Source organism: Drosophila miranda, chromosome XR (assembly GCF_003369915.1).
Source record: "Drosophila miranda strain MSH22 chromosome XR, D.miranda_PacBio2.1, whole genome shotgun sequence".
Lineage (NCBI taxonomy): Eukaryota > Metazoa > Arthropoda > Insecta > Diptera > Drosophilidae > Drosophila > Drosophila miranda.
The window spans coordinates 308451-446655 of record NC_046674.1 but is presented as its reverse complement, the minus strand read 5'-3'; the positions used below and the strand labels follow the sequence as shown (position 1 = coordinate 446655).

Below are 138205 nucleotides of genomic sequence, written 5' to 3'. Positions count from 1 at the left end.
GGACATGCCTTGAGGAGGGTTTACGGTTGCGCTTACCGACAGCAGACGTGTCGGGTTGGGTCGGATGGGTCCGAAGCTGTAGGTGATAATGTGAGCGAGAACTCCCCATAGAACACACCTCTTTTTCTCCAAAAATTTCTGATATAAAAATTAATATTGCCCAATAAATCTGTCAAAAATTATGGTCAACTTGCTTAGCAACACAAAAGGAAACTGAGAAACAAAACACACAAATAATTAATAAAAAAAAACAAATATGTATTTAAAATTATGTTTGCTTAAAAGACAACGAATAGTGAAAACCCTACTATAAGAAATGGAAGTTTGGGATCATGAAATAGTAATTATACCAGCGTTGAATGATTAAAAAAATGTTTAAATACATAGAAAGTTAAAGTCCGAAGTACATATATTCAATTTTCCCAAAGTTAGTTGCTGGAATGAGTATCTAATATGTTTGGGGATGCATTTATTCTAGTGTTCCTTTAATCAAGAGTCGCGGCGACCAGTCAGGTTTTTTCCCAGACATTTACCTGTCAAATGTTGCACTCGCTCACGAAAATGATGGAGCGAAGAGTTTTAATTTTATGACGCAGCAAAGGAGGAAGGGAACCCTGAGACAAACTCGTGGAGAACGAAAGGGATGACGATGATGGCGCCAAGAAATTAAGGTAACACGCCAAAATAAATAAAAGGATGGAAGATGCCCAACGACAACGGCTGTCCCGAATGATCCTTGATCCTTAAATACCAAAGGACCACTCTGTTGGGCGTACAATGAGAGATGAGAGAGTGGCTAGTGGGCAGCCACTGAGACCGAGTGCTGGCACTCTCACGAACAACTAAAATCTATTAATTATGCAGCTCGTTGGCTTATCTACAACAGCATCGGTCTTGTTAGCCACTATTAATTGACTGTGAAAGGTCCGATTCATTCAATAAAAGTCCCCATATAATGTAAACGGCTCAACACTTTCCCACAACACAGGGAAACAGAGAAACACACAGAGAAAATCAGGTCCATTGACATTCGATGCATATCCCCGTATCCAGCATATCCATGCGTATCTATTAAACCAAATACAAGATCGTATCTGCCAGTTACATAAAAACGGCCGGTCATCCTGAAGCGAGTGAATTGCCGCAACAGTAACAGCAACCGCAACGCATTCAACAGATTGAATCGGATCGGATCGCATTGGGATCGCTTTGGGATCGGATCCAAAGTTAATTATGCTCCCAAAAAAAAAAGCCAAACATTTTTACGAGCGAAATTTGTAATCATTACCACATTCATATGCAAATGGGGGCAACCGTCCGTCCAATACGTACCTTGGGTATCTTGTATATGTTTATCTGAGAGAGCTCTGGCATGGGTATGGGTACAGGTATGGGTATGGGTATGGGTATGCGGCTTTGGGCCAGCTGCTCGAACGGCAGCTACGCGTCTGTCGCTTCTGTGCTGTCTTGGCCTTTGTTTAGGATTGTGGGGCCCTGATTTCTGGTGTTAAAAGTACCGTATTGTTTGCCATATATAGCAACAACATGCTGTCCACGCTACAATATGATAACGAACTCCCAGACTCTAATTTATTTACATCTCTGTCTCCATCTCTCTCTCTCTCTCTCTCTCTTTTAAAACAAACATAAATTCTCCATGTGACAAGTTTTAATTTCTTCTTTTTCCGCTCCTCCTTCAATTCCATACCCCCCATCCCTGCTCCTCAGCAGCTCAGGGGCCCTGATTCGCTTTCAGTTTTTAGACGTTTTTGTTGATCTTCTCCCGAGACTCAGTTCGGTAGCTGCCGAGGTTGTGAAAAAGCTTAAATTTTAATCAAAACTAGATCTTTATCTTCCGCCATTTATTTGCCGTTTAACAAATATTTTCATGCTTTTTTGCCCCCTCTCTCTCTCTCTCTCTCTCTCTCTGTATCCCCCTTTATCTCGCTGCCTCTAGATGAGTCTCTGATTCGGATTCTGATTCTGAATGTGGCTTGGCCTAATCTCGTTTGCTCGTTGTTTGTTTCTTTTGAGGACTTGGGGACTGTAAATATTTAAGCTTTTGACGCCTCACATGGCCTGGAATAGTCACTGGTACAATACGTAGTGCTCCATTGCAGGGGTAGCATAAATTGTTCTCGCTTTGCCGCCATTAGGTAATGGCCGTGCCTATTGTTTGACTTTGCGCCATATTTGTTTGCGACCCCGTTGGGTGTGTGCGTGTCGTCTGCCACGTCCGCCCAGGGGACGGGGGTGGTGGCGGTAGCTTCGGCCCAGCGGTACGGAGGGAGGTGTATGGGCATGTATCTCGCATGTAACTCGGTTGCCAGCCCTTGGAAGATTACTATTTTGAGCGCCAAACAGTGAAAGCTAATGGGAAACTTTTGAGGAGACTTGGCGTCAAAAGTTCCAGGAGTACCGCTAATATTTTAGGGAAAACATCCATATACTACGTACATATATGTATCTATGGTATTTGAGATTTTCCCCCCTTTTTTTAATATAAATTCCACTCGGTAATAGCTCAATCTTCTTCTCATTCCAGCGTACTTTTTAATTCCAATTAACCCGCTGTACATTTTCTCTTTTTTCAGATAACTCCATGCCCTAGACGGCAGAGAATTCCTTATTTAAATGAAGCCCCAGCTAATGCATCATTTCTGATTAGGATTCGTGGAAGCGTTGCCACCATTAAAGCGAAAGTCTTGACGCCATTCGAGAGAGTAATCATCATCCGAGAGCAGAGCTAACAACAAGTGCAGACCATAAAGTGTCAACTATGACTAGTGCCATTAGTACACACACCAGCTACACATACAGCAACAGATACATATACAAAGATAGATTGTACAGCTAGAACCTTGGCCAAAGACCGATCCATGGAGTGTGCGATGCTCAAATAAGAAATGGAATCAGAGACAGTCCGACTCTACTATATGGGACTATGCACTATATTTGGCTCTGTGACGCTATAGACCAGCAAACAAACAAATTTCCAACACTACGAGTCGAGTATCCATGGGTTGGCTAGATAATGGAGTCAGAGTCGGAGACAGAGGCAGAGGCAGAGGCAGAGGAAGGCCCATTGTTGTCACGAGATTAAGGCATTTCCTCTTTGACGTTAGCGCGCTAGAGCTCCGCTCCGCTCGCTCTCTCTCTCTTTCGGTCTGTACGTTTTTTCCCCCATCTGTGGCTTCTTTATCACAGCCATTGTAATTGCGCACTCAGGCCAGAGCCGATCCCTGATCTGGCTACTGGTCCAGGGTCCATGGTCAATGGTCCAGCGACAACAATTACATTACCCCGCGGTTATGACCAGATCGTAGTCACTCAATCAAAGGCGAAGGCCGCCTCGAAAATAAGGTAGCGGTAGCCAAAGAAGCCGTCAAATTGTTACGCATAATGGATATTTTTATCAGGCGAAATGGTTTCGTTTCGTCTCGTCTCTTCTCTCTGCGAGCATATATTGTATCTATGTATATCTCATCTCGGACTACTGGGCGAGGAATTTTCTTCTTTTGTCGGCAATCTTCTGCCACTGTCTTTGATGTCAACGTTTTGGCCAATGACTTTTTTCTCTAGATTTGCTTTGGGCTCCAAGCCCTCTGTTTTGACTAGACCAACCTGTCTTTATAGAGCGGTTAAAGCCTTGAATGATGGATGTAGTTATTTGGCAATTGTTTTTGAAAATCAGATTTGAATGCATGATCTTGTTATTACACATGCCATTAACACGCATCTCCGCCAAGTGCCAACTCCATGGGAGGAGAGCTTCGAAGGTAAGCAAACAAATATTATAGTTCGGGAAATATGCAGATTCTTCAGATGTGGAGAGCAGACCCAAACCGAACGGAGAGCCAGTAGCACTTGAAATTTTAATATATAGTAATATTGTAATAGCTCAAGGGTCTACACAACACAACAGAAGCGCCTCTCAGAGCGTCGCGTCGTCAGCAACTTTAGCACTTCAGTTTGAAAATGTTGGGGTCGGGTCGGTTCTGAAAAGCGTAAAGTAGAAACAGTCCACAGTCAGTCCACAGGGAAGGAGTGGAAGAGTAGAGTGGAGCGACTCGGGTCTGGCTCTCTGTCTGGTCTGGCATCTTGTGTCGTATTTACTTATGATAATTTGAGAGCAAACAGCGTTCGACAATGTAGTGGAATAGAAGCTGTAGCTGTAGCTTGAATTTGAATTTGAGTTGATGCTGGAGCTGGAGCTGGAGCTGGAGCTGGAGGAAAGAAAAGGATTACGTTTTTGGGGCAATGAATGTGCAGAAAAACAAAAACGAAACACACGATTAAACACCTCTCAATTATAGGAGGGTCCAAAGGGTAGGTCTGGGGTCTGGGATCTGATGTCTGGCTTGCTTTTGGTCGGGTCTGGTCGGGTCGGGGACCATCGAAAGCTGTCAAGTGGCCTGCCATGGAAACACATGATTATGATGCCTTCTTGTTGGGTCAGTTGCTGTTGTTGACCCTCCACTCCGCTCCGCTACTGGCTGTCTATGATTTTGCTGTTTTTCCTCAATGTTGATTGAGTCACTTAATTTGCATACAAAAGTAGATTTGCATTGCCCCAGCCAGACGTCGTGTTGCAACAATGGAACTACACATGAGTACACGTACACATCCCTCTCAAGTGCCAGCCCGTTAATAGTCGTCTTTGGAGGCGCTAGGGCTTGCTCAAACAACCTGACTGAACGACTAACTGTACGACTGACTGACTGACTGACTGACTGACTGGCTGGCTGGCTGGCTGGCTGGCTGACTGAACGATCGGCTCTGAATGTGAGCTAAAAGTTTAAATCAATAAATTGCGGATCGTCAATGGCAGATGAGTGCTGGCTGGGGCTGGCTGATATGAGATGGCGGCACAGGGTAAGGCATATTTTCCATGGAAAATTACATTGCTTTGGTAGACGTGGATTTATGGTAATTTTAATTTGAACAGCCGTGTGAGAAAGAGGGCTCGTGCTTCCCAAGTACTCCAATCCGAGATCTTAACTCATTTCGCAACTGGGTGGAAAGACAGACGACACGGTGCACTTCACAATTGGCGACGCAGTTCAAGGCTGTTCCGTTAAGTTTAGGTGCATGTAAGTAAAGGTTCTCCTATTTACTTCTGTTTCTCTGTTCTTTGATTGCCTTGTGACGACAGGAATGTTTGGCTGATAGAAGCTAGTCCAGAAAACTGAAGAGATTCGATTCCTAATCGCTCTTTGCCTCCACTCCACCTTTCCTCCACACTGTTAGCCGCCAGATATTCTTCCTCTATGCTGATTAAAGCGAGTGGATTGCGTCTGTCTGGCTTCTGACTTTTATCTTCTGTCTCCTGGCTACCTGTAGGCCCATTTATCCGGAACTGAACGGAAGTTAACCGAAATGCATTAGTCAAACAGCAGGCGCAGGGGCAGCACCAATTAGATGGGTGCTGACAAATTGCACAGCTATTTGCAGAGACCCTGCAGGATCGATGTCTAATTGTTGGAAGAACCATCCCGAAACCGAAACCGAATCAAGCCCAAACCCAAACCGGATATGTGCGCGACCAAATGTGAAAACTTAGTGGAGAATGGAGAGAGGTGAAGGGAGAGAGGAGAGCAAGCAAACACATGGCTTGGCCAGAACGCAATTCTGCTAATAGTAAATTAATTTCACTCTCTTATCGCCAGTGGCTTTGGCTGTGGCTGTGGTTATGGAAATAATGCGTTGGATGTTAGATGTGTCAGGCCGGGAAAGTGCTGTGTAAATTAGCTTGGATAACTGCCTGAGCCTCAGGAATTTAGCAGTGATGCCATAGCAGATAAGAGCCTCCCTCTTGTTTGATCGCCAAAGTCTTACGGCGGAAGTGGCAGGGGCAGTGTTTGCCCATCGAGAGGGACAAACACGAGACCCAGTACGCGGGAGCACGTTTCTTATCCGCTTTCCCACATTTGTATGTACATATATACGCTATATGCTTGATCTCTCAGTCAAAGTTCAATTAAATTAGTTAATTGCTTTAATTAGTTTCAAATTTGTAATTAGGCAACTGAGCAGCATATTCCGTAGCGTAGCGACACGCGCTTCCGTCGCTTCGAAGCTCGAACAAATGTTTTGTCAAGATCTCTAAAAGGTCAGATCGACAATCCATGAGTATGTGCGATGCCAGATACCACCTGCAACGGCAGCAACATCATCAGAGAGACGCCATATCGAGCCGTGGGATATGGGTATGGGGTATGGGTATATGCTGCCATATCAACACCGGAATGACGCAGCGTCAAAACCGAAATAAAAAACCAAATAAAACAAATGAACAGCAAATCGACAAACACACACTTACGTACATACATAACACACATACATACATATGTACACTGCACGGCTTGGGCTCGGGCTCGGGCTCGACAAGAGGACCAGACCACCATGATGGCAGCGGGCTACAAATGGTCAAAGTATAAAAACAACAAAAATGATGCCAAAAAGCAGACACAGAGAGAGAAAAACAATTTCAATCATGATGATCATAATTAAAAAGGCAACACAAGATCGAGAAGAGACACAGCGACAGAGGGACAGAGGGAGAGAGACAGAGAGAGAGGGAGAGAGGGAGGGAAGCAGACACAGCCAAAAAAACAGACGAGCAGCATGTTGCTCTTCCTCCTCCGCTGACTGTGCAACTTCGCACTTCAGAATTAGCCACAATTAGAGAGGGACGAACAGAGACAGCATTTACCATTCAACATTCGAGGGCGGAGCTACTTGGTCTGGAAGAGCGAGACAATTGTTCAAAATGGAGGTGCCAACACAGAGCGGGATAGCTATGTAGACGAAGTCTGAAACAGCCAATGGAAGCAGGGGCTCTTGGCGCAGAGCAGAGTAAATCGAAGACAGAGACAGAGTCAGACTTCGACTTCGCGCAGGTAATGGTAATGGTTATGTCGATCAATGGCTCAAAACGAGTCAAGCTCGTTTCCAGCTCGATCCTCCAAGCAAATGGAACTTGTTCATTTGAAATGCGAACTTGGCGAGCGCAAGACACGACCGTCGGCAAAACCAAAACCAAATCCATAAATCTCGTATATCTAGTATATATATGTAATACGGTTACGGTCCACCATTACGTACTCGTACTCGTATAGCCCACTTTTGGCTACTCATTTGGCGGCTGCTCTGCTCGATGGCTGCTTTGACACCATCGCCAAATCAAATTAACACCCACGCGCATCTCAGACCTCAGACAGTTGTGATTGCTGGTGATTTGCACAAATTTGAACGCTAATCAGAGACGTCTCGTGCAATCCAAAAAATAATAACAAGACCACAAGACCACCGCTAGACTAAAAACAGACTCTCTGTCTAATGTTATCATTAGTCAGTGTACTTTATATATTTTGGTATTTTTTGACTGTGAAACCATTGTGCCAAAAGTGACAAAAACTAAACAACAGAAGATCCATCAAGTGTTAATATATACTAGAAGATATTTTAAGATACGATAGCCACCACAACCCACCACCATGATCACCATGAACGAGCTGGTGGATCTGCGGATGCAGCAGCACATAGCCCACGAGATATATCGCCAGCAGATCATGCAGCGAATACCAGGTAAGCAGCGTCCCCATATCCCAGATATATCACTCATCCGACCCGTTACATTGAGTTCGCCACAAAAGCTGTTAAGCACCATCAGTCAGCATTAATGGCCGTTACATTTGGCGATCAGTCTGCCATCACACCGATCGATTTAGCTGATCATAAAGCTGAGTAATGTGGCAAAGTGATGGCTGCTGATCTTGGGGCCCAGAAATGATATATCAATTGCGTTTTTCTTGTTGCCGCCGATCGTTAAACAGCGGGATCGTCGTTCCTCCTTAAGTATGTATATATACTTCTTTGTACTTAATTACGCTGATACATTTTGGGAAACTCTCATGTTATATCCTTAATTGGAGGCATTAAGGTATTAAGGTGGCCAAAGTTTAAATTGGAATCGATCCGTTCAGAAGGAGTTATCTTGTGTTATTTTTGGGTTTGTGAATCTTAATGAAGAATTAGAAGATTCCTTAATCTTATTCAACCTTCACTTTTCCACCATTCCAGATCCCTTTCCCCCCATGCTGCCCATTCACATGCCACGCCACGTGATCATGCCACCGCGTGTGACACTGCCCGGCGTGGATATGACACTGCAGAACGACGATCTGTGGAAGCAATTCCATCAAATTGGCACCGAAATGATCATCACCAAGAGTGGCAGGTATGTACATACATGCAAAGGGATCCCAAAAGCAACCCAAATGCAACCCAAATGCAACCCAAATGCAACCCAAATGCAACCCAAATGCAACCGAAATGAAACCCAAATGAAATCCAAATGTGGCATCCACCACTCTCAAATACTCGTAAATATGGGGAAGGGTAAGATAGAGCTAAAATGGAATACGGCAGAGATCGGAAACAAACATCGGCATCGGAGCGATGCATTAGCATGAACGTGAAAACTAATACCCGAAACGCAGGGCAAAGAAAAACAACCAACCAAGACCAAGCAAAAGGGGCACTTAAAGAACCAAAAACATGCCTAGCCCAGTGCGCCATCCACCGAGTGGAAAGTAGCTGGTGGCTACTCGAGAGGATGTTGTCGGCGGCGGCGGCGGCGGCCGTGTCTTCATCGGATTGATTGCCGTCATCCGTTGTCGACGGCGCTGCTGTTAAAGGCTCATTAGATGCAGGCGCCTGCAAATTGTTTACAGCGGTGTCGCGACAACAATTTTCACAGGCAAACAAGGCGGAAGGATGCATTGGCAGGATGTGAAATTGCAGGTACTGATTGCTGCTGAGCTGTGGCCTGTACCACAGCCAAAATGTGCATAATGCACTTTTTGGGCTATCGCATGAGGCGTAAAATGTACAAGTCCAATGCCACTTTGCGTGTCCAGATTGAAGATAGGAAAATGGGAGAAGAGAGAGGATAGGGGAGAGGGGAATGGCATCGAACAACGAGCATCTAGCATCGGGTATCGAGAATCAAAGCCATAGCGCAGCCGCCTAGAGATATTTGATCGTGTATCTAGATACACGAATTGGAGGACGACTACCTAAAAGTGTCCGCCACTTGTTCGAATGTGCGTAAAGTGGCGTCATCTTAATTTATTATAGGCCGTCTATGGACGCTGAAAGCAGTGGGACGTCCTGTCGGTCGTCGGCATTTCTTTTGGATACGGACAGTCGGACAGTGGGACGGCAGGATAGCAGGAGCGCACTCGACGGACGGACATGCTCGACTGGCATAAATCTTTGCGTCAAGGATACTCTGTTGTCATCTTTGTTGCTTTTAGCGTATTTATTGTGGCGCCTGTCTGCAGACAACCTGAACAGAGACTCTACCCGAAATATGTACAGGTTCCCGTCCCTATGCTTTACTCCGCTTCGTGCATTCGTGCATCTGTATATGTATCTGTATCTGGGAATACGTATCTGTCGGATATGCGAGCCAAGCGCACGCCGCTTTGGCATCGGCAATGACAATGACCACAGCTTGTCGACAGATACGAGCAATTTCACACTTGGCCCTCTCGGGAAGATGCCCAACTGGCGATAACAGCAACAGCAGACCGACCCCAGACCACAACTGTGACTCCACGATGATGATGATGATGATGATGACGATGATGATGATGATGATGACCGATCGAAAGGGCTCCCAAAACATTAACATAAACTTTTGAGTTCCACCAAAGAGTGCTCGAGTGCTCGCTTACTAGCCAAAACTCTTTCCAAACTCTTTTCACTCCCTCCCTTGCTTTAGAATACATACATATACATATGCCATGAATTATTCATAGTGTCTGCGTATTAAATACTTTTTATGCTCATCAAAAATGTTTTATGTGAAATGCAGTCCCGTCCCCGAATCTTCAACGGAGCTCTCGCTCTCGCATCTCCTCTTTCATGCAATCGATTTGAATTTTTAATGACTAGGCGCCAGAGTGCCACCGTCTGCCCAGTACCCAGTGGCCCAGTACCCAATCCGAATCCGAATTCAAATCCCATGCTCGGCCTAGACTAGGCCTATGCCAAGTGGCGCTCATAAAAACTAATTAGTTGCTTGTCGAGGCCTCTCTTGCCGCTTGAACCATTCGATCTGTTTGGGTGGTAAAAGCGCAGACGGCCATTAAACTTAGATAGAACAAAGCGTATCGTTTTACGTACGATAGAGAGGAAATGAAATGACTTCGTCACGATGCTTTTACGCGGAGTGTGTATGGGTAAATGCAGCAGATGGAACATCTCTTAGAGAATTATAGGGTAACCAACGAGTTCATCCTTGAAGTGAGACTTCCCAAGTGGAGTCCCGATTCCACAGACCGTAATTTTTTTCCCTGCACCTGCACAAGCGCTAAACCGAATGCCGTCAAATGTTCAGCATGCCCCTCACTCAAATCTTGCATCTCGCTCCGCTTCTCCGACTACTAATTATGCGCAGACGCGCCAAAGATATCGATCTTAACAAATCGTTTGTCCAAAAGAATTCACCGGACAGCTCGGACAGTTGCCAAAAACACAGACCAGACCAGACCCAGAAACCCAAGCAGAGATCGTAGGCCGAGCAGAGCCAAATTGAAAATGAAATTCTAAACCACACGAATGTCGAAATATTCTGGGCTCTTTGTGGTCTAATGGAATTCGAGACAAACAAACCAAAAACTGAAACAGAAACAGAAACAGAAACAGAAAGGCAGCCAGCATTAAAAATAAATGTAAGCAAAGCAAAGCGCAGTCGAGTTCAATTAATTAATCATCGGTCCGAAAAAAATATAAAAATCATTGCCAAAAACACGAAACAGCTCTCTAGGCAGCCAGAATATCGCAGATATGAGCATCGGACAAACAGTTTCTTCTGCATCTTTCTTTATTTTTATTTATTTATTTTTTTGAACTGGCGCCAAGAGCCGTGAGCCAGGTGACCACCTGCTGTGCCTGTAGCAGAGGCCTCGGATGGCATCGGATCGGATCGGATCTTTGTTAGCACAGAGCAAACCAGACCGCGAAGAAGCGGATCCCTCTCCCGCTCTCTATTTGGTTTGGGCTAATTACATGGCGCATGGAATGGAAAAACTCACAATTAAATATTTGTAACGCCCACGCACTTTTCGGAATAGGGAAAGGGACAGGGACCGGGCTCTTTTTGTCGATCTACCATGACTTTATTTGAGTTTGTTCAATAAACATGGGTTTCAATTTTCCTGGATTTTTCAGACGGATGTTCCCCTCCATGAGATTGAGCGTCTCCGGCTTGGAGGATGAGACCAACTATTGCGTCCTACTTGAGATGGTGCCCATCGGCGATGCCCGCTACAAGTTCTCCGGCTCCCAGTGGGTACCGGCTGGAGGAGCCGAACCGCAGAGCCCCCAGCGAATGTATCTGCATCCGGACAGCCCGGCCACAGGCGCCCACTGGCAAGCCCAGCCCATTCTCTTCAACAAGGTGAAGCTGACCAACAATACCCTGGACAACAGTGGGCATGTAAGTGATATGCGCTTTGAAGTATTCTCCGGTTACTAATGAATCCCCTATCATCCCTGTACCCCTACCATTCCGCTCTGTTCTGATTTCCTACAGATTGTCCTGGCCAGCATGCACAAGTATCAGCCGCGTCTGCATGTCATACGCACCGCTGATCTGGCGCAGATTCCCTGGGCCCCACAGCAGGCCTTTGTGTTTGCCGAGACCGAGTTTGTGGCCGTGACAGCGTATCAGGTAAGTGGCCCAGCTCCGAAGTTCCCAATCCCCATTCACTCTCCCTATGGGTTTCTGTTTCTTGCCAATACATTGAGCAGTGACTGCACCACACACTAATTGGTTAATTTTCGGCAAACGAGCAGCGATCGCTCACGCCATGGGTAACTTGGTCAACGTCTCAAATTAGCATGGTACGCCCTTCGCCCTGCGTCCTGCGTCCTCGTCTGGGGCTAGGGTTAGATGGGCAGGCAAGATTGTTGTTTTAGGAAGTTGGATAGCCACATCCTTGTAAATTTTAGCCATGCTGTGTTTTTGTCTAGGTCTGGACCCATTGACAGGCGACGCCAGTCGTCAGTCTGCGTCTAATTAGCGTGATCGCCTCGCCAAGATCGTCTTCTCATCCTTCTCATCCTCGTCCTCCTTCTCAACATCGTCACAAAGTTGTCAAGTCACGAGGAGGGTCACTCCAGATTGACTGGAAACGAGATGGCGCTGGTGCTGGTCTTGTAGCTGCTCTTGTGTCAAGTGTCAAGTGGCCTTGTTACTTAACGCCAGCTATTGTCAATCTGCAAGACTGTTACTTAAGATTATGTATAGCTGTCTGCTGGAAATCGTCATATTTCACGCAATCTCGTCAACTATTTCTCCGTTTTGCTTTTGCCTTTCACAGAACGATCGCATCACGAAGCTGAAGATCGACAACAATCCGTTTGCCAAGGGCTTCCGCGAAACGGGACAATCGCGCTGCAAACGCAAGATGTCTTCATCGCCAACCGGTGAAGATCAAGATCAGTCGCTGTTGCTGTCACAGCCACAGACACAAGCACATCCACAGTCTCAATCCCAGTCCCAGTCCCAATCGCTTGACATGTCACCAACAAAAGCCAGCGAAACAAAAACTACAGCGGACAACAGCAGTCGCGATCTCGGATCAGATGGGCCGCAAATTAAGCGATTGAGATCAAATGGTTCCGCCTGCTCCTTATCCTCATCGCTGGACGGCAACGGTAGTGGCGGTGTCGGCGTCGGCGGCCCAGAGCCTGTGCCAATGTCTGTGGCTGGCGCCATCTCCATGGGACTGGGATCGCCGCCCCCAGGCCTGGGGCAACATCGCAGCGTCTTCATGCAGCACTTCCAGACCCTTCTGCGACCCTCGCTGGTGGACCTGGCCTGCACGTATTTCGGACGCAGCGCTCACGACTACAATGGCGCGATGCCGGTTTATCCGCCAGCCTCCATTTTGCAAGCTGCTCTTCCCCCACTTCCTGCTCGGCCACTGCCGCAGGACATTTCCGGTGGGGAGCCGACGTCGGATGAGTCTGGGGCGGATGACCTGGAACTGGATGTGGGGAGCGAGACGACAGCAACGCCGTTGCAGCAGCAGGAGCAGCAACAGCCAGTAGAGCAGCCCCCGGAACCCTCCACCAGGAGCAAGGGCTTTAGCATATCCGCCATTTTGGGCGGCAACTAGAGAAGGATGCCTCATGAGATCCCTGCTACTAATTCTGATATTACCCTTGCCTGATTAGATCATAATTAAAATTTTTTTTTTAATTTTACTTTTTTTTTAATCAAAATAAAGTTACTACTGCTTTACTTACTTGTTTACTTACGTACTTACTTACTCTAAGAAAAATACTCGAAAATGCCTTTTAAATCTTTTGGAAATTTTAATCGATCGGGATCTTTAGGTAAAATGGCATTAGGTAAATCTTGCTGCTGGCTCGGGCCCTTAAAGCCTCTACGCCCACACTCCGCTGTAGGTAAATGAACATGTTACATCCCATCTAGGGATGCAGCATGCAGCGTGCAGCGTGCAGCGTCTCTAGAGTTGCAATCACAACTTCCGCTAGACATTAATCCCAACCAATTAACAAGATAAACGTTCGAATTTCAACAACATCATCAGCCGAGGAACAGTCGCAGCCTTCGCATCCATTAGCCACACAGAAGAGATGGGATGGGACTGGGACTAGTACTGGCTCAGATGTGCCTGGACAGAACATAATTTGTTTGCAATTAAATAGCTCGACAAGGCATGAAATTCGGTTGCAGCCCTCTCTAGCTCTCGCTCGCTCTCTCTGATGCTACCCCAGAGACCCATAGCGTTTCGGAACTACATATTTATGAAATGGGCAGAGACTGAGACGAAGCCAAAAAAAATACTACGATACAAGACAACTTGTTATGTAAGCTGCCGAGTGCTAGTGTATGGTTGCTGCTGCTGCCCGCAGATCTCCGTCCAGAACAGAGCCAATGATGAAGTTCACGATGACATGCGTCACCACCCACGTCTCGACGATGCGCTGGAGACGCCCTGACTGGAGAGAGGGATGCCATGGAGGCGTGTGCAGACGCAGTTGCCTCCGTCTCTGTCTCCGCCCGCCCAGCCATTGAAAAAAGAAACATAACCGAATCAATTTACCACAAAATCGATTTGAAACTGTTGCTGTTCTGTTTGTTGTCTTTCTGCTTGTCCCCGTTTTGGGAAGTCTGTTCCTCTGGGGAGACGGGTGCGGTTTTATAGAGGATGGACGGAGTGACGGAGTGACGGAGCGACCGAACGGGTGACAGATGTCGGCCGTGTGTGCCCCTGTGTGTACATACGTATGTGTGTTGACAGGCACAAGGTTGTAAGTGCATTGAATTCCTCATTAAATGGCTGTCCCCCCATGCCATCCCATCCCATCGCATCCGATTCGATCCGATCCGATCCAACCCTGGCAGATGTCGCAGGTCTCTGGATAATTAATGCATTATGGCTGTTGCTTTTTACGCTGCCACATTTGTTGCTGCCCCTGCGGCTGCTGCTGCTGCCTCTTTTTGTTGTTATGAAATTAGATACACTTTGTCGAGCAGCACATTTCTGTTGGGTAAACAGAATTGGGGGGGCCCCGAAAAACGGGGTGAAACTGTTGCCTATACGAAAGTTAATTAGTTCTCTCTGGTGCCTCTGCTGGTGCCAGTGCTAGTGTAGATGGAGGAGTGGATCTATGGTGCTAATGAGTTGGAAAAGCGTTTACGCAGCGCACGCGTGGCTGCCACTTCAAATTGAGACCTGAGACAATCGCCAGGCAAACGGAAAGATAGAGACCTGTGCTGGTTGATTCATTTAAGGGATTTAGGGGAAGGAAGGCAGCAAAAATCCAAACCAAGTGCAACGAGCGGCAGTTCAGTCCCTAGTCATGGGTCTGTGGGCCAAGCTTGAGCCTGCGCCCGGCGTTAGGCAAACACAGGACGGGACAGGGAACAATGCATCGGTACTTGAGTTCTTATTGTTGACCATGCAAATATATTGGTCGGGAGGAGAATGCAACAAAGCGTGGCAAAGAAAGGTTTCTGTGTCGCCGGGGCCAAGCCATAAACGGATGAGAGCGGATGCACCAGGCACTGACCAACGGACAAACGGACCAACGAACCGGCCAGGCTGAGAGCGAACTCAAGTGTTTTTCGCCTAAGCCAGGGTTTTAAACTAGAGCAGAGAAAACCCACCAGGGAAAAAGAAATTGAAGGGAAACGAAACGAAACGAAACGAAAATAAAAGAAAAAAAGGGAAGGACAAAGGACGAGCGAGCAGTTTATGCAAATGGGCTCACATGTGGGCTGGGATCTGGGTTATGGGCTTTGGGTTATGGGCTATGGGCTATGGGCTATGGGCTATGGAACGTCTCTTCAGGGATGGTACAATTAACAAAGCGTGTAATTTCTCAAACCTATCGCGTGAACAATGGCACAAACAATTAGAGGATAATGAAAATCACCCACATAAGCAGGCCAACTATAGTACTCTATTTTACCATTCCACAGTCCATATGTTCACAAGATCTATGTAAATCTGAGGATCAGTTTGAATAAACTCGTACGCCTTGGCATTGGGGTAAGGGAACAATTACAACCGAACAATGCCAGTGGCCGTCGTCAAGTAGGCATCCCCTTGAGGAGGGAGGGAGGAGGGAGGGAGGAGGAGGGAGTATTGTTTACAATTCTATTGAGTGCAATATGCAGCAGCATTATGTTTTGCTTTGCCATTTTAATTGCACGAAACCACGAGAATCTAATTTCAATTCAAATTCAAATTACTAGGCGCCCTCTACTGAGAGCTGCCAACTAATGCGTAGATAACACATTATTTTAATTAGGCTGCCATCCGATCTGTAATTTGGGCAAGTGCAACGCTGAAAGCGAATGAGAGAGCATAATGACGCTCATCTTCCGTCTCTTCAATTGGCGTCTCGCAATCATTTTGCGCAAAGATTTCCGTAAAAGAAGACAACTTCGATTACTTCTTCAGTGGGAGAAAGCTGTGTGGCTACTTAGACGCTTGGTCGTCGTGTGTGACCCACTCTAGCTGTGAAGATAATCAGATAATTGTAAGTTAATCAAAATCCATCCGAGAACGTGTAAAAAATAAACAAATTTTAGAATTGGCAGCTGGATTCGATGATAAACAAGCCCCGAAAATTGTCTCCAGTGCCATACATATGTATGTGTTGGCCATTGCTGAGGTATTCAGTATGGATCGATTCAAATCGATATTGAAAGATATTGAGGCCAAGCTATAGATTTATTACACTAGGAACTGGTTGGAGTTCCAGCAAATTGAGCCAAAATGCATTATGTTGCCTCGTAAACAATTTGACTTGGTCGTGAATGCCTATTTTCATCAGGCCAAGCGTGTGGAGGAGGAATATGCATCGCCGCTCAAAAATATACCACTACAATCACGTCCAAAGGAATGACTTGTCCTTCCTGCTGGCAATGATCTAAGCGCCTTACGAGTAATGAATGATCCCAACCACTGGGCCATTCGCAAAGGCGTTCGTACTGGGGATACCATTTATTACTCCAAAAAGTACATACAAACATAAATATTTGTAACTTTTCATTTTCAATTAAGGCTGAAAGACCGAGCAGAAAAATTAAAGCTCCCAAAAATCAGCGACTGGCGCCGAAGACATAATATCGCCAGCGTAGCTCAGGGAATAGGGATTGGAAATGATTTCATTGTGCTGCCGATAAAATTGTCGCCAGCGAAAAATGTTGGCCGTGACTTTGATTTTGGCCGCCACAAAATTAATTTCCAAGGAACTTACACATGCCCGAAAGAGAGAAGCCGCAGCACACACACACACACACACACACACACACACACACACACACACACACACAGCAACAGCAACAGCAACCGGGCATGGGGCATGGGGCATGGGGCATGGAGCATGGGACAAAAAAAAGTTGGCTTATCTGGCCTGAAAGATCTCCGAGCTCGGGTCGGTGCTCATTTGACTTTGACATGCGAACGTTTGCCTCACCGCCAGCTCCAGCATGGACTACACTACTCACTCGTATTGGTCTTTGCTTTGGCTTCAACTCTTCTTTTGCCCTGCCAGAGGATCCCAATGAGAATTCCCCCCAAATGAGAATTCAATAAATTTCAGCAAAAGCCCGCAGCAGCATCAACAACACAATGGGCCAACCGTTGTCGTTAGTCTTTTGGCGACGTTTAACATGAATATGCGGTGTGGCTAATGTGGAGCCCATAAACACTTCCAGCGGCAACATGAATGGCCTGCAGCCCCCAACAGATGTTTGAGTTGGTCCCACTGAGCACTGAAGCACCAAAAACAGGTTGCTGCTACGTGTGTGGGTCTCACGAGCATCCTGGCCCGCAGATCATGGCAATGGAGCGCTCTTAACAATTGCTTCTTAACGCGAATTGAAATGAAATGCCACCGTCGAAGATTGGTTATTTGGCCAATCATCGCCGGCCAGAGCTAGGGCTCTGGATCTGGCTCTGGCTCTGGCTCTGGCTCTGTCTCTCTGGCGGCCAACACTTGCATCTGGTAGCTGCAGCATCAAAGCAACCGCCTCATTTCCGTTGGCCATTTGATAACATGGAGATGTGTGAGGGACACCCGGACAATTGCACATGTAAATGGCCACAGTTGCTAACAACTACAATGTGAAAACATCAATTACACGGGACTCGGGGGACCATCGGACCGGGGGGACCGGGGGGACCAAACCTGGTTCTATGGCTGTGGCTGTGGCTGTGGCAGCGACTGCTCGCCAGGATTGCTGGCGATCGTGGCGTTCAATCAGCGCATTTAACTTGGCGCTGGCGCCAGCGTTTAAGATGCGGCTCGCTCTGATCTGCTGATAAGCCATGTCCATGTTGTTGTAGTGCTCTTGCTGTTTCTGTGGCTGTTTCTATAGCTGTTGCTCTTGCTGTGGCGGTTGCCAGGAGAGCGGCTCTGGGACTTTTTTGGAATGGGATTTCGGGGGCAGAGGGCGGAGCAAGGAGCAAGGAGCTGGCGTCTGGCGATGTTGGAACAGGTTTTAATGGCTTGCATGAGACAGAATTATGTACGGCTCCGCAGACAGCCAAATGGAAGCATGCAACAAACTTCTGAATTGAAAGAACAGGATGGGGCATGGAAAATTATTGAGGAATTTATGCAAATGTGCGCACGGGCTCTCAGGTCTCAGGTGAGATAGGTCGGAGGTAGGTCCAGAGATGTGTCTTCATTGACCCCCACATATGCAGCAGCCCACAAAAAGTGACCGCCAAGCGATTCCTTTCAACTTCCATTTTGAATATAGTGTGTCTTTTATTTATGCCGCATTAAAATGCCACAGACAATAAATCCATTACGAAATCATTTGAACAATTAAAATTGCATAATAAATACGATAAATACTGATGGCAAATACCTGGAAATCCTAATTAACTGCAAAATATCACAATTCAACTTAGAGACTACGATGATGATGGCAACCTAACGCTAATTAAATGTACAATGTGCTCCCGAAATGGGTGCAGGCGGCGACTAAACGGAGACGCTCGTTCCTAATATGTCCGAGATGCTGAAGCTGCTCCGTTTGGGCTTTGGCTGTGCATCGGCATCGGCATCGGCATCGGCGGCCACAGAAGCCGCAGACTCATGCGTGCCCGTTGTGGTGGTGGTTGTCGTGTTAGTGCCTACCACATCCACAAAGGTGTCTGCGTCCGCCTCGGCTGCCGACTCGCCACTGAAGGAGGAGGACGACGTGGAGGAGGAGGAGGCTGGCGATGGCGGTGTGTAGGCCCAACTTGGATAGCAGGCAATGTGTCTGGCATATTCAATGGCATGGGATGTCAGCGGTGGCGGTGGCGGCGCTGGCAGATAGAAATTGCCCTCCAGTGTATCCAGCAGATAATGACGCTGCATAAGGTCGGACTGGAGTTGCGCAGCATTCTGTTGTGGATGCATCGACAGATCATCGACCAAACGGAGACGCTTGGCTAAAGGTGAGTGCTCCACATTGGTTCCTCCTGCTGTGGCCGCCGGCTGTGGAGGCGGTGAATCGTTTAGCTTGCGCTTGCACCGTGATTGGCCCGACTCACGGAAACCCTTGGCAAAGGGATTGTTGTCGATTTTCAGCTTGGTGATGCGATCGTTCTATAGGTAAACAAAGTAAACAAAAGTGGAAGATTAGTTATCATTTTCAAATGGAAAAGCGGTTTCTCAAGTACACACCTGATATGCAGTCACGGCTATGAACTCCGTCTCGGGGAAGACGAAGGCCTGCTGCGGGGCCCAGGGAATCTGGCCAAGATCAGAGGTGCGTATGACATGCAAACGCGGCTGATACTTGTGCATGCTGGCTAGGACAATCTGTAGGAGAACGAGACTTTGATTATCAACCAATTCAGATTGAGAATAATCAAATCCACTCACGTGTCCGTTGTTGTCCAGGGTGTTGTTGGTCAGCTTCACTTTGCTAAAAAGTAGAGCCTGCGACTGCCAATGCTTGCCAGTGGCCGGGCTTTCCGGATGCAGATACATGCGCTGGGGGCTCTGCGGTTCGGCTCCTCCAGCCGGGACCCACTGGGAGCCGGAGAACTTGTAGCGGCAGTCTCCAATGGGTACCATCTCCAGGAGCACGCAGTAGCTGGCCTCCTCCTCGAGTCCACTCAACGAGACCCGCATCGAGGGAAACATGCGTCTGTTGGAGAAGCAAAGGAGAAGAAAATGGAAGTTAGCGACACGTTGACACGACGATAAGATGGAGGCTTATCGCAATCTCTGGCAAGTCCACACAGTCGACAAAGTCGGTCACAATTTTTGGAGATAAGATGAAGAAACAAACAGTCAAATAGTACCAACCTGCCACACTTTGTGATAATCATCTCGGTGCCGATGTTGTGGAACTGTTGCCACAGTTCGTTGTTCTCCAGCTTGGCCTCCACTCCAGGCAGCGATGGCTGCTGAGGTGGTGGCGGCGGAGGCACAAAGTGCCCAGCAAAGGCAGGCAGAAGGCCGCACAGGGGATCTGCAAGGTAGCGAATGGGTTAGCTAGTGCCGTCGGCGAATCATTCGGGGAGCTTGCTCCACCTACCAGGCAGACGTTGCATAATCTGGTGGCGATAGATCTCGTGAGCGATCTGCTGCTGCATGCGCAGATCGGCGATGTTTGGCAGGGCCAACATTTCGTAAAGATCTCCTCGAAGTGCGAATTGGGGGGTTACGATATTGCTTACGACGGTTCAAATCGATCGAACTGCTTCTAAATTCCGAAACGTACAATAATATATGTATGTATGTATGTATTTGAGGCGCGACTCGAAACAAGAACTGCTCGTCACGTTGTCAAGATTGAGACTGTTTCTCTCAGCAGCGACGATCGCACTGACTCGATTCTGCCAGAATCCGGTCTTCGCTCAGTCGAGCTTCAGGTAGTAGTAGTTGCTCGACCTGTTCCTCTGCTCAAGTGGTGTGTGCTGGTGTCGGCTCTCCCTCGTTCTTTGTCGCTCTCCCTCTGCCTCTCTGCAGCGCGGGCATTGGCTGATAGTCGTTGGAACGTTTCGTTGTCCCGCTCTAACCGATCCGGAACGCCATTTTGGGTCGTGTGTTCATGTGGGGGAATGGAATGGAATCTCCATCTCTCCCCATCTCCAGTGATGGGGCACGGGCATGGCACCCATATTGCCGTTGATACTATTAATGGGGGATTGGGGTGCAGCGCTCTTTGAAGTAGCCTCCTCCTAATCGGTTGTAATATTTATGGAAAACGAAAACGCTTTGGATGTGGTCCAAATCAAAATGCCTATAAAGATTGAATTCTACTATTGCAAAAGAAAACTTTGGATATTGCATTATTTTAATTTTATTATTACAATTATTTCAAATGGGGGGAGATCAATGATAATGCAACGGATACTATTTTTACTATGACTTTTTAACATTCAAAAATATCCTTTAAAATCTTCCCACAGAATGTTCTTCAATATTACGGACCACTTCTGATATTTTCCTTTTGCATCAGAATTTTCGAGTGCCCACTCGACTCAGAAACCCTTCTTAGCCTTAGGAAACCTTTAATATCCGTTGGATATCCATATCTCTTTGCCATGATCAGCTCCCATTTGGTCGAGTGCTGCTATTTTATCATATCTGAAATCGTACTGGAACAAGCTGCAGCTTGTAGTACTAGATCCAAGGAAATCTCGCCGCTACCGTTTATCGACGGACTCACAAAAGAGATCCGCCCTTGATAAGTCGAGCTAATCAAACCTTTAAACGGTACTTGATGCCGGGCCACAACAAATTGCACCGGCACCAAGGCGAGGACACCAGAGAGAGGACATCACATCACATCGCATGCGACTGGCGCCAAGCGACTGTCGCCTCTGTGCCACTTGAATATTATGGGTCGCTCAGCAGTCACTTGTTGCCGCTTGTTGTTGTGCTCCTGGTGGCGGTGGCGGTAAAAACTCACAGGCAAGTCATAAAAATCATCACACTTTGTCCCTGGAATGCTGATGCTCGGGAACAGTGCCAGTCGTCGTCGCAGTGACGGCATTTTATGGCCTGACGGTGCGACGACCGCCGACTGTTAGCGTCTGTGCCGATTTTTGAAATTATTGTTATGATTATTGTCTGTTTTGTAGGTCTGTTCTACAATTTGTTTGGCATTGTTCCAGTTCAAGGGAGACTGGCCCGACAGAAAAAAACCGCAAGAGGAAATCACTTGAGAAACGGAACCCGTAGAGAACAATATAATGATTTTTTTATTCGAATAAAAATGTCAAATAACATTCAAGAAACCAGATTTAGTGCGGGTCAGCTGGATGAGAGATAGGAAGGACTATCCATAAGCTATTCGCTGGTCCAGATCGCATTTCGCATTACGGTCCGATCCCAAGTCATTAGTCAGCCGAAATGCATCCAGTCTGGACCGTGACATGCAATTTCCGGTAATTTGACTAGCTTTGCATAAACTCTTTGCAATATTTCCGGATAGCTCATCCAAAAGAAGGCCTAAGTGCATCATTCGACCCTTGCAGCCTGTGTTTCCGTCAGTGTGACTCAGACAATTAGTGGATGACCAGGAGCCAAGTTTCAATCCCAGTCCCATCGGCAGACGGATTTGTGTCATTAGCTCGCGTGGACTCGTCTTCATTTCATTGCATTTCCATTTCATTTTCATTCATTGGCTGGGTCGGAAAAACCCGGGGAAATTTGGATAGCACTAATTGCTGCCGTTTGGCTTCCTTTTCTTCCCTTCCCATTTGTTTGTTATCTCAGGGAAAGCGCTTAGGGGAAATATCAGATAACAGTAGCGGCTTTACATTTTGAACATGAATCAGACATTTAGATTTATTGCTGCTGTTTTTTTTTGTTTTTTTTTTTTGTGTTTCGTGGTTTTACAATGTAACTCCTGGCGTAAGCCATATGTGTGTTGGGTATCATGTAATGCTCGTACATATATAAATACATTTATGCCATAGTTTAATAGATTTCCCCCTTCTCCATTTTATCTTTTCCAACCAAAATCGAATATTAGTTGAAGTATTGGTAATTCAGCATTGATTGGTATTTTGGTTATTGTGTACACTTCGTTAGTTTATTATAGTTTTATCACAGCTATACGTTTATATTTATTTGTTTTTGTTTCTTTCTTTCTTTCTTTTTTTATATCCTTGACATACCATTTAAGTTTCACTAAAAAAAAAAAAAAAAATTACGCCGAGGGCTCTTCAACCGCGAGAAATACTTAAAAGATAACATAAAATGTGAATAAAGCACGGAGGGAGAAATATGTGCAATACAGTTAAACAAGATTGTCGCACGGCAGTCCCTGATATGTGGACAGTCCACCTGACAGCCAACTTACGACAGCTCGAAGCCCGTGTTGCTGCTGACGGCATAGCGAAGTTTGTCCCGCAGCGTCGACTTTTTCTGGTAGTTCGGTAGCTTTAGCAGATTGAAGCAGGTCGACGAGGTGGGCAGTCTGTTGAGCGGATCCTTCTTGCGTATGGTGAAGAAGCCGCGTATCACACTACCTATGGTGTCGCCAGTGTCCTCGTCGTCGCCCACCTCCACACAGCGGATGGAGAAGGGCGGCTCAAGGTGGGCAAAGCCCAAAAGCGGTGGCTTTGAGCAGCTGGTAACAAACTGTCAAAAAGAATATGCATTAAGGAGATGGCCTTAGACATGACCTTTTTTCGGGTACTCACCTTTAGGAAAAGCTTGCGCTCTTCCTCTGTAAAGTCCTTTCCCAGAATGTCCCAGAGCCAGCCAACCACGCGGTGAGAATCATGAAATCCGCCATAATACTGCGTATGCTTGCGCAAATCCCTCAAATCCAATGGCGCCGTATCGCCCGAGATGAGACGCTGCAGCTCCGGTGGCGAGAAGAGTGACAGCCACTCGGGATTGACAATGCTGCGGAAGCCTCGATTGAAGGCCTGTGTCTGCTCGCGTATCTGCGTGTTCATGTGGAAGTAGGCCATGTAGTGGATGTAGACCAGTTTGTTGTGATCGTTGACCACACGCCCCTTGCCGCCGGGATGCAGTTCGTGGGTGACGATCTTGCCCATCACATCCTGATCCACGGAGAAGGTCAGATTCAGCTCGGCCACATCCTGCTTGTAGTGCTTGATGAAGGTGAGGCTGCGATAGAGTTCGGCGTCCAGCGAGGGCAGCTCATCCATGCAGGAGTAGAGGGCCTGCTGCGTCTGCCCCAGCAGCTGGGAGAGGAAGAACGAGGCGAAGGGGACATCCACCACGATGCCCTCGTAGACGGCCTTGCCCAGCATTCGGCCGACAAACTCAAAGAGCTGCAGGTGATTGTCCTGCACGTAGGAGATCGGCGATGGATACAATCGTTGATCCGAGGTGGTTTTGAAAAGATTCAGCGATGGATCGAACACCTTCTTGATGGTCTCCTCCAGGAACTCCTTGAACACACCGTCTTGGTCGATGCCCGCCTCGTGTAGTCCCTGCTGATTGATAAAGCGCACTCGGATGACGCCCTTGAGAGCTTGCGTGGGCTGGGCGGCCAGCTGGCGGTAACCATCCTCTACAATACGCTCCCGATGGATGACGATCAGCGCTGAGCGAGGCGAGGCACAGGCGCTCTCCGTCAGCCCCATCACAGCCTTTTCGTTCTGCACGAATTTGCGGAACAGCTTGACGCGATCATCGTGAGGAATAATGTGCGGCATCTTGGCCAGCAGCAGCATGGCATTCCGCTTGGCCTTCTCCAAATCGTTGATGAACGTCGAAGGCTTTACTTCCGGTATGAGCCAATGATTAGTCGGCGTAAACGGTCGCCGACAGTCGCGACGATAGAGACAGAGCAGGAGAGTGTGAAGCGAGAGAAATACTGGATTCTGAACAATGTTCTTGGCGCCTTTAAAAAGATTCAGAGGGGATAAGTGTCTGGAATACGGCGATGATTAAATGCAAACTCACCCAAAATATTATCGTTAATCAGCTTGTACAGCATATTGTTCAGAAAGTAGGTCAGCATGACATAATCGTTTAGCCTAAAGGGATTCTGCTCCGTGTACATCTCATACTCGTCGAGAATTCTACAAAAAAACGGAAATATATAGCCACGGATGATGAATCAGGCATTGTAGATCTACTCACGTAACATAGTGTGTCATGCAGTCGCAGAATAGCATCAGCATTGCTGTCTGCGGCTTCTGGAGGCTGGTCTCGCTCTTCAGTAGATCCAGATACTCCTTCATTCCGCAATTCGGACCCAGCGACGTCAGCATCAGCCAGATGTCGTAGAGAACATTGTCGTTGTAGCATATTCCCGTTAAAATGTCCAGCTTCATTTGGGAGAGCGTGCTGAGAGCCGCATAGTACATGCCGCAAATGCGCGACACCTGCACCACATCGGCACTGTCCAGCTTTCGCCACGGCTGTTTGGCCTGTTTGCTCTGCTTGCTGACCGTGCCGCCGCCAATGAGAGTGACACCGCAATTGGAGCTGCGCTCTAGGGCGCGTCGCAGCAGATTCGATGTGGAGGGCTGCTGGGGAGACTGGAACTCAATGCGCTCATAGTTCACATTAATGTCCTTCAGGAAATCACCCAGTAGCACCTTAATGCAGCGGCTATCCCACAACATATGAAATTGCTTCTTGATCAACGACACATTCTGATTTTGTGCGGGCTCCGTACCGGGTGTATGCCAGCCAAGCAACTCGTGCCATTGCGTGAATACTCCTTTGGTGGTCACCGTGTTGGGTATCAGTTCCAGCAGCGTTGTGGTGGTTTCCTATGCAACAGAAAGAGTGTAAGAGCGCACGAAGCCGAATGTGATTGCATCCAACTTACAATCAGTAATGGATAGGCCAGCACTTTGGCCTCTGCCTGGCCATCAATGTTGAACAAGTTGACAATGTTTCCCAAGAACGCCAAGGATTTGGTTCCTGGCATACTGGCGCCGAACTCCTCGAACCATTGGAAGTCCTCGGAGATGCTCAATGCCTTCTTCAGCAGACCCATGGACGACAACTGTTCTATGCACTGGGGCACGCTTTGATTCAAGTGATAGACTAGAGCCGGCACAGAGACAATCTCCGATAGAAACTGGCTCAACAGGTTGCGACTGCAGTCTCCGTCGATCAGCGGGCGGAGACAGAGCGTGATAATGGCCACTAGGGTGACGGATTTCACAGACAATTCCTCGCGTGCCGTGCCCCGCAGCAGAACCAGCTAAAGGACGAACATTTCAAATACTTCTATAGCGGATAAGTTTATAAGACTACTCACCCGCATGGTTTTGTAGAAACCGTGTTGCACCAGGTGCCCCTGAATGTTGCAGCAGACCTTTTGCATGGCAGGCTGGAGGCCTCCAAATGTGGCATTCCGCAGTATGGCCCATGACTTTGGCGAAGTAAACACAATCAGGGTGTGGAGGAAGAGGGCCAATGACAGGCTGTCGGCATGATTCTCTGGCTTGAGCTCTGGCAGCAGCAGCAGGCAGTTGGTTAGCAATATCTTGATGTGCGCGATCCAGGGTAGACTCCGCTCCTTGTGCAGGCAGAGGGCCGCGTACGAGAGCCTTGTATTTTCCGCCTCCATGGCCCTGTTAACGTAGCGGCAGATGATCTCCAGACGCTCGCGTGCTTTCATATTCTTCTTGTCCAATTTGATTTGCGTGAGATACCGACGGAGCACACGATACACATTAACGGCAGTCAGCTCCAGTTCCGTATCCTTCTCATCCTGTCCGGGCACAAATACCGCATCAAAATCGTTGCTACAAAGAAGGGGAATGGGGTATGTATAGTAGAGCGTGGCAATGGGATGGGACAAGGGTTTACATGATACGCTTCTGATATTTCCGGCGCGACGCATATCCTTTGAGGGTAGACTGCAGCAGGATGGCGGCCGACTCACGGCGCTTCTCCAGCGCCCGCTCCTCCCTGGCCGCCTTAGTCTGCTCAAGGAAGCTCGTCTTCTGCGATTCCGTTTGGGCAAACATTCTTTTCGCTGTCGATACTGCTACAGCGCAATGGAAATGTTCTTTTGTTGTGTTTGTGTGCGTTTCGTTGGGACTTTCGCGGTGCTAGTGGTTTATTACGGTATGTAGAACTTGCATGTACTGCTGTGTGTGCCAAAGCTGTTGCTCATAATGTTTTGGTGTCTTTTTCATTATGCAGCCAACATTAGAAGTAAAATTTTCCAATAACAATTTTCATTTTCCTTCTGCAACAGTGTGACCGAGGATTAATCGTTATCTCGAACTTAGCCCACTTCACCCCCTCTATTTAAACATGTGAACAACTTTAGTTAAGCCGTGGAAAAGAATACTTTTTGTAAACTGTAAGCCAAAAAAATTCTTCAAGTTTTATCATTTTCGTGGAGTGTATTTTATAACCCACTGATTTACAAAATCGATCTCTGTCTATGATCGAAAATTATATTTCTTGATTTTTACATTCAGTTAAATATTAGTCGCTATCTAGAACCCTCAGCCCTGAACACATTATTTTTTTCGACTGATAAGTCCATTTTCTACAAGACTACAAGGCTGATATCAAGTACTCCTTTTTATTTGATTGTTTATTAAATAAGGTTTAAGCAAAGAAGGTCAACAAAATTTTAATCTTAATACATGTCTTATATTGTAACTACACGTTTCCTACATATTAAGTACATAATGGAAATATGTACGTTCTTATCGTATAAAACATATCGTCTACAACCTCCGATTTTGAAAAAAATAACTTTTTTTACGCAAAATTCAATAAAAGCAAGTATTTAGAATAAGCCAGTTAAGTAGAAAAATTATTCATGAACCGTATAAATTTATGTGGGCATGGCTAAATGTGCTATATAGCTGTGAAAATTCCACGGAAGATCAAAAACGAGGAATATGTAAAATAGAACTTGAATTCGTCAGTATATTTACGGTATATTTTTTAAATGAGACGGTATGTTTCGGTATATTTCTGACGGTCGGAAGGTATATTTGATCGATAAGTCGCGGTCACACTGCACAGCTGATTTGCATAGTCTACAAGCGTTGCGTTCGGGAATAAATAATTAGTTGCTGAAAATATGGAATAAACGGCAAGAATGTTCATATAACCACATGCAACAGCAGTTGTGTGGAATTCTCTATCGCGACTTGGCAAAAAAAAAACACGTTGCGTGAATGCGCAGCAAATGTGGCTAAAAAAGGCGATGTGTAGTTATGATTTAGCAAAAACAACAAAAACATCAGCCAGAAAGTGCTAATAAAAAATACACACACATACAGCGAAGGTGAAAATTATAAATTAATAAATGTGCGCTCTGATAGCATATCACATTAGCGAAATATGCTTAAATTTCGTGTTTCCAAGCAATCAAATCTGTGAATTGCAACAGAAAATAATTTCAAGGTTTGCAGCAGGCGAATAGAAAGCAGAAAGGTAATTGAAAAATAGAACGATTTTGGCACAAGCGCAGTTGTATAGTGTAGCTATGTATTTTTGTTGTCTGGCCGACAACGACGAGACCATGGTTAGGTGGGTGGGGCGTGATTTTGGGAGCTAATATATATGTTGTGCGTGTTGTGTGTGTGTGTGTATGTGTGTGTGCGTGTGTCTGTGGTGAAAACAACAAACCGCCTGCTCCTCCCATACCTCTCCATCACGGACCAGACCAGACCAAAAGACGGAACGGAAAGTAAAGGAAAACTATTGTATGCAAAGCCAGAGCCAGCAGCAGCGACGTCGACAGCATCGGACTGCGAGAAGAGAGTAGGAGAGCGAATTCCTCCCTGCCTGCCGCCCTGTAACGTTCTCTCTCTCCCATGTAATTTGCCGCAATTTTTGCCTTTGCATTGCAATTCCATGCATTCTCAGTGTGTCACACTCACACACACTCGCAGGCAAGGTCTCTCAAAAAAAAGGCGCGCTTCGTACCCGTGCCCGTGTCCGTTCCCTTTCCCGTTTCGCTCTCTCCTTGATTTTCGCAAGCTCCACCATTTTCTAAAACGCCACACACTCTCTGCTGACGCCAGCGCCAAATCATTCGCCATCATCTCGTCACTCTGCCCGCCGGTCCATCCTCCTCAGTGCTCCACAGAGTGCCTGCTGTCTGTTGCGAGCCGCCACCGCTTGTCGTTGCAGCATTTCTTAATTCAGTTCAGTTCTCATCTTCGTTTATTTAATACAAACTGTTTTCCGTGGCGTCTAGTTCCCTCTCTGTATTGTGTATTTGCTCAACTACAGATAATCAAATTTATATTGTGCATGCAAAGAAATAAGTAAAACATGCAAAACTACTGCGATCGCGGTTGCTGAACAGGCACAATATTCGACAAACAACGACGCCGCATTGTGAGTTTGGTTTCCCCCCCAGAGTGTGGAAGGATCTGTGTGTTTGTGTGAGTGTGTGTGTGTGTGATACGATCGTTTATTGAACTTTAGGAATATTGCAGTTATTCAAAGCCGGTTAGGAACTAACATAACCTCAAAGATTGGATCGGCCCTGCATATTTACCGTTAGTTTGCAGCGTGAGATAAGTTCTCCATCTCCCTCTCTCTCTCATCATATTTAATGTAATGGTGCAAAAATTGGCAACAATTAAACAACAAGAAATGTGAAATTTCATCCAAAAAGTTAAATATAAAAAAGTAAACATCGGTAAATTCCCCAGCTCCGCATTTAATACAGTAATTGGGCCCCGTTATGTTTTAATGTCTGCTTACACCACACACACACGAACCCCATACGTACCAATACAGAAACCGCTCTGCATTGCTAAGAGCGCAGCTGGTAGAGAAGTGGAGCGGGGTGCGTCGCCTGGGCTTTAATGTATAACAGTAGATAGCAAAAGCAGAAAAGAAAAAAAAAATCGAAGAAAGTCGCAAAAGCAAAGGCAGGCAGCAGAAACAAGATTCGAAATGAGCACACAAAAGCAATGGAAATTAAATGAAAAGTGCGAACTGCAAAAAACCTAACCAAACTTCTCGACAACTACAGCAGGGTTGTCTACACTTAACGACTACCCCTCCCCTTCCTTCCGTGTTCTGTGCTCTTTGGTCGCTTTGGCATAAAGAAATTTAATTCTAATGATTTCCTATTTAAATTATTTGCCATTTTATTGATTTACTATCGATTGCGAAAAGCAAGTTGTCGAAGGTGTTATGTATTTGCTTGGTGTTTATTTGTTGCCCTGATAAGCCCCTGATCGAGGGCCGGACGGACCCATGGCAAATGCTAATTTCCCTTTTGCCAATTACAGATAGATTACTATTGTAGCCGCCGGTGCTGCGGCTTTTGCTGCTCTTGTTGTTGCTGTCGCTTGGCTTGTAAATTTATTAAATTAGCAAAAAAATTGATTTGATTAACTTTTGAGAGGTGTTTGCGGCTGTGAGACGGTGGCTTGGGGTTTATTTTATTATCGCCCAAGTGCCAAAACAACAACATCAGCAAACAGGTGACAAATTCTTGGAAAATATGTGAAATTGTTTGATCTGATCACGTGGCTGGGGATACAGACCGATTCGGATCAGTAGGCTAGGCGTACTCTACATAAATTGGTTTAGCACTCACTAACGTATATACATATTTCTTTTGCAGTAACGCAACCAAATAATCCAACAAAGAAGCCACCACAGTTGAAATATCAACACAAACCCAACTTAACATATTCCTAAAAACGGAAGAAACTAAAAACCGAAATAACAACGAGATGAAGTACTCAACTAGCACAACAGACAACGCGATGTCCTGCGGCATCGACAGCAACACAAACTCGAACAGTGCATTAAACGATATGCAGCCCAAAACCTCCACTCCCACACAGACACACTCCCAAAAGGAGGCCACATCTACGACAACGCCCGCGAAAACAGGCGCAACACAAATGCATACCACCCATACCAATACCATTGCCAACAGCAACTGCAATTCCAATCCCCATCAGCCGGCTAACGCGCTGTTCTGCGAGCAGGTGACCACAGTGACAAATCTCTTCGAGAAGTGGAACGACTGCGAGCGAACCGTCGTCATGTACGCGCTGCTAAAGCGTCTGCGCTACCCGAGCCTCAAGTTCCTTCAGTATTCGATCGACAACAATTTGACACAGAATCTGGGGACCTCGCAGACGAATCTAAGCAGCGTGGTCATCGACATCAATGCCAACAATCCGGTCTACTTGCAGAACCTGCTGAATGCATACAAGACGTTTCAGCCCTGCGATGTGCTGGATGGCATGTCCTCCTCCTCCTCCGACAAGGACTCGATGCCGTGCTATGGCAGCGATTTTCAGATCACAACCTCCTCGCAGTGTGATGAGAGGAAGCTGTATGCCCGCAAGGAGGATATACTCCACGAGGTGCTGAACATGCTGCCGCTGCTGAAGCCGGGCAACGATGAGGCCAAACTCATATACATGGCCCTGATTCCGGCCGCTGTCAAGGACACCATGCAGCAGATTGTGCCCACGGAGCTGGTGCAACAGATCTTCTCCTACTTGCTCATTCATCCGGCCATAAGCAGTGAAGATCGACGATCGCTAAACATTTGGCTGCGACACCTCGAGGACCACATTCAGGCAGCCGCCGCTGGTCTTACGAATCGCAGCTACTTTCTGCAGCCCTCGCCACAACTGGTGGCAGGAACCAGCTCCACGGGCAGCTCATCGGCAGCTAGTTCTTCGGCGGCCTCCTGCTCTTCGGTGGCCTCTTCATCACTGAGTAACCTAGGGAGCAGCTTGTGCACCACTAGCAGCTCGCGATCGTCGCGCAGCAATGACTGGCAAACGATTGCCCCGCCCAGCAAGCAGCAACAGCAGCAGCACAAACTCACCGGCGGCGACTGGCGAGGCAGCGGGGGCTCCAGCGGATCGATTAATCCACTCTGTGATAATTTAAATGGTATTACCCTGAACGAATTAGCTTCTAGTCAGAATAGCTTAGGCCTGTCGCTGGACAGCAGCTCCTTGCTGGTCAACAGCGTCGTGGCGGGAGCGGCAGCGGGCTCAATGCTTGGCATCGGTGGCACCGAAGACCATGACACGTCATTCAGCAAGAACGGCACGGAAATCCTCGACTTTGAGCCCCCCATTATGGCAGATGTGGGTGAGGCCAGCGGCATAAGCAATCTCTGTCAGCAGGTAAGAGAAAAAGGAGCCCGAAGTAATCTCATAAACATAATACTAAATGATCGCTTGCAGCCTCCCACCTCACATCATCATCATCAACAGCTGTTGCTACCGCCTCCGTCAGGTCCACAACTGCCCTACGCCTCGATATTGATGGGTAATGTGGGCGATCAGTTTGGTGACATCAATCGCTGGAGTCTGGACAGCAAAATAGCAGCCCTGAAGACGCGGCGCTCCAACAGCTTGACCACTCAAACAATCTCCAGCTGCTCATCCTCATCCAACTCGTCAGTGATCACGGTCAACGACAACTGCTCCAACTCCACAGAGAATCTGGCCCAGTTTGCCAACAAGCCGAGGAGTTTCTCTCTCTCCATTGAGCATCAGCGCGGAGCTTTGGCGAACAGTGGCTCCGATACTCGGCTGGACGAGTTCAAGCCCGGCTACATCAAGTTCCAGACACGCAATGTGGGCATGTCGGGGATAGGCCTCTGGCTGAAGTCCCTACGGCTGCACAAATACATTGAGCTGTTCAAGAACATGACCTACGAGGAGATGCTGATGATTACAGAGGAATTCCTCCAGAGCGTGGGTGTCACAAAGGGTGCCTCCCATAAGCTGGCCCTCTGCATTGACAAGCTGAAGGAGCGTGCCCACATCCTCAGCAGGGTGGAGCAGGAGCTGCACGCGGGACAGATGAAGCTCAGTACGGCTGTCGAGGAGCTAACTCACATTGTGCTGACGCCAATGAAACCCGTGGAGTCCATGGGGCCACCGGAGGAGAACATTGGTCATCGCTTCCTCAAGGTCATCGACCTGGTCAGCAATGCCGTCCAGGCGGATCCCTACTGTGTCCAGGACGATGAAACAATGGGTGTGTTCATGTGGATACTTGATCGTTCTATTCATAACGAGGCATTCATGAACCATGCCAACCAACTCAAGGAACTCAAGTTTAAGCTATCCAAGCTGAAAATCTCAATGGTTTCAAAGCTGCACCATGTGAAGACTCCCGGCGTACCCACTGGCGGCAACATCAACAAACCCAGGTGCGTTTCAATCATACTATTTAATTCTTTCTAGTATTCTAATTAATCTATGTTTTAGATGGAATGGCAAGACTCGCAAGTGTGATCCCAAGAATGGCAGCAGTGATAGGATTAACAATCGGAAGAACTCTAATGACATGTTGAATTTCTCCCTGAACTGCCTGCAGCATCCCCTGCCGCATCACCAGCAGCAACAACAACCACCGCCACCGCCGCTACAGCAATTTGAGTACAACGGCTACGGCGGTCCGTCGCATCAGCCGCAGTATAAGAGCTCTTCATATCCCAGCTTCATGAGCAATCACCAACAGCAGCAGCAGCAGCCACCCAAGTCGCATCACCATGCCCAGCAAATGCAGCAGATGCTTCAGCAGCACAACCATTTCCCGGCCTTACCGCAGCAGACGCCACCGCAGTCGCATCGTCGATCGCTGAACAACCTCATTTTGGTAACTGGTGGGCCACAGCAGCCGCAGCAAATGATATTCAAGCCGGGCCAGGGGGTGCTTACCACCAACACCAACGGCTCCAACGATAGTCTGGTCATGGATTCAAGGAGTCAGCAGCAGCCACGCAAGCCAAGCCTAAACGGTCTCAGCGCGAACGGAAATGGAGGAGTGTCCAGTTCGGAGCAACATCCAAAGAAGACCATGGCCGCCGTGGTGATGGTTAGTAGTCAGAGTCAGGAGTCGCAACACAGCGATCATCAGCATCCACCACAAATTTTAATCAACAACAACAATAACAACAACATACTGAACAACAATTTGATTAACCAGCAACAGCTGCAGTTGCTGGCGGCTGCTGCCGCTGCAGTGGGCAGTGGCAGCTGTCTGTGCCCATGTCCTGGTGGTGGTGGCGGCAGTGGTGGGGCCTGCAGCAACACTCTCTGCCAACAGAGCAGCAAGAACAACAATCACACTGCAGATCATTGCCTGTCCCAGCCGCAGCATCAGTTGATTAGCCTAAGCATGGCGCCGCACGAATATAAAATGAACGATTTTAAGAGCCTGGAACAGCTCGAGACGTTGTGCCGCCAAATGACTGAACAGGCAATGAACTGAGCCAACTCGCTCGCTCAGCGATGATTTTGTGGCAGTTTTTGTGTTCACTGCGTTTTGAAGATTGATTTCATAAACGAAAATGAATGTGTTTTGTAATTTTAATTGTAATGCTCGTTGTTTCGCCACCCCCCACCCCCCCACACACATACACACACACACACACAACCCCACCCCGCCCGCCCACCCCCCACCCACCAGAGCCCACAGCCCATGCAATTTTTGTAATCGTTTTTAGTTTGTAAGCTCTGCTAGTTTTTTTAAATGTTAAGTTTTGAGTTGTGTGCCAGGGCTCCTCTGTGTGTCGTGTCTGCCGCGCTGGCGGTGCCCGGAGCCCCTCCCGCTGTCCAACGGCTGGCCGTTGGAGCTGTGACAAGAGCTCTAGCTGCTTTCGCGCCTCCCCCAATGAACGAACTCCCTAACGAAGCCTGCGTCTGTGCCTGCGCCCGGGCACGGCCAGCTATCTGGCGGCAGCAGAGATACCTCTGTAGCGGCTAATGTTATTAATGTTTAAGTTTTGTAAATGTTGTCGCCATTTGTAGTTCAACTAACAAGCCACGCCCCAATCCCACACAGAACACACAACACACATACACTATATCACACCACTATCACTTCTCTCTATGTAGGAAAATTTGGCCAAATTTGATCAACATTTTACGCTATTCTAAACCACACATCAATATCCAAGCACACAAACACGAACCGCGTCGCCAAACGAAAACAGATCCGATCCCCCGGCAAGAGGACGACAAAAGAAATCGTTTATTTAGTAAAAAATTTACATAGTGAACTCTGCATCGTGACCATGAGACTGACTAAGATTACTTTTTCGCAATTATAAACACTAGGAAAGAAAAGGAGGAGAGCTGGAAGGAGGAAAGGGACTGAGAATTGAGAAATGTGAAACGAAAAAGGAGAATTGAGAAATGTTTGAGCGAATCAAAACACCTTGCTTGCTGAATGAAGTAGAACTCCCATATAACGGATGGGATGTGTTTATCTACATATACACATGCACATAATTTATTTTAAATTTAATGGAACATATTTGCTGAACACCGTATAACTACAAACAAACCAAAAACCAAACCAACCTTCGAATAGGTTTCGAAATGTTTCAATGTTTGTGTTTTTAAGTTGGTGAATCGATCGGAGCGATATATTGTATTTTGTATAAGTAAGCGTAAGCTCCCAACCCCTACCCCATACCCCTTACCCACCATGTACGTGTTGTCGGACACCGTGTTGCACATGCAGCCGGACGGACGTTCATGAGATCATTGTCATTTGTATTCATTGATTTATATGTAACTGTAACTCTACGATTAATTATTTTTTTCGCATTAGTCAATTGTTTATTTGTAAAAACGGCATGTTTTAGTTGGTTTTTTTTTTTATATTTATACATACCAGTATGTACTGCGTCTGTAGGTCGCATCCTAAGCATAAGACGGGCAGAGCTAAAATGATACGGCAGCCAAAAAAAAATACCCTAAGATACGCAGTACCGCGTAGCCTATGTTTATTTTATTGTACAAAAAGCTGATCAAACTGTAAACTTGCTTAAAAAATTTTTTTGTTTCCTCATTATCACTATTTGTCCATAGTTTCACAAACTTATTGTAACTCGAAAATGCTTTTATTTATAAAAACCAAAACAACAAAATAAAAGAAACGAAATAATGTACGGCCAGAGGAGTAACAGAAAGCCGAAAGCAGCCTAAATAAATAAATGTAAATGTATATTGCAAACTAGCGAAAATAGAGAGTTCAAAGTTATCCGCAAAACTATTGTAAAATTTCAAGTTAAAGATTGTAAACTGCCACTACGGATCGGTTAAGAGGCAGGTGGCATTTTGAATGTTTGGCGAAATAGAGAGAGAGAGAGAGAAAGAGAAGGGCCTGCAGCTTATCAAATGTGAGCCTCCAACCAAGAGTGTACCTACCCTACACATATACACACATACAATACCTACCATATATTTATTTTAAATAAATTATTTCGAGATTTAAAATCGCTCTCATTGTTTACTTGATTCGATACCTTAACAACCGAACAACGCAGGTTGCCATGCGTCCAACTTCCCTGTTGTTTGGGGTAAAACAAACTCGACTCGACTGGGATCCTTTATATCGAAGCTAGCCAGCACACGAAAACGTTCAACAATATTTTACAATTTGTCCCAAGCAAAATTTTCTAGATTTACAGAATGAGCCGACATCGCTATAACAATGTGCATCTGAAGGCGCTGCCAGGTGCCTTTATGGTGGAGCAGGAAGACCAACAGGCGGTTGGCGCACAAGGCAGCACAGAAAAGTTGCCCATGTGGCCAAGTGAGCGCATTGCACCCGGGGGTGCTGGAGCCTTTCACTCGACCAAAGTGAAGTATAGCAAGGAGACCTCTGATTTAATCCGTCGTAAGTGCCATTAGACGCGACTGCCATTACCCGTATGGTCGGCTTCTACTACTGGTTTCGAATTTCCTTAGTGCTCGTCAAGGAGTCCAAGATGTCCATATTGATGCGTAAGCAAATCGATGAGAGTCTGCGCAATGGGGAGCCATTGCCGCTGCCCAAGCCACCACGTCCAAACACCAACAATGACCCGGACAAGGAGACGTTGGCCATTCTCGATCGCGCTCGCAACGCCAAGCGCAAGAATCTGCGCCAGATTGAGGCCAGTGGTGCCTACAAGACGACCTACTATCGCCCACCCACAGACAATCGCATGGCCGGAGAGAAGGCCAAGTCCCAGCTGCAGTTCACCATGGCTGGCACACATCTGGCCGATCCGGCCGTGAAGCCGTTGCGACGTCCCCGTGAGGAGCCACTCGTAACAGAGGAGGATATCATTAACGAACGTAAGTGGAGAAACTGGCTCGTACCTAAGTAGAATCATTACTCACCCGTTTACTTTGCAGTCCTCGATCAGATCAACGAGCGGGCCATGTGGCTGACTGAAATGGAATCGTTGGGGCAGGGCAAGAAATATCGCCCAGAGATTCGCGATCAGATAGCCGAGCGCTTGCATCGCATCCAGGCCTTGGAGTCCAAGATTAAGATGAAGTCTGTGGGTGGCTACCGTTTCGTCGACTAACTGTGTTAATCTGTTATATAATCTATGTGTTAAATGTTGCTTTTGACCCTATGGGGCACCCAGAAGCGAATAGAACCAATTCAATAAATGCCAATATATTGTGTACATTCCAAATTGATAATTTTGCTGGAATTTTCGGTTAACATTTGATTAATAATAGCTTTATTCAACCTTTTAGCATTCGTATAATTTCGATTTCGTTAAAATTTCTTTCGATCTGGCACATATTTAATACACACATTTTAACAATTTAAGAAGCCCGAACTCAATGAATTCTTCTGCTTGCGATTTTTTTTGGCAAAATGAGTATAAAGTACGATAATAAAAATTCAAAGATTTCATTAAAAATATCGAATAAATTACTGAAGTATAAGTATATCTGCATATATAGAATATACGGCTAAATATATATGTATGTACCTGTTCCTACGCTCTACCTCTTGTTTTTGTATATATATATATATATACTTTATGAACGCATCTGTTAGTTCAAAGTTTAATGATACATTCAAAAAAATATTTGTGAACTCTGCTTGTGCTCAGCCATAGATACGACCATCGCGATTCGCTCAACAAGATGGCATGTGGCAGCGGAATTCACCAGCTGCCTCTGCGAAACGATTGCGTATCAAGTAGCCGCTAATGACTTCGGCAACTTCGTGTGGACGGTCCTCGTGCACGGCATGTCCGCAGCGTGCCAAGACTTGCATTTGGAAGCGACCCTGCATTTGGCCAACTGTCAAGGTCCTATCTAATCCATCGATGCTGGCCAACAGAAGTTGCTTGGGCAATCGAAGGTTCAGAAACTTGTCGCTCAGGCCTGAGAACCAGCCCACCCAGTACTTCTCTGACTTTGAGAGATCAATGCGCCAGGTGTAACTGAAGGAAAAGTGGGTTAAAAGACTTGTGTACGTGTGTGTGCTTAGGACTTAACTTACTTCTTGGCAGCTTCAGTGGGCTCTTTGGTCGTGGTGGGTTTCTTAAAGTCGGTGCCAGCTGCTTCACCGTCGGCGCTGCCTTCCTCACCATCGCCCGGAGGCGAAACTTCTTCATCTTCGGAAATGCTGAACGGATTTGGAAACATGCTCGAGTGATGCGCCTCCTCCAGCACATCATCGGGTAGTGGCAGGTCATTCGTTGCCAGTTGATTCGTTGTACAGCTGGAAATGGGCGATTCGGTCAGACATTTATGAGAAATGGCTATGGAACACACTATGGAGCACTCACTTGATTATCTGCCCGGGCATTGAGACTTTGGCACTGTCCACATTGCGCACCTGTCCGCTTCTTATGCACCATTCGATGGCATTGGGAATACTCTGGAAATACTTTGGACGGGAGCGGAGGAAGCTTTGCATGCTGGCGAGCGCCTCCATGGCAGTTCCCTCAACCACATCGATGACGGTAATGCCGATTAAATTGGGCACCAATGCCATAGAAGCAAAATGGACTGCAATGGCGCCTCCCATGGAGTGGCCGACCACAAAGAGTTGTGGCACTTCTTCTGGATACAGTTTAAGAATCAAATCGCCAATATCCCTAGGGTCAAAAAATCAATAAAAACGACCACTGAACAGAGGTCAAGGTGATACTCACTTTGACAACGTATCTGCCGAGAGGTCATCCTCGTCGCCCACCTTGCTATCACCGTGGCCTCGCAGGTCAATGCACAGGCACTGGCAGTGTATCATGCTCGTCACCTCGGACTGCAAATTAAATGAATAATGGAATTATCATCCCATATCTCAGACACGCAGTCAGAACGCCAAGGCAAAACAGCTGCGGAATACATACACAAAAGTGCGCCCAGGTAAGTGCCGAGTAACCACCGCCATGTAGTAGCAATAGAACGGGGCCCGGCTTCTCGGGCTTCTTGGTGCGATAGACACGAAAAGTTCGCTGCTCATCCACCGTGACATCCTCCTTTTCGGCAAAGAACTCGTTCCACATGCCCGGCTTGTAGTCACGTATGCGCGACTTCTTGAAGGAGTCTCTGTAATTAACCAATTTGGGTATTAATCTTTACTACTCCCTCCCTCCCACGCAGGCAGCAGCATCCTAGCAAAAACTTACGCTCTACCAATGCGCCCGCTAGGAATGGTGGGTGGCAATTTGCCCTTGAGCATGGTTCGCTGTAAGTTCGACATTGCGCTCGATTTTCTCCGCAATAAAAGCCACAATTGGGAATCTTTTATCTCAAGTGCAGGACTTTGTTTTTTGCTTTTCCCAAGCTTTTACGCGTTTTCAAACTTATTTACTTCTTGTCGTAGTCAGTAGCAGTGTGACCGCGGATTTATCGATAAAATATACCGTCCGACCCTCAGAAAAATACCGAAACATACCGCCTCATTTTCAAAATATACCGTAAATATACGGTTGTAGTTTACATTTTCCTCGTTCTTGATCTTCCGTCGAATATTCTCAGCTATATAGAACATTTAGCCATGCCACATAGTTTTATCTGATTAATGAATCAATTTTCTAATTGACTGGCTTAATTTAACCACTTGCTTTTATTGGATTTCTATATAACGTTGAAAATGAAAAATAGATTGTTGAAATTGACAAAATATACCATTATATACCCATATACCGTAAATATACCGTCGGTTCAATTTTGACCTCAAAAAATACTGAAAAGTATTAAAAATACCGTAATGGGTCATCCTGGACCACGGATTTATTTGGATATTAAATATACGGTCGGACCTTTAGGAAATATACAATTCTTTTTCCAAAATATACCAAAAAATATACTTAAAAATCAAATTTTTCATCTGAACTGCGACAAAATTATGCAAGTTTCATAATTTTGTGGGAATATTTAAACACTCCCCTGGTCGACAACAGGCTAATCGTTCTCTGTTCATTGTCGGAATTCATATTCATCGATTTTGATATTCAGTTTAAAATTACTAGCTAACTGGAACCCTCTAACCTGAACACAAAACTTTATTCGATTGATGAATACATTTTCCACAAGATTGGCTTGCTTTATGGGATTGCTATAAAATAAGGTTTAATCGAAAAAGGCCAAAGCACAAAACGTGAGTGAACATGAAATGAAACGTCATTTGAACTCTTGTTGCTTGTCAACCGGTGGTATGCATGTTTGAATATCTATTTCATTTAATTTTAATTAAAGTTCTGAATCACGGAATCACCCAGTGGCAGGAGAGTCCTGCCAACCGACTGCAATCGGAAAAAGGGACATTAATTTTTTCACGACTTTCGCAAAAAATCATGATGGTTCATTATTAAATTGTCAAAAAATCGGCCTCATTTTTGTGGTCGAGATTTTGATGCCAATCGACAGTCTGGATCCTCGCAATCCTGGGAGTGTTGGTCCTTCACCGATCTGGCCCTATTTTTCCGCGATGTCTGCGGAAGATTGGCATATCATTAAAATACTGGCTTCCTCTGCACGCTATATCTTTGCTGTACGGTAGCCGATTGGGGCGCGGCATGTCTTTTCGTGATCGGCAGAGTCCTGCCAATCGACTGCAATCGGAAAAAAGGATATCCATTTCTTCACGATTTTCGCAAAATATCATGATGTTACCATCTTTAAATTTGCCAAAAAGCGGCCTAATTTTCGTAGTCGAGATTTTGATGCCGCTCGACAAACGGGATCCTCGCGATCCTGGGAGTGTTGGTCCTTCACCGATCTGGTGCTATCTGTCTGCGATATAGCTTTCGGAAGATTGGGATATCATTAAAATACTGGTTTCCTCTGCACGCTATATCTTTGCTATACGGTAGCCGATTGGGGCGCGGCATGTCTTTTCGTGATCGGCAGAGTCCTGCCAATCGACTGCAATCGGAAAAAAGGATATCCATTTCTTCACGATTTTCGCAAAAAATCATGATGTTACCATCTTTAAATTTGCCAAAAAGCGGCCTCATTTTCGTAGTTGAGATTTTGATGCCGCTCGACAAACGGGATCCTCGCGATCCTGGGAGTGTCGGTCCTTCACCGATCTGGTGCTATCTGTCTGCGATATAGCCTTCGGAAGATTGGGATATCATTAAAATACTGGTTTCTTCTGCACGCTATATCTTTGCTATACGGTAGCCGATTTGGGCGCGGCATGTCTTTTCGTGATCCGCAGAGTCCTGCCAATCGACTGCAATCGGGAAAAAGGATATCCATTTCTTCACGATCTTCAATAAATTTGCCAAACAGCGGCCTCATTTTCTTAGTCGAGATTTTGATGCCGCTCGACAGTCGGGATCCTCGCGATCCTGGGAGTGTTGGTCCTTCACCGATCTGGCCCTATTTTTCTGAGATATAGACTTCCGAAGATTGGCATATCATTAAAATACTGGTTTCTTCTGCACGCTATATCTTTGCTATACGGTAGCCGATTTGGGCGCGGCATGTCTTTTCGTGATCCGCAGAGTCCTGCCAATCGACTGCAATCGGGAAAAAGGATATCCATTTCTTCACGGTCTTCAATAAATTTGCCAAACAGCGGCCTCATTTTCGTAGTCGAGATTTTGATGCCGCTCGACAGTCGGGATCCTCGCGATCCTGGGAGTGTTGGTCCTTCACCGATCTGGTGCTATTTGTCTGCGATATAGCCTTCGGAAATTGGCATATCATTAAAATACTGGTTTCTTCTGCACGCTATATCTTTGCTATACGGTAGCCGATTTGGGCGCGGCATGTCTTTTCGTGATCCGCAGAGTCCTGCCAATCGACTGCAATCGGGAAAAAGGATATCCATTTCTTCACGATCTTCAATAAATTTGCCAAACAGCGGCCTCATTTTCTTAGTCGAGATTTTGATGCCGCTCGACAGTCGGGATCCTCGCGATCCTGGGAGTGTTGGTCCTTCACCGATCTGGCCCTATTTTTCTGAGATATAGACTTCCGAAGATTGGCATATCATTAAAATACTGGTTTCCTCTGCACGCTATATGGGGCCGCAGCATGTCTTTTCGTGATCGGCAGAATCCTACCAATCGACTGCAGGTTGAGACTTGTTTTTGTACAACAATAAAAATTTGTTTTACAACAATTAACAGCAACAGCTTTTGTTGTTTTCTCCGTTATTCGAGGCACGTTCAGGACGTGCGACGTCGTCCTGGGCTTGGAATAGTTTCCTTGAGATAAGGCATTCCTTATCAAGGACCAAGGATCAAGGATATTTTCTCCAGAGCGACTGGTTTAAAAAGTGGGTGCGCGGGCCTTCTGATTTAAAGAGGGAAATTCACCAGAGCGGCGCAGAACACGGAAAAGTGAAGGTTAAATCCTCGTTCTGCTTTTCCGGGATATGTGTCATGCAATATGCTCTCAGAAGGAATAAACAATCCGAAATCGCTGTTGGGAGCTGGTTTTCAATTCACTTTCCACAGGGTTCCCAGGACCTTCGGCGTTCTGCCGTTCAACCACCGCATAGTCATCATGAGCAATACGGGCAATACACATATGTACGTACTTGCTGGTTCTGTTTTTGAATGCACAAATGATTTAAAATTTGATGCGCAAGTATTACACTATAATCTGTTTAGACCCATTATATAATTTTTCCCGAGCGATTTACTTTTTTATATGTAATCATATATGTATGTATATTATTATATAATATAATACCATAAAATACACATACATATGTTCATAATAGTACATAATATGTAGTATTTATGTTTATTCCACTAAATATATATATATATATTTAATGAACATTATTTACTTATACACACTTTGCAGCTTGAATACTCTAATAGAAAATTAGTCCAAAATTTGCCTCTCTATTTTCATAGAAATTGTTCTTTCAATTTTCATAAAAAATGTTCTTTCCATTTACAAAGTTTTTCTTTCTACTTTCATACGTTTTCTTTCTATTTTCATAAAAATATTTATTTATTGTTTATTTTTTTTTCTCTTGTGTTTCCGTCTCACTCGAAAATATGTTTTGCTGCTCTCTTTTCGGTCTTTCTCTGTTCCGGTTGCGGGTGTGTGCGTGATCGGTATATGACTCCATCTCGCTCGAGATGTATGTATTGCCCTTTCGCTCGAATTCGTGTTTCCGGTTTAGCTTGGTTGCTGTAATGGTTCCGTTCCCTGAATTTCTGTAAACATCTTGCAGATGTCAGTAGGCAGCAGGCCTAGGATAGGCCGGCCTGGGGTTTGGTAAGATTACAAAAATTATATTTATTACTAAATATCAGGAAGCATGTCCGCTCTATTTTCCGTCATTTTTTTCTGATAGGAATGATGAAAAGAGGCGTACAACTTTGTGTCGCAATGCTATTGCTGCGATTGCTTCGGGAAGAATTCTTGAATAAATTTCGCACCTGCTGTTTTGTTTTGACATGGTTCGTTTGTGGTGGAGAAAAGGAAATAATCGGATATTCAGTAAACGTCTTGCATAATTTTGAAATAAGATTTTTTACTGTTCGGCTTTTTTTAGTATCTTTTCCCATTTGAAACCTGACTTCATGGTGGTCGACTATTTGCTTATATACATATTTATAGGGCATTGAATTAGAACTATCCGTGTCAAAGCCGTTTCCCTTGGCAGATTTGTCCTTTTTGTCTCTTTTGAGCATGGATTTGCTTGCCGGCCGCATGGGTGGTTCATTGGTGGAGAGCAGCTGACGTGTTGGACCTAGCGATGAGGTTCATGATGATGGCGAACTAGATCCCGGTGCAGATGCGGGCAGATAGACGGACAGCTCTATGGCTGCCGCTGCCTCCACTGTGACCTTCTGGGCAATTGCCCAATTGCATCACTGGGGCCGTGCACGTGAAATGATCTGGCCCACAGTCCGGACAAATGCCGTAGTTCTCCTGGTCCTCCAGTAGCATCAGATGCTTGGGGCACGAGCAGACGTCGCGCGTGCTGCGTGTCACACCCCTCTGGCTATGCAGTTTTGGAAACAATTTGGGCAACTGTTCCGTGTGATTGTGCAGCACTTGCGCATCCGGTGTCCACACGGCCCGGATGTCGGTGAACTGCGACAGACGATGCAGCTCCACGGAATAACGCCGTTGACAGTGATCCGTTCCACTCCGGTCTTGTCCTCCAGCCAGTACATAAATCTCCCTAAGGTGGCAATGGTGCGAGGTTTTTCCGAGTCCCCGGTATCGTTGACGCCTACGGATTCACCCAGGAAGTTAAAAGAGGCAACGTTTTAGGAACACAATTGTGCGAATGGTCACGTTAATGCTTTTGGAGTAGGAGCAGGTCCAGAAGAGCAGCCGCCTAATGATGTCGATTGCAATGCCGAACGGCTGTCCGGAGTTGGCCAAGAGGCTCACCTTTGTGCCATTTGCCAGAGAACGCTTGATGCTGTGACTCCTGCCTTCCTGGAAAAACAAAAAGGTTTAGGGATATTAATCCACCTTACCCAGTAAATGTAATGCGAGATCGGATCATAGTCCACGGCCCGGATATTCGGGTTCGTGTGTCGTGTTCGGCAGCAGTCGGCCGAAGCTGTTCCTCTGGCTGAAGATGATGTAGTTCTTGCAGGAGACCCTGTCCTTGGCCAGCTGGTAGTGGGTGGGGCAGGCACAAGTCATGCCCCGTCTGCCGGGCTGGGCCAGGCACAGGTGGGAGCAGCCCCCGTTGTTGACCTTGTACTCGGTCGAGATGAGGCCAATGTGCTCCTGGCGCGAGAACAGCAGGAAGGCGGCACTCAATACGCAGGGGGTCGCGGGGCCGGTACAGGCAGAGGTGGAGCAGGCCCCATTCCCCACGGCACACGAACCAGACGCCAGAATCCTGAAGACGTCGGTGTTTCAACCCCACCCCCAGTCCAGGGTCTGTTCTTCTTCTTCCTTTTTAAATTGTTTTTCAATGAAATTTGTCTTCTGGGGGGCTGAGGCAGGGAGTAATGGGCCACACAAAGGGCGTCGCTGGTCGTTTCGGTATCGCAACTGCGGACTCTGTGGCTCGACTTGAACTGTCAATGCGAAGAATGTGGAAAGCACGGAATAGCCGTGGAACAGCGGACAGGGAGTGACCTGTGACATCAGGACTTACTGTCATTTGAAGCCACTGTAGGCAGAGGCCCAAGGCACTTTTGCTCATACAACAGTAGCATAAGCAAACGAGTATCGTTCCAATTGCTCAATTCTTTATTCCATCGAATATTCCCAGCTATATATAACATTTAGCCATGCCCACATAATTTTATACGATTGATGAATCAATTTTCTACTTGATTGGCTTAATTTAAATAATTGCTTTTACTGGATTTCTATATAACGTTGAAAATGAAATTTAATAGATTAATGAAATCGACAAAATATACCAATATATACCGATATACCGTAAATATGGAAATAATTCCATTCAGAACTATCGAGTGGCGGCACTATCGATGGCTTGACAGTGTTTTGTGAAAGGAAAATCCCACGAAACGGATATCGATAGTTGCACAGCTGTTTTTTGGTGTAGAATGTAAATAAGAATATAGACATTTTCTCGAAGTGGCGCTGCCAACGGTCAAGGCACATGTAGTTGCTTCATAGAAGAATCAATTTAGAACATTTTCGTGCTTAAATATTTTTAAAAAATATTTCAATACCCACTACTTGCCTAAAAATGAGAATTTGAGAATAGAAAATTGATTAGATTGTTAGAATAAATTAGATCTTCGTAAAGAATCGTGATGGAAATGCACAGAGATTACCTACTCAGCGGGTGGGAGTGCTTATAATATTTATATCAATAAAAGCTGCCAGTACCTGAAATTATCAATTTAACCTTCCTGATAGCCCATGAAAGTTGTGGGCACAATCTTGTGACAACAGTTGCCGCGTTAACAGTTTTTCGGGTAATTTTGGATGGGAGGGAATTTGCTTTAAGTCAAGAGCGCGGGCGAGATGTGGAAGGGAAGGGAAGAAACGTTATCAAGCAGCTGACAGCGTTGTTAACGGAATTTGTGGCTATGAACATGAATTAAAGTAAGACAAAAAAGAACGCGCTCAACGTGAGAGAGAACCGGACATACACACTCTCTCTCTTGGGTTTCGTCTCTCTCTCCTGCTTTGCTTCCACACTCCTGCGCAGCAGCAGCTAACGGTTCCACAAGAAAATAGACATGAAAATCGAAATCGATAAGCCACGGACCGCAGGCACTTACCAGAGAAAAAGCCGTAATTTTCGTGAAAAGCAACCAGAGAAACCAGAAAAATCAAGAAACTGTTGACCAAAAGAACAATCTTCACGGGCAATGTCCAAGAAAAGTGTTAGCATTGAGTTTTTCAATTAAAATTGTAGTTTGAAATAGTTTGCCACCGTCTGAGTGCCAGAGAAATCGATACATCCAGTACGGGGTGCTGCTGCTCCGCTGAAAAATTACCATTAAACTGTAGAGAATTTTGCTTTTGAGAAAAAACTTGCAACCTTCAGCCACAATATTTTTGTTACATAAACCTTAGAGCATCCAGTAATAGCTTGAACCTGACACATCATTCGGCCCATTTTTTTTTTTTTTTGCAGCAGCTGCTTGTGGTAACGTAGTGAACAAGAATTGGCTTGGTAAAAGCGTAAAGAGAGAGCGTAGCACTCTACTATTCAATAACATAGTAGCCATAGTAGACAAAGCCCCAAAATGCAGCCACCGCCGCGAAAGGTAAAGCCTCTCTCTCTCGGAGAACATTCATTCCATAGAGAAGTATTCCCCAGACACTAAATTCTTATGTCCAACAGGGTAACTATGTGAAATTCTTGAAGAATCTGCACACGGAGCAGGTGGCCAAGTTGCAGCTGAAAAACCAGCATGAGTGCGACCTGCTGGAGGACATACGACAGTTCACCATCAAGCGATCGGCCATCGAGAAGTCGTATAGCGAGGCCCTCCTGAAGATCTCGTCGCAGTATCTCAACAAGAAGATACCCAACATTCCTGACATCAAGATGGAGGGCATGGAAGAGCGTTGGTGAGCGTTGATGACACCTTTAAAGAATTAACGGATAAATCCCTATCCCTAACTGCCACATTGCCTTCCCCCAGGAACATGTGGAGTGTGTGGCGCACAGTTCTCGAGGAGAATGAGAAGCTGGCCCGTGCCCGCCTGGCCGCCATCGAGGTGTTCCAGCAGCAAATCGCCGACGAAGCCAAGGTCCTCAGGGACTACAAATTGGCTATTGCCAAGAGATCGCTTTCAGGCATCGTCAACGTGCAGAAGGAACTCCATTTGAGTGTGGGCGATGTGGACAAGACAAAGAAGTCGTATTTTGATGAGGAGCACTGTGCCCACGATGTGCGCGACAAGGCTCGCGACATCGAGGAGAAGCTGAAGAAGAAAAAAGGCTCCTTTTTCCAGTCGATCACATCGCTGCAGAAGAACAGCGCACGGGTCACCTCTCGGAAAGAGCTGCTCGAAGAGAAGTCGAGTGGAGCTCGAAACGATTACATACTCAGCCTGGCCGCAGCCAATGCGCATCAGAATCGTTATTTTACAGTCGATCTGCAGACCACGATGACCACCATGGAGAACTATGTGTTCGAGCGAGTGGCCGAGTACCTGATGCTAATGGGGTAAGTCTTCTACCACTAGAGTTTACCGCAGTTTTCCTATTGATTCCTCTTCTAGACGCACAGAGCTGCTGACCTGCTCGGCCACGCAGAACAGTTTCGGGAAGATTCGCGATCAGGCCCAGCAGCTGACGCGGGAATACAATCTGCAGTGCTGCTATCTGTTCTATCCGGTGCTTAAGCAGCATATCCAGTATGATTTTGAGGCTTGTGACAACGATCCGGTGAGAAAGGTGACCACAGAGCATGATTCGGCCACGGAGACGCTCACCAAGGAGGCCAAGAACTTGGCGGGACGGGTGGTTAAGGAGAACGCCTCCATAAGGGAGAACGCCAAGAAGCTGGCCCTCTGTCAGTCGCTGAGGGACTCGGGACAGCGATCCGATCCCAACGATCCTAATGGTCCCGATCTGGACACCAAGATCGAGGAGTTCCGTGATCAGATACGCCGCTCCGAGACCGAGAAGGCCAAGGCCGAGGCCTGTCTGCAGTGCCTGCGCGACGGCGGCATCAATGTGGACGAGTGGGTGCAGGAGGCAGAGATTATGGGCGTGCAGGAGCTAACGCGCTCGGCCAGCTCCATATCTATGCGCACCGATGCCTCGGGCCAGGGCGAGAATCCTAGCTCAGATTCCTTCTACGACAGCGACAAAGAGGAGGCGGCCGGCGGTGCCTCGGCGTTTGCTCAGACAAAGCCCAAAGCTGAGACGCAGCTCTCTAGGGATCGCACATTCAGCGACAGCGATGATGAGCCCGAGGAGCGTGCGGCAACTGGATCTTCTGCAGCAGCTGCTGCTGCCGCAGCTCCTACCACCGCAATGGCAGCCAGCGGTAGAGCTGGAGCCTGGGACGATCCAACCGAGGTGAATTGGGGAGGCGAGGAGGAGGAGGACAAGGACGAACCGATTGTACCCGAGCCCAAAGAAGCAATCTTCAAGTGCACCGCACTCTACAGCTACACGGTGAGTGGTGGATCCTCTCTGCGGGATTGATATTAATGTTGTGTATCGACATTGAAGGGGCAAAATCCCGATGAGCTGACAATTGTCGAGAACGAGCAGCTCGAGGTGGTCGGCGAGGGTGACGGCGATGGGTGGCTGCGGGCCCGCAACTATCGGGGAGAAGAGGGCTATGTGCCGCACAATTATCTGGACATTGACCAGGAGACGGCTGGCGGCGCTTTTAATGGTACTGGTTCCGCCAATCAATTGCGCTCTCAAATCTCATTCTCATCTGTCGATTACACCGTTGACAACGAAGATCAAACGGTGGACTCGATGCAATCCCCCGACCAGGTATCGGTCATAATGGCCCCCCAGAAGCAGCTCAAGTCCGACGTCGAATGGTGCATTGCGCTCTACGACTACGATGCCACCGCCGAGGATGAGCTCACCTTCGAGGAGGGCGACAAGATCAAGATCGTCACCAAGACGGCCCACGGCGTCGACGATGGCTGGTGGGAGGGCGAGCTAGATGGAAAGTTTGGCAACTTCCCTTCCCTGGTCGTCGAGGAGTGCGACGAAATGGGCGAACCGCTGAGCGAGGGCGGCGACGAATCACCACCCCCAATGGCAGCCCCGAACTTTGCCCTGCCCCCGGCACCAGCACTACCCCCAGAGTATGCCCACGAGCTGGAATTGGAGCTTACAGAGGATATGTTCGGCTCGCAGGATACGGCAGGTGAGTGAATGGAAGTGGATTGCTGATCTTTAGACTCAAGTGAATGGTTTTTCAGATGAAGATAGCGGCTATATACCCAACGGTGCGGCTGTTCCGAGTATGCCTCCGCCAGGTAAATGTCCACATACCAGTACTGCCCCCCCGTCAGCACCTACTCTTTGGTTTCACCTCTGTCTTTATCTATTTCTATATCTATATAAATATGTATATCTATCACTCGATCTCCGATTCCTTTAGTACCAAAAGCAATTGTATAATTTTCCATTTTCCACCGATAAACAAAAAAAAAAAGAATACCTATCGAAAAGTACTGTTATACCTGCTTCTATATTCTCTAGAGGTAAAACTTAATCTCCTCTCCAAAACTGCAGCTCGTCTAAATACTAATACTACTACTAATACTATCACAACATAAACCAAATAACCATCCACCCAACCACCACCACAATTACTGTAACTACTCTCCACTCTCTACACTCTTCGTTAATGTGCCTCTGTCTTCAAAAATTGAAAAACAAAACGTGTCTCCCCAGCCAGTTCCCGGACGAAAGCCATCCGAAGAATTATTATACCCTACGATTTTTTACAGTGTTCTCTCTACTCTTCTTAGGCTGCTCTGCTTATCCAACGTGTGTCGTGTCAGTGTATCGATGTTTCTTGTCCTGTTATCGATTACAATTGTCGATTTATTTCTTTTTGCAGCTTCTCTTTTTTTTTATAATCTATTATCAATATATTTTTGAGTGTGTGTGGCACTGATTTTTTATAGAAAGCTTACGATTGATTTCAATAATTATCACATTTGTGTTTTTTTTCATTGCTGTGTGTTTTCTGCATCGGTTGTTATTTCTCTCCGTGTAATTGCGTGTCTTTGTGTCATTTAAGGCCAGAACCAAAGCCAAACCACTGCCAAGAAGGGTAATTTAACGATTATGCTCTTTTAACAACATATCTACATATATATCTCTACTACCCAAAAACGTTTCTCTTACTACAATATCTCTTCATTCAGTATCTTGAATTTAATGTAGGGGAAATCTTTACCTTTTCCATTGTTTTTGAGAGCATGTAAAAGAAATCTCTTGAAATTTTTCCCCACTTGGTAGCTTCTATATTCTCGTGTACTCCTTGAGGTTTTCCGCGTAAATTTGTACTTAAATATCAGCCCAAAAATAATATCTGTAAGCTATAAGACCTGTGACAACCTTCTTATGTATATAAACAAAACTGATAACCTAGTTTTCTTATCACCTTCCCGCATGTTTGTGTGCCCCCGAAACAAAACAAAAAAAAAAAAATTCCCCCCGAGTATATATTGAATATACAAATTTACCCTTCTTCTATATATCGTACGTATACGATTATTGCTTTTCTATTGCTAATTAGTTTACTTAGTTTCCTTTTTGTCATTTCCTTGTCGTGTATCTAGATAGTTCTTGTTCCAAGACTGCCTTGAAATGATTCTTAACTGATTGATTTCTATGTATATCTCTCACCGCTCCATATATATATATATATACATATATATATACCATATATATATACATACATATTTTTTATCAAGAAATAAGATTGATTAAACCAGAAATACGAATCTTGACTAAGCAATCAATATATTTTGTCATTTTTTTCTAACGCCTACTCAGTACTCATCCAAGAGCCTGGCATGGAGGTAAACTATCCATTAAACCATTTACCCATCCAATCTGATCGAAATATAGCGCGGCCATACTAAAATGTTTATTCTGTTGTGTGTTCTAGGACGATCTCAGTGACGATGGGCAGCCACCGCCATCTTTGCCGCCGCCGCAGCTGCAAAAGGCTGCTGGCAAATCAGAGCCTGGCGCTGGTGGCGCCACAGCGAACACGTTGAACTTAGGTATGGCACAAATAATTGTTACCGCTGCAACCCCCATGGTTGAAGACGGTGCCGATAAATCTTTCCCACCAGTAGGAGAGAGCGAAAGAGAGCAGCAGCAGCATGTGAAGAAGCAGGACGAGTCTAAGCAGGAACAGCCGGTGGCGGATAAAAAGCCAGAGATATCGCCAAAGCCATTGGTCAAAGTATCGCCATCGCCACAGAAACAGCCGCCATCCCAGGCGGCCCAGTCGTCAATGACGGCTGCAAAAGAAGGTAACACTAGAGTGCGACCGGTGGTAAGCATTACACTGACCGAGTATCCATCCTGTGATCCAGAGGACCAACAGTCCTTCTCGGAGGGCACCGACTCGGCCTCGGGCAACAATGTCCCCATTCTGCAGGAGGTCGAGGATCCTTTTAACGAGAAGTCAAAAACCGACTCGGCTGGAGATGGAACTGGATTTGAGGCTAACTTTGAGGCCAATTTTGATGCCAACTTTGATGATGCCTTTGCTGGAACCGCAGGCGGAGGAGGTGGGGGCGGTGGGGGTGGAGGCGAACAGTCCAGCGATTTGGATGTGAACGGACAGCCGGGCGATGAACAGGAGCAGGGTCACTGCGAGGGCGTTTCAGCAGCAGGAGCCGGAACCGGAGCTGGAGCAGCCGGAGCCGCAGCCGAAGAGGACATTGAGGCGCCCAAGCAGGTGGTCGGCGGGCGAGCTAGCATACCCGAGGAATTGGACTCAAATCAATTGGCACGTTTGCAAAATCTGAAAGAGTCCAACGCTTAGATCGTCGGCGCTCCGGTCTCTTCCTCTTGGTCGGCTACTTCAATGTTGTTTCTCTTGTTCTTTTAGGCACACGATCATGAGCATGATATATACTATATAGACTATAGCGACGGACAGTTGTAGAGCGGATCCAAGCGGAACACCACCTCCAGACACAGCCACTTTGAATGCATAATAGGCTCACACACAAAACCAAACACCAACCACCCACAACCAACCTACATCCAGATACAGACTTAGACGGACTTCAATCTAGCAGTTTAACGATCGGGAAACGGGAATAAACCAAAGTCGGCAGCCTATCCATCAAAATTCCAATAGAATCACAACAGAAACCCAATTTGTTGCTGGTTTATTTACGTTTCTCGAGCCACATACAACGACACAACAGCAGGTCTTCAGATAACTCATATGAAATATACTTATACCGTATATATATATATATATACTGTACGATAGAAGTTAAAGATCCTCTTACCACCCCTCGCATCACGTACAGCGCTCAAATTGTGTACATCCATTCAAAAATACTTCTGACTGCCTCCGGGGTTATAGTTAAACAACAACTGGGCCTTCATTAACAAAAACATAAAAAGAAACCACCATACGTTATACATTATATATATATAAATATAAACTATATAAATATATAATTAATTATTCTAGTTTGTAAAGTGTTATACTCTCAGACACGTATGGAATATATATAAATATTGTAAACGGGTTTATGTAGCACTCAGACACAGAAACGGTCTTCGAATATCAGCATCCTCAACTAATCGAGCAATAATATGTATTGTATATATATCTAAGTCCAGTATTTTAGCAGTCTTACGATAAACATTGTGCTTGATCCGAACCGTATTGTATTGTATTAGCCAAGTTAACAGCATTAAAACCAAACCACAAACAGCCAAGAAGAGTTCTACCAAGTCAATTCAGTTGTTCTGTTTGATCCAACTACTCGTACACATAGTATTCGTAGTCCTAGGAGTTCTGCACAACCAAAAAGGAAACAGATCCCCAAATATTGTTGCAATTGTATGCAAAACTATAGCCTTATTAGCTAAAATTGTTTTCCGTGTCTAGTGAAATGAACTAAGTTAATGTTTTGGAAGCCAGAAACTGTTGGTGAAACTGAAGAGAATCTAGTGAAATGCCTACTCAATCAGAGACTTTGTTTGCGAATACTCGAATACTCAATGCATAACTCAATCGGATGACGACTTCTTATACACATACATACACACATATGTATGTATTCAACGATACGATATTACCATAACACAGTTTAAAGTAAAGAAAACAAAAAATGGGCTTGAATATGCCGCAAAATGTATTGTAAGTAATTCCTGAGTTAAACAAAACAACCCTCTGTTTGGAACCACTAACAAAAATAAACAAATTTCCACTTTCAAGCAAGCGAAAAATAAATGTGTTTTAATTGAATCCCTTTTAAAGCTTTCAAATCCTTTGAATCTGAAAAATAAATAAACACATGTCTATTGATTTTTTTGTAATTTTTTTTTTTACATATCTTTATTTATATTCACTTCATTGCAATATTATAATATTTTTCTTCTTGGTTTGCATTTTGTCCACTTGGGTGTTTTTTTTTAGTTTTAGTATTTAGCTTAATAATATAGGTTCCATTCTTGGGTTTTTTGTTTTTATCATTTACTTTCTGGTAACATTCATCTCTTGTTATTTTCTGGTTTCATTTTCATGTGTGTGTTTATTTTTAAGTGGTTTTTGTTTTTATTTTCATGCTATAGATAATTATTTATTTTTTATTTCACTTCAGTTTTGCTTTAATTTTTTTTTAAATTTAAATTTAGTTTTATTCATTTTATATAACGAAATTAACACAGTCAAAATTTGTGATCAGTGATCAATCATTACATACGCATTTACGCATTACGTTTTAAATTATTTCTCCTTCTCAAACATATTCCTGTTACATATGTATATGGTAGCTATGTATGTGTGTGTGGGGTGCGGTGGTGGTGGGAGGGGTGGATTGGTATTTGATGAGTTGAGCAAACCGAAATGTTTTGGGTCTGATGGTGGTGGTCAGGGTAATAGTAATAACAAATAATTGACAGCAGAGCAGACTTGTAGCGAAGGGAAGGGTGGGGAAGGAAAGGGATGGAGGCAGGGAGGAAGATTGGAAAATTTTTGCAGGCTGGCTGAGTGTTAATCATAAAAAATGTTCATTTATTGCAGATAGGAACTCTTGATGGACGGATAAAACCAAAAATTATATAGATACATTTCGTTGAACTCCTTAAAACAGCGACCTTTTGGCTGCATGACGATGGTATCGTATGATTAGAATTGAGAGCTTTGAGGTTGATTGACAGACAAATCATATACACATAGATATTGTTTATTAGCCAGTGTCTGCGGGGTAGTTGTGGAGGGATGGTAGTGGAGGGGTGTTGGTGTAAGGAGCTGGGGTGTATCTAATCTTAAAATGTAATAACAAATTTGTTCGCATGTTTTACTTTGCTTGAGCAAAAGGTGAAGCCTGTCAACAGAGAGTGCTTTTTATTCGGGGATTCTAAGAGTAATGTAATTCTTTATAATAATGATGCAACAAATTATAAATTATGCAACGTACAACCATAAGTGTATATGTGTGTCAGTGTGTGTCACTGTTGGTAAAGTATTTTCATTGCACTAGTGTTGCCTAACAATTTATGGCTCATGGCTCATGGCTCAATCGCAATTTAATCCGTTTATCCTGTTATGTGGACTATAGACTATTTCTCCATAATAATATTCACTTGCATTAACTCGGAATTCATTTAAAAAATGCCATTTTGTTTTAGTTTCTGGTGCACTATGCAGGAATGCAGGGTTCTGTTAGCTATTCTGTATATTGTATCTCTTTCAGTTTCCATTAGCTTTTTCTGTATCTTTTATCTGAATCTTGTATCTGTATCTTTTATCTGTATCATGTATTTGTATCTTTTATCTGTATCTGTGTGTTCTATGTGTGGTTCAACTTAAGCACTAAGGTTCTCAACTTGTTCATTTTCTTATCTAGATACTTTAGAATTTCTCGTTTTGTTTTTATGTTTGTTTGTTTTTGAGACCATCATATACATATATAATATATCATTAAATATACATCATACATACGCAATTATTACATCGTGTCACGTACATATATATATATCCCTTTCTCATATATATATAGGTTAGGTATCTATTTATATTTTTGTTGGTTGCTTTATAAAACGTTGGTGTAGGTGCCGCCGTCTAAACAGCGACACCAAAAATGCTTCAAACATTTTCATTGTGTGTATAATTTAACATTTTACATATCGTTCATCGTTTATCGTTCATCGTTTTTGATGTCTTTGCTTTTTTGTCCTAAATGCTTTTGCATACACGATTACGACGGTACATATACATATGTACGTATGCATCATCTTCAACTTCCTCTTCACCTCCACGTCTTTCATAATCATTGAATAATGTTTCATAAAAAAGTTCCGACTATGGCCAACTAAATTGGTTATCATCTCTGTCTGGTTTGGTTTCCCACAAATTATATCCGTAAACTAAGTGTAGAGTAAAAAATTCCATATGAAAAATTAAACGTATCAATTTGCCATTAAGTTAGTTGTACCTTAAAATTTTTCTCAACTATTTTTGCCTCTTGCAATTGTTACAACTAAAATGGTTTTTGTTTTTCTCATTAATTTACGTTCTTTGGAAATACGCTCCGAAACCGTTGAGCAGCTATTTGTTGTTGTTCTCGTTTTTGTTTATTTTTTTGCATTTTCATCAAAAATTGATTCGACGTTTTATATAGGGGATACTCGTACTGATACTCGCTTGCATTATAGTCTGTATATCATATCATATCGTTACAATATGACTCGCTTTTATAAACATTTTGATTTCTGTCTTTCCGTAACATAATTGATTTCTGACACTTGTATAGCTACAAAATATATGAGTGTTTTCTCTATATATATATGGATTTATTTATCTGTTTCTTTCTTTAATGTTCATTTATCACCGATTTTATGATTCCAAGTGTCGGGGATGTTGTAATTATTCGGGAATTCTTTGGTTTGGGAATGGTAGATCAATTGCAGTTCTGCTTCAAATCCTTTTCTCATTAAAAAACGTTAACCAGTTAATCAATTAATTACTTCAAACATTAAACATCTGGCTTTTAATTTGCTCAATTTAATTCTTTAGTTAGATATTTTCGGGGAATACGGATACCCATAAGCCATAGATACATACATACATATGTAGATCTGCTTTCGGAAATGCTTTCGAAATATATGTAAACTGTATGATTATCCATTGTTATTATTGAGAAACAGACAGACTAAAAGCAATCTCTGATGATTTCTCAGATATGGCTGAAGGGTATCGAATAGTCGATTTCTCGACTCGTTCTCTCTTTCGGATAAACATGTATGTGTATTACGCGTGTGTGTGTGTGTCTGTGTCTGTCTAGATCTTTAATAAAGTAATTTTCCTTGGGCTCTCTTCTGTCTGTTGTCTGGCTGAATTCTTGGTTAGGTATTCCTCAAGTGGGTTCAAGGGTCATCTCCATCTCCATTTATATTTTCATACTGATCCTCATCCTACAGTGTTAATGTTTAGGGTTCCATAGCTGGTTTCCATTCATAAGTACTTTTTGTCGTATATACAGTTATTTGGTTTTTTTTTGGATTAGGGGTTTACATATCAAAAAACTCGTGCTACATATATGTATGTAGGTGCCTAAATACGATTTTTGTATACATAAATATACATATGTATGTATATTTCATATAATTGTGTATACTTATGCCATACTCTATATACATGTACATAGATCTGTGTGTCTGTGTGTGTCTGATTTTTTTTTTGTGTGTGTGTGTTGGAGTGTTACTATCATACTTTGACCATATTATGGTGTATACCTAATTCCTAACATTAAGTTTAGCTAAACTGTACAAAATTCTTTAGCCTTACGACCTGCTCTTCATCCATTTACTAATCATAAACACTAAATTAAAATTCATTGATGATATTTTGGTATGATTCACTTGCGCGTATTTATATATTTCTCCTCCTTCTCCTTCTCTCCTGGTGTGCTAAAGTTTTTTTTTTAGTTTCTTGTATGCTCTTCACATTTTTTGTTTTGTTTGTTTTAAAGTTAAACTCACTTGCCTTTAATTTATGTGTTAATTAACTTAACTTTTGGTTTCTTGTTCTTATGTTTCTGTGATTCATCGAGGAACTTGAGCGAAAATTCATACATCTTTACTTATATATTTTTGTGTGTGTATATGTTCATTAGGCTAACTTAAGACGGTGCATCGTAAGTATCATTTTGTATGTTAATCGCTTTATTGACTGCTTGAACGTATCCGAGTTAATCGCTTAACTAGATTTAATTACATTAACTAAGTTTTTATTCAATTGCGAAGTTTTGCTCCTACTTTGCTTTTGATGAGTATGTTACGAGTACTTAGCCTGCTCCTCTTTCCTTCACACGAGTTCGAGTACATTGGTATATACAAATTGGAAATCAATTTACGGGTATCTCCCCTCCCACCCCTGTTGTTTGTTGTTGTTTTTCTTAGCAACTATTTGTTTGACCTATATACTAATGTTCTTAGGCAGTTTCATTCATTCATTACTTGTGTACATATTTCTATGCTCTATGTATAGTATTCTGTATGTTGTATATCCTTTAAATTTACTTGTATTTTTAAATTTTTTTTTTATTGGATTTTCACTTAGACCTTATATTGATTTCTTATGGTGCCGCAAAGTTGTCTTCGAAAAGTTTTTGAGTTCTTGATTCTTGTGTGGAGCATCATTTTTCTGAGTGAGTGAGTGGAGCGTTTGAGTGAGTGCAATTTGAATAATTTGCTTGTTCGTTAGTTTAAAGTTGTTATCAAAAATTTGTTGGTGTAACTAAAATGAAACATTATCGTTCCTATTATTATTATTATTTAGCTATTTCAATTTCACTAACTATTTGTATGACTTATCCACGATGCTTGCTTTCTTGCTTGCTTGTTTATAAAAGGTGCGCTCCAAAGTAATTCGTGGTATTTCTTGGTTTTCCCATTTATTATTTTGGTGTGCAAATGATTAAAACTCTCTTTCTTTCCTATTCGAAGACTATATTCGAATGGTTTTATGTGTGTGTGGGTGTGTGTGTTTGTCTCTGTGTGTGTGTGAGTGTTATATGTAAAGTTAACTTAATCAAAAAGATTTGCTAAATTGATTCTCAATTATCGAAATTTGTTCATCGCCTTACTTTTTGATTTCTAATAAATTTGGCCATTTCACTTGGAAGCGCTAAGTCAGTTCTGAATAAACAAATCAATCAAACCAACTGAATGGGAAATCAAACTTTCGATTTACTAAATTTTGGGCTTAGTTTTGGTTTGGTTTCATTTGTGGTTCTGGTTCTGGTTTTCCTATGTGTTCGATTCGGAGAGCGTGCTTCTGAAGCTGGGGGGACTTAAATTAGAGGAAGACTCTCTGGGTGTTTTGCTTTTGAAGTGGGAAGCAAAAGGTGTTTCGGTTCTTAAACTTAAGCTCAAAACTCCGCAAAGATAATGGAAATCATTCATTCTAGTATGGTCTATAACGTTAGTTTCAGTTAATTCCTCTATTATGTATACATATGTACTGTGTGTTGTTTAACTTTGTGGTCTTTGAAATCAACTTTTCGACTGCGCTAGTATTGTAGTATAGTAGTATTTATTAGTTTTCGCTTTCTCATTCTCTTGCTCACTCTCATTCTCGAACCCATTCGATTCCACTTTCCCTTTACATGTCCTTTAATGTCTATATTGCGTATGATTTTTTGATCGTTATATATGTGATTTTTTTTATGGCTTTTTAATCCTTTTCAACATGTTCGCTTATACCTTTCGTTATATAATTTTCACTACAATTTGCTAATCCTGTTGCTTTTGATTATTCTTCATTCATTTATATTCATTTTTTCATTTGCCTTGTTACTGCTAATGTTATCCTTATGTTTTCTCTTTGTGTAAATCTATTTAACAATATTCTTTGCTTTCGACCTTGTAATATGTGTGTGTGTGTCCTTTTTTTCATTAGTATTAAACAAAAACTTGTTGCATTCCTTCGTCTCCTCATATCGCCTAGTTAAAATTAGTTTATTTTCCGCTTCTTAATTAATTTTTTTTTTGCTTGTTTTCTGTTTCTTTTTTTTTCTTTGCGTTTTCTTCTTATTTTTTGTGTGGTTTTTCAGCGCAATGCATAGTTTGACTCTCTCGTGCGCTGTTCACTCCTCTTTCTGGCGATCCGATGGGGTCCTGGACCACCCTCGACGCGAATGGTTCGACGACGACGATGACGACGACGACGAGGCACTCTCTACTCCTCGCCGAGCAGCACCAGATCATCGGCGACCACGTCGCTCACATGCAGGTAGATTATCCAGTACATCAGGTTGAAGCAGACGAAGCACACCGGAAACACAATGCGCGAGTACTTGTCAATATCCGAGGGCGTGATGCCCAGCAGTTTGTTGATGTCCTGTTGGGATGGAGGGAAGTTAGGGGTCCAAGGAATAGTGGAATAGGAGAATCGGGAGAAAGGTTAAATCGATTAGTATATGCTTATGTTAGAGAAAACTTAGTTAATTATCGCCGCATCATGTACGATCTTTACCTTTACCTTTTTTACTTTGCCGGGATGCAATAAGTGGGCTGGGACCGCTGCTTCGGGATCGCCACCGCCATCTGGCGGTCCGCCACCTCCGCCGCCACCACCACCACCACCGCCCCCGGGTCCACCTCCGGACGCCGGTCCTGGTCCGTGGGGTTGGGGACCTCCTCGACCACCGTTCACTGTATTCTCCAGGGTCCCGCCCTTGGAGTGGGCCTTCGGGTCGTGGACCTTGAATCTCACCTCCTGGAACAAGGGTCCCACTATCGAGCAACCGCGCGTACCAACGTTTTGTTGGATATTGGAAAAGCCGATTGGGCGGTTACTCACTGTTTGTTTGGGAGCATGCGGATGACCATGGCTGTGGGCATGGTGACCATGCCCATGCCCATGCTCAGGACCCATGCCCATGCCGACGTTAACGCCAACGCCGACACCGACGCCACCACCGACGCCGCCTCCACCGGCGTTAGCGCCACCGCCGCCTCCTCCACCCATCCCCATGGAGGCATTCGGATTTGGATTGGCCTGTTGCTGGGCCCCGTCGAGCTGTTGCTTTTTCTGCTCGGCTATCTTTTGGATCGCCATAAATCTTTGTTTTCGCATTTGAATTCGTTTTGCCATGTAGCCGACGGTGGCGTATTCTATTGATTGCGATATACGATAACGATAACGATTTGATTTTGTTTGATTTTGGTTTGATAATTGTAATCGAATTGGTAAGGCATTTGGAATTTTAATAATCGATAGTTTTGTTGATAGTTTTTCGATAGATGAGCGGTTGCGTACAGGTGGGTGGGGGAGATTTTGATATTGATATTGATTTTGATATTGATGCGGATGCAGTTGAAGAATTTTGAGGCAAGTCGAGTTCGAGTTTGAGTTCCATATGATGTTTCGGATGATATTTTGTTGGTTGTAGTAGCAGAAGTACGAGTATATATTGTATATATATATTTTGATAATTTGGTGCGGGGTAGTACATAGTTTTTTGTTTTTGCATATTTATCGGATGGATACAAGGAAAGACAAATAGAAAAACAAAAGAAATTTAAATTTAATAAGGAATTTGGCATTCAATTTCAGTTCAGTATTGCCCAACGTCTTAAACGGTGAGTGGCGGCGAGAGATATGTAGATAGAATTTTTGGGTGGGATATAGGCCGGGTTTATAGTAGGTGACTAAGTAATACTTAGAGCCATTTCGAACGAATATAGACTTTGTTGTTCAGTGTATTTATTGTTTGTTACGTGAAATCAAAAATTGAAGTAAATTTTTTTTAGGTATTTTCTTTTTTTAGCCAGGCAAAGGAAAATTCGAATAAAGCAAGTCTTGGGTGGAGTGTGTGTGTGTGTGAGTGGGTGTGTGAGAGAGTTAGCTATAAATTTCTAGATAGAGACAGAAGGAGATTTAGACAGAGCAATTGAAGTGTGTGTGTGTGTCTGCGAGTGAGTGAGTGGGTGAGTGAGTGGGTGAGTGAGCGAGTGAGTTAGGGAGTGAGTGAGTGAGTTAGTGAGTGAGTGAGTGAGAGTGTTGTTTCCTGTCGTTGTTGTGAAATGAGTGGAAAAAGTCATTTGTAAGCCAAACGATTTATGTACACATTTATTTCTGCAGTTGAGACCATCATTCAAGGAAAATGTTCATGTGCGTGCCTCAAATGCAAATTCATTGAACAGAGTCGCCCGTTATAAAGGACACAAAAATTTCCAGCATTTTGTGTTCTGCCTTCGTAATTGCTGTTGCTTCCGATGTTATTTTTCTTGTTGCTGTTCCTTTTGTTATCCTTGAAAATGTTTTGCTTTCTGCATGCGCTGTTACTGTTTCTGATTCAGATTCGTATTTCAATATCGAATTGATTGAGCGGGATTTGTGGGGATTTGGGTTGGTGTAAGTACAAAGGGGCAGGGGTATTACGAGATTAAGTCCAAAAGAATCGCATACCCGTTATCAATATCAATGGGTAGGTCAATACATACGTTAAGCGCATACGCACCTACCTACAGTTTCGTGAATGCATATGAATGGGCAGGAAGTAACGAGTAACGAGTAAGTAACTAGTAACGAATTTACTTACCCCAACGAGTCGCGGCAACCAATTGCTGCAAAAGGCAATAAAACAAAACAGAAAGCTGACTACAAAATCATATCTTACCTAACCCCAAAAATTGGCATTACCAAATCTGGCTGGATCTAGTAGCCATCATGTCTGGGTCACCCATTTAAGTGACCCAAACTTGAGGGCTCCAAATCGCATATATCATTCGGAAAGTTTTGAGGTTTGCGTGGCTGGCTGGATGGCTTTTCTTTTCGATATAGTTTTGTTCGTTGTGTTCGTCGATGTCTGAGGTTTTCCAGGGCTGCGTCTTCTGGCTGTTGATCGACGACTTGTTGAACCATATTTACAGTGTACTGTGTCTGTTTTATCTTTTTTTCGTATGTTGTTTTTGATTCAATTCAATCGCGAGTCAAGCCAGGTGTGGCGCAGGGCATGCTGGTTTTCGTTTCGTTTCGTATCGTTTTTTTATGCGCTCCCTTCATATTATGGTTAATTTTATTGATGGTAATTTTAGGTGATTTATATATGTTCGAGCAATCGTACCCGGGCTCTAGATGGTTTGGTTGGTGCGTTGTTTTTAAGGTTTTGTACATTTTTGTTTTGTTTTTTTCGGTTTGCGATTTAGCAGTTTTGCATTTTGGCATTTGCATTTGCGTTATGGCGGAAGCTGGGCGTATATTGATATCTGGGTACCATTTCAGGTTGGTAGTGGGTTCGCTCAAGTGTGTGAGATTTTTGAACACCACAACTCAACCTGAGTCGGCGCTATGCTATATACATTGCATATATATATAGTATATATTGAGAGGCTAATATGGCTGAATGAATCGGGTTTGATTTTTGGTATTGATTTTGGTTTTGATTTTGGTTTTGATTTGGATATTGGTTTTGTTTTTTTGAGCTGAAGCATGCTTCGATTCTATGTGCAATGTGCAAAACATTTGTGGATTTTTTGAATTTTCTTTTCGTTTTGTTTGGAGAGTGTGGAGGTTGAGGGTAGGGTAGGGGAACGGTGGGAAATTTTCGTGCCTTTATTCTTGGTACTGAGGCGCGTATCTATGAATTTGCATACATTTTCTTTAGATGATAGTTTTTCTTTGTATAGAGAAAATTAACAATAACATACAAATACGAAAAAAGAGATTTGTTTCTTTGCTTTTCTTTTCTGTTCTTTTCTTTTCTGCTTATTTTTTGTTCTTTCTTTCTTGCTGTTGTTGTTGCTGTTTGTTGTAGTAGTTGTTGTTGTAGTTGTGGGTGTAAGTTGTTGCTTGAGAATTGGTTTTTTTTTAAATTGTTAGATAGTTAGAGAAAAAGTTAAAGTTAGCTTTTTTTGATGGGGTCAGCACCGAAGCTTGAGATATTTACTTGGAATCACACATAATTTGGATGGCATTTAAATGGCAGTATTGTTTCGAATCTATAATTAATTATATCAAACTTTTGCCTGGTGCCAGACCCATTACAGTGCCTTTCAGTGCAGTGCATTTCAGCATCCTTATAGATAGACTTTCTCGTAAGCCTGTTGGCTCCATAATAATGTGAAATATGAATGTAGATATCTTTAAATTGTAAAAGTTAGAAAATAAACTACTGTGGAGAGGCAAAACCACGCTGCGTTGTTTTTCGGTACGACCAATGGGTTTATAGATATGTAGAGAAATAGATAATTATGTATGTATTTTAAGAAAATTTCTTAAGACGCAGCTCGTTTTGCAGAGGAAATAAATTCGTGTGTGTTGGATGTTTCTGTATGTTGTATCTTGTATCTTGGCTGCACAACGCTAAGCGTGGCAAGGAAAGCTGGCAAAAGTGTGATTAAAAGTAAACTCAAATCGGGCATATATGACATATGTCATCCCGTATTCAAATCATACGGAAACGAAAATAATCAAAAGGAAAAACCACAGAGAGTACATACATACATAAATATAGAATACGTATATGTATGTGTATGTGTATGTGTCTCTCTGTGTGTGGTGTGGCTGTGTGGGTGAGAGAGATAGATAGATAGAGAGAGTGTTATGGGGAAATAGTTTTTCTAGTTGGTTCTTTTACTGAATGGGTTTTTGGAGTTAGTTTTTGGTTTGGTTTGGTTTAGTTTGGATTGTTGGTAGTTGCTTTTTGATTACCCAGTAGACTTGCAAAGACCATAACGAAGCATGTTCCCAGATAGACGTCAATCGATTTGACGTACGAAATCTTTGGCAGCGCTGCATTTGTTGACGACATCAAAGTGGTCATTGTCAACACGGTTGTCACACCGAGCGCCACACGCGCCGGCGTTGCATTGCGATTGAGCCAAAATGATACCCATGATATAATAACGATCAGTCCAGAGGGTATGTAGATTTGTATAAGGTAGTAGCCCATCGAGCGCACGAACTGAATTTCGCAGGCTAAACGCGAATAGTTTCCTGCCCGCGCCAATGATTCAATGATTTCGATGATTCAATTTTTTCAATTATTCAATTAATCGCATTATAAACCATATTCATATTCAATCGATTTGCATTATTTTAATAAGTTAATTTTTGTTAGTTTTTGTTTTGGTTTTATGTTTTTTTTTTGCGGAAAGAGGGAGAGACAGAAAAAGAGATCGAGAAAGATATAAAAGATATTATTAGTATGTATTTCTTTGAGATCCATTTCGTTTGCAAATATCAAGGAACAAAAAATGTTAGTATTCTTCACCAAAAAAGAAAACCATAGAATGAAATCATAGATCAAGCTTCAAATGAAAAGAAAAAAAAATCCAACCGAGATGAAAGTCAAATGAAGAGAATTAAGTATGAGCGCTTTTTCATGAGAAATAATTATTGGCTGGTAATCCTTTCTGGAAATACGGTTAGATTTCGATCTAGGCGGCAACACATCGCTTCATTAATCAGGCAGGCAATACTTCAATATACAGATCAGATATATTATGTATATACTTAACTAAGGGTTATTAACGAAATGGCAAAATTTTCAATGCAAAGCTAAGGTCAAGAACTAAGCTAGAAAAAATATTCTAGGCATTCAAAAGGCAGTTCTACCCTAGCAGATTATTTATTAAAAAAAATCGCGTTAAAAGAGAGATATTAACTGTATCTAGTGTTAGGGAAATTGATTTCTAGAATCCCAAGATAAATGAAAGGAATATTAAAGAATTGATTGGTTCTTTAAGTTCTGCAAGGATATCAGAACTTCGACTAGACCGAAACTGCTTTAAATCTTTCTTAATAAAACATAGAGAGAGCGAGCGAGTTTAAGATTTTAGTGACTTGCATTAGACGAACAAAAACAGACTTTAAATTCTGCAAGGAAAAGGATAAATGAAACCAAAAGAAAAGTAGGAGTAATGAGTAGGAGGCATCTAGATCTAGATCTAGTCTAAGACCCAAGTTAGGAGCATTTCGCACTCGAATTGCCTGCAACTTGTTGCTGTTTGTCTTTAGATAATTGTATTTATTTGTTTTGTTAAGATTTGGTAAAGGAAACTTTATAAGATGAGAGCATGCTTGGGAGGGCGTTTTTGTATTTTCGATATATAGATATTTTTGAGATATTTGAGATAAGGTTTGATGAACTTTATATATATTTTTTCTGGTTGCGCTTGTTTTCGCTAATTTTGTATTTCTATCGTTTGTAGCATAATATTTTTTTTTTTTATTTTGGATTTTCATATTAATGCTTTTTGTTGTTGTTGATTTACAATACAGAATGTTGTTTGTTGGTGTCGATTGTTATTGTAATTTGTAATTGTAGTTTTTGTTCGGCTATGCTAATAAGTTTCGGTAGCGTTTTTAATTACTGTTAAGATACTTTTGTAGATAGCTGTTGTAGTTTTTTTTTTTTTTGCTTGTAGTAAGAACTAATTCCGTGAATAGTTAATAAAATTAATGTGGCTGTGTGTGTGGGTGTGTAGGTGTGTTCCTTTTAGAGCATGAGAGTGTGTTTGTGGCAGCTTTAAAAATGTTTAATGTCAGGCATAAATCAAAAGCATGATTTACTAAGGAAAAGCCATATTCAGTTAAGCTTTGCTAAGTATATCGAATACTTATCGTACTTTAAGATATTTTTAGATATTTTTACTCTTTGCTTATTCGGTTTTTTATGATACAAAAGGTGACTAAAGGGGAGATTAATCGTACGTTCATTTTTTCTTTTTGAATTCGGTTGTGATTTGGTTTAATTTTAAGTAGATTTCTTTTGTTGGCATTACCAATGTTTCGATTGCTGTTTTTGATTTCTGTGGTTTCTAATCGTAGTTCGCTGCAAAGTATGAACTCATGAGCGTTAAAATTAAGGCGGAAATAACTGAGAGTTTTTAAAGGAAAAAGTAAAGCGGTAAAGGAAAATCAATTTGATGAACGAACTGAATCGGAAAAATTGTTGCTAGCTTGTAACATGCGTTGATTTTGCGTTAAAACTTTAAAGAGTATGTCTTCCTGTGGAGATACGAGTTGGACGAGTACGAGTACGAGTGGGAAAAGCTCTAAGACGCGTCTTAGTCTATCATTAGATCAGGCTGTCTAGAGTCTAGGCTATGAAGTGGGCTAATGTTAAATGCACTTGTTAATATTTTTGTTGTTAATATGTACTTAATTTTTTTTTTTTACTTTATTTGTACGAGTACGAGTATGCTATAAAATAGATTAGTTGATGAAACAAACTCTAGCTATATGGAAATAGAAATTATGTAAAAATCTTAAGATGCTTAACATGCATTTTCTTTACTTTTTTCCTAGGACTCTCGTCCTGGCTGAAGCACACTCTTCCTGCTTGTGCTTGAGCCAGGATTTCGGTTCCCTCCTTTTTTACTTTGGTATAGCCCAAGTCTTTTGCGGCACGCCCTGTTTTGGATTGTTTTGGATTGATTTGAATGATTGAATTTTGGAGTACTTTATACAAAATGCTGCTTCGAAATTAGTTTGAATCGAGAAAGGAAAAACCAAAACGAGTTAAGCCAACAAATCGAACTGAAGAGCCTGAAGAGTATTGAATTGAATTGAATCGAAAACGTAAAATCAAAACGAGATATATATTTATATATTGTATAGTATATATATTTATATTTATATAGTAGATAAGTCATCATCATCATCATCGGTATTATCGTAAATATATATATATATATATATTGATGTATGTATATGTAGGTAAAAGTAAATTTTTGAAAGATAAATCGGTAACCGTCTACAGGTACCTGTGGTAAGACTGATTTCCATAGCTCTTTGACGATGGCCCAAGACCTTAAATTGGGGCAGCGATACCTCACTCGAGACACCGACCGAGTTGGGGCCCTCGTTCCATTTATATCGTATGTCACGCATCGTGTAGCCGACTATATATTGTGTATATAGTAAGGTTTTTGTTGTATCGTTGTTGGTTGTTTTAGGGTTTAAAAGTTGCATTTTTGTACAGTTTTGGTGTTAGTTTTTGTTGGGTATTTCGTTTGGGCGAGTTTATTTAATTGTACAGTTGTTGTTGTTGTTGAGGCATAGTTCGGTGGTGAGGTTGTCGTTGTTGTTGTTGTTGTTGTTGACGAAAAATATGCACAAAACAAAAAATACATTTCGTGAGACTATTAATAGATTCTCTTCGATCATAAGAAAAATTTTCTAAAAAAATTCAATAATATCTTTAGCTGGTTTTTCTTCAGTTTTTTTCTTCTTATTTTGGTTGAACAATTTTTTTTGTGTTGTTGGTTAATTAATAGTCTCATTCAGAACTTGTTGCTTGAAGTGTTTTTCAAAAATATATTTTTTGATTTATATCGATAAGAAGTTCTAAGAATATAATATAAATTGTTCATATATTACAATTGCACTAGGACTAAAAATGCATTAGGTTTTAATTCGGATCGGTTTTGGTTTTATTGGCAAAGCGTTACTAGAATAAAAGTTAGATGAGCATTTAGTAGGCACACTCCCTGGATTGACTTACAGCTACTGTTTGTTCTTATTGGCAGTAGTAATTATGATTGTATTAGATTGCTTAAAGCTATGGTACTTAGATTAATATCTATATAGCTGTTGTTGTTCTTGTTGTTTTTTTTGTTGTTTCTTGGTGGCAGAAATGGGTGCTCTTGTGTATTCTGTTTGGTTAAAGGCATTTTACATTGTTCTTTCGCATTTCTTAATTAGATTTCTTAGATTTTTATTAGCGTTGTAGCTGGTTTAAGCCTACCCAAGCAAACGAAACTCGACTCTTTTGCGACTCGAAAATAACTGAAACTGAAACAGAAACAGGAACTGAAAATCAAACATCTTTTTGGCCTAACTTACGCCTCACTACGTCTCTAACTGCAGTTAACTGCAGGGCTGATCTGTTTATCGGTTGGAACAGAACAGAAGGCAAAACGAAAGTATAAGTCATAACAGAGGTTAGTAGAGGACACTTTAAACACAATATATATGTATATATGCATGTATATATGGGGGTAAGTACTTAAATGGGTTTTAGTTGGGGGTTAGTTGGGGGTTTTTTTGGTTAGTAGCACACGTTACAGTTAGCACTCGATAAAGATATACTGATAAATATATATTGTATATTGGTGATGAAAGAAGAACAAGAAGAAGTAGAAGTAGAGGAAGGCAGAGGAAACACAAAAAAATCAGTTGGTTCAGGTTGGCTGGTTTATTGGTTGGTTGGTTAGGAGGTGCGTGTTTTGGTATTTTGGTAGACGGATATGCGCTAACAACCCTTTTCGAAAAAGACAAACTCAAAATACGAATACGGAAATCCATTACGAAAACGCAAAACGGTTACATAAGTTCATTGAAAAATGCTTGTCAAAAACAAAGGAAATGTTAATGTGATTATTATTATTTGTTTTTTATGTATATATATATATATATATAATTATATATATATATATAATTATATATATATATATATATATATATATATGTATATATGTATATATAATTATATAGATATTATTATTTTTTTGTTTGGAAATTGTACGCTTTTTATGGTTTTTTGTAATGTATGGGGTACCTGTGGTTAGGTTTATTTCGGTCGCCCTCTGCCTGTGTCCCAAGACACGGAACTGCGGTAGTTCGACCTCACTGCTCATGCCAACACTACTCAGTCCATCTCTCCAGAAATATCGGATATCTCGCATTGTGTAACCGACTTCATCGTGTTGAAGATCGTTCGTTGATATTGTAGATGTTGTTGTAGTAGTAGTAGTTGTTGTTGTTGTTGCAAAAATGGGGGGCAGTAGTTAATTAATTTTTGTTTCTGTTTTGTTGGGTTTTTTGGTGTTGGATTTTTTCTTGTTACTTGTTGGTTTGGGTGGGTGGGGGCTTTTACACAAGAAACTCAATGCTATAGGGTTATATGAACGAATATATACATAAACTCTTAAGTCTAGGATAACTATTAGTCTGTGTGCTTGAGTGTGACTTCTTAATGGCCTGATTTTCGGGGCCGAGTTTTGACAAATATACGAGTAATTATGATATGGCATATATATATTTATATATGTATATATATATATATATATATATATATATATATATATATATATACATATATATATATATATACATATAATACATATGTTTTTAGATCTTAAGCAAAAGCGTGCTGTGTATGGGAGTTTGATTTATAGCTAAGGATAGTATTCTATAACTTAAATAACTTAACATGGGGCATGGGGGAATATTAGAGAGGGAGTATCAAAAAGAGTGTCACATTTGGAGTCATCAGATCATTGATCATTGATCATCAGATCATCGATTAGCGCGTGGGAACCTTCTGCGGTTGCTGTAAGTGAGAGAAGGCGACCGAAAACCAACCAATCTTCTCCATGAATTCATTCTGGGCTATGAAACCGGATCTATGAAGCTGTGATCATGATGCATTATAGATACTGGTTGATTGATTGATTGCTGTTGGGTTAAATCATTCGGGTAGATGCAGATGCAGATGAAACTCGGTATACATCTCACATGGCGACTGTGCAACATATTGATTTGATTTTCGTTGGTTTATGGGTGGGTTCAAGAGACAAACATAAGAATAACTATAAATGTCTGAGGTGGGACTTGATCTGTTTTGAATACTTTGATGAGCAGAACTAAATGTGTTGCGGTTGGGGGCGTGGGCAATTAATTTTGGTTGAACAAAATATGCACAACGAACTGAAAATTTTTATTTGAAAGGAAAAACAAAATTTTCGAGAGCTAGAACCTCACTTGACTGAACCGAAAAGCCACAGAAACAGAAGGTGCTTAATTCTATCTAAGCTATGCCTAAGGACTCGTAAATTTCTCGTTAATTGTATACAATTCGATATCCTGAAACATAACTGCTGCTGTGCTCCACAATTGTCATCAAAGGCGGAATAATTGATTTTGCATCGTTCCAGTAGAGATTCGTGTATGTGGCGTGTGTATTGAGGCACTTAAAATGTACTTGCTTGCATTTAAATTGTTTCGGTTCGGATATAGATATAGATTTGGATTCTTTGTCATACATAATTATGCTTTTTTTTTTTTTTCTGCCCACACTGAACAAACAGCGCACGGACTTTGCTTGAGAGCTGATTATATGCGAGTGGCCAGAGTTCAGTGCGGATGGATGGATGGAATGGAAGGTACAAAGGTGTACTGGACAGCACAGGCTATTCGGCTATTCGTGCGAGAATTAAGCAACACTGGGCTCACCCACACCTCGCTCTGGTCTCTGGTCACTGGACCGAGCCTCGCTGACTAGGCTTCACATTCTGAATGAGTTCTTGGGTTTTTTTTTTTATAGCTATCTTTTTTCACAGGATTCATTGAATTCATTGACAATTTTCACAATCGAAATATTTAAATTTGAACTTCAACAATAGTTTCCATTTCAATTGGCATTGCTATTTTGCTTGGCTTTTCTTTTTGTATTGTTTTTTTTTTACATTTACTTGGCTATTATAAGTTTGGAATGTATGTATTTAATTTAGATGAAAGTACTTACAGCTTTCTATTTCAATGTGGCACAGCTGCCGGTCCATTGGGAAATATTGCAGGTTCATCGGACACGATGCGGTGATAGTCAATCTGGAGGAAAACATTGGCATTTGGTTCCATATGGAGGAGAGAGAGTACTCGATTAGTAGGGCTTTCAACGGTTCAATGGTGAACATCAACAAAAAAACGAGCAGAGGGTTCAAAGAAATTACATTCTATTACGATTATATACACACAACATTTACGGGCGGGTGGGAGGTTGGTGAGGGGGGCGGTCCAAGGGGGTTAAAAGGGGTTTAATGGGGTTATTTGGTTTCTTGGTGGTTTCTTTCTGGGGGTAAAGTTCAAGTCATTACATACAGAGCGAGTTCAATTGGATATGAGCTATTTGTAAGATATATATATTTGCTGCTGCTGTTTGGTAAGTGAGAGATACTTTTAGTGGCAGTTTAGTTGTAGATAGTGAGGCGATTGGCTCTTACGCAGGGTAATTATTATCATGAATTGGCTTTGGCTTACTTTAGTTGGGATTCGATTTTTTGATGATGTTGTTTTTGGTTGTTCTTATTGTTGTTGTTGTATTAGTTAGTTGTAGTTGCTTACGGCTACGGAAAATTATACTATACTCATACTTATTTCATTGCCTTTGGGCTACGACTATGGCTGTGGCTGCTCAGCGTTTTGTGGCGATTTTGGACAGATTCTTGTTTAAAGGTAGTAGAAAATAGTGCGCCCAGTAGCCTAGCTAGCTATCAACTAGCTACTGCGGCCAGTCAAACCTTTTTGTGGTGTCAGATACACCCATTTTTCAGGTACCCTTTTGTTTCAGATGGTACATGTATATTGTATGTTCGGCGATTTTTTCTTTTTTGACTTCCCATTTTTAATACTTGTAGCTATATAAGTAGTGATTTGGGGGGAAATAGGCGTTTGGCGTGGCGTTTGGTGAATGCGTTTGTATAATTCATGGGCCGCACAGTTGGGGGATGACGAAATGATTGATACGAGTAGTATACATAACTATGGAGTTCATCAAGAGTAAGGTGACATAAATTATGGAAATTAAACGGAAATTTGAAGTGTATTTTGCGCCAATCATCAATAATGTAGATCTCAATATCGAAACCAAATATGAACACAGAATTCTTGTAGCCAGAGTATACTCGTATTAAGTTCTTCCCAAAGATCGATAGATAGAATCACTACAATCGATACCATACCATTCGATAGTACACAAAAAATCGCACATAAATTTGCACCTCTAACCGATGACTCGCATGAAATGTACAAATGCAATTTCCTCGCATCGCATCGCTTTTCATTCAAATAAATACATATCTTTCTCAGCTGCATCGCTCGTAATTTGCCAACTTTCTTTCACTTTCACTTGCCAATTGAACTCACTTGAATTGTTTTGATTAATTAAACGCTTAATCGCTTGGAGGAAAACTCTTTTTTCGTTCTGTAGAAATTTGTCATTTTCGGTTTTGATTTAGTAAATTACAACATCGATTTATACACACACAGAAAAAAATGTTACAAAGTTGCAAAAAGGGGGCAAAAAACATAAATGATAATTTAAACAAATCAAAACCTTTTTTTTTTTGGAAAGGGATAGTACGAGTAGTTAGTAATTTGATTTGAAGTACGAGTATTTGCTGTTTTTGTTGTATTTTTTTGTTTGGTTTTTGAGTTTAGTTTTGGTTGTTTTGGGTGGGTTGTAAAATACTTAAATACACATACACATATACAGACAATTAAAAATGGTAATGTTTTGCTTTTTCAGTTAGAGCTTAGAGATTGGGAGTTTCAATAGTTGCAGTAGTAGTTGAGTTATTGATTTTTACCTAATACTTCTTGTTATCGATCCAGAATGATGCACACGTATGAATTCATTACTGGTTGTTGCAATGTGAAAATATGATTGTTTTTCATTTACAAAAAAGGTGTCAGGTACCCAAATATTCTTAATGAACTCTGATCCAACCGACAGTGTCTCTACACCAGGTCGTTTTCTATACGCTAAACGAGGATCGGTCCAAAATTGACGAAAGTAAAAATCCAATGTGAAGTCCTATTCAAATTCACAATTCGATTCAATTCGGATTCGATATATGTACGGGGGGAAAGGTAGCAAAAAGAGATTGAGAGGTTTATTATATTAGTAAAAAATTGACAGTGAGCACTTAGTAGTAGTATTTACGAGTATGTTGTACTAAATCACTAAAAGACTAGGAACTAAAGCTTTGTGTATTTTTTTATAATAAATTTATTTTGATCAACTAAAAAAAATTCATAGGGAGACAGATAGACAGAGAGAGAGAGATAGAAATTAGCTTTGAGAATTTGTAGAACTAGAAGGAAGAGTTTTTGTTTTTTTTTTGGTCAAACAACAAATACACTTAACAAACACACAAAGAAAAACAAGGAATTTGCGGCAAATGGAAACCAAGGAAAATTTATAGCGTGCAAAAATGTTTTCACTTTATACAACGGGAAAACCGGTTTCTGGATGGGCTTTTTGGGTGGTTGGGTGGTTGGGTGGTTGGGTGGTCTGGTCTTTATACAGCATGCAAAAATATTGAAACATTTGAAACTTTTCACAGCGTTTTTTGGCTTGGGATATTCAAAACAAAAGAGGAACCAAATCAAATCAAATCAAATGAAAATTAATTAAAAACATAGTTGATGGGATTATTTGTATATACAGTAGCAATAAAGAAGGAAGAAGGTACGGTAGTTTAAGCAATAAGTAGTACGTAAACCTCTCACAAATATTCATATGGATTCGTTGCTGTGATGTGAAGTAGCTTGGCTTTTCTGACTACTATTGAAGGGGGGCTAAGGTACGAGTATAACTACATCTATGGCAAAAGGCGTAGGTATGGGGGTTCGCTTTATACAAGAGTATAGTTGGCTTATTCTGCCTGTCCTGCTGCAGTGCCTCGAAGCTGAAGCGTTCTAGGTTTTAGGCACGAAAGCATTTGGCCTGCTTTGTGTGGATTGGATTGGTTTGGTTTTCGGTTTGGTTTTTGGTTTTCAATTGGATTGGATTCGGTGGTGGAATTGTAAAACGACAAACAAACTTGGCTTTTGTGTACTCTGTTTGTATCTGTGTGTGTGTGTGTGTGTGTGTGTGTGTGTGTGTGTGCAGACATGAGTGGGTGTGTGTAAGAGGTCATAAGGGGCAAAGACAACTACTCGAGTTGTTTCTCTCAGTCTTGCATATCATTACGAGTACAGATACGGGTACGTGTACGGGTACGAGTGCGGCTATCTTGAAGCGCGTCACGTTGTTACTCTGTGACGTGGGCATACAAGAAGCCGACAAGGAACCAAAAAATTACACGGAAAACCATGTAAATGTAAATGTTAAAGGTAAATGCAAATGTAAATGTAATAACAATAGTTGTAGTTTTAGCTGTAGCAGGTAATAACATTTGTAAGTAGTTATAAATATTTATAGAGCCCACACACTACCTGCTTTTCGGGTACTTTTTGGCAGTACTTTAACGCACGCTGAGCTTTTACGAGTGTGTCTAAATGGCATATGTATATGTACATACATGTATGTACAGTGTTCACCTATGTATGTATTTATATATGGGTGAGTACGACTATTGTATATTATTTATGATTCGAAAATTGCACACGGTTCTCGTGGGTTGGCTTCAATCTTCCATTTGGTGTTGTGTATCTTTTTGGATGAGTTCAAGTTCAAGCTAGCAGATTTGGTTTCCACTCGGTTCAGGCGCGCCAAAAAAAAAAAAACAATAGATTCAAATTAAAAGTCAAACTTAAGTCTCAGCCAAATCAAAAAACTGAAAATTAAACTCCATGTGGATTCTACAATTTCCTCAAGTTTCTACGCGGTTGGGTTTTCATCCGTAAAAAGAAGGGTTCTGTCTCTGTCTGTAAGGGTTCTCCGGGGGTTTTTTTTCGAGAGGGAGTCAACTTGCTTTTATTTTCGACACACACACACACACACGTAAAATCAACTCTAACTACAGATATTTATGTGAATGTTCTGCAGGGGTACGGTTACGGGTACGGTTACGGTATATATATACGAGAGGAATGGGGAACGTGCCTACAATGGCATCACAATTAACCCCAAAACGTGAGCGGGTCTAAATCGAGTTGTTTGCTTTCTTATATATATGTATGTATATATTTTGCACACCATTTACAATTTACATATGTATATATTTGTATGTATACAGTATATGTAGGTTAGGTAGGTTATGGTGTTTATTTTTGTTTGTACCCTTGCAAAACAGTATTATGATTTTGCTCAGTTATTTCGTAACACAGAGCTGGCATAACTTTTTTGGCTCCATAAAGTGTATATAATTTTTCGACCAGACTTCTGACTATCTTTCCGCAGATATTGCGATCTGCAAGAGTATCAAAAGTTTCAGTCCCTGAGGGCAGGCAGCCCGCAGCCAGGATGGATTTTGTTGTATTTTTTTCTTCTTTGTTTCTGTTGGTTGTAGCCAAAAGTCATGTTCGGTGTTGACTGTTGTGCCTTTGTCATTTTGATTTTTACTGCCTCCCTCTATTGGATTCGGTTCGATTGGATTGGATGGGTTTTCCTTATGTAAATTTGTCTGCGTTTGCAGTGTATCTGTATCTGTAGATGTATGTGTGTGTATCTGTGTTGTTGTTCTTGTTTCGGTTTGGCATTGGCTCAGTTTATTTTCGAATTTTTTTCATTAGCAGCGGAGAACATAGTTTTATTTTCTTACTGTCACACACACAAAGAGAGAGAGAGAGAGAGAGTGAGAATAAGAAAAAAAAAAAAAAATTTGTGCAAATGATAAGTTGTGATGTGAGAAAATGATTAGGAATGAAAGTGTTTTTTCAGTTGCCGTTGCTGTTATCGTTGTTAATGTGTTTTGTGCATACATATACATATACATATACATCTACATATACATATACATATACATATACATATACATATACATATACATATACAAATGTATATGTCGTATAAGTATACGTTCGTGTTCCGGTTCGTGTTTAAGTTCATTTTGGGAATGTTATTTTCGCATAAATTGATTGCCAAAGCCAAAACGGCTGGTGCAGGTGTCGGTTCATTTGTATTTTATTAACGAACGGCAGGTGGGTGATTCTGTGTGTGTGCGGGTATATGTGTGTGTCGCAGCACGTGTCATTGCGCCTAGCTGTATGCAAAGGTGCAGTCGATTTTGGTGTACTGCTGCTGTGTGGGTGTTTGTGTGTATCCGTGTTTAGAGCTCTTCTTAAGTGCTTTGCAACGCTCTCAATGCAATATAGCAATATTTAGTTATAATATAATAATGGAATTCTCTGAATAGGCCAATTGAGATGTATGGATCGTCTGATGCTCTCTATTTATCGCACTCATGGCTGGCCGAGTTCATGTGAAATTACGATTATGAGTATTGTGATGGATAATTGTTGTTAGCTTCCTTTTCATGGATTATTCACGAATATGCTCGAACAGTTCAAAGCCCCGGGGGTTGTTTCAATTACTTAAGATAGTCATGGTAATGATTTGGAAAAGCTTAGAAACATTTAAATCGTTTAACCAATAGAATCGTGCGACAATGCAGTAAATTCAATTTTGTATATGCATTTTATATAGGAAATTAAGTAGAACAAATCCTAAACGGAAGTCCCAAGAGATTCAATAAAAAAATGTCCAATTGATTCCAAATTGAGGGAGATCTTTGCTTTTTCCACAAAAAGTGTAAGATAAAGACGAAAATAAATAGGCATGGAAACAGTTAGACATTTCATAAATTCCAATTAATTCTTTGTGGTCAGAAAATAAAAACAATTGAAAACAAAATTAAGACATAATTTGGCTGCCTTTAAAGCTGTTTCTGGAAAAATAATGAAACATTAAATTAGGCGAAACGGAAACACAGAAACAGGCATATACGAGTCCGCTTGTACATGTACATATGTATTTATTTCTTAATTTTGTATCTATTTGTTGCTATGGCCAATATAGCTTTTGACTAATACATCGACACCGAGCTTGATTATGAATACTAGTATAGTAGTACGAGTATATTTGATGTAAATTATGATGTGATATTCATTCATATTCATTTTGTTAACAAACGAGCATGCGCGCAGCCTCTTCCAGTGGGACTGCTGTGATTAATTTGGCTTAATTTTGCAATTGATCAGATCACAACGAATACAATTAGGTAGCAAAATGTATATAATATATAGATACAGATATATATATATATATTGTATATGAATATGGCATAAATATCTCTCGTTTCTCGCTTGGAGCTTAACATTGTGTCTGTGTCTGTATGTAGGTGGTTGTTGTTATGGTTGTTATGGTTGTGGTTACGGTTGGATGAATGAACATTAGCCATGTGCTGGATGAGACGGTAAATAAAGATTTATACAGCAATTAGATTGATTGATTGTCTTCCAACTTGCATGGCTTTTCTTTTATGGTGAAAGAAGTCATCGATGGGTGGATGTGATGCAGTGAAGACAATAGAAAGCAAAATAATTGAAAATCAATGAAAATTTCAAAGCAGCAAAGTTGTGATAGATAGAGATATAGAGATGAATCAGCACAACCAAATGCCAAATATTGTATTCTCTTTGCAACAAAAACATTGAAATGTGCACAGTTACAGTTTTTTTTTTGATTTCGATTTCCATATTTATGTATGTATTTTTGTTGGCTTTTTGTCGTTGCTTTAGAAGCAATTGGTTGTTGTGTAACACAAATGAAATATGGATCAAATATCAGTAACAAACATTGCGAAAATCTTGACATCAAAACAATAAAACACAAAAAACGTATATGCAACATTTCGATTTTGATATTTTCATACTTTTGGCAAAACATACGAGTATTGCAACCAACAATTTAATTATTTCACACAACACATAATTTTTAGTACTTTGTGGATATGTATAGAGAGTATTTAATATACTGTATAGAGAAGGGTTATTTGCAGTTTGCTTTTGGAATCAGAATGGAACGAAACGAAAGAGCACGGTCATAATGTAAATGAATTTGAATCGAAAGTAATTTAAATTGAAATTGGTATGAATTTGTATGTATGTTGCCAATTAGCGAAATTAAAATGAAGTATATGTTTAGTTGTATATGGAGAACAAATAATAGGACGCAAAATGAGCTTAAAGCAACATAGAGACAAAGAGACAGGAGGCAGAGATAGAGAGTGGTAGAGAAACATTTAGCAAGAGAGAATGAGATATTTTAGAGACAGAGAGAGAAAGAGATAGAGCGAGCGGGAAATAGTTATAGGTATCAGGTAGAGACTGAGAGAAATTAGGAAGTATACGAGTAGTTTTATGAATTCTTTTTGTTTTTTGCTTTTTGTAAAACAAATGAAAGAAAAAGTTTGGTTTTTTCGTTTGTTTCTTGTTTTTGTTGTTGTTGTATTGTATGGTTGTTTGTTTTTTGTTGTGGTATATATTTTTGACGTATGTACCATGAGAACTTCCGAAACCGAACTGATACTGAGGACGTACATTGTGACGCCAACCTCCACAGGGGGACCTGCAACATATACACACACACGGATTGATGGAATTTTTAGTTTGCATATTTTTAATTTTTGGTTAATGATGTCGTTGGTTGTTACAGTAGTTCTTGTAGTTGTAGTTGTTCATGTTATAATTGACTCAAAGACCCAAAAAATATATATACATATACATATGTGGAACAGTAGAACAATGCACTCAGAGTACACACAACACATCACACTGATGGCGCGCACTGTGTGCTCCCATTATTCGTTGCCGACTTTCGAGCGTTCGCTGCCAGAGAATGGGCAATTCGAGGGCTTCTTTTCGTTCTACGAGATACGTTGAGTGCCGTTTAATTTCCATTAGCAAAATGAAATATATTTAAAGTACAGTTGACATTTAGCTTGCCAAGCGGTGCGCTATGCTTTTATAATATTTATTGCTATTACAAACTAAATTTGTGCTTATATTTTTTATTCAGCACGCGCCGAATGAAAACCAAATCAGTTAACTATTCTGATTGCAAAGGAAATAATATATTACCAAAACTAACAATTATTGCAAATGTTTACTCATATTTTGATAGCGGTTTAACACACCATTTTGTTTGTCTTGTTTTTGGATTGCTTTGCTTTAATAAGTACAATAAGTATGTAGTTTTGTGTTGATGGGAATTGCGAATTTTGGCAGCAGCTATGGAAGGATATTGATCTGGAGGATTTTTTGTATGAGAGTTATTTGGGCCTATAAAAAGATGAGGACAAACAAATATGCATGAAGTGAGAGGCAGAGATCTGCTGCGGATTGTAGTCTTCGTTTCGATATGTACACAGAATGGTAAGGAAAGGAGAAGGGAGAGTGGAGAGGGGAATGTGGATGGCTGGTTGTTGTTTCTGTTTATGTTGCTGTGGCTGTTTTTTGTGGGGGCGTGTTTGTGTGGGTGTGTGTGTGTGTGTGTGTTGGGTAATTTTGCTGTTCTTGGCCAATTAGACATACACAAACACACACAGAGGTAAAAGTAACGAGGTGAGAATAGAAGGAGCAAAAGCTCTTTGGCTGAGAGCTGAAGAAGTTGAAACATAAAAAGCTTTTGCCAATCGGATAGGGAGAGAGAGAGAGAGAGACGACATATAGTTTACGATGTGTTGGCGATGCTGAACAGCCGCTGGGGGGTGGTGGGGGCTGCAGTAGAGGGTTTTGAGTAGAGGGAGTCAGGACAAACGACGCGTTGCCCTTTGCTTTGGAGTGCATTTGAATGGCTCTGGGTTTTATATATGGCATTGCCTAAATCGAGTCACAGACCGAAGACCTACTATAACACACAGCTGGGGCCAAAGTTTTGAGAAATTGCTAGAGAAACCACTAAAAGTCCAGAACAAAATATTTGAAAGAGTTGGAGAGATTTAGTACTATAAAAAAATAGAACAGAACAGAACAGAAAAGGAAAGAATAAAAAGGAACACAATACGAACGCGTGGATGTATAATAAGAATTCGCAAATAACACTTTCAAATTATGTATTTTGGTCAACAGTTAGAAATAATATCTCGGGTTAGGTTATATATATATATATATATATATATATGTATATATATGAATGTATATATATATTTTATGTGTGTGTGAAGGGGGGGAGAATGATTTCATACAAAGCAATACAGTTGAAAGAAACAGTTTATAGTACTATAAAAATCAAGAGATGTGTGTGAGAAGGTGTCAAACTAATGCAATGTGTCGAAACAAAACTAAACGAATAGAAGGAAAACTTAAAAAAAAACTCCAACAACAAAGACCACAGGGAGAGAAAGAAATACAGTATAGATAGGATAGATGGATAGACAAATACAGAGAGAGAGAGAGAGAGAGACAGAGAGATAGAGAGTATGCGAGAGAGATAGAGCGCTTAACGATAATAGAAAGGTACAAGGTTCATTTAGTTTGTACCATTTTCACTTCTGAGAGCGAGCTGATCGATAGCACATACATGGTGACTCCGACTTCGACAGGAGGTCCTGCAAACACGTATGTTTTAGTAGGTAATACAGTAAACAGTAGTATGACTTGGTTACATATCTATGTACGGTACGGGCCAGGGTTATGGTATTGTTCGTATGTATATAAAAAGTTAGATGCATATTGAGTTCTAGTGCTCTGTTAAGCTGCTGCGCCTCAACGTCCCCCCTAAAATGTGGATGTTCATTCGCGGGCTGTGATATTTCGGTTGCCCCTCATTTGCGTTTCGTTCAAGTCGTGTTTCGGTTAGTTTGAGGTTTCTTTGCGAATTTGCTGGGTCTCTAGATTGGGCTAGATTGGTCTACTTACCACCATAATTGGGTCTTACTCTTTTGTCGTAGCTAACACTAAAGGAGTCGAGTATAGCGGATATGTTTACGTCACCCAGCATGCTGCCACCGCCAGTTCTGTAAAGAGAGAATGCAAAGAGATAGTGATTATTCATTATTTCATTAGTTTCCAGCTGATTCAACAATAAACAATAAAAGCCATTTGTCAGCCAGTGGCAGTGGCAGGGGTCCCTCGATGGAATATGAATCTATAAAATTTGGATTTATATTTTGAACTATTTGTTTGGCGCATTTGTGGCCGGTGCGGCAGTGTGCGCAGTGTCCTGTATTTCATGTGTGCCCTGTCTGTCTGTGAGTGTGTGTCTGTGTATGTGTGGCAAGGACTTTGAGCGTTTCCTGGAAAAATGAACTGACAGCAGAAGCGTCAACACAGACATTGCGCTCGGCGGTCGTTGCAGGTTAAGTGCGCTGCCTCTGCTTCTGCCACGGCCTCTTCTCGTCTATCACTCTTTCAATGTGTATGTGCGCTTCTGTTCGTGTGTGGGTGTGTGCTACTTTCGCTTTATGCGGCATCAAGTGCGCCCACACACGAATATAGTATACGTGTGAGTGTGTGTGAATATGTAATATTTATTGCATGCGCCTGGCACTGAAGGCAGAAACATACATAAACATATACATATATGTATATGTACGTACAAGCACGGGACCCAGACCCAGACCAAGTCCCAGGCACAAGCACAAGCCCCGCCAGTCACCAGGCACCAGTTACCAGGCCGAGGCACTTCAATGCCTGTTTATTTGCGTCTATTCTACGCTAAACTGTGCTATTAAAGCGCGTTTGTTGTTAGTTCAACTCTGGCCAGGGCAGGCTAGGCCAGGCCAGGCCATTGGGTGTATTCGTACAACCACGGGTCCTAGCTCCAGCTCGACCCAAGTCTCAGACCTGATACGATGTGTGTTCAGTGTGTTTCAGTGTACACGTATGCGTAAGTGGTATGCGGTGGTATATGGTATGTGTATGCGTATGCGTATGCGTATGGCTTGTAGGCAAAATCACAATTTAATAAAAGTTGCGCCTGCAAATAAACACACACTCCTCACAAAATGAGCTGCGACCCAAGTTTTGTCTCTTTGATCGCGCGTGCGCGTCCTCGAACATCAAGCCTCGAATAACGAATAACGAACCACAAAACATCGAGCTCCGGTATTTTGTCTCTTTAGCGGGAATGCTTGGTTTGTTCTTGCTTGTTTATTTGTATCGAAAATACATGTATCTTTGTGGCACTTTGTGTATGGGTGGGTATTTATGTATTTTGTACAATTTGCACCACGTCAATTGTTATGGCTCTGATTTATTGATTTGATTTTAATTTTGTGGTATGCTATAATTTTTTGGTAATCAAGTCTGGGCGTGCCATATTCCTGCTACTCAACTCTCTCCCCTTTTTGGAAGGGGAGTGGCCACCTACCCTCTCTCTCTCTCTCTCTCTCTCTCTCTCTCTCTCTTCATGAGTGCGTTTTTGTTTTTCGCTCTTGGTTCGCTTGAGCTTTAACCCAAGTCGGTTGCGGGGCTATTGTATATACGAAGCGTTGGCATCAAAGCGAAAGCCGACGGCACAAATGGCAGCCTATTTATAAATGTGTATGAAAATACTTGCAGAGTGAAAAGTGCCTTACCCCGTCACCCCAGACACACCCTCGCCCCTGTTCCACCGTGTTGCTGGGGCACGGCCTGACAACAGTTGATATGCGGTTTTACTTATCGGGCCTTTGGCCCGATGTTGATAATGAAAAACTTTTGATTGCTATTTCATTTGAGTTTTAGATTAGATGTGAGAGTTCTATTCTCAGTCTGTGAGTGTGTGTTGGTGTGTGTGTGTGTGTGCCAGTAAAATGCTGCGTATGCGCAATGTTTGCTGCTGTTCATTTTGGGTTACGCTCTTGTAACACTTTACGAGTCCTTCCAACCCCTCCCCACGTTCCCCCCACTAGCCATTAAAGTTTAATTTATGCACTGCCGCTACTTTTGCTGGCAGGTGCTGTCAATAAGTTTTTGACAGCTTGCAATAAAAATTACTTGAAGGACGCGCCAAAAACTTTTCGATTGCGTCGCCGCTCCCTTTCTCCCTTTGCCGTAGCCGTTGTCGTTGCCGTCGGTCCCCGGGCGGAACGTGGCGTATACGTAATATGCAAATGTGGCATGCCACTGCCTTGCCTTTTCTTGGCTAAGTGAAACTAATATTATGCCCAACGTATTGTCAAATAATTTATGCAGACGCACACTCATGAGAGACAGAGAGAGAGAGAGAGAGAGTTTGCTGTGTGTGCGTGTGTGTGCTTGTCGTTAAGTGCACTACAAAATATGAATAGGTCGTACTTGAGGCGTCAAATATTTGCCTATTGATCGAGGCAAACCACAAAATTACAGCGAAGAGAAAAGAAGAGTTTTCCCCTGCTCCACACTGCAGCTGAATCTGCAGAAGTACTTTACTTGGGGCACACTACTATCACTAAGTATACATTTGAGAAACATGCAATTAGCTGCGCGCACGTAAGTGGGTACAAGTTTATTTTGCTGCTGCTTCTCACTTCTCGCCCAAGAGCAACAACTGGCAGAAGAACAAGAGCAAGAAGCAGAAGAATAACCGTAACTGTAACTGTAACAAAAACCTAAAATGCAAAGTCATGCGCACGACAGCCAAGCCAAAAACGTGTCGCCTCAAGTGCCACGCCATCTTATCGCTGCCCACAGTTTGTTGCCTTATCTTGAGGCACTGCACGTTTACGGTTCTTCAAATGTGTGTGGGTATGTGGGTGTGGCTGGTCAGTGTGTGTGTGTGTGTGTGCTGCGAGAGTAAAACTGTAAGAAATATTGTCGTTATTGTTTGTTGTCGTTCCCACTGCCGCTGTGTTGTCGTTTTTAGTGGCACTTTGAGTGCCAGCCATTACGTATACGCTGCGTTGGACACGCGCCATTGCATAAATTCAAGTGAAACGTTAAAACAAAGCGGAAATGCGAGAGAGAACTACTAGCAAATATTATCTTTCTTTTAGCGTTTTCTTTATCCTCATCTCCGCTGGCTGACTGGCTGACTGGCCTCCTGCCTGCCTCCTGCCTGCCTCCTGCCTGCCTCGTACTGTCTCCCATCTCCGTTTGCCACTTCCCACTTCCCCATGTCCATGTCAAGGCAAGATTCTTGGCAAACGCCAACGCAGAGATAAGCAAAAGTTGGTTTAGGCCTTTCCACTGCGCAGTAAAATACTCTGCAGATGCGAGTGTCCTGTCTTCTGGATTCGCCCGGACCTGCCTCCTGTACTTCCTGCTGCTGCTGCTCGGGGGCGAGTGTGAGTAAGCGTTTTTTAATAAAGTGATAACTTGCTGCCTGACAGCCGCCTGACAGTCGCTAAGAACAAACACATCCGCCTTATAAGGCAGTAGCAAGAGTCCAGCCGCAGTCCAACAATCCAGCAGCCCAGAAGCCCAGTAGACCCAGTACACAGGAAAGCCTGTGCTTGGACAGGGAAACACATTAACTATTATGTGCTAGTTGTTGGCAAGGTTGGACCACGCCCAGTGGCAACACAAACAGAAGCTGTCACATTTTAAATCTTAAAGCCATTTTACAGGCAAACCTGACGCTTCAGTTAAAGCCTTTGGCCATTCAATTGCTTTGAGAATTTGCAATCTGCTCTGTCTTGAGGATCGTTTTGGCCTTTTGATTAAATTAAACTCAATCCGATTCCAAATAGGACAGAATTGAGAGAAGGAAGAGAATAATTGGCTGAGTGTATGTGGCAAGGTAAATGCATACAAAATTGAATTGCATTGCTGAAGTCCTTGACATTTTGCAAAATGAACAGCAATCGGCAGGCGATGTTGATGCCCAAGGCAAGGGTATCTTTCGCCTCCAGTCAGGCCAATAAAAATAGTTGCTCGGTTCTGGGTAAATGTGAAAAAAATTAGACCTGCCTTGTCCGGGGCATTATTAAATATTTTAAAAGCAGATGGCGGCATGTGAAATGGCGATTGGCAAAACGGCAACGGCTGGGAAAACACAATCTCACACATAGACAACTACGTAAGGATACCAGGCTTCAGGGTACGGCGCGAATGAGAAGAGATGCTCCTCCGACCCGGACGGCTTGTAGATATTTTCAATCATACTCAAAATGTGAAGGAACAACAATTTACGCTCAATGACACTCGACGGCGAGCTGTTGACGCTGCCTGCCTACGAGTGATGCAGCTGCCACACACATACACACAGTCATACACACACAGCAATACACACAGCCATACACACACAAGCGTGTAGAAATAGTAAGGCAGCTGGGGCTGGGGTTAAGGCTAGGACTGGCTGGACCTCGGCTGGGCCGGGAAGGATGACAGGCAGTCTCCTGGTTGGACGCGAGCCCGGGTGGTCTTTGCTTTTGTCGCTGCCACTTTGGCATTATCTGCTATCAATAAATTCCAAGTGAAGTGGGCACTTGTGTGGCAAGTGGAGCACAACGGCGCACACAGCAGGCGGCGGTGGCGGTGGCGGCGTCAGGCAGGCAGGCTCGTGGCCGGGCGTGGCACAGCATCCTCCTGAGCTTTTGCCTTACAGGAAGTGGCAGCGTGTAAAGTGAGCAAACTGTGTCGCTCTGGCCTTTAACCTTTTTGGCGGATAGTGGGATGGGAAGATGGGATGCGGAATGGGAATAGGGATGGGGCCAGAATTGGCGAGACCTGGGACTTTGACTCGGCAAGGCTGTCATTTTGTGTTGCATACTCGTACTTTGTGGCTGCGCCTGTGCAATGTTGCATGAAAAAGTAGCGTAAACTTTTGCTCGAGCTGCTATGCTTTTGCCGTTTCCTTTTGCCCTTTTTCCCTTTTGCCATTGCCTCTGCCTAGTGCCTTTTGGCCCAAATAAAATGAAAAACTGTTTGGGCCTCAGAATCGGTCTCGACTTTTGCCGACTTTTGCCACGACATTTTCGATTTTGGACTTCCTGTTACGCTATACTCTCCGATCCGGCTCCGGCTACAGCTCCGGCTTTTGCTCAGCAACAGCCACTGGCACAAGGCACCAGGCCCCAGGCATCATGCCACGTCGCGTGTATCTCCGTGTCCTCGTCTACGTCCTCGTCCGCGTCCCGGCACGCGATCGTGTAATCCCATAAACGTGCATTTGTACTTGAGAACGATGTCGCTGTCGTTGTTGTTGCTGTGGTCGCAGTGGAAGTCAGAGTCGGATTTGGACTCGGTTTCAGAGTCGCAGTCATCCTAGCCCCCTTTGGATTTGCCTAATTTGCCAGGTTGCCATGTTATGCAAATGCTTGTGGCTCTGTGTGGTTCTGTGTGGCGCCTAAATATTTACTAATGAGTGCTATCCCCAAAAAGGAACAAAAAGTAACCGACCAGAGACCCACAGCTAGCAGCAACCAGAGCCCTGGCTCTGCATAATTTGTGTGATTAAGTTGACAGAACGCGACGGCTGCGGCAGTGGCAGTGGCAACAGCAACAGCAACTGTGACGTTGACAACTAATGCCACAAATGCGGCAATTTCTTTGCGTTGTCCGAATGTGTTGTCCGCGGTTGTGGTCTGCCATTGCCCTAGGATGACAGAAGGGTGTGTCTTTCTCTCACTCTTTCTCGCTCTGTTTGTATGTGTTTGTATGCACGTGTGTGGGATTGACAAGTGCCAATCAGTTGGGCAGTCCCTGGCTCTGAACCTAGACGAATCCTTGAACAATTGTTTCCAAAAACAAACATAGCCACTGGCCACACTCAGAGTCGGGTGTCCGCTATTTGTCTGTCTGCTGTCGAGTGTCCTAGTGTCCGATGACGGGTGAGTAATTACAAGACCATCGAGTGGCAGTGGTCATTTTTCAGTCCCTGCTGCCATTTTAATGACTGCCACATGCAAATGTGACAATGACGATGTAGATATGGCGCTGGATCCAGCACCGACCCCAGCACCAGCTCCAACTTGGCCTAATAAATGGGCTGCACTTATTCAAATTGTCAGAGAGCTACAGTTCAACATTTATTTAGGACCAGGTCAAAACAGGCTGTCATACTGGCTAATTAGCGCTCGACAAAGTTTTGAGCGCATTTTGCAGTAAAATGATTTGAATAATCATAAATTACCATGAATTATGGCTCCTGTGGGGGTCGCAAACACCTCAAATACACACACAAACACACATTGCGCACACACAGCGCACAGGCACGCACCTGTCGGCCTGACGCTCGTCCAAGGTTGTGGGGCGGACCGGTACCGGGACCGGGGCCGTGGCCAATGCAGCAAAGTGCCAGCCCCAAAGCAAATTTATTGTTATAATAACTGGCCAACTGTATGTAGTTTTTCATTGTTCAGGGAGAGAGAGTGGGTTTTCGGTAGGAGGAAATGGTATGGCCTGGGAGTAGTGTTGTGTTTCTGGGTGACCGTTCTAGCCATTATTTTGGGCCATTATTTAATGCGAATTATACGCAGTGTACGGCCCTCTATGATGTTATTAACCTAATTGATAGTTGTAAATGTCACTAATTGAGTAAATGTCCCAAACATTCGCCACTCATGAGTGGCATAATCACTGGTCAAAATGAATAAAAATGGAGTGTATACTCACGCCGCCTGCACTGTGGTGATCCGTCTGTGGCCCGTTTCCTGTGCGATCAGCGCCATATTGATGGCCAGCCAGATGGTCAGCAGTGGGGTGCGGGGCAGAGGCGCCATCCTGGCCAATTTGTCCATTCTTGAATCACTCATGGTGCTGTTGCTGTTAATGCGTTGGTGCGGTGTTTTGGTTGGGTTTTTGTTTTATTTTTGGAAGTTGAGAGTTCTGGGTGTTTTTTTGTTTTTATATTAAGAGAAGGATTAGCTGTGCTGGATTTTTGCTTATTTAAAATGGCTGCGCTTGCTTCTCGTAGTTTTGCATTTAAAAATTGAAGTATTTGTTCATTTAGTTGCGTATAAAGTAAGTTGTTGTTGTTGTAGTTGTTGTTGCTGTTTGTTTTTTTTTAAATTTGTTATTTGTTGTTGCTGTAGTTGCAGTTAGTAGTCAAGGTTTTAGTTGCTCTTTTAGTTTACTTGCTAGCTGGTTCCACCTTTCCTTTTTTGGTTTTGTTTTTTTGTTTGGTTGTCGCTGGTTCCTTGCTGGCTGCTTGCCCCTTCGTTTTGGCTTGCCGCTCCTTGAAGTCTCTCAGTCAGTGAGTTAGTTGGTTGTTTAGGCAGCGAGGCATTCAGTCAGTACTTCAGTGCATGTGTATGGGTTAGAGTGGTGTGTGTGTGTGTGCGTGTGTGTCTTTCTATCTCAATCTTCGGTTCTGGCGCTATTTTCGAGGGTCGGAAATCGAGTCACAGCACAGTCCGGACAATCAGCAGCGGATCACTATGGTCGTCGCTTCTTCTTCTTCTGAGCCACATTAATTGTTGTTGTTGTTGTGGCTGTTATTGTGGCTGTTGTTGTTTTTGCTTCTCCTGCCTTTCCTTTGCTGCCTCTTGGTTCTCTGTGTCTCTTTCTTTTCTGCTCGTAATCAGGTTACTTCCTGCTTTTCCTGCAGCCACCGCTTTGAGATTCTTTTCGGTTTTCCTTTTGCCTCCTGCTTTATTTACTTTTAATTACTTCTATCCTGACGAGATTCCATCAGCCCATTCTCGTATATGTGTGTGTGAGTGCGCGCTTGGGAGTCGAAGAGTGAGTGCGACTGTGTGTGGGTGAGAGCTTTGCAAATTCCTTGAAATTGAGCCTTTCGGTGCCTTTCCTGCCTGATGTCCTGTGGGGAATCTGTCTGGGGGTTGGGGCTTGGGCTCGGGCTTGGGCTCGGGTGAGTGTCGGTGTGTGTGTTAGTCGAGCTCCAGCAGCATGTACATTATGATATCCCTCAACGTATCGCTCTGTTTCGCTCCTGTGGTTCCTCCAGCACCCCACTGCGGCAGCCCACTCTATGCGCTCATTAATAATTACAAAATATCCACACTGTTCATGTTTCCGTTCCCCTCCTCTTTTTCGTTCTTCTCTCTCTGTTTTTCAGATTCTATTTGCGGTTAGCTGCTACCACTAATTTGGTAATAGTATCAGCTTCAGTTTCCGTCAGCATCAGTTTGTTCTGATTCCGGTGGCCAGTTCCGTTGTGGTTTCAGCTGCAGTTTCAGTGCCGGTTTTTTTGTTTCTAAGTTCGTCATCCAAGCGGACGCTCCACCTCATCGCTTGCTCAAGTACGGTGCTCCTGGTATTCCTGGTGTTCCGGGTGTTCCTACTATTTGAGATGATGTTGCGGTTCCTGTGGCGGTTCTTGTTCTTTGCGGAGTGCCTGCAACCTGCTCGTCTCGATGCTTGCCGTTGGTGTTGTAGTTGCAGGCGACTTGGCTCATTTTATTTGTGTCGATTGGTGTAGTTGCCTTTCGCTTTAACTTTTGGCATTGTTTGTTTTTGTTAAGTTGCTAACTCGGTTGCGTCTATCGTCTGGGGGCTAGGGGACATAATTTCTAGATATATTTTATAGTCTTATCTTTCTTTTGCTTAGCGTCAACACTGCAAAGTTGAGGGAAAAGATATGAAAAATCAGTTTAATTGTTGAAAAGTTGTTTCTAGTTGTGATTTGATCAAAGGAATCGGAATCGGATAGGCATAGTTTTATATTTGAGCAATTTTTTTGGTGTGCTTATAAATATTTTCCGATGTAATAATTATATTATATTTATTTTTTGAAGATATTTTCGAGAAATTAGTGGGTTGGGTTGATTCACTTTTTGATCCTAGAACTTATGAATTTTGTTTGAAACATAATTTTTCCTAAACATAGACTCGAATCATCATTTCTTGTAGTTTTTCACTATGTCTTTGCACTTAACCAATTTTTGAAATCTTTATTGTAATATTTGAAGCGTTTTTCATTGTTTTACATAGAAATCATTGCACAAAAAAAAAAAAAAAATTTGAAAAAATGAAGACTCAAAGTAATTTATACACGCATACATAAACATAAACTCGGATCCACACACACAGACACGCATACACACATCCACAGGGACCCCTGCACATACACACATACTCATCAGAGGCCGAGGCAGAGGCAGACACTTTTGTATAGATTTTGTTGAGTTGCCGTTTCTTGGGAAGTTTTTCAGCTCTGGCCTGCCGTTTTCGTCCGTCACATTTTCTCAGCTGAGCGTTTGAAAACCGTTTGGCAGGCCAGGCAGTTGGCTAGCAGTCTGTTGGCCAGCTAGGAGCCAAAGCCGAGCGTGCCAGGCTTTGCAGACACACAGAGAGAGAGAGAAAGCAAGCAAGCGTCGGGCCAAAAATAGCCCGAGCCACAGGCAGGGCCTGAAAGTATGCTACACGGTCTGCAAAGCACGGTTTCGCCTCTCTTTGGCTCGTCTCTCTCGTGCTTGTGCTCTCTTTCCCTGTTTGTGTGTGTGTGTCTGTGTGTGTGTGTGTGTGTGTGTGTCTGCCTGTATGTGTCGGTTAGCACCTTTTGTGTGCTCTGGTGTTGCCTTCTTGTTATCCTTTTTGGCATTTTGCAGAAATGTCACCGTGCACTCTCCGAACTGGCAACCCCGGCAGTTACACTCTGTTTAGCATAAACGCTTGCTACTTGCCTCCCAACTCGGCCTCTCATTTCCTCCTCTCCTCCTGTTCCTCTTCTATCCTATATCGTCTATACTCTGCCCTCCTCTCCCTGCTTTCACCCATATGCATACGTATATATGATATGCATTTACATATATGTATATGTATATGTGTATGTGTATGTATATGTATATGTATATGTATATGTGTATGTGTATTTATATGCATATGTATATGCATATGTATATGTATATGTATATGTATATGTATATGTATATGTATATGTATATGTATTTGTATATGTATATGTATATCTATCAACTAGCTGTGTCTGTGTCTGCGTGTGTGTGCGTTAGTTTGCTTTTGCATTGGTTTTTGTTTTTATAAATTTTTTTCGCATGTGATTTGTATGCCAGTTTTTGCTAGGCTTTTCTTTGGGTTTTCCCCACATTCAAGGGGCTTTTTATTCTTTAGCAAATTTCTCGCGCCTCACATTGTGAGGCATATTCGCACATATCTCGTTAATTGGTAAGCATGCGTTTTTCCTCTGACTATGTGTGTGTATGGTGTTTGTTTTTTTCTGTCGAGCATTTTCTTGTGCCTTTGCTGTGATTGCTTTTTGCGGCAAACCACAAAAAAAGCAAGGCTTTTTCAAGGCAACGACGTAGCTGAGGGCTGAGGCATTGTTTCAACTTGACAAAGAAAAGCCAGCTGAGGCTCGGGTCGGGTTTTGTATGTAAATTCCACATACGTTATGCATATGTGAAGGCTGCTTTCACCGGCTCTCTCTTTCGCCCTCTCTCTGTGTGTGTGTGTGTGTGTGTGTGTGTGTTTGTGCATATTTTATATTCAATGATAAGAGTTTGACATTAATTAAAATGGTAAGAGTTGCGTGTGTGCGCTCACATTCGACATTTTACATTACATTTCACTTGCAGCTTGGGGGAAATTTATGTCAGACCCACTGCTCAGGCCTTCCACTCACACAGAGTCCTGTTTGGTCTTTGGCTTACTGTTTTTTAAACGGCTTTTGTTTGGCTTTCACAAGTTTTTCAAATTGTAAACGACGACAGCTATTAATGAGCATTCCGCTTGCCTGCTGCTTGCCTGCCCGACCTTACAGCTCTTCGATTATGGTACACACTTGATGGTACCGTGGGGTACCCATCCCACCAGATAACAGGACCCTTAGATATGCAGTCTTTAACTTCAACTTGCATATTTAATGCGTTCGCAACTTTTTAATTACTTAATCAGATTTTAGAGGCAGCATTTTCATTTCCATGGGCAGTGTTGACTCTTTCCCGAACCCCCACTGTTTCTCGTAGGAGCATGGCAGTTTGCAAGTCCTGAATATCAGTAGAGGACAGGACGCTCTCTCTCTCGCAGTTCGTTAACCAAAAAGTAACTCAATAAATGTGAAATTCTAGCTTTCATCAGAAGTTGAAATCATGGATGCTTGAGTGCTCCTAAAACGATGCTTTTGCTACTCATAAAACTCAACGAAATTGAGTAGAATGAATGTGTTTGTTTTGGGGGAGAGAAGAGAAAGGGAGAGAGTGAGAGAGAGGCAGAAAGGCGAGCCGGATTTCATAGTCAACTGTCATTCAAATGTTCATGTGGCCAATGGGCTGTGGGCTGGCGGCTGGAATCGGCTAAGACTTTAAGCCATTAACCTCGTGGCCGCCCGTCATCATCATCATGGGCAGGGCACCAGCAGCCAGCAGATAGCAGCCGTTAGCTCTCTCGTGGTCCCTCTCTGCACTCCCATACTGCCTCTCATAGCATAGCATCTCTCTCCCGCTGTCACCCTGTTGATGTGTGGCTGGGCACGTTTTTGGCAATTAAAAGCATATGCGGGCTAGGCCACCGCCATCGCCACAGCCTTCTCCTGCTCCTGCTCCTCGGGGCTAATCAACGAGGCCGCCCCAACAATTTGCTTGAAAATTAAACAAAGCAAACGGCGTGCAAAGAGCCGGCAGGCAGGGGGCAGGAGCCAGGCAACTGGGGAGCAGCTGCCAGCCAAGACGATGGAAGCGCACGAAGACGAGTGTCTAGCGCAAGCAAATAAATAAATATGTATGTATATGTGTACACAGGCGCACATATAGATATAAATGTAGAAAATTCGCTCACACAAACATACATAGATACCACACGTTGCAGCAGCAGCAGCAGCAGGAACAGACTCCTTTTTGGCGTTGGCTTTTGTATTTATTTACTGCTATTTTTTCTTTTGCATTTGCTTTTATGTCTGTATGGGTTTGGGTCTGGGTGTGTGTGTACCAAGCAAACTCGGCCAAATTTGAGTGTGCCAGGCGGGATTTTGGTATGTATATGTATGTGTGTAAGGGGTTCTTCTGTGGCCCATGTCCTGTACGTCCCATGTACGTGCGTGCTGGTGGAATTACTTTCTGGATTCTATTTTGCAGCAACAGACAGCCAGACAGCCTGCTTTTCCTCTTCCTTCCTCTCTCTCTTTCTCTTACCCTCTCTCTCCCTCTCCCTCTCCCTCTCCCTCTCCCTCTCTCTCTCTCTCTCTCTCTCTCTCTCTCTCTCTCTCTCTCTCCCTCTTGTGGCACTACTTTACTTAATTATAATTTTCATAATATATCCGCTGCACAACATTTAAATATATCCAGTCCGTTGCTTTCTCTCCTTCTGCTTTGATTTTTCGCGTACTCTCACACTCACACCAAAAAACACACACACACACAGAGGCCGAGAGCAGCGGGGCGTACAGCTTTCCTCTCCTCTCTCTACACCCCACAAAATAGTATGCACAATCCTGGAGCAGTTACGCCTTTTTTTCCATTCGCGAAACTTTTTGGCAAAAACAAACAAAAAAAAACACATATATTCCCAAAATCGCATTTGGCGGGGCTGAGTACAGATTGCGATTTTTTGTGCTGGCACTTAATTGTGGAATTTTTATCGGATTTGATTTTAATTTTGCAATACCAAAAAAAGGTGGAAAATGTATCTATGCCTCGCTGTGAACCAATTTTATCCGCTCGGCGTTAACGACGACAGCGTCTCGACTCGACTCAACTCAACTCGACCCGCTCATGGACTCAGCTCGGGCGTGTTTGATTTTTTAGTGGAGACCCGAGAACCAGAGACCGACTAGCACAGTGCCACTTACATCACGAAGCCGCGAAAATTCTGGGTGCGACCAGGACACGAGCGCACTCGAGCCCGAGCCAGACACCGGGCCCGAGCCCGAGACGTCCTTACGGCTCTCGGGCGCTCGAGTGTGGCCATCGTTTGTGTAGAGCTTTTCTCTTTATTGATGGCGGGAGGAGAGACGGGCATCACAGTTGCACAGTTGTTGTAGGTCTCAGTTGGTTGCTCCACCGCTACCTACCACAGCTACTCCACTACTTCTGTATTGTTGTTGGTGCAGGCTTTAAGCACACGCAAAGCAACGCAACTGTTTCGCTGCTGTGCCGCTGGGTGTGTGTGCGCTTTGTGCACAACCGGGAATCGTATTGCCTTCCACTGCCAACTTTCTCGCACACAAATCAACATAAATCAGCTAAATCGTCAGGATACAAGCACACCAGCAGCAGCATCAGTAGCAGCACGCATACACATCATGCCATGCTCAGTGGCATGGCAGGGATGGGTGGCAGAAGCACTGTATTAGCAGCAACATACGAGGGCCGTTGCAGCTGTTGCTGCAGCTGCAATTTCAGTTGCTTCTTGTTGTTGATAGCAGAGCAGAGTGTATGACTGGTTGGTTGGTGGGGTGGTTGGTGGTTGGTGAGGCTTTGCATAGAGTGCATAGAGGGGTCTGCGTTGCATGTATGCGTAGTGCAGTTGATGCTGTGCTGTGCAAAGCAAATCTGTTTACCCCTGACTGAGCATATTATGGCCGAGTAAACCTCATTTTATTCAGTTGATATTGAACTTTATGTTTGGCACATATAAGCCACACACAGCACACATAAAGATATTTGCATTATTGCACACAGAAAATACTAGGAGGTTTTTTGTTGATTAACTTCATTAGCCCCACAGCGCACATCGGCAAAGATTTGAACTGACGCGCATCCCATCGGCCATCGCAATGTATCTGTCATAAGCAGTAATGGCTTTAAAATATATATATCGCCAGCCATTAAATAACTTTTCCGCATACAGGACACAGGGTACGGCACACACAGCCACAGACTGAGGCAGAGAGACAGACAGAAAGAGAGTTAGCACAAAAAACTGGATGCGAAATGAACATCCAGGCGGCCATTTTGTGGCCACAGGACCAACGATGTGGGAATCTGAAGCTCCGACCGGAGAGAGAGATAGAGTCCATTTCCCATCCTTTTGGTTGGCGATGTCAACCAAGTCTTTGACTTTCCGATGCGCACTGCTGATTCTTTTTAATAAGCATACATTTTGGCACGTACAGCAATATGGATAAGCCGCAGACACACACACACACACATCGTCAGTCATAACCAGGCTAACGCCTAACGCTCCCCCCCCCCCCCCCCCCCCCCCCCCACAGCGACCCTTTGCCGACCTCCGTCTAACCTCTCCCATCGCTCGTACAAGGGCGCAAATTGATTGAGTCTGCCGTTGTCATTTGTCGCTGTGGCGTGGTCCCCCGAAAATTTATGAAAACGAGATGCCACGCAGCGCTTTTCCGCTCTTCCGCTTTTCCGCCTTTCCGCTTTTGGCACGTGTGTGTATGTGGAAATCTGCTCTTGCTTGCTGTTGTATGCTCCTTTGTCTGTGTGTGTGTGTGCGTGTGAGGCAGGCTGCGTCAAATTAATGAAACACATGCAGAGTCGCATAATTTGTCATTTCGACAAATTTTTGAATTATTTAAACTGAAATCATAACGTCTTGCAGGCAAACAAAATGTTCGCTGCGATTTATTCCTCGACTTTCGACGGGGAATGTACATAAATGCTGACTGCTGAATGCTGAATGGTGAATGGTTCACGAATGGTAATGTGAGTGTCAATGTGAGTGCGACTGTGAATGTGACAGGAATGGATGGTGTTTTAAAGACGCCGCATGAAAATGTCAAAGCCAAAAAAAAAAAGAATGGCACCCAAGGCACAGCACACACACAATTTCCATTTCGGATTTTGGCGGCAGCTCATCTCTCTGTGCCTCTGTGTGTGTTCGTGTGTTATTCCATTCTTCGTCTGGGAGCTGTATGCATTATGCACACCCTGCAAAGGAGGTATTCGTACCTCGGCTATGTTAGTACTGAATCCAATAGCAAGGGATATCCCGCTGGCTGGGCTCCCGTTAACATTGTTGCTTGTTTCCATTTGGTTTTGTGCGCCCCGGAAAATGTTGGCTTTTGGACGAGAGCAAAAACGCCAGAATGGCAGAGCCGAGCAGAGCAGAGCAGAGCAGAGCAGAGCAGGGCTTCGTTGCTTGGCTTAATAGAAACGTAACTGCGTACAATTGCTGGCTGCCATCTAATGGCACACACACACCCATGCATGTTGCTGACAAAATGACAAAAAAAGGAAAGAAAGAAGAAAATGCTGCCTTATCTCATTTGAATGCGCCTCGAATACTCGAAGAGCGCGTTAGTTGCTGTGCGTTTCCCCCCCTTTTTTGCGATTTGTTTTTTCTTCTTCTTTTGCCGCTGCCTCTGCTGGCATTTGTTTTCATTCGCAGCTATATTTTGCGCTGTTTTGCATATTTAAGTCATAATCTGTTGTATCGACGCTGCAGAGTCTGGAACGGGGAGCTAAATTATAGCTCTGATGGTCTGGTGGCCTTTGCCGTTTCCTCCCGAAAATTGTTTCTTTCTGGCTGTGATGTTGTTTATGCCGATGGAGGGCCCCCCAATATGGCATACTAATTGAGCAGATCAAGATGTACGAGGACGGGAAAGGGTACAAGTTTGCCACGCTAACAGATATTAAATATTTCCCCAACCCCTTGACAATTTTATTCCTAATTGGGTTTCTTTCCATATATAGTATATATGTAAATATCTCTTTTGAGAAGAGTGGAGTATAGCGTTCCTTTTGTTGAATCTTCATCATTAAGAGAGTGAGCGAGTGCGTGAGTGTAAGAAAATTCATTCCATTTCTTTTCTGCTTTTCTTTTTTTAATACATTTTATTTGACTTTCTCCGGTTTTTTTTTTGTCGGAAGGGCAGTGTGCGCGCACTCTCTTGTCGTGCCGTCCCGTGCCATTCTGTTTCGCTTGGCTCTGCCCTGTTTTTTTTTTGGGTCACTTATGCAAACAAAGTTATTAATTACACTTGCTGCTAGTTGGGGCGGCAGCTGCTGTTGCTGGACCAGCCCAGGACCTGGCCCAAGGACAAATTAAGTGGTCACCAGTGCAGAGTGGCATGAAAAGTGGAAAAAAACGTTGAGAATACTGGCCAAAAATGGCAGCGACCGTAGCCATTGCCCATCGACAAATAAAACGTAATGCCCAGTCACAAAATTTGACCTAAAAAGATAAATACTTTTGTAAAAGTTTCGGCTTTGGTTATTCTTGGTTGCTTTTGTTGCCGATTGGCGTGCCACGCGTTGCGTATACGTATACGTACACGCCGCCTAGCTTAATTTCTGTTGTGTTGTGTTGTAATGTGGCTTGCTGCTCTTCTTTTTTGTTTGTTGTTTATTGTTGCCACCAATTTATGTACCTAAATTGCCTTGGAGCAGAACATTTTACATGGCCATAAATCGCAGACAAAAGCGAAACGAGCAGAGCCACAAAATGCGCTAAAAATATAAATGTAAATAAATAATTTGGACTGCGTCATGTCGGAAATTTTAAGCACATAATTAACCGCTTATTTAACCCTTTTCTGGCCTCACTGCTGGCTGCTCCTCCTGCTCCTGGTGTGCCAGATTACTCTGCATGGAAAAGCTGCTGGCAGCTGCTGGGGCAAAGACTGTTTCTGTTACTGTTACTGGGACTAAGAGAGTAAGGGGGTAAGGGAGGCAGGCGGAGAGAAGGCCACATGAGAAGCGCTGGAAATTCATTAAAGTTGTCTATGCTCGGGGCGTTCGCAGAACGACAATCGGGGCCAGCCCCGCAACAATGCCCTGACTGGGCCAGTAGGGGCAATGACGACAACGACAATGTTCGAAACAAAAGCGAAACAAAAACACCAACAGCAATGGTAACATCCCTGCGGAAGGGGTAGGGATTGCGGTGGTGGGAAGGGGGGGGGGGGGGGGAGGGCTCTGGTCATATTTCCATTTGTAAAATAACAGGAGCGAGGTCTAGAGCTGCGACAGGACACAGTTAGTCCCCGCAAACAGTGGAGCACTGATCGGAATACAAAATGCCAGGAAACAATTTATTTCACCCAAAAAGCAAGCGACATTTTTTGGGGTAATACATATTTTCGCATTTGTTTCCAGAATGTCGTTTGCGTTTGAGTTTTTTCAGAAACAAACGAAATATAATTGATAAATGTACATGGGATGTGCTTTGTTCCACTGTGCAGCATAAACAATAAATGCGTCCATCTCTCTCTATCTATCTTTATGCATGTGAGTACCAACTCTCTGCATGGGAAGCATAGAAAGGCGTTGAGTGGGATGGTTTTTGCCTCCTATTTTCCATTTACCCCACCCCTTTTTTCACCTAGATATCCAACATATGCTGCATATCGCTGCTGTGCCATTTTTTAATGTGGCATACACCTAACTCCGACTGAGGCAGTGCCTAGTGCCCATTGCCCCTTACCATTCCCTTACCAACTCCCAGCAACGTCATCAGCATCGTGATCATCATTATTGTCATCAGGAGAGCATGGCCAGTGCCAGTGCCAGCTGCCGCCGCCTCTTGATGGGTGGGTGTGGCAAGGACATGAACGCCTTTGCGCGCACTTAGCAGCTGGACATAGTGAAAAATGCATGTTCCCAAAGCGAGCGAAAAAAAACAACAAAAACAACAACATCGAGTGGGAACGTTCTGAGCTGCTGCGGTGACCGCAACTCTACATTTATACCCGATACTTAGTCAGTATGGCTCTCCTCCGGCAGACGCCGCTAATATTAAACGACACGTCTGAGCGTGTCGTCGGGCGTTGCGTAGCCACTGCAAATTGATTTGTTCCTTTTGGCTATAAAAATATCCGATCTGATCCAGATTTTCTCGAATCTTGAATATTGTGGATGTCACAGATTTTCGTCTTTTTTTGGGGCGGAAGATGGTGGGGCAAAACTTTGAAACACAGTTGTCAAGGTCCAATATCACAGGAGTGTGGATACCAAATTTGGTTGCTCTAGCCTTTATAGTCTCTGAGATCTTGGAACTCACATTTTGCAATAGGCAAAGCCGACCATGAAACCTGTGTGTTAGAGAGAGACAGAGGGAGAGACGATGAAATTGTTTTCTTGATTCTGGCTATAATAATTATACGATCTGGTTCAGATTTTTTATTTTAGAAGATATAGTCATCCTCTCCGGTTCTGCGTTTTCTGCTTTCTCGTATCTTTGAAATTGTGGATGCCACAGATTTTCACCCTTTGTGCGAAGTTTTGGAATATAATTGTAACAGTGACATTTCACAGAAGTTCGGATATAAAATGTCCTTGCTCTAGCTCTTATAGTCTTTGAGCACTAGGCGCTCATAGGGACGGACAGACGGACAGAGAGACATGGCTTAATCGACTCGGCTATTGATGCTGATCAAGAATATATATACTTTATACTTTTTTTACACATCTATATTCACCACAAATCTAATATACCCCTATACTCATTATGAGTATCGGGTATGAAAACTAAGGGAAAATGAATAAAAACTAAATAAAACGAGGGGGAACGTTGTGAGTTGCTGCGGACACCGCAACTCTACAGTTATACCCGATACTTAGTCAGTATGGCTCTCCTCCGGCCGACGCCGCTAATATTAAAAGACACGACAAAGAGTGCGTGCGAGAGAGACAGAAAGTCAGTCTGAGCGTGACGTCGGGCGCTGCGTGTCCAGTGCAAATTGATATACACAGAGAATAGCGAAACACGAAATGTAGGCGACAACACTTTTATACCCGATACTCAAAATGAGTATTGGGGTATATTAGATTTGTGGTGAAAACGGATGTGTGTAACGTCCAGAAGGAATCGTTTCCGACCCCATAAAGTATATATATTCTTGATCAGCATCAATAGCCGAGTCGATTGAGCCCTGTCTGTCTGTCCGTCTGTCTGTCCGTCCCTATCAGCGTCTATCAATTTCAAAGATACGAGAAAACAGAAAACGCGGAATCGTAGAAGATGACTATATCTTCTAGAATGCAAAATCTGAACCAGATCGTATAATGATTATAGCCAGAAGCAAGAAAACAATTTCATTCTTTCTCGCTCTGTCTCTCTCTAACACACAGGTTTCATGGTCGGCTTTGCCAATTGCAAAATATGAGTTCAAGGATCTCAGAACCTATAAGAGCCAGAGCAACCAAATTTGGTATCCACACTCCTGTGATATCGGGCCTTGACCGTTTTGTGTCAAAATTTCGCCACACCCCCTTCCGCCCCTGCAAAGGACGAAAAACTGGGGCATCCACAAATCTCAGAGACTATTATGGCTAGAGAAACCAAATTTGGTATACACACTCCTGTTAGATCTCACTATAAAACCTATATCTAAAAGTTTTGCCCCACCCCTTCCGTTCCCACAAAAAACGAAAGTCTGCGGCATCCACAATATTGAAGATACGAGAAAACTAAAAAGGCACAATTATAGGTAATGACCATATCTACCAGATTGCCGAATCTGGATCAGCTCGGAAATTGTAATAGCCCAAAGAAACCAATTAATTTGCGGTGGCTACGCAGCGCCCAACAACATGTTCAGACACGTTTTCTGTCTCTCCCGCACGCACTCTTTGTCGCTCAATGTAGCCATACTGACTATGTATGGGGTATAAATGTAGAGTTGCGGTCGCAGCAGCAACTCACAACGTTCCCCCTCGTTTTTTTTAGCTTTGTCAATGAGGCAAAAGATGGCTGCAGAAAAAGAGCGAAAAAAAGAGCCAAATAGCAACAAAAAGAAAACTTATTTTACTTTGGCACATTTTCTTTTCGCTCTATCGTTGGATGTTGTCTGTGGATGCGGCGGAATCTGCTGCTGCTGACCCGCCCAGCAATATTCAATTCTGTAATGCGAGACATAAGCACCACAGTAGCAGCAGCCAGCAGAAGACAGCAGGAGGAGGAAGCTGAGGCTGAGGATGAAAATCAGCAGTAGAAGGTGGAGGTGGCAGCGACAGTTGCCATACAAAAGAGCAGGAAGTGCAAATGTTTCCTTTACTTTTCGCATGTTTCGTCCTTTTGCCTGCTACTAAATTATTACTGTGACCCACACACACACACATAAACACACAACCAAATAAACAAACAAACAGAGAAGGAGAAACAAGGGACAGAGACAGAGAGTGTACAAACTGGCGCCATCACTGAACTTTCCGCTAGTTTCGCTTTTTGGCATTTTGCATTTTTAAAGTCGTGGCGACAAAAATACCGCCAAAGCCAAAGCCAGATTCCCATTTTCTCTGTTTCTCAGTTGCCCAGTTTCTCTTGGATCCCCAAGTCGCATAATGGGGCGCGGCCTCTCCATTGTAGTTGTTGCTTTTGGCCAGCTGACGAGCCATTAGCGTGAAAATTGGCTCTAGACCTGCCCAAAAACTTTCTTCAATGGCTCGGCAGGGGGGAAGCGGGTGGTTGCTGGGTAGAGCTAGGGTACAGGGTGGTCCAATACATAATTTCGACTGTACTGCATGAATTTTTAAACCAAGAAAGCCTCGAAGCGCCACACAGCGCCCAAGCACAGGTAGCGCAAAAAGTAAAAATACGCGCGATAAGAAGCAGAGCAGAGGAGCAGAGGCAGAAGTGGCAACACTTATTAATGTTTGAGCAGGCCGAGCACCGGAGCACTGGAGCACTGGAGCACCGCGCACCGACCGTGTTTCAGCGGCGGTGGCAACGACAACAACAAGAACAACTGTTTGGGGCTTACGGCGCAAGCGTTTACCCGGGAATTTCCTGAAAAAGCTAAGCGAAACTGGGAGAGATGTCGGATGTAGTGTCTCGTCATGTCTCTCTCTCTTAAAACAGAGAGAGAGAGAGATATGTGTCAAAAGAGAGCGAGAGGATTCTGCTTCTGCTGCACAGCCTCAGCTTTCTGGCTTGGGCTCTCTTTGTTGTGCGTTTTGGCGCTTTTGTGTCTGCCTGATATCGTCACTTTTCCACCGCTACCCCCTACACAGCTTCCCAACCACCACTTCCTCAACCCCTTAACAGCAGCATCTCTTCTCTTTCCTTCTCGCTCTCTCTCTCTCACTCTGCTTCTCTGTGTGTGTGTCGCTCTCTGTTTGCTTTGTAGATTTCCATCTTTTCATGTGTGCGTTTGTTTGTTTGTGTGCATTTTCCTTACACCTTACGACAAAACAATTTCCCACGCACCACGCACTCAACTTAATTTTTGTTGCAACATTATATTTTCGCTGTCAGCAGGCAGGCAGTCAGTCGCGAGGTTGAACCACCCCTGACACCCCTTGCCACTCCCCCACCCTTTTCGAATTGCGTGTGCCTTGCGCTTAATCTGAGGTTAAATACATGTGTTAGTTTTTGCTGGGGTGCTGTTGGGGCGGGAATATAACGGAGGGGGAGGCGGAGGATGAAGGATGGAGGATGCAGGAGGCCTCCTCCGCTGTTGTTTCTTCTGTTGTTTCAGTGGTTGCCATTTTTGTTTTAACTGTTATTGTATGAGTATGTATGCGTGTCTCCCTGTCTGTCTCTGCGTGTCTGTGTGTGTGTGTGTGTGTGCGCCATTTTCATTTTATATGCTGCTTAGCTTTCAGTGCGTGACCTTTTCTTTCATTTTTACATTCACATTCACCATCATCCTTATTGTTGTTGCTGCTGCGTCTCTTTTTGTTTTGCCTCCTTTTTCTGCTTTGTTTTTTTGGGGTTCCAAAAACGCCTGTATGTATGTGTCTGTGTGTGTGAGCATAATATTTTCCTTCTTTTTTTTGCGCCTCATTGCAGGCGAACCACAAAATCTGCTTTTGTATATTCGGCGTCTTTGAAGCGGCAACAGCAGCAGCAGCAGCAGCCGCCAAGATTTTATACAAATTAGCATAATGGATTTTTCTTCTTTCTTTTTTCTTCTTTTTTTTGTCAAAGCGGCGTCGCCTTGGCTTTTGTAAAATCAACACCGGCCGCTCCTTCCACCGCCTTTCCTGCTTTGAGGGGGGAGTGCCTTCTCGCTTTGGGTTCCATGTAATTTGCGGTTTTGCGTCCCTAATCACGATATGCATTCACATTTGCCTAATCATTTGGCTTAATTAATTGGCCAGGTGGAAGCAGCTTTACCGTTAACGTTTTTATTTGAATTATTTTTTTGTGTTGGTGGGGGATGTGGGGAGAATGGTTAAGGCGGCGGATGACGGTACATTTTAATTTATTAAAATCAAAATATTTGAGTTTTGATTTGCGATTGAATCGACCGCAGTTCAATTAGTCTAATGCGGTCTCGGTCTCCTTTTTGGTTCGATGGTTTTTTTGCTTTTCAAGGCCCGCCCCCACCCAAAGAATGCTCATCATCGCTGCTGCGGCTGTGGCTCTTTGGTGAAATTAAAAAAAAATACCTAAAAACTAACAGCGCAAAAAAACCCTATTTGCATTGAAGCCACTATGATAACAGCAAAATAATTCTTTGGCTACCCACTTTAGTGGAAATTTATGCAAAATGGTGGCTTTTTTCATTAGTCGTGCATTCCGCCCCCACCTCCTCTGCCGAGTCTTCCACCTGTCGGCTATAAATTCTCATTAATAAATCAAGTGAAAAATCAAAAGTGTCTCATAATAAAAACTAATATATGGCTGTGTAAACACACGCACACACACAAGGGAGATATCAAGCAAACGCATTGTTGTACAGGTGCGAAAAACATGGGAGAGCGCGCTCGCGGGAGAGTGCTTTCGCTGGCTCTCTCTCCGTCACTCTCTCTCTTTTTTGTGTCGCTCTTTCACTCTCTTAGAGAGGGTCTGCACAGCATCGCTTCGCATCTGTGGGCCGATATAATCAGATTGGAGCTTTCTTAAACTGATAGCTGCAAATGGGAGAGAAGAGACAGATAGAGCAGCTCTCTTTCTCTCTCGGTTCTCGCCAGGTTAGCGGCCCTTGCACGCGATGTTGTGTTTGAGTTATGACGTCATTAAAGCGCACAGCCTCACCTTGTTCAAACATGAAATAGCAGAACAGGCCACACGGCCTCGCGTCCGTCCACCTTCTGGCATCTGTGAGATGTCACCGTCGCTGTTGCTCCTGGATTGCTTGTCGCTGCTTTTGTTTGCTTGTGAAAACCCCATAACTCTATGCCCTCTATGTATTGTGCTTGTCTGTGTGCATTTGTGTGAATGATTTGCGCGTTTTTACTCATATTTCCAGGCATTTTATCACTTTTGTGAGCGAAAACATAAGCATACTTTTTGGGACTACGGGGTATGCGTGCTTGGGACCGTTTGTCATGCATTTTTCATATCCACAGCACATACACACAGACACACACAAAAAATGTCAACGTCGCCACTTGAACAACAATAACAGCTCCACTGCCATTCAAATATCCTCCATCTCTCCCCTCTCTGTCTCTTTGCCACTCTCTAGCTCTCCCGCTCTTTCGTCTCTCGGTCTCTGTGGCTGTGTCATTTTGACATTTGTTTGCATATTTATGTCAGTCACTTGGTCGCTAGGTTGCCCATCTCTTCGCATCCTATTCTTACTTCTACTCCTACTTCTCCTCTGGCCTACGTTTTAGTCCCCGTCCCAGTCGCTTCTCCAGCTGTGGCTTTGGCTTCAGTTCACTTCATTTCACATCTCGCAGTTGCAGTCGCCGCCGCTTTTCCTTTTCAGTGTTTGCCTGCCATTCACTCTCGCTGCCTGTTGGCTGTCTTCACTGGGCTTCTGTTCTGGTTGTTCAGCTCCTGGTCCCTGGTCCTTTGTGTTTGCCTGCCTTCAGTTTGCCCAGCAACAGCAAGGCCATCACACACATCTCACAGCTCACATCTCACACCCTGGATGATAGTTTTATATTGCAGCCTGCACTCCAGTTCAGTCAGGTCTAGGTACAGTCCAGTCAAGTCCAGCCTTCAGTCATTCAGCTTTAGGTGTGGGCGTTGTCTGATCTTTCATCATCGTCAGAGTCAGATGATCAGTCCTTCTATGGCTTGGTGTCCGAGTATTGGACAGTTTTATGGGGGTCGGGCTACACACATGTCTACACATTTACTCGTATGTATGTCCATTACGGGGGCATGTATTATATAGGCCCCGCATGTGCGCTCTTAAAACTTTATTATGTACCTGCCTGCTTGCCGTATCGTATTCTTCCTTCTAACCCCCTCACTGACTGACTTCTGACTTTGTCTCTAATAAAACTGATTTCAGCGATTCGCTCTCTTTGTTTTATTCAACACGAGCGTCACTTCCGGCTTCATTGCGCCACACGGAGCGGGGCAGTTGGCAGTGCTAGTTGTCAAAACTCATTTCCAGACCGAAAATAGTTTTGTGCCATGCAAATCGGATAGAGAGAAAAGCGGAACAGCAGCAGCAGAAGCTATTAATAAACCTGTGTCAAACTTTTATGAACTCAACTCGAGAAAGCAACTTTTTTTGCGATTTCACTTGGGGTTGGTTTGGATAGCCATTCCATGGGCGTTCTTTCGCCTTCCATTAAACATCAAGTAGCCGCACTGTGGGATCCCTTGCGTAAAGCAGAACTAATCCATTTTTGGACTCAATCTAATATCAAAAAGTGTTTTCAAAAGATACCCCGCTCTGCCATAAATATAAAGTAGCCTCAGCCATCCATCCTATTTCGGAATGAAAGAGCCATCAATTGAGATAAATTAAATGATATTTAAGTATGCAAATTTCAAACAAATAAAGTGGTTTGCTCTTCGGCCTTTGATATTTATTCAGAATTTTCCATTTTCCTTCCACAATTTGTGGCTATAAATAACCCTACGACGTTGATGGGTTTATTAACATTATGCCACTGTCTCCCTCTCTCTCTATCTCTCTCTCTCGTCCAGTGCTACTCGGGCTTTTATGAACTATTTTTCCAAAGCTGCTTAAAACTGCAACAAAAGCGGCAACAGCAACAGGAGCCCAAAGCGATAGCAGTTACAAGAGTTACAACAAAGCCGAGAAAAGTTATGTGCCTAAAATAAATAAATAAATAAAATTCATAAGCGCCAACACCAAGTGATGGGATGTAAAGGGGAAGTAGGCCAGAGAGAGGGGATGCCAGAGCGTTGCGTCTGGGGCCGCATGCGTTAACCTTTGGCATTTTTAATTAAACGAACAGGGCATAAAATATCGACACTTAATTTGCAAAAACACAAACAACATCGAAAAAAATGATGGCAGGTAGAAAATTAAGCGGCTAGCTGCAGAAAAAAAACCAATCCACAAACGTAGCCAGAAATTTCGTTGCCAAAAAAGGGGAAAAATCATATTTTTTCGTTTCATTTGGGGATACAAATGGAATGGAGTTCCCACTCTATGTCCTGTGGAAAGTTAAAGTTGCTTTTGTGTTGTTCCTTTTAGTTTTAATTATTGAAGCTCAGCTCTTGAGTGTCGTGTTGGATAGCCTCCCCTGCCCCCATTGGGGAACCCTTCATCAGACTACGCCGTTGTGGCCCGACCAGGCCATAAAACAGCTGGCAGCAGCCGAGGCGATTTAACGAACCGCACCGAGAGCAGCCGAGTGTGTTGTATTGCATTAAGGGTGAGGTGAGATGAGGGTCCTGGCCCAGGACCCACGATGATGATGACGACGACGACGAAAATGACGAGGAGGAGGAGTCCACCAACGGCAACAGCAACGGCAACGGCAAATGAACGAGCCTATTACCAGCAACAAGGACGACAGAAAATGATTACAGAAACAACAAGAACATCAGCAGCAGCAGCAGCAGCAGCAAAAACAGGTAATGTACGGGGATTGAGGAGAGGAGCCAAAGCTGCGTCGAGCTCTTAATTAAGAACTCATGTTAATTGTAATTATTTGGCACATGAAATTTTTATTAATTTATGCCGCTCGCAACAGCAAAACCAACAGCAACAAAGGTGTAAGCCTGTACATAGTTTGCCGCTACTGCCACCGCTTCTGCCTCCGCTTTTGCTGCTGCTGGTTCTGCTGATGTTCCCTGCCGCTGTAGTGTTAATGATGATGCGGCTGCTTCGTATACCGGTCTGAGGTGTGTGTGTAACACTATAATGGCCCTGGCCCAGGACGAGCCAGGACCTGGAGCTGAAATATAAAACGAGCAAATGATGAGGCTGCTGCTGCCTGACAGCCGCAGCCATAGCCACAGCGACATCATGTGGGGCCGGGCCGCCTGGTGTACGCGCTCATAAGTATGCTACACGTTAAGCACACATACACCGCTATACACCCACGCACGGGCATCGTATCTGTTTGTGTGTGTGTGTTTGTATGTGTATGAGTATAGTGCAGATCTCTGCAGATTATGGGCGTTGACAGCGTTGCCAGATGCGAGTGCCCCTGAATGCTCTTACTGTTTACTTCCAGAAATTCAGTAAGGCCACCTTTGACCTTCATCCCAAAAACGGTTCCAATATTAAAAGCATTTTCAAATCACTGGGAGATAGAGTGGAAATATTTCAAAATAATTCATCTTAAGGCACAGCATCTCTAATGTATCCATTTGCATTTAATCACTTTCAATTAAGTAGAGATCCAGATACTGATACGGATACAGGATACCGAGTGAGTAAGAGAGATAGAGGATTGAAACATGTTGAAGGCATTTTTTCGTTTCTCAGCATACTGACACATTGCTGGAATATTAAAAATAGACGAGCACCGACACCCGATAGCAGATAGCAGACTCCCGGACTCCCATGGACACCCGGACACCAAAGCACCCGACAACAACAAAAATGAGAGAGTAATAACTAGGAGTAGCGGTCAGGTTGGCAGGGGGTTCCCCAATGCTAGCCGCTGAGCTCCAAGGAGAAACAAAAACGAGGGGGAGCGTTGTGAGTTGCTGCTGCGACCGCAACTCTACATTTATACCCCATACATAGTCAGTATGGCTACATTGAGCGACAAAGAGTGCGTGCGGGAGAGACAGAAAACGTGTCTGAACGTGTCGTCGGGCGCTGCGTAGCCACTGCAAATTGATTTGTTCCTTTTGGCTATGAAAATGATCCGATCTGATCCAGGTTCGGCAATCTGGTAGATATGGTCATTCTCTATGATTTTACGTTTTTAATTTTCTCGTTTCTTTAAATGTGGATGCCACAGATTTTCGTCCTTTGTTGGGGCGGTGCGAAGTTTTTAAATACACTTGCAACAGCGACACATCACAGGAATCTGGATACAAAATGTCGTTGCACTAGCTCTTATAGTCTCTGAGCAATGGGCGCTGATAGGGACGGACAGACGGACAGACAGACAGGGCTCAATCGACTCGGCTATTGATGCTGATCAAGAATATATATAGTTTATGCGGTCGGAAACGCTTCCTTCTGGACGTTACACACATCCACTTTCACCACAAATCTAATATACCCCTACGCTCATTTTGAGTATCGGGTATAAAAAACAAATGGGGGAAAACGGATGGCAGAAAGGCAGGAAAAGCGGGAAAAGAAGAGAACGAAGCGGAGAACCCTGCTCAACTCAACTCAACTCAACTCAACTGAACTCGACTCTCGACTCAACCCCTAGTGAGTTGTTATATCGTGGGGCTACGTTTGAAGAATTTATAAATATTTTATTAAACTGTGAGCTGCTTTGGCAAGTTTTAGTGAGCGTGCGGGGATTTGCCTATGCTGGGATGATGATAGGACTCTCAATCTCTCCAACCACCATCGTCCCATGCTCGACATCTTCCACATCCCTCTTCCTTTCCTCAACCCAAAACGTTGATAATAAAAGCAAGCTGCAAAAGAGAGAAACCGAGCAATGGAAGAATGGGAGCAAGCTTTGATTGATTGATGGCTGAATGAGATTCTGGTTGGCCCCATTTCATTGCGTAGTCATCATAAACTCACGAGCCACATTTTCTACATGTAATTGTTATTTTTTAGCGCCGGCTTAGCTTTGTTAATTGTGGCAGCCCAGAGAGAGAGCCAGACAGACAGACAGAGAGACAGACAAGCAGAGAGTTAGAAAAAGAATGCCACATGTGTAGCACATGGAGCAAGCGGAAATGGAATTTTGCAGGGACACAAACACGTTTCCGCTGGCTGTCTCTGATCATTTTCACTGATTAAACTAGAGGCAGCCTCTGCAGTGGCACGCTATGGCAGTGGCAGTGGCAGTGGCAGTGGCAGTGGCAGCTCAAATGCCCCCTAACTGGATTAGTATTTCACAAGTAAATTGAGTGACAAAGGTTGACAGTTGCTGCAAACACAGAGATACAGAGAGACCCCAGAGAGTCACAGAGGCGGAGGAGGAGGAGAGGAGTGGAGAGGAGAGTAGAGAAGAGGGCACACAACCAGCCGCCTTTTCCATTTTTCTCGCGTTGTATTTAAATTTCATGCTCTTTGCATTTTTAGAGGATATTACTCAAGCATATACAAATATTTGACGATTATATTGATAGCCCACACACACACACTCAGAATGGATGCTTCGACTGATTGCTCTGAATGAATGCTTCAAGCACTCTCTCGTGGGGAGGGCAAACATTTGAGTGCTGTTGCCGCCATGTGATAATGATGATGTGTAATGCTGATGCCAGATAGTTTATGATATCTTTCCAAGGGCTAAAAATAAAATAAATTTATTTGTATAGCCCGCAACACAAAGAAAAATGCAGTGATAGATAGACAGACAGATAGAGATAGTGCATCAATATCTCCATTAATATGGAAATGAAATGAAATTTGTACACACACAAACACAAACATAAACATGCATACACGAATATACGAAAAATTGCAAAATGCATACGGTTTTTTCTGATTGAGATACAGAGATAGAGATTCGAATACGGTCTGATGCATATGCCAAATCAAGGCTGAATATGCAGTTTCCTGACGATTTTTGCTTCTCCCTCGCTTAAATTTTAGATGACATTTCTAAGCGAATTCTCTCTCACCTCACCCTCTCTCTTTCTTTTTGCATCCATCCAGCCATCCATTCATTATTGGTGCTGTTTTTGTTGGTGCCTGCTACTGCCAATGCCATTGCCACTGTTTGCTGTTGCAGTTTCGAATTTCATTACAATTTTTCTTTTGTTTTGGCCCGCGCCGTGTGCAGAGAGGAAATTGCAAAGCACCCTCCATCGCCCTCCCTCCCTCTTCATCTCTCCATCATCGAAACGAAAAGCAAGCAAATAGTAAATGAAACTGCTAAACGACTGAAGAGCAAAGGGAGGAAGTCCGGGTCCGCGTCCGGGCTCTGCTCAGTGCGGGGGAGGAGAGGAGTTGGAGAGGTGTGAGAGTTGCATTTTGATCGACTGGCTGGCAGCTCTAGCCTGCGCTCCTGCATACTGCGGCTTTGGTTGTGGCAATGGCAATGGCAATGGCACCTTGATAAATGAATCTTTTCAATTAGTGCCAAAAACAAAAGCAAAGACCAACAAAAAAGAAACAAAAAAAACCAAGAAAAAGCTACGTCAAAGACTAGCCTCTAATGATTTTCCAGCATGGCGGCGGCACTGGGCGTGGCCCTGCATCAATAGTTTTGCCCTGAGGCCTTGGTGCTGCCTGCTGGCTGGCAATCATTTTTGTCCCGGCACGTATGCATTTTCAATACGTGTCGCGGATGAGTGTATATAGTACTGTATCTACATGGAGTGAATCTCAACCAGAGTCCTTTTTGATCAAAGGAATTGCTTCTGTGATAAATGGGAGTTGGGAGGCTTCTTCGTTTTCACGATACAGTACAAGTCATCTACATTAACTTTACTGAATGGTTGACATTTTGGCTCTCTAAGTTTAGCGGAAGCTTGGATCAGTGAAGTTATTCCTCTCAGCTTTTTCTCTTTCGACCAAATAAGGTTATTTTTTTAGAACTGAAATATTTTATGCCAAAAGTAACAGTATATTAAAGCTTTAGAACATTTTGCATTGAAAGCTCAAAAGTTATTCACGGCAGCTTCGCATGAAAGCGTCACGTTTTTGTGTAAGCTTTGTGGCAGACAATAAGCTTTCAAAGAAAATGGTTTTCAGAGACTATAAGAGCTTGAGCAAGCACATTTTGTATCCAGACTATTGCGATACTGTTGTGATACTGTGACAGTCCCACATTTACAAACTTTGCCCCGCCTCCTTCTGCCCCCCATCAAAGACGAAAATCTGTGGCATCCACAATTTCAAAGATACGAGAAAACAAAAAACCCAGAATCGTAGAGAATGACTATATCTCCTAGACTGTAGAATCTGAGTTAGAATTATGGCCAGAATGATGAACAAAATTTCATTCTCTCTCGCTCTGTCTCTCCTAACAGACTAGTTTCATGGTCGGCTTTGCCTATCGCTAAAAGTGAGCGCCTAGATCTCAGAGACTATAAGAGCTAGAGCAACCAAATTTGGTATCCACACTGCTGTGATATCGAACCTGCACAAGTGTATTTAAAAAATTCGCCCCCGCAAATGAGGAAAATCTGGGGCATCCACAAATCGCAAAGACTATTAGAGCTAGAGCAACCAAATTTTGTATCCGTACTCCTGTTAGATCTTACTGTGTATTTAAAACCAAAGGACGAAACGCGAGAATGACCTTATCTACCAGATTGTCGCATCTGATTCAGATTGAATCATTATTACAGCCAAAAGTAACAAATCAATTTTCGCTACGCAGTGCCCGACGACACGTTCAGACAGCTCAATGTAGACATACTGACTATGTATGGGGTATAAATGTAGAGTTGCAGTCGCAATCGATTTTTGGCCACTTTCAAGCCAAATCTGTTGAGTGTCAGAAATTTGGCACTCTTAATTTAAATATTTGACTTTAATTCCGCTAGATCGGCCGTTTCGCCCACTGTGCGGCTCCTTACGCCCCACTAAGGACGAAAAAATACGATATAAAGCAGAATCAGATAAAATGATACCAGATTTCTAGATCTGGATCAGATCATCATTAATGTGTAAATGGTGTAAATGTAGAGCCGCGGCCCTTGCCTCTGTTCACAACGTTTCCGCTCTTTTGATATGCGAAACTGAAAAATGCTCAAATGATATTTGCACTGAAAGCTCACCTCATTGAAAGTTGTCCGTTGTAACTTCAGATAAAAGCGTTAGGTTTTTGTATAAGCTTTTAAAGAAATTGGCTTCCACATTTCCTTAAAGTTAAATTTCTCTCTATTATATACAAAAGTTTTGGGTCGTCGTCGTCTTATATTTTACTTTTATCGGCACAAGCAAGTAAAGCAAGTGTGCCGGAGTTTGGCGCACGAGCGAAGCGAATCATTCCTCGGTATGCTTAATAGTTCACTGCGCTGAACTTTTTATTGGATTCTATGTAAACGATTCACTGGATCTATAATTTTCACGTTGAAGTAAAAGATTCACAGGCTCCATGACAGAAGAGGATACAAAAAACTTAAGAAACGCTCTAACTTATGGCACAATAGCCTTAAATTCGAATCAAGAAAAGGGCTTTTCCATGTCTGTCATAGATAAAAATAGAGCTTAAGCTATTTGGGAAACGGCTTAACCTTTGTATTCCATAAAGATCTCTTCCTTTCCATGAACTAAAGTACATTTACAGCTCCAATATCGACCATTTCGATGTCCATCGTTCTCTATATTGAAACTGCATTACTTTTGGCCTTGTTTAAGTCGTCAGCTTGACCTAACCCTTGGCCCTTGTCTGGGTTCAAGTGCCTGCAGTTTGCTTTTATAAAATTAAAAACTTTTCCATCTGAAATCTTCGGCCACGCAGCCCAGCAAAAGCAAGAGAGGGCGAAACGTGTTTTATCTGCAACAATTGCTTGTTGATTTGGGCCCCCATCCCCCCTCTTCCTCCTCAGCCTGTTAGAACTAAAACTTTTGGCATAGATTGTGCTGACCCCGAGTACGGGCGACCGCCGGACCCCATGGACCCCCTAGACCAAGGGAACACCCAGACAGACTGCCTGGCAAAGACAATTTACGGCCACGACGACAGTTTTCTACAAAATTTCGTGTGACAAAAAAAGAAAGAAAGTAAAGCCAGGCGAGACAAGGTGAAGAAATTGCAGATAGATGGAAAAAGCTGTAGACAAGAAAGTTTTGCGGCCAGCGCTCGGTTTGATAAGAAATAATTTATTTGCGGTCACTTGCGAGGTGTGTCTGTCGGCAGGTGGGTGCAACGGATTTAAAAATGATCAGAATTGAGCACGGAACGGAAGCAGTTTTGGGCGTGCCATAAAAAATTACATTTTATTTTTTATTATTATTGAATACTCGAACACAGAGGCCAACAGTGGGTGGAGGGTCAAATAAATGTGCCCCCAAAGACTGTGTGTGTGTGCCACAAAATGTTGTATAAAATACGAGTGTAAAATGAAGTATAAATGCTTTAAAGGAAGAAAATTTCATGCGATCCGTGTATGATTTTAATTTTTTTCACAGCCCTTGCATTGCCCGGCAGCAAGTTTAAATTACATTTTTCTGATTTATAAAAAGAACTGTGGGAGGAGAGCATTTTGCATGGACGAGGGGCAGGACAAGCACTGTGGCTAGGGGTTAGGGCAGGGGCAGCGACAAGGGCATGGCTGGTCCAAGCACATTCCGCATTTCACATTTCAACTTTTTCATTTATCAGCCTTTTGGCTTTTAAATGTCCCCAACGCTGCTGTCACTGTCTGACTTTTGACTGTCCAGTTTTCGTTTTCAGCTTGGCTTTATTTCTCCTCCTATATGTGTGTACGTTTTTTTCGTTGGATTTAGGGCAGGACTTACACACATACATACACATGGACAGACACATGGACATACATGAAGTGGATACGCCCCCAGCTAGTAGTGCCCGCTGCCTTTACCGCTTCCATGTACTTAGCCGACGAGAGACAGCAACAGGCAAACGGAGTCTCAGACTTGGATTCCATGTGTGCGCGCCCCTGTACTCCTGCCACTCCTGTGCGAGTATGTGTATGTGTGCCATGTCATATGAAAGCCACAAGGTTGTACGCCAGTCGACAGTCACCGTGACATTTCAAATTTACGGACTATGACAAAGTGAGTTAAATGCATTTTGAGAAGTACTCTCAGCCCATCCCATTACATCCCATGCACATAACTTTGGAAAAGAACTGAAAAGAAAATACCCCCAAAACGAAACAAACAATAAACACAAAAAAGAAAGAAAGCGAATCTTATTCAAGGCAAAAGCCAGCATGTGCAGCAATCTGCCCTTTTGATGTCTGCCGGGTTCACTCTAGCCTCTATACACATATACCTACTATTTTTCTATATATATATATATATACATATATACATATATATATATATATATTTAAAGATCATGTACTTACTAAAATTACAACTTACACACACTAGAACTGGCATTAGAAGAGGCAGCAGCACCGTGCGGGGGGACAAGTGTTTATGCACTTCGATTGCATGTCTTTGGGCCCGATGCGGCTCCAATAACCAAGTTTCCATCCTCAGACTTTGCTGCTGCTGCTGTTCCCTGTTCCCTGTTGTTGCTGTTATTTGCAAAAGTTATTCATACGCCACGTTGACAATAGTAGAAAATGCAATTTATGTTGGAAAAACATTGCGTAAGTGCATCTGAGGCGAAATTCAAGTAGCTGCCAGAGCCCCACAGACAACAGCAGCAGAAGCAGGAGTAGGAGCGGCTGGGTTCTGAAGCTGAAGCTGTTAGAGGATAGACCCACCCAGTGTCAGGCAGGCACATGCAAAAGGCTCAGGCGGTGGCAGGCAGTCATGTAAAAGCGTTGCCATATAAAACATCTAGAAATTCCAATAAAATTTTCATGCAATTTTCCTCATACTCATACTTGTACCCGCTTTCACATGCAGAGTGAGCTGTTCTCCACCCATACCCATACCCATACCCACGACCCATCTTATGCTGCTCCTTGCTGCCTGCTGGCTGGCTGGCTGGCTCGCTGTCTGGCTGGCTCTTAGAGGCGCCCTGGCCAACTCATGGCTTATGCCGCCCTCAGTTCTCAGCAGACGAGAGTACTGCTACTACTACTACTACTACTTATACGTGTACGTATACGTGAACGTGTATGTGGGTGTTTGTGGCAAATGCATATCTTAGACACTCAATAAGTAAAATAAACAATGCCAAGAAAGTGCCAAAATCAATTTGCTTTCTAAATTTCAGCCAGTGTGGAAGTGCACTCATGCTGTGGGTAGGTCTCCCAGCCAGAGACAATCATTTGGGCCAAGGCCACAGATAAAACCAAACTGAAATGCTGCTGCTGCTGCTGCCACCTGGCCATAAATAACAAATTAATTGTGTATCACATAACCTTTGATACGAGTACCGAGTAACCCCCCTGCCCCACAAATCGATGCCCAATTTAAGCAGCCACAATTTAAGCTCCCATTTTTGCAGACCAGAATTGACAATTTATGCAGATTGATGTTGTAGCAAATAAACTGTAATATATCTGCCCAATTTTGTTATAGTTATGTTTTTTTTGTGCAATTCTTTTGATGTGGCTGCCACATTAAGATTTGTGTATAAAGTTGATTGAAGCGGGGCGCACCGAGTCGGGCCGAGGCGAGAGCGGCTGGTCAGGCCAATTTAGCAACGCTTAGCCACACAAGATGGGAGGCGGGGGCAAGGCGTCACTGGGGTGGGGTGTCCATCTGAAGGATGGACAAATTTCATTGGACGTGGCGAAAAATTTCATTTAAAATATATTTTGCACACATTACACACAAGTGCGGGCAGCGCGCTGAAAGTGTAATTTATGCGTCTTCACACAGATACTCGAATATATACATAGATACACACACACATACACAGCTACACACACAGATACACAGCAGCTATACTCGGCTACACATTTAGTGAGAATGTGTAATGTTGACCCGACGGCAGGCAAAGGACTGGGACTGGGGTTGGGGTTGGTGCTGGGGCCGAAACTGGGGCTGTCAGGCTGGGGGGCCCTGGCGCGAGCTCTGGATAGCTCTGGATGTCCTGCCAGCCATTGCTCGACGCTTTTCATTTTTCTGTTTTGGGCTAAAATACCAAATTACGACATAAATAATGCATAGATAACGAAATTTATTACATTTCATGTATCAGGCAGGCAGGCTGGCAGGCAGGCTGGGACTTTGGACAGGCCTGAACTAGCCACGTCTGGCCCAGCCCTCACCCGGAAAAAGTTTCACATCAAACAGCCGGGAAATGCCAGAGCTGCTGTAAATGTTTGAGCAGAGCGGGGGACAGAGACAGGGAAAGGGACATTGTCGTCCTGGGCGTCGCCTTCTTAATTTATGGCTCATGTTAGTTTCTCTGATTTGCCAGCAAAAGTTTATCGTATGGCCATTTCGCTATTGTTGCTGCTGCTGTTTGCTGTTGCAGGCAGAAGCCCCTGAAATTTAAAAATGTAATTGTTACAGGCATTAATCGACTTGGAAGCCACAGCGTGCCATATCTAAGCTCCCCCGCCCCCCACACACTCACATTACTCGTACAATGAAAACTCATATATTCAAATTTCAATGGAATTACTCCTCCGAGCAAGAGCCAAAACTGTAGCTGTAGCTGTAGCTGTAGCTATAGTGGCACTCCCTCCCTCACCATCATCATGAGATATGCTTGTTTATGCTATAAAAATTAAGTTAAATGCAAAACTTTTTTGCGGTTCGGCGCTTGGCAGGCCACGTCGCCTCGTCTATAGCTTCAGCTTTCAGCTTCACTTGATGTGGATGCGGATCTAGATGCGGATGCGGATGTCTTGCTCATATCGCTGCCAGTTGCTTATAATTGCATTTGCATATTATTTCCCTTTTATTGCACATGTCGCCCGACTTGACATGCCATCACTTCTGGCACTGGAGCTGGCACTGGAGCTGGAGCCTTAAACCATTTATTTTTTTTTTACTCTTTTTTTCCCCCACCACCGCTTACCCGCTTTCCCAGTGGCTGCTTGGCGCTACTTGGACTGCCATTTTTTCCGTAAAAATATTTTATAAAATGCTGGCACGCTTCCGGCGACAGCAACAACACAGAAAAAGAGTTAAAAGTTAAGCGTTGCTTGGTGCGAAAAAAAATTATACCAAAATAATTTGCATATAAATTATGATTGAAGGAGTTGTGGTCGTAAGGGAAGGGGGGGAGGGGGACTTAAGCCAGGACCAAAGGTGTCAAGCTGAGTGAAGGCAGGAGCGATAAAGGGCTTAACGCTTCCCCAAAAACCTAATCAATTGTGATGGCTGCCCATCACTGAGCGAATATTGCAATAAATACGAGCATCCTCAAAGAGCATTTGAGACGCATCTCAGCTGTAGTGTCAATAGCGCAAGAGTCCCCCCAAAAAGGCACTGCCAGACAGCCAGAAAACGGTTTCAGTTTCAGTTCCAGTTCCAGTTTCCATTCCAATTTCCTGCACACTTGTCAGCATCAGCATCACATTGCATTGCATGGCAATCCTCGTCCGCAGGTAAACAATGCTAATGCATACTTTGGCTTAGGACTTTTCTTTGAAGAGACAGAGAGAGGGAGAAAGAGAGAGAGAGAGAGAGAGAGAGAGAGAGAGAGAGAGAGAGAGAGAGAGAGAGGGAGATAGTGTACGTGGAACGTGGCAGTGGTGGATATGGCAGAGGGCTGCACTTCCGGCACGCATGAGATGGCGGACTTATGTCGCTGCTCGTCAGCGTCAAGAATCTGAAGATTGAAGATTGGACTGGGGGATTGCGATTGGGATTGCGTTTGGTAGGGAGGTGGTGTGGTGTAGAGTAGAGTGGCGTGGAGGGATAAACGGTGCACGTGTTTTCCATTTTAGGGCTCTGAAATCAAATCTAAAATGAATTTACCTTTGTTGATTTGCGACGACTTTTGCATTTTGGCTTATTATACAAACACAGATACAACACACAACCTCAGAGAGAGAGAGAGAGGGAGATACACTAACGTCTCTGTTGATTTGTGGGAAAACCCCTAGCGATTGCTTGCTCGGATTTCGAAATGAGCTCAAGACAAATGTAAATATTTTTTAGTGCTCACTCAACGCAATGGCACAGAGACAAGGACCGACTTAATATATATATAGTAGATATGCATATACATATACATATCCATACATATAAACATATACATATACATATACATATATATATATACTCTTGGGCTTGGGTCTTATGATGAATGATTGTGTGCTTCCTGTAGATTTGTAGCCGCCGATAAACTCAATTTGTTTGCGCTCATCTTGGTAGTGGGGACTCTATGCCACTCCACTCCAGTGTATTGTCGAGTGTGGGCCGAAGCGTGCCAAGAGCTCACATTACGCATACGCCGTGTTGTCGCTCTTGATTTGCAATTTGAAGACGCTCGGTAGCTGATGATTTTCAAAGTTTTTTTAAAGCCGATACGAGCACTAGACTATAGCGTTAGGATTCTGTTCAAATCACCCACTCAACCCGCCTCAACCCGAACCGCCTTAAGAACTTGTCGTGAAGAATTTATTTTCAATTTGATGAGAATTTCGCTTTTTGTCGCCCATTTCTTCTGTTTTCATGTCTTTTGTATTGCAATTCCTATTAGTATGTGTTTGTGTGCCTGTGTGTGTGTGTGTGTGTGTGTGTGTGTGTGTGTGTGTGTGGTGGGTGGTGGGTTGTGCTCTCTTGTCTTTCCTTTACTTTTATTAAGCCAACTTCTAGCACTTTTACGACTTCAGCCATAACTTATGCTCGCTCCCCCGTCAACGCGATGGGCCATATACTTTTTACTTATTCTCCAATTATTGTTGATATTTTTTGCTGCCCGTTTCTTTATGCCTCAGTTTATTTTATACCTTATCCTTAGTCCTGCGAAAGTAGTACACATTTAATTGCTTTTTTCGTCCTGAAACCTGTGGAAATGTGCGCTGGAGGCTGGGGCGTGAGTAAAATTATTAAATGCTATTTATCACTGGAAGGCGACAACGGAAATGTGTCTCTGACACTTACAAGAATGCCAAAGGAGTCGACTGGGCGATTTCTGGGTGTTAACTGGGGGCCGGTTTGCTGAGTGGCAGGGGCATGTCGCATGTGCAGAGCTGCTAAGGAAATTGGCAGCATCTTGGATGGAAAAAATTGCACTTGAGGAAATTAAAAGTTGCATTTGAATGCCATGCACGAGCATAAAAACTAATATCCGCTGTACAGATTCTCAGCTTCTCTCGGATTATTGTTTGACTCAGAGAAATGGCTTTCCATTGCTGAAGAAAGTGGCCAAGGGGACATTTTACATAATTTTATATGTATTCAAAAATGATTAAACATGCAAAAAAAAACACAGTTATAATAAAATACATACAAGTACAGCCTAAAAGTATGCCACAACACAAGGATCGCCGTCGCTGATACTGCCAGAAGGTCGGCAAAGATAAAAAAACGTCAAAGATACATATAGACCTGTAAAATACATGTAGACTAAATCTACCTTATGGACAGTACAACCTCCCTCTAGAGTCTAGACATACAGCACAAACATGGCCGCAATAGACGCTAAAAAGGCCATAACAGTCGATGCATAGAGCACGGCACAGGTCGTCCCCATCCAGGAGACAAGCGGCCCCACAGAGACCGAGACAATCAATTGTGCAATGAACACAACGCTGCTAATAATGGCGACATCGGTACCCAGACCACGGGCCTGTTTCAGCGGCAGAGTCTCTCCATTCCGCACACGAAACTGAGGGAGAAAGCGGTACATCAAAGAGTTGCTCTACAGCGCTAAAGCTCTATATTCAGAATCATTGTACTTACGCAGTTCTTGGCATGATATCTGGCCACCAAAATAAAGGGAACCGTAAAGATGGTTCCATAGAGTATGCCGGCAGCTGTGCTAAACACCAGCACACCCCATTTGGTGGGCCAGAGACCCAGGATGAGCATTCCAATGGCATAGTAGATCATGCCGCTGATGTACACAGCTTTGGTGCTGAAAGAAGGTAGTTTATAAGTTTGTTCCAGATATCAAATTAAGGGGGAAGGCTTACCCAAACCACTTCATTAGCTTCGTTACGGACAACGAGTATATCGAACAGGAGAAGGCATAGATGGACATGCCCCAGCAGCCAAATCGGACACCGGCCTCATAGCGAAGGTACGCCTCGGAGGTTGGTGGCGCCGTCGGATCCCCATTGAACACAGCTTCGCCTACGAAGTCGGTGAAGTAGAGGCAATAGGTGACGTGGCCCATCCAGCACAGAAGATTGGTCAGAGCCAGCATTCTCATCGAGTACGGCATAACGAATATACTCTTGAGATAGGCACTTAGCGACACAGGAGCCTCAGCAACCGACTGTCCCTCCAGGTCTCTTGTGTTCTTCTCCAGCGCGGGGGAGTATCCATTCTGATAGCTACCCTTGAGTGCCTCGGCACGTTTGGCATCATCCACGATCATTTTTAGCTCCAGCTGCGTTGTCTCCTGGATGTAGTAGACGGCATTGTTGTTCTTCTTCAGCTCCTTCTTGATAGCCGCATCGGTCATGGGGCGCAGCAGTTCATCCTGCTCCATCAGCGGCAGAGGAATCTCCCGGAACGTGGTCACCGTAATGATGTAGCATATCACAAAGATTATGGTGACCAGGCCAAAGACCGTGGGTATATTTCCGCCCAGGAAGCTGCCAATGTGCGTCATCTCCCAGTCAACGCCCCCGATGGCATAGCCGATGGTGCCCCCAAGGCCGGCAAAGAGCGCAAACATTGTCATTGCCTTGGGCTGCTCCTCGGGCACACACATGTCCAGCAGGTAGGTGCGGGCCGGTGTTTGGCAGGTGTCCGCATCAAAGTCCAGCATCACCATGCCCAGAATAGTGAGGATTACGGCGTACTTATAGTCGGAAACGGACGGTCCGGTTGCCTCCGCTGAGGCGGCAACCAATGCCGCCACAGATCCTTCGCTGACGAAATTGGTGATGTTAGTGACGGCCGCCTCCGTGTAATTGTAGCCCACATCGCCAAGCAGCACGCCCAGATCTTTGCCGTAGGGCACCAGGATGAGGCCGCAAAAGATGCCAAAGGATAGTATGGAAATGATAGGACGACGTCGTCCCCATCGCAGCTTACAACGATCACTGATGCTGCCCAGGAGCGGCGACACAAAGAAGCCAATCAGTGGCGATAGTCCCCAGGCCATGGTCATGACCTTATGATCGACGCCGATCGAAAGCAGAATGGGGGACACGAAGCTAGTCTCGGCCGCATACGCAAACTCAATGGCCATGGCAATGGCTGATAGGCGGAACATCTCGAATCGGGTCTTTCGGCGAAAGACATGCGAGTAGTCCTCATCCTGCTCCTTGGCATGATTCTCCCTGGTCTTCAGCATGTACTTGATCATAGGATTCTTGTCCGAGGACAGTTGACCTGCCTGCGAGGGATTCGCCGTAACACCAACCATTTTAGAAAAGGAAAACCTGCTGTGGGAGAGTGTTCGATTAATTACTTAATTTCTGTATCTCAATCTTGTAATTATCTGCACAAAATGTGCCAAGAGAACAACAACATCGTGCCGTTTTTCCATCGCACGAAGAAAACAAAACAAAACATACAGAAAACGTTGAATTGAATTATAATGGAAATATCTGGAGCGGCACGTCGCAGAAGCTCGCGTCAAAGATTTCTGATTAATTGAGCTACGCGGCGACCAGCGAAAAATCAATTTCGATTCAATTGCAACCGAGGTCCATCCATTGTCTGTCTGTTCATTTTTGTGTCACTTGCCTTGCGATTGGCTCGAAAAAGTAATGAAAATTATCTCTCCTTCGGGTTTATTTGTTAATAACAATAAACAAAATGCAATCACAATCACTGCCACAGAACCCCAATCGAAACCCCCTTTCCAGGGAGAATGCTCACCTTTGCTCTTAGCTCCCAATTATCTCAATTTATGGATACGTCTTTCTGTCTCTTCTATTTTTTGTAATTCACTTCTGTTTGAACTTTACAATTAGCCACATTTTTGTATAATTCCAAGCGAACACTTTCGCTAACAAGGAGACAATTTATAGAATTCAATTACTCTGTAGATATGTATATCGTTAAGTAAACTGATCTTTAACTGATCAAATGTAGCCGCGACACGAAAAACCTATCCAAAACGTCGCGTGTCCAAATCGCAACTGAGTCTGGGCCTCGTCTCAGAGGTCTCTGTGAGGTCTCTGGGCTTCTCTCCGAGGGCTCTGTCTGTCTTTGAGCCATTGACCAAATCTTGTGTCGTGCTAAACTTATCAGCTCTTATATTGTACGTGTGTGTGCGAATAATAATAATAACAATAAAAGCTGGAATAAATTTAGCGATCTATCCCACTAAAGAGACATATCTTCAACAATAATTGAGACGAGTTGCCAGGTCATGTGTGGGGGTGGGTGCGGAATGATATCTAGGTACTGGGAAACAGTGTACTGGAATTGGAATCTACTTGAACCACACTCGCTCTTTATCTCTAGCCCCGGGTTAGATGACCGGCGAATTTTTCGTCACTGAATATTCATTAAGCCACAAACTACATATACGAATCGTAATCAAATCTTTTGAGACTAGGTCAATACATGTATGAATTAAAAAAGCAGCCAAAAAACATACGCAGAAAAACTTGAATCGAGCTGAACATATTTCAATATTAAGTGATGCCTAATGCTTGATGCTGATACCTCATGCGTAGACATTAATAAGGCCTGTTACTATTAGGAAGTCACCTGATAAGAAGCCGATTCCGTAGATGAATCATTCCCCCGAAAAATGGGGTCAAGGTTATTCCGGGGGCTTTGAGGAAATAGTTTTTGCCTTTTTTAATGCTCACAACACAATGCAAAACCAAAATACAAAATTCACACATCTTCGACTGGATAATCATCTGGATAATATTCCGTTGTTTTTAGTGTTTTTTTGTGTGTTTGATTATCGCCACAAATGCGGTAATTATACAGTTTGTTGTAATTAACATGTTTATTAAAGTGCTGCTTAAAATGCATATCACTTGATTGTTGTCTGCCGTCTGTCGTCGTCCGTCGGTCGTCGGTCGTCGGTTGTGATGTGGGCGTGGGCCCTCCCTATCGTATGGGTGGGGAGAAGGTATGGGAGAGGGTTATTAAGGGTGTAATTGATCGTTTTATTGGGCCCAAACATGAAACCAGTCATTAATTTTGATAGCTTTTCCCGTATAATGGTGGGAGTCAATTCTAAGAAAATTTCTTCAGTCTGTTGAAAGTTTCTTTCCGCCACTTTATTCATTGAACTTTTCATGTAACTGCGTTTTATTCGGTTGAATTACTCACCTTTTTGTTACGCTTATCCTTGGCACTAGTCCTGCCTTGATCTCAAAAATAATAAGGTATTGAATGCTTTATAGATTTCGATATGGGTTATATACATATATGTATTCTACTGATATAGGTTTATATTTGGTTTTGCTCTTTACGATCACTGCGTTTTCTTCTTCTTTTTTTTACTCACTTTCCGCCTTGTTTTGTTGTTTTAGTGTCAATAAATGATAATCCGTTAAAGTTTTTGGCTTGCACAAATTGTTGAACATAAAATAAATTTCGATTTTTGTTTTTGTTTTCAATTTCGATTGTTTCTGCTGCTCTTTCTGCACGGGGGAGTGGCAGTTGGGGCTGTTGTGTCGGGCGGGCGGTGGTGACAACAAATTCACTCTCATAACTTTACCCATGCGGAGGAGCAGGAGCTGTGCTGTGGCTGTGACTGTGCTGTGCTCTGCGGATGGCTAACGAAATCAATTTTTCCTCCTCGGTTTTCACTTCAAATGACGTTCTGCTATGCTCTCGGCTCGTTGGCGACGTTATTATTATTAATTCCTAAAATTTGCAATACTATATATACCAAATATGTATATAGTAGGATTGGTTATTTTTTATCTCCGCTGGCTGCTGTTAAAGTGCTGATGACATTGCCCCTGGTCGTACGCGATGATGGCTTGAACGCTGCGTGGATTTTGGCAAGACATGAAAGATGTGTGTGTTTGGCTTCGGGACACACTGCACACGCTACACGCAACACGCAACACACGAAGAAAAATAGAAATGCCAAAATGGAAAACTAATTTTCTATTTTGTTTGGCTGTTGTTTTTGCCGTCGCGTCGATGACTTTGGTTTTATTTTTGGCCACCCTCAAAAACGAACTTGTGACGACAGCAAACGATCTGTGGATCTTGTAGTTCTGTGGAACTGTGGATCTGTGATCCGGGTCTGCTCTGGTTCGCTGTGCGACTGATTGGGTCTGCCTCTGGAGCCAATTTATATAGATAGCATATGACTCGCTCCGCTCTCTGCTGCTCTCAGCCTCTCTCTCAGCCTCTCTCTCTCTCTCTCTCTCTCTCTCTCTCTCTCTTTCGAAGAGGGTGATGGTGGAGGGGGACTCTCGCGTCGCCTTATCGTCGTGCCTTTGGTCAGCCTTTCCTTTCTTTGTCTTAGGAGCAGCCACCGTTGTCGTCTTGTCAATTATTTGTTTAGATATTGTTACTATCATTATTTGCATTGAATTTTATTTATGCAAATCCATTGACGGACATAGCAGTCGTCCCAGTCCCAGTCCCAGTCCGTGTGTAATTATGTTAATTCATTCATAGGCAAGGTTCTTGAATCTTGTGCAAACATTTCATATCATTTGATCAGCCACTAGCCCTGCAGCAACAGCAGCAGCAGCAGCTTTGATATTCTATTAAACATACATGTCTTACTCTTAACCGTACCCGTACCCGTACCCGTACCCGTACCCGTACCCGTACCCGTACCCGTACCCGTAACCTAACTTATTCCACCTTGCCTCAACTTATCCAGTTGTCCAACAACAAGGAACGGAACATACACATCTCTGGAAACGAGTTTTCCAGGCGACAACGACAGGTTTGAAAACATTCGTGGAGAATAGTTCGCACGAGTCCCGCGCACAGTGGCCTCGATATCATTGTTTTGTGGGTGTCTCAAATCCTAGATTATGGGGGGAAATTCCACTTGATTTCGAGTACCGCTTCTTCAGTTTCGGTATATTTGTTTTTTTATTTACTTATTGCCTTATCAGCCATGAACGGGACGACGTTTGTCAAATCAGAGCAGCAGCAGCAGCAATCGATTGGGCGGCACTTGAGAATCGAATTAGGGAACGGCGCGTACTAATAATAGCCAGAAAATGAAGATTTAATAGTCAGGCAGTCATACCATATCGATCACATGAGTGTTGAGGTGTACGACTATATCTCTGGCATTGAAAATGGCCAAAAACCCAGACAATGACTGCTCTGATCGTTAAAATTTTTGAAGAATCATTGTAATTCAAACAGATTGCAAAGGGAAAACCTGAATAGGAAATGCTATAGCGATAGCTCCGCTATGTTCATGTTTGATTTAGAATTTAGAATCCATTAACAGATTGCGAGATTTGGTAGCGTTCTGTAGCCATCTGAAGCAGGGCTTATCTTCCATATTGGCTTATCTTTAAATATATTTCAGACAACAAATTTCATTTTGTGTATACCCTCGGATACTTGTAACCCCACACCCCGTCTCGATGCAAATGTCTGGGTGTTTCGCCTTGCGGCGCCGATGGCATAGAATGACACATCTTGTATTTCTTTGTATTTCTTGCAACTTTCTGTCTGTCTGTTTGTCTGTTCGTCTTTCTGTCATTATGTGGCGGCGGGGCTTATATTGCTCAGAATCTCTCATATTTCGTGTGTACTGCCGGCTTGTTGAAATTTTCCATTAGCTTGTTATGTGCTGTGTGTGCCTGATGGATAGTTGACATGAACTATTAGCGCAAATCTGCGACGTTTGGCCAAGACAAGTTCTCCGATTGGCCTGCCACTCGATTGTAGTGCGTTTTGTGGTTTTTTTTTGTGGCAAGCAAGAAATAAAGCACAGAAAATGATGTACCAATAAGTGGTTTAGGCAGCAACCGCAGAGCAGCGCAGAGCATAGCAGAGCCTAAACAGCCGAATCCGATTCCGAGTGCGAGTCCATTGACCTGTCCCACTCTCGCTCTCGTTGGGGGTCCACTGAGGTGTGAGATCTTTTGTATTAGGCTGATTTTCCAACATCTGCATATGTTGGCGCAGAAAAAAAACAGAGCCGTAAACTGTCGTCATTGCTCACAAGGTTATCTTGCAGTCTGGTTGGATGTCATGTTTGATAAGCAAGCCTTCTCATTTGCGGGCTTATCTCCATAAATCTTACAGTTTTTTTTTACTTAGTGAACAGCACACGGCAACGGATGGTCATAAATAAAAGTTCCTGGCGTTTGATAAGACAAACTATTCATGCTTCTCGGAGTGCCCCACTGGAAGACTGATTAATCTCTATAGGAGAGCATCTAAGTAAATGGTTTTTTGAATTAATTAACAGTCGCAACGTATTCCGAAACAGCAAATAAAAGGGTGTCTGCTACATCACTTCACACCGAGCAGATGGATGTCTCCTGTAACAGCCAACCTTTAACTTCAGCCCAAAGGTATGCAACATATTTTCCGAAGTGTTTGTAATACTGAGATGTATGTTTGGATTTTCGCTCGATTTTTGTGTCTATATTAAAATTAGTGAAATAATAAAATTAGGTGAGAGGAAATATCTTCCTATGAGAGTTCAAAGTAGTTTTGTTGTGTAAACAGGTGGCTGACTTAAACTGAACGCCCAAAAGCAGGCAACATACTCGAATTAAGTTCTGGTAACGAAGCGCATTTTTGTATGAGAATCCATTGCCTACTTTTGGGGCAGTTGCTAAAATGAATTGCAAAGGAAAAAAACCTAACAATTCACTATTAATTTTGACCGAATTATCATATAATTTGACTCCATTGCATTTTTGCAAGGTTCAATTTGTTTGTTCATTTAATGGCCTTGAACTATGTTTGTGGACAATTATCGCCATAATAAATTTGTCCGTCTAATAATTTCCATTCAAAACCGAAACATTGCCAAAAGTGATGTTTAATTTAGAAATCATAAGTAAAAAGGAATCCAAGAACTGAGGTCGGACCGCCGAAATCCGCTTTGGTTTGGGCTTTCAATCAATTAAATTGTTGCTCGCCTCCCAACAACGCTCTCTTCCCCCAGACGCTCTTTCCCGCTTCTCTCACTTTTGAGCGCAACTTGAGCGCCAACGGCCACAGTTTAGAGTGAGAAGAAGACAGACAGACAGACACCGAGCCCGCAATAAAAGCGGAGTAGCGTTCCTTGATACTGTTCAGATGACTCCGATCGTTGCCGCGATAAAGAAATCAATGTGGGGAATAGTGACATCTAGAATTCCAAAGAGTAGATAAGCCAGAGCCTGAGCCCAAGCCATAGCTCCCAAAGAGGAATAGCAAAGAAATTTAGATAAACGCGAGCCCAAAAGGGAATGCGCGCGAAGAACGGTTCTTGATCGGGTGCAGTGTTTGAGTTTTGTGAATACGAGAGAGAGGAATACAGTACTCCTTTCTCAATACATACATACTCCCACAACTCAGTTGTTGGAAGTGTGAGCTCTTAGTGCCGTTGAACGTTGTTCTAATACTATTTGTGCACTTTGTGTCCATGGTGCAAATTGATAAGCTCTGTATATCTAATACAAGTCAAGAAATACTTGAAAGGTTAGTGTGCCGCTCCGCACCGCATCGGTTGGTGGGTAAGAGAAAGGGAAGGCATTGGCTTTCAATTGTGGATAAATCGCTGTTCCATGCTGAAATCATATTATATGATTGCATCAGCTGGATTGCTGGCTGGTGCCTGTGCCAGTTTTCAATTCAAACAATTTGGAGCGCGGGGCCAGGCCTGACGCCAATTCTGAATTCGAGAAGTGTCTGCGAATGTCGCTGTCGCTGTTTTATTTATTTGATCTTAATGTATTGTTTTGTGTATTTCTTCGCATTTCTCCACCCTAGTAACGCATTACGATGAGAGATTTGAAGGCGAAGACCCCATCATCGAGCAGCAACCCTGTTCCCAAGCTGGAGTCCAGCACGGTTAGCAGAATACCAAAATCCGATGTTTATCCCCAATCCCAATTTTTGATCGTATCCTCCTCTCACCCTAACCCCTACAGAGCGGCGAGCGAGGGCCGCTGAAGCCATCGATGCTGCCCAAGGCATTAGCATTGGCATCGTCTGAGGAGATGGAGACCCTGCAGCCGGATCTCGAACTGGACTTGGGGTCACGCGACAATTGGGGCAGCTCCATGGAGTTCCTTATGTCCTGCATCGCTTTAAGCGTGGGCCTGGGCAATGTCTGGCGCTTTCCGTTCACGGCCCTCGAGAATGGGGGCGGCGCCTTCCTGGTTCCCTATCTGACGGTTCTGTTTGTGGTGGGCAAACCCATTTACTACATGGAAATGCTGCTGGGGCAGTTCTCCAGTCGCGGCATTGTGCAGGTCTTTGACTTTGCACCCCTCATGAGGGGTAAGCCTCTAACCCTCCCCTTCGCCTTCCGGCATGGAATTCACCCATGGAACATTGATTGATGACACTTCTTCGCACTTTGTTTTGCAGGTGTGGGCTATGCTCAGCTCTTGGCTTTGGGCGTTTTGGCCACATACTATGCCTCGGTAATGGCTCTGACGTTGCGCTACTTCTTTGACTCCTTCTCGGCGGTGCTGCCATGGAGCTACTGCCGTCCGGAATGGGGCGATGGGTGTGTGAGTGCCGCCAGCGATGGACACCAGTCGCCCGTCGGACAGCTCTCGAGGAACTTTAGCTCCTCCTCGCAGCTCTACCTGCAGCGCATTGTTCTGAACGAGACGCAATCGCTGTCCGAGCAGGGCATTGGCTATCCCAGCGGCAGCCTGGCCCTGATGCTGGCTCTCTCCTGGCTGACGGTCACGTTGATAATCATACGGGGCGTGAAGAGCTCTGGCAAGGCATCGTATGTCCTGGCTCTGTTCCCCTACGCCGTAATGTTCATCCTGCTCGTGCGCTCGCTCACTCTGCCGGGGGCCTACGACGGAGTCATGTACTTCCTGACGCCGCAGTGGGACAAGCTGCTGGAGCCGGAGGTGTGGTACAATGCTGTCACTCAGGTGTTCTTTTCGCTGGCCGTCTGCTTCGGGGTGATCATCATGTACTCCTCGTACAATCGCTTCGGGCATAATGTCTACAGGGACGCGAATATCGTGACCACATTGGACACCTTCACGTCCCTCCTCTCAGGCGTGATTATATTCGGGATCCTGGGCAACCTTGCCTACGAATCGGGGACCAAGGACATTGGCAGTGTGGTCAAGGCGGGACCTGGCCTCGCCTTCATCTCGTATCCGGAGGCAATTGCTAAGTTCAAGATGATGCCGCAGATCTTCTCGCTGCTCTTCTTCGGCATGCTTTTCATGCTGGGCGTGGGCAGCAATGTGGGCATGGTCAGCTGCATTATGACCGTTCTGAAGGATCGGTTTGTGAACGCCAGGCTTTGGCTGATTGTCGTCGGCCTCTCGCTGGTTGGCTTCATCGTGGGTCTCATTTACATCACTCCCGGGGGTCAGCATATCATAACCTTATTGGACTTTCATGGCGTGACCTTTGTGTCCTTGGTGTCGGCTATCTTTGAGCTTGTGACCGTGGGTTGGATCTACGGTGGGTGGATCTATGGTGTGTCCTTCTTCTGACCGACATCCAGCTGACTTTTGTATTACATTTTAGGAACCAAACGCCTCTGCCAGGATGCCGAGTACATGTTGAACATCAAGACCTCGAAATACTATCGCATCTGCTGGTCCATTGTCACGCCTTTGGTAATGACTGTCATCCTGTTCTACACGCTGTTCACAATGCGTCCCTTGAGTTATAATGGACAGGAGTTTCCCCTGCCGTATCGTGGTAAGAGCTGCTCTCCCTCTCCTCCTCCCTCCTCCCTCCTCCCACCTACATTCCTCTCCTCATTGCAGTCTTTGGCTGGAGCATTTCGGCCTTCATCATTGGCCAACTGTTCTATTGGGCCTGGCATGCAAATTACAAGCAGCCAAAGGGCTCCCTCAAGTGGCGCATCAGCAACTCGGCCAAGCCCCACTCCGATTGGGGACCACTGGACTCCAAGCAGCTCATCGACTACCAGAATTTTCGACGCAACCAGAAGGATGTCGCTGCCGCTGCTCATGCAGGCCTGAAGCAACATCGCTGGCTCTGCTACAGCGTGGGAGATCGTATTTTCGGCTAAAGAGATAGGAAGAATCGTCTATGTCACTCTATATAGAAATTCTTCTAACAATCATTTGTAATCTTCATTCATTCATGAGAATCGTACTTAATAAAGGACTGTAAGAGAGAGACGGACAAAAAGACAGCAGCTGCTAAGCCTCAGAGCCTAGAGAGCTAGGTACCATCTGCTAAGTAACGCTGAGAGAGATATGGGGCGAACATTTGAGAAGTCAAACTGGGAGAGGAGAAGGAGAGAATAAAGGGAAGCCATTCTGGAAGGGAGAAGGTGCACATCTGTTAAGCCACTGGAAGAGAGAGAGGGAGAGAGAGCGACACTGGAATAGAGAGATAGCGAGATAGACAGCGAGCAACTCTGCTGGATGTCCGATGCCCGAGCACGGATATGGATATGGATATGGATATGGATATGGATATGGTATTTTCGGACTTGAATCAATATTCAACATTTTTCATCTTGATAGCAGCTTAAAGTTTAATTTTTGTCATTTTTCCTTTTTCCAGAAAAATTTCTTTTGTTTTCCGCTCACATCATTTTGAGACTGACATCAACAAATTGGTTCTAATGGCCAAAAGGTAGAGAAACAAGTGGAGAGAGCAAAAACTTCATCTAAGCCATTTTCAATATTTAAAACTAACAATTAGCATGCACTCAATCCTCCTGCTTTACCTGCTCTTTCTGTCCCTTCTGCCCCTTCTGTTCCTCCTTCATTCTCCTGCTCGTCCTTTATCCTCCTATCCTCCTGCTCGATCTTTTTTAGTAGCAATTCAGCATTTGTTTACGTCTCTGGCATTGCACTTTGCATTCGACCAGACATTTATTTGAGTTTCAATTTGTTTTCCCAAGTTTCACACACGCACACACACCACTCGGACTCGCATTCGCTTGAGCGTGTGTGCGTGTTTGCGGTAGTTGTTGGAAAATTAATATTTCGGAGGTTCTCTGGACCTGCAAATGTCTTAATTAAAAGTTTGTTCGGTCATGTTTCGGTAAGGGGAATGTATTCGAGCAACAAATTGTGTTTTAGTTTTCAAGGACAGGCTATACAGTCAGTCAGTCATTCAGTCAGCTATTCGTTTGGTTGCTTGACATTTCATTTGTTGTCATCGCTCATAGGACACGCATTAAGTATACGCCGCTTCACGGCACTCGACAGCGAGTAAGAGAGGGCTAGACAGTGCCCTCAACACGAAAATAGAGGGCGAAATGGAGGCAAAGAGAGGTGGTAGGTGGGGTAGAGTGCATAGTGCACTGCACTGCACTGCATTGCACACAAAAGGACACAACCAACAGCAGAGGAAATTAAAAAAGTTGCCGTCTCTAAATGGCTTACGCTCTGGATATCACTCTGGTGCAAGAAAAGGTGAAAGAAACAATATCCACATCGGGCAACAAAACAAAAAACTTGGCCAACAACAAGCAAAGCTAACAGCTAACAAGCATTGAAGTTTAATAAAAATCCTTCTTAAAGGAGTCGCACCACCCACTGGGCCAGGCGCGGGCAGCCCTGCAAAGGACTGTCCTTAACGGTCTCAGAGAGAGCACCTCTCCTTGGGTGTCAGGATCCGGCTGCAGCTAATGAAATAACTTTGTGGCAACTTTTGCCATGGCCGGAATTTTGTTTAAAGCGCAAATAAAATTGCCGAGATTGCAACCGGCAGCGGCAGCGGCAGGGGTAGGGGCAGGGGCAGGGACAGGGGCAGGGGCAGGGGAACCGGCAGCGGTAACAGTTCCTCCTTGCAATCAAAGACGTTGGAACAAAGGGTTTGAAATCAACTTTCGCTTCAAGCGGAAATCAATTACAATAAACGGAAATCACACCACACCCCCTCCCGCAGTGTCGCGTCCAAAAAAGAGGCAACAATTTGGGGCGCATCGCTTGGAGCAGACAGATGCTGCAACAGGGCAGAAGGGCAGCAGTTCAAAATATGAAAAGAAAAACATCGGAAAACCTTAAATGTCGGAATTCGCGCAACGTTTTTTAAATTCGGGAGTTTTCGCAGGAACCCAATTGCATTTTTCGAGCGTGCGCCATTTGCATTATGAGCGATGTGTGTTTTAGTTGTAAATTTGCTAAACTTTTAAGCGCTGCCAGGGAAAGTTGTCTCCTTTTCCTTTTCCTATTTTGTGTTTTTTTTCTGGCTTGTGAATTAACAAATTGTGTGTTCATTCTGCTGCCACGGAGACAGCAACAGCAACAGCAACAGCAACAGCGACAGCGACAAACGATGTATCCCACCCGTCAGCAGAGGCTGCATAAGGCGTGAGCGGGGAGGGGTGGTGGCGGGGTGGAAGCTGCTCGTGATGCGTTGATGGCAGCGGGAATCGCTTTGTGACGTTTTTCTTTCCACATTTTTTTGTTTTGTATTTTGCCATCTGCATCTGCATCTCCATCGCCATTTCCATCTACTGCTTCCTCGTCTGTGGCTGTGTCTATGTCTGTGCAGCCCTGCTACGTGCCACGCTTTAGTGATTCACCTGCTCGACGACGACGACGACGACGACGACGACGACGACGACGACATTTGCATTTTGCATGCAACGCTGACGCTGATGCTTTGCTGATGCTGGAGCTGCTGCTGTAGACTCTTCCTGATGAAGACACAGGTTGAGGTTTACGTTAGGGGTTTCGGGGGTTTCGGTGGTTTCGGGGGTACGTAGCTGTTGGTAATGGCTGCGCTGCGGCAAGCATTAGGGAATTATTTAAGAGACCGACCTCCTCGCATGTGGTGGCTATTAAAGGACTGTCTGGCAGTTTAAGCGCGCAGCTGGTTGCTGGAGCTGACGATTTGATTTGTTGGCCCCACGAAAAAACAAACAGCCCAGGCAAAGACTGGTTCCAGGAACTACCCAGAAAACACATCCAGAGTGCCAGAAAAGGCAGAGCAGAGCCGGGCAGGCAACCGCATGCAAAAGCCAATGTCGTGCTGGAAAAACCTTCTTCCGCTACTCCTTTCTTTGTAATCTGCATTTAAGTGGCTTTTCTTTTGTGCAGCAGCCACCGCAAAATCGTGTGCCACGGAGGGGGGGAGCCATTGACATACCATTTTTTACACCTTTTCCCACCCTTTTTGTTTTTTTTTTTGTTCTACTTTTTGTACACCTTTGGCCAATTTGGCGCACTTTTCTTGGCGACGACCGAGCGACCGGCCATTCAGACGGTAGCAATTTTTCAGCTAACTGCCGCTCGTTTGGAATGCTAATATGCAACTTTTGACGCGATTGCCGTTTGCCGAATTTCCTCACAGGTTTTCACCGGTGTTTCACCGGTTTTTCACCCCGGCAATTGGCAGACAATTTTATTTTCGGTTACGCTTATGGCTACCAGATAACAGATGGAACCAGGGAGCCACAGCCCGGATGCTTGCTTGCCCCAAAAGACATCAAAAGAGTTTTTTGGGGGAGGAGGAAGAGGGAGTTGGTGAGGGAGGGGAGGCGGGCGGGGTCTACTGCTCTTAAAAGTTAACTTTAAACCTAGTTTTATCCTCTCTCGTTCGTTCAGTTCTCGTCAAACTGTAATTCGGAATAGTTCCTGAATCCAAAAAAAGGGGATTACTTTCGGCATCTGGGAAAATTGATTGCCATCTGTGGGGCCGTAACTCCAACGGCTACTCTGCCGCTCCTGTTGCTCCTCCTGCCGAGCCTTCCGCTCCTCATGCAACGCCTTCTCCTCCAGTGGCATGCAATTTTCATACAATGCATACTGTGTGGCCCTTCTACTATGCATTTTTTGGTGGATAAACGTAAAAAATTTCCATATAAACTGCACCATGCTGCCGCTCTCTCCCTCTCCCTGCCACGCTCATCGTATTGCCAATTCAAGTGCAAATATGTTGGCAGGCCGCGCACTTGAGTGTCAAGTTGCACGGGGCACACACAGACACGGACACGGAAACGGACACACAGACAGACGCAGGAAACGCAATTGTTATGAATTGGCCGAATGGCAGGGCGTTGCATGCCACCCCACCTCACCACACCACCTACAGTAGAGCAAACATTATCCGTTGGAAGGTGATGGCGTCACGGAAAACCGGTATGCAATTGCAAATGGATAGATCAAACAAAAAACGGAGAGCAGAACAGAGACATACAGAACGGAGAGAAGAGGAGCGAATGCTGATTGTTTGGCTGGCATTTAAAAGCAAGTGCCGTGTTGTGTCGTGCCGTACCGAAATATACGAGTATTTTGTCGGCGAAACAACAGAATTGAGAGTGGAGTCTGAGACCGATTAAGAGATCCATCCAACTGCTATCTTTCAATCAAGAATGGGCTCCAAAAGAAAGAGTACATTTCTCTCTCTCGCTCACGCTCTCGCTCACGCTCTCGCTCTCTTTCGTTCAGAGGATTACTCAATCAAAGAAGCCTCATGCTGCTGCTGCTGGTGGAAGCCTTCAATCCGTTAAAACTCTGCCATATCCTCTGCTCTCATTCAATCTTTGTAGCCGTAAAAGAAACCCGACTCTGCCTTGTCCGTTTACTTGTTGTTTTTTACCGTTGTTGAATCTTTGTTTCCACCTTTGTGTTTTCTGAGCTTCTTGTTATTGTTTGTGACACTTTCGACACAGAGTCTCTAAAGTCTCAGAGGGGCTAAGCCCCGGCAGGACCTGCAACAGCAACAGCAACAGCAGCAGCAGCAGCTGTCAAAAAATAAGGAGAAGAAGAGTTTACCATCTGAAAAGCTCTAAACCCATTGCTAAGAACAGGCAACAATAACAGACAGGACAAACCTCTGCTGCAACAGCTGGTTCTAGGGCACTGTTTGTGATCCTGGCCACACAGCTGCCACAGCAGCAACAGCAGCAGCAGCAGCGTTGATTGGCCAGCGCCGGAAAAAGAAGTTTTAACCATCAAGGCGGAAACGGATGTGGCACAGACGTTTCCGCTTTTTCTCTTCTCCCAGTCTACAGTACCGGCAGCAGCAGCAGCAGCAGCAGTGGCAGCGGCAGCATCAAAAACGAGGAGCACAAAATTATATTTTAGCCCCTGCATGAGCACACATTTGGTGGATACTGTACACAGCTCCCGTCACCGTACACTGCCTGTCAAATAAAATCATTTTGCATTGCAAATAGCACAAATAGAAGTGGCAATAGAAGGCAGACCCCGGTAAAAGTGAGAGAGAGGATAGAAAGGAGTGGCTGGAGAGAGAGTATAAAGGAAAGGATAGTGGTAGTGGTAGTGGTAGTGGTAGTGGTAGTCCCTTCTCAGTGCATTTAGCGGCTAACCGCAAGCACTTCTAATCAAAATATTAGTGAATTTCTTTATGGTCTGCCTTCTGCCTTCTGTTTCCTGCCTCTAGCCTCTAGCCTCTAGCCTTCTGTCTGCGGTCTGTGGGAATGTTTAAATTTGTGCAACTTCTGCTGATGCTGCCTTCTGCCTTCCTTCCGCTCTCTTCTAATTGAATGAGCCAATGAGTCTTGGCATCCGATGCGACGACGACTTTGTTGTGGCTTTGCCTTACCCCAAAACACACACATTGTTTGTTCTTCCTGCAGCTGCAGAGTTATGGGGGGATTTTCGTGGGTGAAGTCATAAAAATAGCAACACGTGCTCATAAAACTAACATTACAAGCCGCCCCTTAGCCTCGCTGGTCTCTGGCTTTCGGTGTAGCTTTTGCGTTCCATAAACAACTTCCTCTGATTATTTCAAGCGCTAAAGCAGGAGGCAGGGCCAGGGGCAGCTGCCTCAACAGCTGCCAAATGATGCAGAAAGTTCACACAGGGTTCACGGGGTACATAAATGGTAAGAATACTACAGTGTGTGTATCCCCAAAGCGCTCTCTACTGCCACATATCATTGCGTGCAGCGCTACCTGTTTTTTGAGTCTCAAATAAAATAAGGGAGCCGAAGGCAACACCCAGGGCAACACGCCTTGCTACGGGATCTCCCAAAAAATAACTACTTGCAATTCCAAGAATGCCAAACAACGAATGTCGGATGCACTTCTCTCTGAGTGAAACAGAAACATACTTAAATTTAAATTAAACTTCGGTTTACTGAAATTAAATTGATTTCACTTTGACTTAAACATACATATGTAAATAAATGTATTCAAAAGTTGTTTAAAATATTTTCAAATAAGAAATACAATCTTTAATTTTAAAATATATCAAAATTCTTAATACAAATATTGGCACTTCCGCAGGTTGCGAACGTACGCTCGTACGCTTTTGACTTACACGAAGAATGGAAAACAACAATTTTCCCCACTTTTCTTTTGCAACTCGATAACATTTTTTTACCTCTATGCTTAGTACAAGAGATGGGGTTCATCGAGTTTCAGTTTTCCTAATAAAAAGTGATAGCAATAAACATGTCGTCGCGAACGTATGCGAAACAGAAGTCGACTACGGCTTAGTCTAGTAAAATGCAAAAAGCGATTAGTTTATTTTAACAGAGGATTAATGTGGGTTTCTATCGAGTAGGCACATAGCAAATTATTTCGTTCGGCTGCGGCGAACGTACGATTTTTATACCCGATACTCAAAATGAGTATTGGGGTATATTAGATTTGTGGTGAAAATGGATGTGTGTAACGTCCAGAAGGAATCGTTTCTGACCCCATAGAGTATATATATTCTTGATCAGCATCAATAGCCGAGTCGATTGAGCCCTGTCTGTCTGTCCGTCCGTCCGTCCGTCCGTCCGTCCGTCCGTCTGTCCGTCCGTCCGTCTGTCCGTCCCCTTCAGCGCCTAGTGCTCAAAGACTATAAGAGCTAGAGCAACGATGTTTTGGATCCAGACTTCTGTGATATGTCACTGCTACAAAAATATTTCAAAACTTCGCCCCGCCCACTTCCGCCCCCACAAAAGACGAAAATCTGTGGCATCCACATTTTTAAAGATACGATAAAACGATAAAAACGCAGAATCGTAGAGAATGACCATATCTTTTAGACTGCAGAATCTGAATTGAATCGTATAGTTATTATAGCCAGAATCCAGAAAACAATTTCATTCTTTCTCGCTCTGTCTCTCTCTAACACATAGGTTTCATGGTCGGTTTTGCCAATTGCAAAATGTGAGTTCTAGGATCTCAGAACCTGTAAGAGCCAGAGCAACCAAATTTGGTATCCACACTCCTGTTAGATCTCACTATAAAACGTATATCTCAAAATTTCGCCCCACCCCCTTCCGCCCCCACAAAGAACGAAAATCTGTTGCATCCACAATATTGCAGATTCGAGAAAACTAAAAACGCAGAATCATAGATAATGACCATATCTATCAGATTGCTGAATCTGGATCAGATCGGATCAGTTTTGTAGCCAATACCGATACTTAGTATCGGGTATAACTGTAGAGTTGCGTTGTCCGCAGCAACTCACAACGTTCCCCCTCGTTCCATATGTTTTTTTCAATTATTACCTCACATTTTCCCATACATTGCTTCATATTTCCTTACAATACAACTTAGTAGGCTTTTTAGAGAGATTTTGAGGAACAATTTTTATTAAGAATCATCTTTATTATGGGAGAAAACAGTAAAAGAAAACATGACAATAAAAATGCCAAAAAATATCGGAAAAGTGAACTTTTTTGCTGATTTTAATAGGTTTTCAGATCAAAGCTAATGAAATATTATGCCAATTGGTTAAATTTCCATATAAAAAAGTATATGGAAATGAGTTTCTATTTAATTTTGATAATTTGGTGTCGATGGACTGTTCCATGGAAACGCCCATTTATGGAATACAAATTTCATTTAAATATGAAATCTAAATGTTTATTTTCAATGTAGTAAATCTATTGGTATATTGGCGATTTGTAAATCGCAAAGTAAATGTAAATATTGTAATTTCAGGACACTCTCTGCGGCTTGCAAAGGAGAAAAAGCCTTTTGGTTCGGCTCTGTGGGGCGTTTGCCGAAATGTGCATTAATGATCTGAATGGAAAATTAAAGCGTTAAACAGTTCCCTGGCGGGAAAAGCCGCCGCTCCCCCTACCACCACCTCACGTTCTGGCTGCAACGCAAATTTGCATCTTTTGTTGCTAAAGTTTCATGGGCCCAAAGTTGCATGTTTTGCATTTGACTTGCGCATAGGTTAACACGGGGATCGTTTGCGGGGCTCTGCGGGGATGTGCGGGGCTCTGCGAGGATGGGAGTGTGTGTGGGGTAGTCGCGGGCAAACTTTTGTACCTTTTGCCGACGGCGGGCGGCAGAGCAGCGGCAGAGGCACGGTTAGCGCGTATGAAAACTAATAAAGTGTGCAACGTGCAACGTGCAGCGTGCAGCGTGCAACGTGGAAAATGGCGGCATGCTCATTTGCAAACATTGCCAAAGGGAGCAAAAGAGTCTCGTCTCGCATGAGGTAGGTGAAACCCTAAACCAGCCATTGAATGCTTTAAAATGTCATCCCTTTCCTACCCTACCCCCGTCCCCCTCCCATTAAAGCTGCAGCCTATTCACTGCCAGACAAATTGGATCAAAGTCGGATTTCCACTATCTCTATCTCTCTCTGACTCTGTCTCTCCCTTGGCGTCCGCTTTTCCTGCTCAGGTTTTTCTCTCCTTTTTTTTTTGTACTTTTGGCAACCGCCGCTTTGACAATTTATGGGCCTGGGAAACGTTGCCAAAAGCGGGACAGTTATGCCGTTTGAGATAATTGCATTTTATTGCCTTTTATGCACTGCCCCGTTTGATGGAGACTGCTTCTGGGACACTCCATGGACTATCCCTGGCTCAGGACTCAGGACTCAGGACTCGGGACTCGGGACTGCAGGACGGCAGCTGCACTTAATGTTGCTGCAAAACTGCTGCCTGCGAAAAGGGAATTCTTAAAGTTTGTCCTTTGCTGTCGCTGCTGCTGTCGCTGCACTTTTATGGTCTCGCCAGCTCGCCATCTACGGGCGTGAAATTGTTTTAAGTTTTTTTTGCAACCAGAACTTCTTCTAGTTGCAGCCAATCGGTCGCAAAAACTTGCCCTGCGAGTCACAAGTGCTGCTGCCGCAGCGTGCTACGGAGTGTGTGGCATGCTTTTGCCATTCTCCCTATCCCGCGATTCTCTTTATGGCAACTGTTTTGTTTCGATTCTTATCGGTAGACGCGACTAACCGTTTGGCAAATTGTCGCCATAAATAATAAATATTAACAAAAGGCTACCAGCGATATCATTGTGCCAGAATGTGGCGGAATATATATTGTATATTCCCCCCCGGCTGCCAATTGTTGTAGTTTTAATTACCCGCTACTCAAAGGATACTTAGGGCAGTATTCAATTC

At 43.7% G+C, this 138205-nt stretch overlaps 11 protein-coding genes across 44 annotated transcripts; 5 read left to right on the top strand and 6 right to left on the bottom strand.

Moving 5' to 3' along the window:
- Positions 1 to 6946: 6946 nt before the first annotated feature.
- On the top strand, positions 6947 to 13328 carry LOC108153281 (T-box protein 2). Its single transcript, XM_017283149.2, has 5 exons — positions 6947 to 7590; positions 8086 to 8242; positions 11245 to 11512; positions 11609 to 11746; positions 12399 to 13328. The coding sequence occupies exons 1-5, from the start codon at positions 7500 to 7502 to the stop codon at positions 13197 to 13199; spliced, it is 1455 nt and encodes a 484-aa protein (XP_017138638.1). The 5' UTR covers positions 6947 to 7499; the 3' UTR covers positions 13200 to 13328.
- A 4991-nt stretch (positions 13329 to 18319) lies between these two features.
- On the bottom strand, positions 18320 to 20643 carry LOC108153487 (T-box transcription factor TBX6). The gene is made up of 5 exons (XM_017283527.2): positions 20111 to 20643; positions 19879 to 20044; positions 19450 to 19717; positions 19249 to 19386; positions 18320 to 19170 (listed from the first exon to the last, which is right to left on the bottom strand). Exons 1-5 carry the CDS (start codon positions 20199 to 20201, stop codon positions 18559 to 18561), a joined length of 1275 nt encoding a protein of 424 aa, XP_017139016.1. The 5' UTR covers positions 20202 to 20643; the 3' UTR covers positions 18320 to 18558.
- Positions 20644 to 22338: 1695 nt separating this feature from the next.
- Positions 22339 to 26774, bottom strand: LOC108152901 (ubiquitin-protein ligase E3B). Its single transcript, XM_017282547.2, has 7 exons — positions 26341 to 26774; positions 25787 to 26276; positions 25349 to 25729; positions 24652 to 25289; positions 24472 to 24590; positions 23232 to 24409; positions 22339 to 23169 (listed from the first exon to the last, which is right to left on the bottom strand). Exons 1-7 carry the CDS (start codon positions 26499 to 26501, stop codon positions 22885 to 22887), a joined length of 3252 nt encoding a protein of 1083 aa, XP_017138036.1. The 5' UTR covers positions 26502 to 26774; the 3' UTR covers positions 22339 to 22884.
- A 1023-nt stretch (positions 26775 to 27797) lies between these two features.
- On the top strand, positions 27798 to 35494 carry LOC108152335 (protein Smaug). Of its 4 annotated transcripts, none has more exons than XM_033386408.1 (4): positions 28530 to 28848; positions 30095 to 31631; positions 31692 to 32668; positions 32727 to 33836. In XM_033386408.1, exons 2-4 carry the CDS (start codon positions 30207 to 30209, stop codon positions 33730 to 33732), a joined length of 3408 nt encoding a protein of 1135 aa, XP_033242299.1. In that variant the 5' UTR covers positions 28530 to 28848; positions 30095 to 30206; the 3' UTR covers positions 33733 to 33836. The 4 variants fall into 4 exon arrangements, with proteins under 4 accessions (XP_017137084.1, XP_033242299.1, XP_017137083.1 ...); XM_017281596.2 differs by adding an exon at positions 34359 to 35494 and having other exon boundaries at positions 28531 to 28848; positions 30095 to 32668; positions 32727 to 33336; XM_017281595.2 differs by lacking the exon at positions 28530 to 28848 and adding an exon at positions 27798 to 27936 and having other exon boundaries at positions 30095 to 32668.
- A 322-nt stretch (positions 35495 to 35816) lies between these two features.
- Positions 35817 to 37158, top strand: LOC108153175 (UPF0193 protein EVG1 homolog). The gene is made up of 3 exons (XM_017282983.2): positions 35817 to 36150; positions 36222 to 36593; positions 36654 to 37158. The coding sequence occupies exons 1-3, from the start codon at positions 35943 to 35945 to the stop codon at positions 36827 to 36829; spliced, it is 756 nt and encodes a 251-aa protein (XP_017138472.1). The 5' UTR covers positions 35817 to 35942; the 3' UTR covers positions 36830 to 37158.
- Positions 36969 to 39127, bottom strand: LOC108153174 (protein phosphatase methylesterase 1). Its single transcript, XM_017282982.2, has 6 exons — positions 38903 to 39127; positions 38624 to 38822; positions 38426 to 38535; positions 38057 to 38368; positions 37768 to 37989; positions 36969 to 37708 (listed from the first exon to the last, which is right to left on the bottom strand). The coding sequence occupies exons 1-6, from the start codon at positions 38974 to 38976 to the stop codon at positions 37399 to 37401; spliced, it is 1227 nt and encodes a 408-aa protein (XP_017138471.1). The 5' UTR covers positions 38977 to 39127; the 3' UTR covers positions 36969 to 37398.
- A 4080-nt stretch (positions 39128 to 43207) lies between these two features.
- Positions 43208 to 44985, bottom strand: LOC108153400. Of its 5 annotated transcripts, none has more exons than XM_017283391.2 (3): positions 44824 to 44985; positions 44189 to 44743; positions 43208 to 43935 (listed from the first exon to the last, which is right to left on the bottom strand). In XM_017283391.2, exons 2-3 carry the CDS (start codon positions 44215 to 44217, stop codon positions 43476 to 43478), a joined length of 489 nt encoding a protein of 162 aa, XP_017138880.1. In that variant the 5' UTR covers positions 44218 to 44743; positions 44824 to 44985; the 3' UTR covers positions 43208 to 43475. The 5 variants fall into 5 exon arrangements, 4 of the variants coding, with proteins under 4 accessions (XP_017138880.1, XP_033242120.1, XP_017138879.1 ...); XM_033386229.1 differs by adding an exon at positions 44100 to 44142 and having other exon boundaries at positions 44407 to 44983; XR_001774907.2 differs by lacking the exons at positions 44189 to 44743; positions 44824 to 44985 and adding an exon at positions 44001 to 44142.
- A 433-nt stretch (positions 44986 to 45418) lies between these two features.
- On the top strand, positions 45419 to 52590 carry LOC108152699 (protein nervous wreck). Of its 11 annotated transcripts, none has more exons than XM_033386211.1 (13): positions 45879 to 46033; positions 46288 to 46420; positions 46498 to 46727; positions 46802 to 47329; positions 47385 to 48288; positions 48346 to 48514; positions 48587 to 49006; positions 49062 to 49118; positions 49892 to 49924; positions 50653 to 50678; positions 50768 to 51140; positions 51204 to 51622; positions 51725 to 52590. In XM_033386211.1, the coding sequence occupies exons 2-13, from the start codon at positions 46400 to 46402 to the stop codon at positions 51779 to 51781; spliced, it is 3237 nt and encodes a 1078-aa protein (XP_033242102.1). In that variant the 5' UTR covers positions 45879 to 46033; positions 46288 to 46399; the 3' UTR covers positions 51782 to 52590. The 11 variants fall into 11 exon arrangements, with proteins under 11 accessions (XP_033242099.1, XP_033242102.1, XP_033242105.1 ...); XM_033386214.1 differs by having other exon boundaries at positions 48346 to 49006; positions 50768 to 50885; positions 50961 to 51140; XM_033386213.1 differs by having other exon boundaries at positions 48346 to 49006; positions 50768 to 50885; positions 50958 to 51140.
- A 749-nt stretch (positions 52591 to 53339) lies between these two features.
- Positions 53340 to 92799, bottom strand: LOC108152911 (gamma-aminobutyric acid receptor subunit beta). 16 transcript variants are annotated; one of them, XM_033386228.1, is made up of 11 exons: positions 89211 to 89345; positions 86786 to 88690; positions 80186 to 80283; positions 77827 to 77894; positions 72187 to 72413; positions 70347 to 70429; positions 68379 to 68516; positions 63524 to 63808; positions 59669 to 59982; positions 59342 to 59584; positions 53340 to 59206 (listed from the first exon to the last, which is right to left on the bottom strand). In XM_033386228.1, the coding sequence occupies exons 2-11, from the start codon at positions 86923 to 86925 to the stop codon at positions 59045 to 59047; spliced, it is 1758 nt and encodes a 585-aa protein (XP_033242119.1). In that variant the 5' UTR covers positions 86926 to 88690; positions 89211 to 89345; the 3' UTR covers positions 53340 to 59044. The 16 variants fall into 16 exon arrangements, with proteins under 16 accessions (XP_033242119.1, XP_033242116.1, XP_033242114.1 ...); XM_033386225.1 differs by lacking the exon at positions 77827 to 77894 and adding an exon at positions 79808 to 79875 and having other exon boundaries at positions 59342 to 59581; positions 89211 to 89344; XM_033386223.1 differs by lacking the exons at positions 68379 to 68516; positions 77827 to 77894 and adding exons at positions 66583 to 66720; positions 79808 to 79875 and having other exon boundaries at positions 89211 to 89343.
- A 25321-nt stretch (positions 92800 to 118120) lies between these two features.
- On the bottom strand, positions 118121 to 123071 carry LOC108153105 (proton-associated sugar transporter A). Of its 2 annotated transcripts, none has more exons than XM_017282890.2 (4): positions 122124 to 123071; positions 118841 to 120265; positions 118608 to 118782; positions 118121 to 118533 (listed from the first exon to the last, which is right to left on the bottom strand). In XM_017282890.2, the coding sequence occupies exons 2-4, from the start codon at positions 120244 to 120246 to the stop codon at positions 118312 to 118314; spliced, it is 1803 nt and encodes a 600-aa protein (XP_017138379.1). In that variant the 5' UTR covers positions 120247 to 120265; positions 122124 to 123071; the 3' UTR covers positions 118121 to 118311. The 2 variants fall into 2 exon arrangements, with proteins under 2 accessions (XP_017138379.1, XP_017138380.1); XM_017282891.2 differs by having other exon boundaries at positions 118841 to 120262.
- A 2957-nt stretch (positions 123072 to 126028) lies between these two features.
- Positions 126029 to 129089, top strand: LOC108153149 (sodium-dependent nutrient amino acid transporter 1). The gene is made up of 6 exons (XM_017282951.2): positions 126029 to 126431; positions 126723 to 126803; positions 126884 to 127235; positions 127326 to 128399; positions 128466 to 128642; positions 128711 to 129089. The coding sequence occupies exons 2-6, from the start codon at positions 126735 to 126737 to the stop codon at positions 128977 to 128979; spliced, it is 1941 nt and encodes a 646-aa protein (XP_017138440.1). The 5' UTR covers positions 126029 to 126431; positions 126723 to 126734; the 3' UTR covers positions 128980 to 129089.
- The last annotated feature ends 9116 nt before the right edge of the window (positions 129090 to 138205 follow it).

What these genes read in the sequence shown, in the direction of transcription:
- LOC108153281 (XM_017283149.2), top strand. Translation starts at nt 7,500, where the DNA reads ATGATCACCATGAACGAGCTGGTGGATCTGCGGATGCAGCAGCACATA. An exon ending in ATCATCACCAAGAGTGGCAG is followed by an intron (nt 8,243 to 11,244) that starts GTATGTACATAC and finishes TGGATTTTTCAG; the next exon opens with ACGGATGTTCCCCTCCATGA. An exon ending in CCCTGGACAACAGTGGGCAT is followed by an intron (nt 11,513 to 11,608) that starts GTAAGTGATATG and finishes GATTTCCTACAG; the next exon opens with ATTGTCCTGGCCAGCATGCA.
- LOC108153487 (XM_017283527.2), bottom strand. Translation starts at nt 20,201, where the DNA reads ATGTTGGCCCTGCCAAACATCGCCGATCTGCGCATGCAGCAGCAGATC. An exon ending in GATTATGCAACGTCTGCCTG is followed by an intron (nt 20,045 to 20,110) that starts GTAGGTGGAGCA and finishes GCTACCTTGCAG; the next exon opens with ATCCCCTGTGCGGCCTTCTG. An exon ending in TAGCCGTGACTGCATATCAG is followed by an intron (nt 19,171 to 19,248) that starts GTGTGTACTTGA and finishes GTTTACCTATAG; the next exon opens with AACGATCGCATCACCAAGCT.
- LOC108152901 (XM_017282547.2), bottom strand. Translation starts at nt 26,501, where the DNA reads ATGTTTGCCCAAACGGAATCGCAGAAGACGAGCTTCCTTGAGCAGACT. An exon ending in GTTTCTACAAAACCATGCGG is followed by an intron (nt 25,730 to 25,786) that starts GTGAGTAGTCTT and finishes TTCGTCCTTTAG; the next exon opens with CTGGTTCTGCTGCGGGGCAC. An exon ending in GATTAACGATAATATTTTGG is followed by an intron (nt 24,410 to 24,471) that starts GTGAGTTTGCAT and finishes ATCTTTTTAAAG; the next exon opens with GCGCCAAGAACATTGTTCAG.
- LOC108152335 (XM_017281595.2), top strand. Translation starts at nt 30,207, where the DNA reads ATGAAGTACTCAACTAGCACAACAGACAACGCGATGTCCTGCGGCATC. An exon ending in GGCAACATCAACAAACCCAG is followed by an intron (nt 32,669 to 32,726) that starts GTGCGTTTCAAT and finishes TCTATGTTTTAG; the next exon opens with ATGGAATGGCAAGACTCGCA.
- LOC108153175 (XM_017282983.2), top strand. Translation starts at nt 35,943, where the DNA reads ATGAGCCGACATCGCTATAACAATGTGCATCTGAAGGCGCTGCCAGGT. An exon ending in GACCTCTGATTTAATCCGTC is followed by an intron (nt 36,151 to 36,221) that starts GTAAGTGCCATT and finishes GAATTTCCTTAG; the next exon opens with TGCTCGTCAAGGAGTCCAAG. An exon ending in GGAGGATATCATTAACGAAC is followed by an intron (nt 36,594 to 36,653) that starts GTAAGTGGAGAA and finishes TTTACTTTGCAG; the next exon opens with TCCTCGATCAGATCAACGAG.
- LOC108153174 (XM_017282982.2), bottom strand. Translation starts at nt 38,976, where the DNA reads ATGTCGAACTTACAGCGAACCATGCTCAAGGGCAAATTGCCACCCACC. An exon ending in TTACCTGGGCGCACTTTTGT is followed by an intron (nt 38,536 to 38,623) that starts GTATGTATTCCG and finishes TTTAATTTGCAG; the next exon opens with TCCGAGGTGACGAGCATGAT. An exon ending in TCGGCAGATACGTTGTCAAA is followed by an intron (nt 38,369 to 38,425) that starts GTGAGTATCACC and finishes TTTTGACCCTAG; the next exon opens with GGATATTGGCGATTTGATTC.
- LOC108153400 (XM_017283390.2), bottom strand. Translation starts at nt 44,217, where the DNA reads ATGATCCGATCTCGCATTACATTTACTGG. An exon ending in TCTCGCATTACATTTACTGG is followed by an intron (nt 43,936 to 44,188) that starts GTAAGGTGGATT and finishes GTGAATCCGTAG; the next exon opens with GCGTCAACGATACCGGGGAC.
- LOC108152699 (XM_033386208.1), top strand. Translation starts at nt 46,400, where the DNA reads ATGCAGCCACCGCCGCGAAAG. An exon ending in CGGCTCGCAGGATACGGCAG is followed by an intron (nt 49,007 to 49,061) that starts GTGAGTGAATGG and finishes ATGGTTTTTCAG; the next exon opens with ATGAAGATAGCGGCTATATA. An exon ending in AATGACGGCTGCAAAAGAAG is followed by an intron (nt 51,141 to 51,203) that starts GTAACACTAGAG and finishes CCTGTGATCCAG; the next exon opens with AGGACCAACAGTCCTTCTCG.
- LOC108152911 (XM_017282567.2), bottom strand. Translation starts at nt 86,925, where the DNA reads ATGAGTGATTCAAGAATGGACAAATTGGCCAGGATGGCGCCTCTGCCC. An exon ending in GGAAATCAGTCTTACCACAG is followed by an intron (nt 63,809 to 66,582) that starts GTACCTGTAGAC and finishes TGGCGCGGGCAG; the next exon opens with GAAACTATTCGCGTTTAGCC. An exon ending in GGTCTTTGCAAGTCTACTGG is followed by an intron (nt 59,983 to 63,523) that starts GTAATCAAAAAG and finishes CGCAATCAATAG; the next exon opens with AATACGCCACCGTCGGCTAC.
- LOC108153105 (XM_017282890.2), bottom strand. Translation starts at nt 120,246, where the DNA reads ATGGTTGGTGTTACGGCGAATCCCTCGCAGGCAGGTCAACTGTCCTCG. An exon ending in AAGCTAATGAAGTGGTTTGG is followed by an intron (nt 118,783 to 118,840) that starts GTAAGCCTTCCC and finishes ACCTTCTTTCAG; the next exon opens with CACCAAAGCTGTGTACATCA. An exon ending in GATATCATGCCAAGAACTGC is followed by an intron (nt 118,534 to 118,607) that starts GTAAGTACAATG and finishes TTTCTCCCTCAG; the next exon opens with TTTCGTGTGCGGAATGGAGA.
- LOC108153149 (XM_017282951.2), top strand. Translation starts at nt 126,735, where the DNA reads ATGAGAGATTTGAAGGCGAAGACCCCATCATCGAGCAGCAACCCTGTT. An exon ending in CCAAGCTGGAGTCCAGCACG is followed by an intron (nt 126,804 to 126,883) that starts GTTAGCAGAATA and finishes TAACCCCTACAG; the next exon opens with AGCGGCGAGCGAGGGCCGCT. An exon ending in CTTTGCACCCCTCATGAGGG is followed by an intron (nt 127,236 to 127,325) that starts GTAAGCCTCTAA and finishes TTTGTTTTGCAG; the next exon opens with GTGTGGGCTATGCTCAGCTC.